We start from the raw sequence: 141,955 nt of genomic DNA, 5'->3' as shown, positions 1-141,955 counted from the left end.
GAAACGTGAGTCCACAATATTTTGTGCTCCTAGAGAATGGCTCGTGCTCCAAGGTCGAATAGACAACCCGAAGCAGCGTTGTACCACTGACGAGTCCTTCCTCTTCGATCTGGTGTCACGATGGCGCGAACCTTCCTCCTCGCACTAAAATCACTCCGTTCCCAATATTGTTATAATTAATCTATTATTAACAAATGTTTACTTGTCAAATGCCCCAAGATATTATTGGGCTAGTGAGATTGAGGAGTGAGATAAGGAAACATTCATTTGTGAATGGAGGAGCATTTTGAGAGGATGCATAATTATTATACAAACAAATTGGATTAATATAGATTTATTTTATCATAATTAATATAGTTTTGTTTGGTTTCCCAGCGCGCGTGCAATAGCTAGTAGTTGTACTCATAATTTGAAGGATGAATTACCCTAACCCCTCAGTCGTTACGATATGTATGAATGATGAATCCCAGTCCCAGCACACACCCACAACATCTTTGATGCCCCACAGCCAGCCAACTGAAGGAGGAGGACGAACACCTCCGCCGCGCCTGATCATCGCACCGGCCACCTGGGAGAAGGAGGTCGGTGACGCTGATCGCCTACGCTTCTCTCCTCCCTCCCTGCGCGGCGCTGTGCGGACGGCGGTGGCGGCGCCGGCCGTGCGGGGGACGCTCCGGCGCAGGTGCGTGCCGCGCCCTACTTCACGGCGGAGGACTTGGCGGCCGTGCACGGCGTCTTCGGCGCCAGCAACGTGTCCAAGATGCTCCCCGATTCAGCGGCGGGTCGCCGAGGAGGGCAGTGCGCGAGCGCGGGACCCCACGCCTTCGGCCGCGTCTCCTACCTCCGCTCTGCATCCTCCAGGAGATGAACGACAAGGCCAGGGAGCAGGTGGACGAGGCGCGGGAGTTCGGCCGGGGCTCTGGCTGGCCCGCGTCCGAGCCGGCCGGCCACCCAGGCGATGACGATGACGATGCGGCTGATGGAGGAGGAGGAAGCCTCCCACCCACGGCGGAGTTTGCCCACGTACGACCCTGCGGCGCCGGCGGTGCACCACGCGCGCGTCGCCGTGGCTCCACCAGCAGATGGCTGAGGGCGCACCAGCCGGCTACCGCGTCCGCGTCGCAGGTCGCGAGCGAGCAGGACATGCTGATGCTGTGTGCTGCTGGTCGCGCGGCGGGCGGCGGATCGGAGCTGGTTTCCGCCGGCCGGCGGCGCTGCGCTCGATCGCCACGGGGCAGGTTGGCAGAGACACTCTGCCAACCTTGTGAGTCTCTCGATCCGCAGAGTGCTGGACATGAACTCGCGGCACGCTGCCTGCCGCGGTGGTGCTCGCCGAGCAGTAGATGATCGATGCAGCTGCGGGCGCGCTCAGAATGGGCTCGACATGCATGGCCCTTGAATTGGGAACGGCCACCCCGACCCAGACGATCCCTGCTGGAGTTGGCCGACGAGCGGGAAATGATCATCAGGAAGCAGTGGGGAGTACGTACGTGATGACGATGACGCATCGATCAGAGCCCGGACACTGCGTGGCTCGACGGCTCACTGGGATGGGATGGGATCCGCCTGCAGGCGCACGAGTTGTCCGCCAACTAAATTTAAAAAATCAACTTATAAAGACATTTTACTGTATCTTAAGTGAAACAGATTTAGTGTCGGAGATGCGCGAGTACAAATTTTTTCCTGCAAACTTTATTAGAATTAGAGGATTTAATTTAAGAAAAATCACATTTCACATTTAAAAAACCAACATGTATAAAATTAGAGAACGGATGTCTCTAAAACAAAAAGAAAAAAAATATATAAGTCAAATGTTTTCCCATCCTACCCCATTTCTAAACCCGAGCTTCAAAACTTTTCACAATGAGCTGCTTGTCATAAAGATTGATCACCTACATGACAAAGGTGTTGTCAAATAAAATGTTTTTGAGAAAAAAAAATTAAAACCTCGGTTGAACATGCAACTCGCATGCATGATTTTATTATTTCCTAAAACGAAAACCTAACTCTCTCTCATCTCCTTCAAAATTATATATGTTTCGTGTCGCAGGTCGTCGGGCTGCTACGGGACCGTCATGTCTAGCGGGCCGTGCTTCTACACGCTTCGTGTCTGACCTTCGATCCAAGGCATGGCCCGTGGGCTGGTTTTCATGCCATGCCAGCCCGTCAAGCACGGCGGTTTCCCTGTGTCGTGCCGGCCCACAGCCCGTCAAGCCGAAAACAACTCGTTTTCATCAATTTTTCACCAAGTGCTGAAACACTTTATAATTTATACCAATTGTTTATTATTTTCACAAGTATAACAATTAATAATATATATACAAGTCACAAACTATACAACTGTCCATTTTCACCGGGTCATGACGCGTGTCTAGGTGGCGCGTGGCGGTCCAGGCACGGCCTGGGCCATCACTAAGCCATGGGCTGGGCCACCAGGCCGCGGCTTGCCGGCCATATATATATATATATATATATAGGACGCGTTTCTTTTACACGCGCGTGTAGTTACTCTCATCTATATATCTCTACATTTAAAGTGTATATGACCGGACGAAATGTATATAGACAAAGTATATGATCATACTAGACCATCTAGGTATATATATGTTAAGTATGCATGCATACATAGAGTATATGGTTATACTTGTTATATATAATATAGTAGTGGCATTTTAGTAATATATGTAATATATATATATTTTTTGAAAATTTTTCGCATGGTAAGATCTAGAGTATCTTAATATGAGTATATAAACATACTCAAACCGATAAACAAGTATGAATACATACACAATGTAGTTTATTGAAGATGAGAGTAACTACACGTACGTGTAAAAAGGAATTTCCATATATATATATATATTCAAAAGTAATTGCCGCATCCATATAGGCCTTGTTTACTAAAATTTTTTAAAATAGAAATAGTAGCACTTTCGTTTGTATTTGATAAATATTGTCTAACCATAGACTAACTAGGATCAAAAGATTCGTCTCGCAAAATTACAGGTAAATTGTGTGATTAGTTATTTTATTTTATTTATATTTAGTGCTCCATACATGTGCCGCAAGATTCGATATAATGAAGAATATAAAAAATTTTGTAAAATATTTTGAGAACTAAACAAGGCCATAGTTTAAGCATTTTTTTTGAGAGGCCATATGGTTTTAGCATGCAGGTGTGATTTGATTCTTCCCTTGCTTGTGGTCAGTCTCTGCCTCTCTGGCCCAGGTTTGCTCCCTTGCTCACCGTCCGTCCCACTTGGAGCCATTCCTCCCGCAAGCCCACAGCACCGTTGGCCCAACCGCAGGCTTCCCATCGCGTCATCACGTACGTGCATGCCCCTGTGCTGTGCGCGGGTCCCACATGCCAGCGGCAGCAAGCGGAGGAAGTCGGTGGGGCTTTTCCGTTGGCGATGACGAGGGCCTGCACACCTGACTGACGCCGTTCGTAGGACCCACGTGCCAGCCTAAGATGCATACATACATAGCAGGAGCCCATCTCTATCCCTCCCGTCCCGTCGTCGCCCACGACTCTGCTTTTCCGTCCTCCGTTTTGGAGCCCGCCATCGATCCCGTTTCCCGTTCACCGGAGTAGAGGACGCCCCCACGCCAGCGGCACTCTCAATGCAAGACTCTATTACAGAGTTCAAGACAATTAATTACATATTATTTATGGTATTTCCCTGATGTGGCAGCATATTTATTGAAGAAAGAGGTAGAAAAAATAAGACTCGAAGTCTATATTGTTCGAGGTAATAAATAACTTTAGACTCTATGATAGAGTCTGCATTGTGAGGGCCCTAAAGCCGCGCCCCAGCCCCGTGTAGCTTAGCTTCCCACCCCGGATACACGCACGCCGCGTGTCCCCGCGGCACAGACGCCGGAGAGATCCGCCTCCGCCCGGCCGTCCCATCGTGGTCGCGCGAGCACCATGGCCCGCGGCCAAGACCGCCACCTCACACCCTGTATGCACGGCGCTAACTCCTTGCCGCAGCCCAGTTGGCTTTGGCCCACTTCGGTCCTCCCTCTCCGTCTTCTCCTTTGGGCTGGTCGGCAGCGCCAAGGCCCAGATCGGTCCTCTGCCGCTGGACCACCACCACCTTCATCGCAAGTGAGCCCAGAGCTGCCCGAGCTCTTTTTTTTTCTTCTCTCTTCCTTTTATCTGTTTTTCACAAATCCTGCTCACCTCCAAAAATTCATAGAAAAATCATCCTAGCTCCAAAATTTATAAAACCAGTTTCGTAATGTTTCTAAAACCTCGCTCTACCTCCCAGTGCAGTTTTTTTGTCTAGTAGAGTTAGATTTTTCTATGGTTTTATTGCTTCTAAAACCCAGAGTTGATGGACCCTGAAGGTGGACGACCTCAACTTCCGGTGACACGTACCACAACTTTTCTCGACATCGCAAGTGTCATGGAAGCATCTTATCTTGGAAAATGTTAGGAAATGCAGGTGGAATTGTTAGCACTTCATATTTATTCCTTTGTTAGTATATGTGTTGCATTCTATTTTCTAAGCCTTGGTTGTCTTCATTGAAACCCTTGGCACCTTGACTACCCAACTTCGTGCTCGCACTTAAAAATTGCCTCCCTACTTACTTGCATTTACTTCCATCAGAGTAGCCATTTTGTAAAAATTTCTCCAACTAAACAGGGCTTTAGTGTCAGAGACATAGTGCAAATTTTATGCAAACTTTATTAGAACGATTTAAGTTCAATTTAATTTTAACTAAGATAAAAACACATCTAACATTTCTAAAAAAAAAGAAAAGGAAAGAATGTATACGAGGGAAAGCAAGAAGAAGAGCACGGCCACGTGCTCGTTCACTGCCTCCAAGTAAAGAAAACCTGGAGGAAAGACAGCAGGCAATTTCCATTTCCACTTTTTATATAGGAGCAAAATATAATTCTCTTTTTCTTTTCCCCCGTCAGTCTCTCTCCTCGGCTCCCCTCGCTGGTGTCGCGTCGCCTGCTTGCTCCCTCCCTCCCACCCGCATCGAGACGCCGCTTCCCGTCCCCTCCTCTCTCTCTCTCTCTCTCTCTCTCTCTCTCTCTCTCCCCTCCCAGCCGCATCCAAACCCTAACCCTAAACCCCTCCCCCACCAACCTCCGCCCAGTCCCTCCACACCCACTGACCTGGCTCCCCACCTCCGACTCGCCACGCTGGCCCGATTCGATCGATGTAGGTGAGCGAGCGAGCTCCCCGACCTCATCATGGCTTTGCCTGCGGGGTGAAGAGAAGAGAAGAGAAGAGAGGCACAGCAAGCGTCGATGGCATTGGGAGATCTCATGGCGTCCAGGCTCGTCCACTCCTCCTCGTCCTCGCCGTCGCCGTCGCCGTTGCGGTCGACGGCGGCGGCCGCGGCCCCGGCCCCGGCGCCGCCGCTGCCCAATCACCACCACCACAACCACAACCAGAACCACAACCATGCCGGGGATGGCCTCCTGGCCGCCAACGGGCCGGAGCCCAGGAACGGGGTGGAAGCAGCGGCCGAGGTGGAGAAGCCGGCGCCCGTGGCATACCTGCCGCAGGTGGTCGTGCTGTGCGAGCAGCGCCACGAGCCCGAGGGGATCGACGAGGCTGCGGCGGCCGCCGCAGCGCCCTCCACCAGCGGCCTCGTCTCCAAGTGGCGCCCCAAGGACCGGGTAATGGGTGTGATGCAGTGTGCTGATGCTGTTCCTTCTGCTTCTGATGATATTATAATACTCCACTATTCGCTGGATTCGGTAACGCCTGGGCTTGGGCGATCCTTAGGATATCAATTAGCTGATTCAGCTTAAAAATGGTAGGTTGGACGCAGCTGCGGCCTGCGGGGCGTGGGAAGTGATTACGGCACCCGCCGACTTAGCAATTTAGCATTTATTTAATCAATTTCCGTTACGGAGTATGAATGGACTGCGGTGCTGTCAGATGTAACTCTAGTGAGACCCTGGAAGTTGCGGAACAAGTAACCGCTAATGCTCACTAGTCACTACTCTTGTGAGCAGGACAATCATGAAACGGTGGAACGAGTTACCGTTTGCCACAACCTAGTGTCTTCCGCTTCTTAAGTGTTCGAAAGGTTGCCGGGGCAGGGCTAAATTATAAACTACTTATTGTATTACTCTTTTACTGTATATGACACTGATCACTTCTTTGTTAATAATAGTTGATACAAAACGAAAATATTGTGACACGGTGTTGCTATGTTGCTATAGCAACACTCATGCAGATTCTTAATTTCATTTACCACCTACTTGTAGCATGGTGATCAGTCTTTCGACCTGTATGTCTCGAATAAAAAATAAACAGTACTATTCTGGGTAACCTAACAGGTCGGATAAATACTGTGATGATCATGGTGTCGTATGCATACCTGCATATAGAACAAAAGTCCAAGCTGTGCAGTCTTTGAAAAGTTTTTTGTATCAAATATGCACTATCACATACCTACATATAATGAATGCTAAGTTGCTAACCCCCACCAAGTTCCAATTGACACTTCCGATCCGTGACTTGTTGGCATCATATCATTGAAGTGAATACTTAGTCTCACTGGGCTGGAGGCTTAAGAGCTTCCACTGTAACAAAGTTGGCATAAAAGTGCATTGTTGTTTCAGGGTCAATGTTGCAATGCTTGAAGCACCAGATGTGAAATAGGGTGTTTCAGTTCATGGCAACAGACATATGTGATTGCTAGATAGGAGGTTTTGACTATAAAGATGAGGTTTATGTACATGGAGTGGAAATCAATTTAACATTATTAGCCTTGAAGTCCTTGGAATAACATTAGAGATTATTGATGCTCTTGGGTAGAGACAATTTCTACACATGTACGAACAGATGTTCCATTTTCCTTATATTCTTTTTGGAATTTTGCAGAACCACTTGGTGCAACTATGTACCATGTAAAATAAGCTGTCCTTTCACCTTTGAGACAAAGTCCCTTAGGTTTGCAGCTTATATTTACTTGTCTAAGGATCATGTTGAAAGTCAACAGCACTGCTGAACTTATTTCTTCTATTTACTATTCTAATTCCATGTATGTTTTTCTTTGTGTATTGGTCTGCCATTACTGATTTAGTCATCATGGATTTGCAACTATTCTATCATTTCTTTTGTCTGGCCATGGGATGGTTTGTTAGTTCTTATAAGTTTTCTGCATCTTTTACATGATCTTTACTAACAATGGATTTTGCAGATGAAGACGGGATGTGTTGCACTTGTATTATGTTTAAACATAAGTGTGGATCCACCTGATGTAATTAAAATTTCCCCTTGTGCAAGAACGGAGTGCTGGATAGGTAAGTTTTTAGTTGATTATATATTTCCAAATTTCAAATTAGTTGAAAAAATTCAGTAAATGAACTGCTTTTCACCATTTGAATGAAATTGTGTCCTTTTTTTTTAACCAATTGCATTTCTAAATGCCAGATGAGAGGATATTGTTAATTATATGTACACAACTAATAACAAAGCCATTTAGCTCCAAGCTTGTTGGGATAGTGTACTGTAGATGAAACCCAACATGAGCACCAACAAGGGGAAACAAAAGGGAAAAATCTTATATAAATATGTACAAAGAATCAACATTATTAATATTATTAAAGGATCTAAAGACTTGTTCATGGTTCAGTCATGTAGATAGCTGATTTCAATGTTCTCCCACCAAAGCACAATCTTTACGTACATTCAATCCTTTCAAATAATTGTTTCTTTCGGTATATTGTTAATTTGAAGTAAATAGCAAGAAGGAAACTATCTGGCACCTACTGTTCCATAGTTTTTAGATGAAAATGATCCCCTTTTAGATTTCAAGCTGACAATTGGAAAGGAATTAATTTTTTCTAGTGTAAGATACTGCATCTATTGGCCATTGTCATGAAGATATATACTTATTTATTAGCCTTTGTAATGACAGTTTTGTCAAGAGTTGTTACCAGATTTTAGACAACAATTGTAACTTACATTTGTTGATAGGTTTGCACTTGATACTGTTATTGCACTTGGTGCAATTTCCTTGAGGTATGTTCATAGATCTTAATTCCTTTCTTTTCAGATCCTTTTTCTATGGCACCTCCTAAAGCCCTTGATACTATTGGAAAAACGTTGCATTCACAGTATGAGCGCTGGCAACCTAAGGTGAGGAGCTTGCTTTCTTGTTTAACTTCAATCTTATTTTGGTGAGGATTATTTGCATCTTCACATCCTATTCCTAACACCACTTGCAGGCTCGATACAAGCTTCAGCTGGACCCAACAGTGGAGGAAGTTAAGAAGCTTTGCAATACTTGCCGCAAATATGCCAGATCAGAGAGAGTTCTTTTCCATTATAATGGCCATGGCGTACCAAAGCCTACATCTAATGGTGAGATTTGGGTGTTTAACAAGGTAATATTATGAAGACACTGTATTACTTGCCGTGCGTGCCTTATAGGTGTCTCTGATAAAATAAAATGGTCGTTTTTGCATTTTGTTGCAGAGTTACACACAGTATATTCCACTTCCAATTACTGATCTTGAGTCATGGCTAAAGACACCTTCCATTTATGTTTTTGATTGCTCAGCAGCTGGAATTATTGTGAAAGCTTTTCTAGAGGTATGCTACATGCTTCTAATTCACATATATCTCTCTGTGCTTGAAGATGAAGGTCATCATGATTTATGGGCTAGTTTTGTTTTTGTTCCGGATTGTCTAATATTCATAGTGACTTTTGTTTACTTCAGCGCCTAGACTGGAGTTCAAGCTCCTCTTCATCTGCACAGAAGGACTGCATTCTTCTTGCTGCCTGTGAGGCACACCAAAGTCTTCCTCAGAGTGAAGAATTTCCTGCTGATGTGTTTACGGCTTGCCTCACAACACCCATCAAAATGGCTTTGCACTGGTTCTCTCTCTCTCTCTCTCTCTCTGTGTGTGTGTGTGTGTGTGTGTGTATTTGCGTGGACAGTTCCTTATTTCTTATTCTCCTTTTCTTAGCATGTTGCTTACATGGGGACATACCTATAAACCTTGCAGGTTTTGTAAACGATCATTACTCCGTGGTTCTCTGGATCTTTCTCTTATTGACCAAATTCCTGGAAGGCAAAATGACCGTAAAACTCTTCTTGGGGAGCTCAATTGGATTTTTACTGCTATAACAGATACAATTGCATGGAATGTTCTTCCTCATGGTATGGTGTGCGCGATATATAATTTTGGGGAACAAGAAAACTAGAGAAGATTATTCAAGTTCAAAATAAATGTCAGCTTATTTTGGATTTATGATACAAGTTTCACTGTGCAGATCTCTTCCAAAGGCTTTTCAGGCAAGATCTTCTTGTTGCTAGTCTCTTTCGTAACTTCTTGCTTGCTGAGAGAATCATGCGATCAGCAAGTTGTTCTCCAGTTTCTTATCCGTTGTTACCCCCAACACATCAACACCATATGTGGTAACTAACCCGTCTCACCCTTCTATTTTTGCATTAACTACCTTTTGTCTGTTTTGTAACATGCTAAATCCCAGGGATGCATGGGACATGGCTGCTGAGATTTGCCTTTCCAAGCTTCCTGAGTTAATTGCTGATCCAAATGTGGAGTTTCAGGTTCTACTCATCATTAGCATTTCAAGAAATATCAGTAGTTTTTGCTGGTATTGTTTTGACATTTGAATACAAGCATTTCAGTATTGCTAATTTCATTCTCTCCTTCAAACCAGCCAAGTCCGTTTTTTACGGAACAACTGACGGCTTTCGAAGTGTGGCTTGATCATGGCTCCGAGGACAAGAAACCTCCTGAACAGTTACCCATAGTTCTTCAGGTAAGACATTTTGGTTTTACACTTATATATAGTTCTTCAGGTAAGACATTTTTGGTTTTACACTTACATTCAAGTCAATTATTTGCAAAACCCAGTTTAACTTTGTAACCTTATTGCCCTTCACTTTTCTGCTATAGTTTTAATTTGGTAAATTTTTTTACATTCATATCTGCTACACCTTCCTATTACAAAAGACTATTGTTTTGGGCTGTGTTCAGCTAACATATTAAAAAAATTTGGATTGTTAATTGCTTACATTGAGATTGGACATTTGAAAATGTTATGGGTAGATTTGTCCCAAAACATATACTCATAATCATATAATTTTCCTATTCTTCTGTACGTACTTTAGTACAACATTACTTGGCAAAGTGATGTTTTCTGGATCATGGCAACACCGAAATGATACTATTTTATGACTGGAGGGATTATATTTCTTTTCTTGTTTTATTTTCCTTCTTACATCTTATCGTTTTGGCAGGTACTGCTTAGTCAATCACACAGATTTAGAGCGCTTGTTCTGCTTGGAAGATTTCTTGACATGGGGCCATGGGCTGTTGATTTGGTTTGTACTGACCTCTTATGCATGTATATTCTTATGAATGCTTGTTGTTTTTTCTCTTTAGTTTTCAACCTCTGGCACTTCATTGTCGTAGGCCCTGTCTGTCGGAATATTTCCTTATGTACTCAAACTGCTTCAAACAAGTGCAATGGAGTTGCGTCAAATTCTTGTGTTTATATGGACCAAAATTCTCTCTCTTGATAAGGTATGCACTCTTCATTGTAATCTTTTGACAGTTCTTTTGTTGTCAGGTGTTTAATATGTAGCTTTTTCCCAAATGACAGTCGTGCCAGGTTGACCTGGTTAAAGATGGAGGACATGCATATTTTGTTAGGTTTCTTGACAGTTTGGATGCTTACCCAGAACAGCGTGCAATGGCTGCTTTTGTTTTAGCAGTCATTGTGGATGGGCATAGGACGGGTCAAGAGGCTTGTATGAATGCAGGCCTTATAGATGTTTGCCTGAGACACCTACAACCTGAGAATCCTCATGATTCACATACAGAACCTTTACTTTTACAGTGGCTTTGCTTATGCCTTGGGAAACTCTGGGAAGATTTCCCTGATGTTCAGCTACTTAGTTTGCAAACAAATACACCAGAAATTGTAATATGTTTATTGTCGGGGCCTCAACCTGAGGTATGATGCCTTCATATCATGTCCACTCTTTCTTTTGCCTACTTGACAAGATACATAATAAACATTTTGGTCTTGCCAGGTCAGAGCTGCTGCTGTTTTTGCACTTGGGACTCTCCTGGATACTACATCAAATGGCGCTGATGATGATTCTGATGATGATGAAAAGGTGAAAGCTGAAATAAATATAGTTCGAAGCCTTCTGCAGATATCTTCAGATGCTAGTCCCCTTGTTCGATCTGAGGTTGCTATAGGTATGTGCATTGGAAAATTATACTGTTTTTCCTGGAGCACTTCTTTTAGTATGTTGAACATCGGGGATTTCTCTTAACCTTATATGGCAGTCAGTTTGAGTTGATCTCTTATTTTTCCAGCGCTTACTCGCTTTGCGTTGGGTCACAACAAACATCTCAAATCTGTTGCGGCTGAGTATTGGAAACCTCAATCCAATTCATTGCTGAAGTCACTACCATCATTGGCAAATATAAGTAATCCAAGCAATGTTTACAGTCCCAACAATATTCTACAAGGCAGCATTGGTCCTGTGCTGAGGGTTGGCAGTGATAGCAGTGCCGCTGGTCGTGATGGAAGAATTTCTACAAGTAGCCCAATTGCAACAAGTAGCATCATGCATGGCTCTCCCCAGTCAGATGATTCTTCCCAACACTCTGATTCTGGTATATTACTGAGAGAGAATGCTAGTAATGGTGGTCTCGGCTACACTAGGTCAAGGCCTGTTGATAATGTCATTTATTCTCAATTTATATCAACTATGTGTTCTTTTGCTAAAGATCCTTACCCAAGAATTGCAACTATTGGTCGGAGAGCACTGTCCCTTATAGGTGTTGAACAAGTAGTCATGAAAAATACTAGATTTAACAGTGGAGGTGCACATCGAGGAGAGACATCTGCTTCAAACTTTGGAATGGCACGCTCTTCGTCCTGGCTTGATATGAATTCTGGTAAGTTATAATCACTTTCCTTACTATGTGCTAGGATGTTGAAACACCTCGAATTCTTGAATTGAGTTTCCTATATTTTGCAGGAAGCAACTTGATAAAATTTAGGACCCCTCCTGTTAGCCCCCCTCAGCATGATTATCTTCCAGGATTACGCCGAGTGTGTTCTATGGAGTTTGGACAACATCCTATAAATTCACCTGATGGCTTAGCTGATCCCCTTTTAAGCTCCGCTGCAGCTCCCAGTAATGCTGAACTAAGTATACTTCCCCAATCAACAATTTACAACTGGAGTTGTGGTCACTTCTCTAGGCCTCTTTTAACTGGCTCTGATGATAATGAAGAAGCAAATGCTAGAAGGGAAGAGAGAGAACGAGTTGCACTAGATTATATTGCTAAGTGCCAGCGCTCCTGTATGTGGACGTACATTAGCCTGCATTACATTCATTCTTCTTGTTGGTTTCCTTGATTATTTATCTGTTTTTTTTTGGTTCTTCACCCTTGGAATATCAGCTTGCAAGATGACAAGCCAAATTGCTAGTTGGGATACGAGATTTGAGTTGGGAACAAAAGCAGCTTTATTGTTGCCATTTTCTCCAATCGTTGTTGCAGCTGACGAAAATGAGCAAATAAGGTGAAGTAATTATTTCAATTAAAAATCCTAGTGCCTGAAATACACTGCCGCAGTTGTGCTGAAGTTCTGTCCCATGCCAGAGTGTGGAACTACGACGATGCGCTGCCAGTGAACTCTTATCAAAACCACAATTTGTCAGACAGAGGGCTATCCAAACTTTTGTTGATCAATGAGCTTGATGAGAGCTTGCTTTTAGCTGCCTCAAGTATGCCTCTCTTCTCTATGTTATTCCTTCTACACTGATCTTCTACCATTGCATTGTCTAATTTTCATGTTGCAGGTGATGGAAATGTACGTGTATGGAAAAATTTTGCTCAAAAGGGAGGACAGAAACTTGTAACGGCTTTCTCATCAGTTCAGGGACATCGAGCTGCTGGTCGCAGTATTGTGATTGATTGGCAGCAGCAATCTGGTTATCTTGTAATGTTCTATACCTCCCCTGTAGTTCTAGTATGTATTTTTTACACATTGCATGTTCTAATTCTTGCTCTCTTTTGTTGTCCAATAGTATGCATCTGGTGACATGTCTTCCATCTTTGTATGGGATCTTGACAAGGAACAACTTCTCAGCACTATTCAGTCATCTGGTGATAGTGCCATTTCTTCACTGGTGAGTTTTTATTGCCATGCGCTCATCAGAGAAACTGGAACATTTGTTCAAGCAACTTATTTGTTATTTGACTAGGCTATATGTTGCACTTTATCACTGAGGAAATAACCAGCTAACCATAGATTTGTTATTCTGAGTTTTGTGTTATGTGGTTCATGCTGTATACTTGATGTTCCGGCCTTATATTAATCAATAGCTTAGAACGTCAATCTGTAACTGTATTTCACTGCTAGTCATTGGTTACCATGGATTCCAGGGGGTTTGTATTTGATAGTCAAATTGTGACAAATAATAATACACATGGTAGAATTAGGTACATCTGCATGCTGAGCTGTTAATAGACGTAAAATGGAGTCACAATATTCCTTCATGAAGATTGATGGTGCACATGCATCCTCCTAGTATTCTAGTAATTGTGTGCACTTCAAAGTTTTTATGAGTGAACGTGGCTTTTGGTGCTGCTTTCTGTAGGAAAAGTTGTGAACTTGTCTCAATTAGGTTGAACAATGTGAGCAAGAATTGAATTTGCCAAGGGATTCACTCTTTTCCAGTGGTGGACCCAGAATTGGGTCACGACTAGGGCCAAATTTTAGGAATGAAAGGGCACATCTACACCATAGTTTATATATGTCATGTAAAATAGCTACTGTGAAGGAAAATTTTCAAATTGAGAAGTTGCTTCAACTTTGAAACTAACATGGAACATACAAAAATAAATACCTAGTGAAAGTTTGGTGCATTGGCATCTTACATGTCCTCATCACTGACCTAAAATTGGACAAGATGTAAGAGTTAATAAGAAAAGGGACAAGCAAAAATGTAACCTTATTGATAATGCATTTGTAACTTGAATGTAACATACCACAAGTACTACTACTAGATAGTTTAGGTAACTTCTTCTACGGGTCTTCAATTCTTGAAATTGATATAAGATGTCATTTTTTAATGGTTGTAAATATAACCCACTCAATATATATACAACATACTGTGCTATGATTCAACCACTCATCCTCATGTTATTCCTAGAATCAATCTTGACAATCTTCATAGCTTAGAAAACCCTTTCTATTGTAGCAGTTGCAACAATTAAAATCAAGGCACATCAATGAGGCGATGAACCAATCTGTATCTAATTTCAGTTTTCACTCCAATTGAATATATACAAAGCAATATATAGTTATATACGAAGACATTTCAACCACTCTGCTTGAGTGCTCTTGGGGGGTCTATGTGGCTGTGCTGCCTGTGCAGGCACCGAGACCCGGGGCCAGGCCGCCAGTGTGACGCTGCCTCCCCTGGAGGCTGTAATCATGCCATGTCACACCGTGCAGTGGTCAGCCAGTCGCCCTGGCTCGCATGCTAGCGCAGCGGCACCTTGATGGTCGCCCAACTCCAGCTGGCCAACCAAGAAATCGATTTGCTAATTTGGCTCACCAGTGCAAGGACTGGTGGAAGGCGAGTGATGGCGTGGTTGTGCGGGGCACTGGCGGGCGATAGTGAAAGCCAGAGGGTCACAAGCCAGAGGAGCGATTGCTGTGCCCTTGTCAGCCTGGGTGGCTGGATGGTGCTGTCTGTTGGGCTGACTTGTGATACTTGGGGTTCCTGGGCCCCGACAAGGGCCATGGCCCTAGGCCCAGGTCCGCCCCTGCTCATGTCATGTCTTAAACTATGTTCTTTTACTAACCAAAAAAATAAATACTATGCTGCAGTAGTCCAATGTGATGGTTTTGTCAGCATATCCTCTTGTTCTCCTTTAATATTTTAAAAGTTAGTTCTCAAGGAAATATTTTTTATCTATAGGTGTGAAATTAGCTGTTTGATTACTTTTATGTATTTGGTTCTTGCTATTGCATAATCTGATTTGCATTTTTTGTTATCAAGTAGCTGAGCATGACCTTGTTTCTTCTTTTTTCAGACTGCATCTCAGGTCTGCTCTGGACATTTTGCTGCTGGTTTTGCTGATGGTTCTGTCAGGATATATGACGTTCGCTCTACTGATAGGTTAGTACAGTAGTATCTACATCCTCTGGCCTGCATTTGATGCATAGGATCCATATGTGCCCTATGAAATGTCCTGCTTTCCTCTTTCTTTTCTGCCACCCTAATTATTTTTACTCTGAATATTCTTTTTTCTATACTGTAGGGTTGTCTATATGGCCAGGCCACATTCACCAAGAACAGAAAAGGTTGTAGGCATAGGGTTTCAACCTGTGTTTGATCCATACAAGGTAAATACTACCACATCTTACATTGCTATGTTTTATCTTTTCATTGTTGAAGCAACTAAGGTATTTTGTAGTTTTCTGGGCTTGATTTTGCTTGAGCTTTACAATTCTCCCTTTTGCACTATTTATTTATGGTATCACAGATTGTAAGTGCATCTCAAGCTGGAGACATTCAGTTTCTCGATGTTAGAAGGGCAGCAGAACCCTACCTGACTATTGAGGCACACAGGGGTTCACTTACGGCATTAGCGGTTCATCGGCATGCCCCAGTTGTTGCTAGTGGCTCAGCCAAGCAGATGATCAAAGTGTTTAGTCTTGAAGGAGAGCAGTTGACAATAATTCGCTACCAGCCATCTTTTATGGGCCAAAGAATAGGCAGTGTAAACTGCCTTTCTTTCCACCCATACAAATCACTCCTAGCTGCTGGTGCTGGTGATAACGCCCTTGTCTCTATCTACGCTGAGGAAAATTACAAGTAAGATGAGGCCTACATCTCATGACAATGCAGCCACAACACAATTGGTAGGCCTTGTGTTTTTGCGAAGTGATGCTCCCCACAGCATGGTCCAGCTAGCTACAAGATCCAGGATGGCCTTGTCACAGAGACGGTGCTGTTTGCATCAAGGCTCTCGGTGCCTATCGCCTGTTGGACGGCGTGTGCAATTTGTAAGATACAGCCAAGATTCGTTAGCCTCCTTGCAGAAGGTTTGTGGAACCCCTACCCTGATCCTGTCATTGAACTCGGAGGCTCCCCCCCCAAATAATTACTCATACCTAGGTTAACCAAAATGTAAATAGACACCGCATTCGGGTTGTCTGTAGCCAGCATTCTTCCTTTTTCAAGTGTAAAAAGGTTTGAAGATGCTTGATATGATAAATCAGGTTTGGTAGGGGCTGCTGCCTGGGCGATTGGGGTTGTGCATATGGGCCCAGGTAGAATGCTTTGCACATGTCTGCTCACAGATGATGTTGAATAGAGATAGATGCATTTGTCCAGCTAATATAGCGCTAGATGGGGTTAGTTATGGTCTGCATGATTGAAGGAATGTTGTGGAGTGACTTGCATTGTAACCATTGGAGTTTGTCCGTTTGTATATATGAATCTTGTCTGTACAGATGTAACCCGTGGAAATGGTGTGTTTTATGTCGGTGCATTTTAATAGAGATGAGCTGAGGTGCTGGAACAGTCGAAGGCTTCAGGTCTTGTGGTCTGTAATTGTAATCCCTGTGATGGTCCCTATGCTGTTGAGCCTGATTGATGGAAGAGGACGCGTGAATCGATTGATTCTCTGCTTCATCGGCATTCTGTATAGCAGATGGCAGCGTCGTTGGATTGATGTGCTCTGGATGGTTGTCATAATAGTGTGTGAGCCGATGTTGTATGGAAGACTCCACTTATAACGTTAAGTGAGCATCAGTTTGCATTTGCAACTATGAAGCAGGGATGTGAGGGAGTAGTGCACTTGAGGCAGCAATGGGATGGGCAGGGCAGGGCAGGGCAGGTAGGTCTTGATACGTTGCTGATGGCCATAATGGAGATTGGAGTAAAAAGATGATTCAGAAGCGCCCTTGGGGATTTCGTTACCAAGCACCTTGAGCTCTGTTGAGTGTTCTGCACTCCTTTGGGACCATATTTTGGCCGCACAGTTCTCCCTGGTGTAGCAAAAGAAAAAACATCTATAACCACCAGAAAAGGAGGCACTGACTATTATGCAGCCTGTTCTGGCCATGGAGATGCACATTTGATATTTGTAGATGTGTTCGTGTTGTAGTCGGGTTAAATGAAGATGAAATGTACCGAGAATCGTGTGTTGTCAAGTGCTACAATTTCCTAACTCGGTTTGGCATGTTGTATTTGGGCCTTGTTTACTTCCGTCTAAAATTTTTCAAGATTCTCCGTCACATTGAATCTTTAGGCGCATGCATAGAGTATTAAATATAAACGAGAATAAAAAATTAATTGTACAGTTTGGTCGAAATTTACAAGACGAATCTTTTGAGCCTAGTTAGGCTATGATTGGACAATAATTACCACAAACAAACGAAAGTACTACAGTGTTACGAAATCTTTTCGTCCACAAACTAGGCCCTGTTTAGTTTGCACCTCAAATTTTTTTCATCCATCCTATCGAATCTTTGGACATATGCATGGAACATTAAATGTACATAAAAAATAAACTAATTACATAGTTTGGTTGAAAATCGCGAGACGAATCTTTTAAGCCTAGTTACTCCATGATTAGCCTTAAGTGCTACAGTAACCCACATGTGCTAATGACAGATTAATTATGTTTAATAGATTTGTCTTGCAGTTTCCTGACGAGCTATGTAATTTGTTTTTTTATTCGTTTCTAAAAACCCCTCCCGACATCCTTCCGACACATCCGATGTGACATCCAAATAATTTTTATCAGCAATCTAAACAGGGCCTAAACACGGCCTCGCTGGTGCTGCTGCTGCTTTGCCTTCACAATATTGGATTGTTTGTGATCTGCCTGTTCCCTGGCTGCAGTGCAAGTGTTTCTGCAACAGCAGCGTCACTGTCACTGAGCACTGAGCATTTTAGCCTTGTCGCAGCGGCGACCGCGCGCCGCGCCACCAACCCCGTGCTGCGACTGCGATGAAGTGCCACGGGCCACCACCACCGCCTGCTTGCGCGCCACGGCCGCTTCGCCGCCGCCGCGACCCTCTTGTGCACCGCCACCGCCCACCGCACGACCGGTGCTCTCAACGCCCTCCTGGTCGCGCTCTACTGTTACTACGCCGGCGTGTGTCCTGTGGTGTCGTCCTCGCCGTGGCGCATAGCCGCATAGGAGAGACCGTCACCGGCGACGGCGAGTGTTTGGTTCCGAGGCAGCTGCCACTGACATGTGGGGCCACCGCTCGATGGGACCAGCTTGCCATTCGGATAAAACGCGAATATTTTTTTTATTCTATATATATATATATGAAAAAAAATGCTACGGACACACGCGAAGAGAAAGAATTCAAGGATTCCCCGAGAAGCACTGCACAGAAACAGAACCCTCTCTCGCACCCTCACGCTCCAAGGCGGCGGCGGCGGCGGCGCGATGGACGGCGGAGGCGCGGCCTCGCCCGATACCGCCATCTGCATCGCCCCTGGCCCTGGGCCCATCGTCGCGGTGCCCCCCGCCGGGATCAGTAAGCTGCCCCCAACCCTTCCTTCCTTCCCTTCCCTTCTCGCCAAGCGCATCTCACTCATGCCGATTCGCGCAGTTTCACCAACATTGCTACGCTGCTACTGTTTCCTTAGCTGCTGCGTGCTTGATTTGGGACAGGGGTGGAGAACTGCTACGTGTTCAAGAGCCGGCTGCAGGAGTACGCGCAGAAGGCTGGCCTTCCGACCCCGGAGTACCACACCCTGAAAGAAGGCCCGTCCCACGAACCTGTCTTCAAGTCCACGGTGTTGGTGAACAACACCACGTACGAGTCCCTGCCTGGGTTCTTCAGCCGGAAGGCTGCGGAGCAGTCGGCCGCGGAAGTCGCGCTCATGGAGATTGCCATGTCTGCTCCGGTCGCCGAGACCAGAAGCATCCCAGCAGTTGTAAGTTACTCTCCTTATTTTTTTTTGGCAGATATATGGTTGCTAAAGATTCTAAGTGTATACAAAACTATCATATTAGCAGAAGAAAAATCTGTTTGTTCTTTGAATTTGAAGGTGTATGTAAATGAGTGATGATCTAGAAAATCAGGGCCTAAAGGGAAAAGCAAACTGCCTCATTCATAGTTATGCGGCCACCTAGTATAGAACATAAACATGCTTCTTCAAAACACTTTGCTCCAATCCTATCTAGTACCTGATGTGCTTGTTTCACTTCTTTTATTTTTACAGATACGGATGTGAGAGTATCTGAAGTCTCCTATATTAACTTGGCATTGCGAACCTTCCATTAAATTTATTACAAGTATGCTAATGGCACCTAAGTTATTTTCAAGTCGAGTGATGTAAATTAGTTTAACTGTGATTGTCTAGTGATATCTGAGTACTGTCACAAAAGTTTGTTTTAGGTTTCATGGCATTTCCCCAACAATATTCTTTGGTCATATTATTTATCTGTAAAATTGTTAACACCAAGGTCCCCTCTAAATACGGGAATTTAGTTATGAAGATGCTTGCAGCCTCATTCTGAGCAGTTTATGAACCATGAACTATGCATAGTTCACAACATGGTGATTAAATTAAGTTGCCATGGGACATGAACCATTCATAGGTCAACTTGTGAATTCGGATGACTAAATTAGCATAGCATTGCAGGATCTCTGATTGATTGACATGTTTCTTTGATACGTCTTACTATGCTTTGCAGCAAGAAACTGGCCTGTGCAAGAATCTTCTTCAAGAGTATGCTCAGAAGATGAATTACGCCATTCCATCTTATATTTGCACTAAGCAAGCGTCAGGTGTAGCTCCTTTCATATGCACTGTTGAGATTGGTGGCATACAATACATTGGTGCTGCGGCTAGAACAAAGAAGGAGGCAGAGATAAAAGCTGCCCGAACTGCTCTTCTTGCAATCCAGGGTAATTTTCTTTGCACTCAATCCAAGGGCATTTGTTGTGCAAATATTATCACTCCTTTCTCGCTCTGGCTTGGGTTTTGGCTCATAAATGGGCAATGTTTGGTGCAGGTCAATCAGAAGGTTGTGCAAATGGTGCTAAAAAGTACATTGTTGTTCCTGGACAAAGGCCGGTTAAGGAGACAGATAAAAAACCAACTGAAACCCCCAAACCACTTAAAGTGAAGAAACGTGGTTCCAAAAGGAAATGGAACAAGAAGAAATTGGTGGGGATGGCTAACCAAATTGTTGATGCTCAAAAGGATGTAGAGGGGCTTGGAATGCTTCTACAGTATGACCATGAGGAAGCTGGAAGAATAGAATATGAGTTATCTAGAGATACTGCAATGGTTCAATTTAACAAGGAAGTTATAGTGATGCAACCTGGTGAGGGAGATAGGATAGTGCAACCGGAGTCACCCAGAGATCCTGCACAGGTCCAACATAACAATGCAGCTAGAAGTGTCGAACAGGACCCACTCAGCAACACTGAAGTGGTGATGCCTAACAATGAAGCTATAACTATAGAGCATGAGCCGCTGAGTGCCTATGTACCGTTGCAATCTAATGGGGATTCTACAGATGTGAAGGAGGCACCAAGTAATACCTCAATGATGCAGGGTGAGGAATCAGAAACCACAAGGCAAGAAGCACCTCACACTGGTGAACTGGTTCAACCTAACTAGGAACCTACTTTTGAAGGAAGCAAATCTTTCTGAACGGGAAAACCAAAATGTAGGAAATGCATGCGTTGCTGTAGGCAAATAAGTCCACTGTTGTGTCTGTGGAGGAATAGAGGAGAGTATGTGAACCGAGATAGCTAGTTTATGTTTGTTATCATTAGCCGGTTGTATTTGGTCAGGTTTTCCCTGTCATATTGGTGACCTTTGCTTACATGTGCAATGAATTTGAGGTAGCCGATCCAAATCTCCACTTGGCCACTGGATGGTTGCTTAAATGATGTTATTCATTATTTTAATTTCTCTTTCTCTTATGTCAAATTATGAACGTAAAAAACAAACAGAGCAGTATCCTTTTCTGCACTAGCAAGGATTGTGCACCAAATGCCCAAACGGCAGTTAACCTATTTTCAGGAGTAATTGTGTGTGGCAGTTTGTTATCAAAATGCCCGGCAAAAAAAAGCATTTCACTATTTACATTCGCTTCAACACAAAGTGCCGTTACTCGGCTACCCCTGAAGTATTTCAACAACCCCTGGTACTCTATTAACAAAACATTTCTGAATGGCTAGATCTCAACACTGCTGTAACCTTGCGCCTTCTGCACTTGATTCTCAGCCATCTTCCGCCTGGTGTCCTCTGCAGACTGCCAATCTCCATCTTCAGCATAGACATGTGACAGCGACACATATGCGCCATCACTGTTTGGTGCCATTCTTAGGATCTGTTCTGCTGCAAGCAGACCAAGTTCTTTGTTCCCATGGATCCGGCAACCGTTCATCAGTGACCTCCATACTGCAGGCCATGGCTGGAACGGCATTGCCTCGATAACGCCTTTTGCTTCTTCAAGGAGCCCTCTTCGCGCCAGCAGGTCAATCAAGCACGCGTAATTGGCCCTTGTCGGATTCATGCCATGCGCAGACAGCATGGAGCTGAACAGAAGCTTCCCCTGCTCGACTAGCCCAAGATGGCTGCAAGCTGAGATGACAGCAACGAACGTAGCTGGTGTTGGAGCCAACTGAAGCTGTGTCATATCTTGGTAGAGGCTGAGGACTTCATGGATCAGACCATGGTTGGCACAAGCTGTCAGCATGGTGTTGTATAGTATGGCGTCCTTGGTTATCGATGAAACTTAATGAAAGCGCTTTTGGCAGCTGTGATATCACCGCATTTTGCATAGGCATCAACCAAAGCACTCGATACACAGAAGTGCTTGCTGTGCCCTGTCCTGACAACGAGCGCATGGATGCACCTGCACTGCCTAATCAATGCAGCGTTTGCACAGGCATTCAGGATGGTACCCAGGATGAACTCATCAGGCTTCTCTGGGCAGTCAACTCTGAACAAGTTGAAGAGAAACAGGGCCTCTTTATCCAAGTCATGCTTCACGAATGCAGAGATGGTGACTCCCCATGATACTAAATCCATCTTGCCAGCTTCCTCGATGATTTTCAGTGGATCTAGAACTGAGCCAAGGGCGACTTTTGCTTTGATAAGTGAGGTCGACACGAACTGGCATGAAGCGAACCCCTGTTTCAGAACACATGCGTGGATTTGCTCATGGTTCCTTGCATCATGATCTTGTTGGAAGGCAGACAGAACAGCTGGATAGGTGAACTCATCTGGTCTTGCCCCGAAGCAAACCAAGCTGCGGAAGAGCCTCATTGCATCTTCAGAACAGCCGTGCAGACCATAGCCTGCAATCATCTCATTCCATGTCACAACGTTTCTGACACTGAGATTACAGAAGAAGCCATAAGCACAGCCGAGCAGCCCACACTGTGAGAGCATGTTGATGACTGCATTTGCTACAAGAACATTGTCAGAGTAGCCATGGCGGTAGGCAAGTCCAAGGATCTGAAGACCGAGGGAGGCACTCTCTTTAGCACCACTCAGCCTCAGCATGACAGAGAACGTTACTTGATTAGGTTTGCAGCCAAACCGTGACATGTCGAAAAAGCAGTCCGCAGCTGCCCTCTCATCCTCATCGTGTGCGAGGCCTGATATCATTGTGTTCCAAGAAACAGTATCCTTCCACTGAATCTTACCAAAGATACCAACGGCAGCTTCCTTCTGTCCTGCTTTGAAATACATATCCATGAGTGTGTTCATCACTGAAGTATTGGACTCAAACTCGCTGTGGATGACGAGGCCATGAACCTGCCGCCCGAAATTCAAGTCGCAGGTGATCGAGGAAGCCTTGACAGCCGAAACGTAGGTGAACATGTCAGCTGCCATTCCAGAACGGTGCAACAGAACCACTGTCCTCATCGCGTCATACCCACGGCCATTGGTGGCATAGCCCTCCAGCATCGCATTCCAGCACGCGACGTCTCTGGAAGCAGGAGCTATGCCTGCAAACACTCGCTCCACAGCAGCAACACGCCCGTGCTTGGCATACACCAGCATCAGCGAGCTCCCAACGTAAGGATTTCCATCCAGGCCAGCTTTGACAGCGAGGCCGTGAAGGGAACAGCCGAGCTTCACGTCAGCCACCACGACGGACTGACAGCAAGCACCGAGCGCGCTGGCGAGAGCGAACTCGTTGGGGCAGAACCCGGTCCTGACCATGGAGGAGAAGAGCGCGAGCCCCAGGTCAGGCGCCCCGCCGCGCGCCGCGGCGGACACCATGGCCGTCCAGGTGACGAGGTTGCGGCGCGGCGTTTCGTCGAACAGGTCCAGCGCGCTGGCGAGGCACCCGCGCTTGGCGTAGTAGATGAGGAGGTGGTTCGCGGTGAAGGTGTCCGCGGACACGCCGAGCTTTACGGCGGACGCGTGGAGCCGCGTGCCAGTGGACGTGGACGGTGGCGCCGCGGCGGAAGTGGAAGCCGAGGCGGCGGCGGCGGAGAGGGCGTTCGCGATGGCGAAAGGGTCCGTGGCGGCGGGAGCGCCGGCCGCAGCAGCGCGGCTGCCGCTGGCGAGTGCGGTGAAAGTGGTGGAGGCAATGGCGGGTTGGGGGAACATCCATGCTGGTGCTCCTGTTCTTGCAGGTGGCATCAAGGAGGAAGCTTTTGCACGGAGCATCATCCCCTTCCACTGGCACTAAACTTTTGCACGCCATTTCTGAAGCCGAAACGATCGGCAATCTCTGAACTGCTGACCACGATGAGCCCATGATGACTATACTGCGGAGTAGTATGTTTTTTGGGAAACTTGTTGCATGCTCTGGCAAATTTAATTTGACATTAGATTCATTTCAATTGTACGTACCATGGAAAACTCTGAATCCACATCAAACAGAATTATGCATCACTCTGTCAGTTGCTTGAACATCAGAAAATGACTGAAGAAAGCACACAGGAATCTCAGGTTAACGATTCTGATTGAACAACTAAAAAGGCACTACACGTGCTAGAATGTCACAGACTCACAGCTATCCTCTTCGTGTATCCCACCCGCTTCTTCATCTTCATTAACCGACGATATCTTGGTCAAGGCAACCATGATTCCAATAGAGGTAAACGGCACCGGCCACATCGATCACGACTGCGACAGCATGCGCAGTAATCACACGTACTTTCACGTTTACGCCGGGTAATTCTCTGATTGCAAAGTACACAACCTTCGACCATGAGATTGTTGCCAGATTTACTATTTTGCACCACTCCACTCTGTGCGCTGGTATGTCGTCTAGGTCGATGAGGAACTTCTGTACGACAGCCATCGCAATAAACACAAGCGATGGAAAAATTAGATTCATCACCCCCCACTTTAACCACTTTCTGGAGTTGCCTTCTTCGTGATGCCCACACGTCTCTTCTCCAAATCCAAATATAAAAGAGAGACCAAGCAGAAAAGCATGGCCAAACAACGATAAACACACCCTATCAAGTACCAAAAACGTTGTCGCTTCCTCTGTTGTCCAGCTCCAGCATCCTGAAGAAAAAGGAATGTGAGGGCCAAAATGTTATAAGGTATTTTGGTTTTTCTAGATACATTATTTTTACTATAAATTAGATATATTATTTTATATCTAAGCGTAAATATCAAAAGCCGAAAGCTAGATATCTAAAGAAGCCAAAACATCTTATAATTTGGTATAGAGAGAATAGGAAGCAAATAGTACAAAATATTTTCTGCCTTGTTTAGTTTACCCCGAAAACCAAAAAATTTTCAAGATTCTCCGTCACATCAAATTTTTAAGCACATGCATAAAACATTAGATATAGACGAAAATAAAAACTAATTACACAGTTTGCCTGTAAATCACAAGATGGATCTTTTGAGCCTAGTTAGTCCATGATTGAATAATATTTGTCAAATAAAAACGAAAATGCTACAATACCGAAATCCGATTTTTTTTTTTGAACTAAACAAGGCCTTACTGTATATAACCCGATTTGATGGTTATAAACCACAAGAGATGTTACCTCTTCTGGTGTCCTTGCTTGTGAGTTTGGTGGTGGTGGCCCCCATTCAAGATCGTCGTCTCCATTGCGATAGTGTGCCCTGTGACTCTGCATCCAATACTACTGAATCAATACTCTTGATCGCGCCAATCTCTGTAGGGTTTTTTCATGTCCCAATAGTCACGTGTCAATAATATTCAGTATTTCGATATTTTGTGATTAGTTCTACTGAGAGAGTTTTTCAATCTCTGGAATGCAATACATGCAGCCCAACTGAACCTGAAGGATAGCCGAGAAGATGAAATAGTTTGTACACTTGAAGGATCAGCAAGTTCGGCCTACGAAATCCAGTTCGCAGGCCAGATGTTAATCTAGGAATTATGGACACCTCCATGATGCAAATTTTTTTTTTCCTATGGCTACTACTACAGAAGATGCTTTGGACAGCGTCCTGTCTTCAGCTGCGAGGTTGGAAAAACAATTATTTCTGTGAAAGGAATCTGGAGACGGTCACACCTTTTCATCGAATGCCTCGTTTCTAAAACGATATGGAGGATTGGTTCTACCAGCTGACCAACCTTGGCACTAAAAGGGTGGGCACATACAGTAGCAAACTAGCAATCCTAACCCTCTGGTGTAGGAGTATTTGGAAGCAAAGGAACCATGTGGTTTTCAGAGACTCAAGAAGAACAGTGCAGGCGATCTTCTCAGAAATCAAAGATACTTGTTCCATTTGGTCTTTGGCTAGATTGGGTGAGATGTTCCCCTTTCTACTACTCAAATATAGCTTAGCTTTTATTTGCTTCGCCCACGCAGCTACACCGCGTTAGGCTGCCCTTCTCGTGCATGTAATCAACATTATCACTGCTTCCTTCCTTACTAAGGGCTGTTTTTTTTTTACTAAACACTTATTTCCAAAACAGCTTCATGGGTGAAGCTTTGCTCTCAACTATACATGAAGTAGTTGGTGAAGCTATTTTACCAAATACTTTTTCCAAAACAGCTCAGCTTCATTTATAAAGTTGTTCATGAAGCTATTTTCTAAAAAAACAGCTTTACTACTGAAGTTGAGCTACGCCAAACAAGCTCTAAATATATTCAAGCCGGGCAACTGTATATTCCAAAAAAAATCTACCTTTGTCTGAAGGGCCATCAGGCCAAATCCTGGCCCCACTAACAACATCAAAGTATATCATATTTCTCATATACTCTCTCTCCGTTCTGAAATAGGGCGCATTATGACTTCTAAAATTTGTATTGAAATACAATGCATTCTACGTAATTACTATGTTTCGATTTGACAAGATTTGTTAAAAAAGAAGTCATGATTTGAAGAGAGACTCTATAATTGGAATAATTTATGAGTACATGTGTTATTTGAGTGTTCTCGTAAGTTGATTTAAAAATTTTAAAACGCACTGTGTTACAGAATTGAGAAAAATTAAGTAACAATCAGAGATATTGGAAATAGCATATTCCCAAATCCCAAACGGCACATAATCACATGTGTAATATATATGGTGGTCAGTCATGGTTGTGTGTGTTACCTCTTCATGTTTTGTAGCTGCTTGATTGTTTGGATGATCATGTTCATCATCAATATTGCCTCCATGACCAGGTTGTGTTAGATTTGATCTCTTCCTGCATGGCCCAACGGCCATGCAGAAGGATCCGTTCCTCCCCTGGATGGCCCAACGGCCAGATCCGCTCCTGATCGGGGAGCCCCACCCGTTCAATGGCTGGTGGGCCCCTGTCACCCTGCGGTATAAAGAGAAGGGAGGGGAGCCGGGGCACGCACCACGATGTTGGCCGCCGCCAACACTCCCTCCCACATCTCTAACCCTAATCTGATCTAGAGGGTCGCAGACAGTGACGGGAAGTTCCACCACCACCGCGCTACGACCCGGCGCCCTCTTCTTCACCTCCGGCAAGGCTACTCCACGCGTCAAGATTCGGGACTAATGGCGGATCCCGGCTCCTCTGCTATCAAAGGCGATGGTCTGTGTTTTACCCTAACCTCCTCTACCTTATGTACACCTAGATCTTGTATTAGGTTCTCGAAATACTCCATGATTTACTTGTATTAGAATCTGCCCGACTAATTCCCTGGTTAGTAGATCCGGTTATGTTTTATTAGTTCTATCAATGGTATCGGCCTAATCTAATCAAGGGTTAGAACTGGGATTAGTCAGTCTCGTTAGAACCCTAGCTATAAGAAATTAGAAGAAGGGGAATAAATTAAACCCTAACCCTAAGCCCCATCACGCGCAAACCGGCCAAAGGGGAGAATCACCTACCTTTGCCGGCCTTCTTAGCCCGCCGCCGGCGGGGGAGCTCACTGGGATTCAGGGCACCTCCCGCACGGGGGGAGCTCACTGCGCGTGGCGGGTTTTAGGGCACCGCCCGCACGGCCGCTCGACGACGGCGTGCTCGGCCGCGGGCGAGCACGCGCGCCGGCGAGGGGTCCCGCGGCGGCGCCGCCATGCCCTTTCCTCCTCCACCAGGTCGCCGTCGGCTGAAGAGAGAGGAGAGAAAGAGAGAAATGAGCTAGGGTTTTCCAAGGGGCGCGGCCTCAGCGGCTTTTGTTCGCCCGACTCGCGCGCGTGGCCGTTCGATCTGAACGGATGGCCGAGATCAGCCGCGGCGCATCTGGGCCACGCCGGCCCAGGCGGGCGCGCCCGCTCGCCCTCGCGGACCGCATCGGCTGGTGGGCCGATTCGTTCGCCCCGGCCCGTTTAGCCATGGAAATTCTTTTCCATTCTCAGAAAACTGAATAAGCAAACAACAAAAAAAAAACTAGCGGGCCGGCCCATCAGAGCTTAGTGCGCAGGCAACACTTCTAGCTGGCCGGGCCGTTGGTTCCTTTAGGGAAATTAGGCCTTGTTCAGTTGAGGGAAATTTTTGGTTTTGGCTACCGTAGCACTTTCGTTTGTTTGTGACAAATATTATCCAATCATGGACTAACTAGACTCAAAAGTTCGGCTCGCGAATTACAGGTAAACTGTGTAATCAGTATTTGTTTTTGTCTATATTTAATACTTCATGCATGTTTCACAAGATTCGATGTGACGGGGAATCTTGAAATTTTTTGGGAACTAAACAAGGCCTTAGTTTTCCTTTTTCCAGAAACAGTTTTAGCATTATTTTTTTTTGATTAATTTCAGTATCAGTTTAAATTTCTATTAAATTTTGATCCAACGTGATAAATTTTTCAGAGAATATTAGATACATTTCTGGAAATTATTATTAGTATATTGTTTATTCACGTTTTCCGCTGCTTAGTAATTTTAGTTGCTCCTAAATTAAATTCAAACCAACGGGCGAGTTTAATTTCGGGCAAAATTAGCACTTAGAAAATTTTATAATATTGTTATTTTCTGACCAACGTTGATGATATCAATACTATAATTGTTTACCTCATTAGCTATACTGCATTATTATTATATTCTGCCCAACGGTGATATAAAATTAATGCAGAAAGGGATTGTATGTATTAATACTGACCAATGTTGTTTTAATACATGCAATTTATATTAAGCTATTTGTTTTTAATTAAGTCACCTCACAAATCTTGTATCTAAATTTCAGGATTCACCAACTGGGTGTCGTTGATTCCAACACTCAACGGGACCAACTACAAGTTGTGGCATCAGCAGTATGAGTTAGCCCTTGTCATGACAGACAATGCCTTAGCCTTCAACGAACCGTGTCCTGTTGAACCAGCAGAACCGGTACGTGAAGAGAATGAGACTGAGGCAGCGTTTGCGACACGCAAGCGTGACCATGCCACAGTGAGAATGAGCTATGACCTTGCAAAGAAGCAATGGGACAATTCAAATAAGAAATGTCTGACACTGGCTAAGGCGACTATTTTAGAGCCTATTAGGGGATCACTTCCTGAGTGTGCCACCATCACTGAGTACTTAGAGAAGGTCAAGAACCAGTTTCATGGGACCACTAAGACCCAAGCAAGCATGCTTATTGAAAGAGCATCTAGGCCCCCAGTGATTTCGGTGATTAATGACATTATTGATTACTATGACTAACGTGTGTTTTGCAGAGGCAAAGTCATAGGTAAGGTCATGGTAAATAGGTACTCGATGGACAGGGACGTACATGCCTACTTAATAGTGGAAATCGTTTCGGTTTTTGAAGGATGGACGGACATCGTCAAGACTAGACTAGGTCTAAGTGCCATATGGTGGAGAAGGGCACTTAGAGTAGTTTAGGACTTTGTTTTCCTTTGACCGTACTATTAAGAGGGGCTTTGATCTAGTAGCTTGACTTAGGCAAGGCTTTAGGTTTAGGTGTGGTGCACACTTGGTAAACCTAGCACTAGGCAGCTCAGAGATAGTCCTTAGATCGAGAGGAACAAACTTCGTTTTGGAGCGATCGCGTTTCGACGAAGTTTGGGTGCCCAAAGGGGCACCGGACGCTGCACCGGACGCTCTGTGAGTGCGTCCGGTGAGGTCCTTAGCCGTTGGAACAGTGTGGTGCTTAGGGTTAGGCACCGGATGCCAGCACCGGACGCACCGGGTAGCGTCCGGTCCCATACCCAAGGAGGTTGCAAGCCTTCCCTGAGCACCGGACGCTAGCACCGGACGCACCGGGTAGCGTCCGGTCCCATGCGCAGGGAGCATGTAAAGTTTTCCCGAGCACCGAACGGTGCACCGGACGCTGGGAGTTAGCGTCCGGTGACCTGTTAGAGAGAAGTACAGGTAGCCGTTATGTAACACCGGACGCTCGGTGCAGTGCGTCCGGTGCAACATAATGTGCTTCCGGTGACCCCGTTTTCAGTGGAAAACGGTTGGCCGACCTTTGGACTTCGTGGATAGTATTTATACTCCTCCACCTTGTCCATGAGAGTTCTCTTGCCCATTTGAACATCAGAGAAACTTGTTGTGGAGCAAGAGAGTTGCAAGAGCCTAGAGAGGATTGAGATTTGAGTGATTTCTTGAGAGAATCCTCTTCTAGTGAGTTCCAAGAGTCAAGTGTGCATCCACCACTCTCTAGAGCCTTGTTTAGGTCAAGTGAGAGTTCGTTGCTTATTACTCTTGGTGATCGCCATCACCTAGACGGTTCGGTGGTGATTGAAGGCACGAAGACCGCCCGGAGTTCTTGTGGGTGGCTCGTGTCAAGCTTGTGAGCGGTTTTGGGCGATTCACCGCGACGGAGTGTCGAAGAATCAGCCCGTAGAGAGCACTTGGTCCTTGTGCGGACCAAGGGGGAGCAAGACCCTTGCGCGGGTGCTCCAACGAGGACTAGTGGAGAGTGGCGACTCTCCGATACCTCGGCAAAACATCGCCGAGCACTTTCTTCCACTACTCCTTTACATTCTAGCATTTACTTTGTGCTTTTACATTCTTAGGATTGCCATGCTAGAATAGGATTGGAACTAGGTTGCAAAACTTTTATCCGGTAGCTCTCTAGGACACTCTAGGCACAAGGGGTTGAATTGGAGCTTATAGGTTGCTTAAATTGTTAGAGAAGCCCAATTCACCCCCCCTCTTGGGCATCTTGATCCTTTCAATTGGTATTGGAGCCTAGTGCTCTTTATTTAGGCTTCACCGCCTAGAGAAAGATGTCTAACGGGGATGGACCGCCACCCATGTTCGATGGGGATGACTTCCCGTATTGGAAAATATGGATGGAGTCATACCTTGAGGCATGCGACACAAAGTGCCTAAAAGCCGCGACCGAAGGGTTTGCCCCTCCGGAAAGAGCCACCGCTCTTACTCCACAAGAGCAAGAAAACGAGAAATGGAATGCGAAGGCCAAAAACCACATCTTTAGAGGCCTTTGCAAAGAGGTGTTCAACCGCATTCGGAGCCACAAAACCGCCAATGAACTTTGGAAGGAACTTTGTGCGCTCCATGAGGGAACAAAGAGTGAACGTGAGGAACGCTATCACTTAGTGATGAACAAGCTTAATACATTTGAAATGCTTCCCAAAGAAAATGCTAATGAAATGTATTCTCGCTTGAATGTCATTGTAGAGGAGCTTAATGGACTTGGGCTCACTCAAATGAGTACGGCGGATGTAGCAAGGAAGATACTATGTGTTCTTCCCATTGAGAAATATGGGCACATAGTGACGGTGCTTCATCAAGGCGATCTTTCCACCGCTACACCAACCGCCATATTGGGAAAGATCAATGCTCATGAGATGTACATGCACATGAACCCCCAAGATGGCTCCTCATCGGCCAAGAAAGAGAAGAAGGACTTGGCTCTCAAAGCTTCTCACAAGGGCAAGGCTAAGAAGATTGAAGTTGAGTCATCAACTTCAAGTGATGATGATGCATCTATTGCCCTCATGGTGAGAAGAACCACAAAGATGTTGAAGAAGCTCAACAAGAATGTAGTCAACTTTGACTCCAAGAAGAAGAAGTTCTTCACAAGTAGCAAGCGGAAGCCCATTTTCGAGATGGATTGCTACAATTGTGGTGAGCTTGGTCATCTTGCTCATCAATGTCCAAAGCCCAAGAAGGACAAGTACAAGAAGAAGAAGAAAGAGCAAGATGACTCAAGTGATGATGAGAAGAATGACAAGAAGCAATACAAGAAGAAAGGTGGCAAGAAGAAGGAGCACTACAAGAAGAAGAATGGCAAGGCTTACATTGTTGGTGATTGGCTCACCGACATTGAGAGCTCTAGTGGTGACTCCTCCGGCAATGAAAGTGATGATGAGAAGGTTGCCGCCATTGCCATCGATGCTCCATCACCATCATCTTCACCGCCATCTACATCCTCTACACACCTATGCCTCATGGCTAAAGGTGACCGGAAGGTACAAAGTGAGGATGAGAGTAGTGAAAGTGATAGTGAATTTGAATCACCTTCTTATGATGAACTTGTAAAATTGCTTAACGAGTACACAAAAGTCATAAGAAAAACTAGAAGTGAAAATGAAAAGCTTGAACTTGAAAATGACACACTTCTAGCAAAGTTTAAGTCTAGTGATGAGCTTAGAGACCAAAATGAGATCATGACCAATAAGCTCAAGGAGCTCAAACTCTCTCTAAAAGAGCTCAAAGAAAAACATGATAAACTTGAGAGTGTTCATGATGAGCTTATCACTAGATATAGAGCAATGAAAGAAGAGCTAACAACTCTAAAAGCAAACTATGACAATCTTGAGATTGCTTATGAACTTGCAATTGAAACACATGTTGCTACTAACAATGTTGCTAAGCTTGATGTAGCCACATCTTGTGATGACTTACTTGTGGAGAGCACAAGCAAATGTGTTGATTGCAAGGGCAAGAAAGTGGTAGTGGCCGAGAGTTATGAGGACACTATCAAGCTCAAGGATGAAATTGTCATGCTCAAGAAAGAGTTGCAAGACCAAGCCAAGCACAAGACCATTGTGATTGAGTCACTTGATCTAGACAAGAAGCTTGCATATGAGAACAAGTTACTCAAAGAAGAAAATCAATATCTCAAGCTTGGTTTGATGTATGACAAGCAAGAAGAAGATGAGACATTCATCTTGGATGAGTTAGCTAGCAACAATGACCCAATCATCAAAAAGCTAACTCAAGAGAACAACAAGCTCAAGAAAGAGAAGGCACATCTAACCATGGGGTTAGCCAAGTTCACCAAAGGGAAAGACCTTCAAAGTGAGCTTTTCATGAACACCGTCATGAAGATGGACAAGAGTGGGATTGGCTACAAGGCTCATCAAACAAAGCTCATCAAGTCTCTAGCCTCTCATGAACAACCAAGTAAGCCAAAGCCAAAGAGATGCTTTGAATGTGGTCAAGAAGGACACTTTGCTCATGAGTGTAAGGCACCACTACCACCACCCTTGCCCAAGCATGCAAGACCATTTGCCTTCAATGCTCACTACATTGTAAGGAAAGACAAGAGTGGCAAGGTCAAGGTTAGCTTCATGGGGCCGCCCAACAAGCAAAGGCCAAAGAAGATTTGGGTGCCAAAGCAACTAGTAGAGAAGGTCAAGGGCCCTAAGCAAATGTGGGTCCCTAAATCTCAAGCTTGATCTCTTGTGTGTAGGTGAACTACAAGACCGGTGGATCACATTGGGTAATTGATAGTGGTTGCACTCAACATATGACCGGAGATCCCCGGATGTTCACCTCTCTTGATGAAGATGTTGACAACCAAGAGAAGATCACATTTGGTGACAATTCAAAAGGCAAGGTCAAGGGATTAGGAAAGGTTGCTATATCAAATGACAACTCCATCACCAATGTGCTTTAGGTGCAATCATTGAGTTTCAACTTGCTCTCAGTTGGATAACTTTGTGATCTTGGATTTGAATGCTTATTCAAGAAGAAGGAAGTGATTGTGACCAAGGAAGATGACAATGAAGTGATATTCAAAGGCTTCCGGCACAACAACTTATATGTAGTTGATTTCTCATCCGATGAAGTTGATGTCAAGACTTGCTTATTCACCAAGACCTCACTTGGGTGGTTGTGGCATAGAAGGTTAGCACATGTTGGAATGGACACACTCAAGAAGTTGATGAAGAAAGAATTGATTAGAGGCTTGAAGGATGTGACATTTGAAAAGGACAAACTTTGTAGTGCATGTCAAGTGGGCAAACAAGTTGCAAACACTCATCCAACCAAAGCCTATCTCTCTACTTCAAGAGTGCTTGAGCTACTACACATGGACTTGTTTGGACCAACCACATATGCTAGTCTTGGAGGCAACAAATATTGCTTGGTCATAGTTGATGATTTCTCCCGGTACACTTGGACATTCTTCTTGCAAGACAAAGCCGAAGTTGCATCAATATTCAAGAAGTTTGCAAAGAATGCCCAAAATCAATTTTATGTGAAGATCAAGAAAATTAGAAGTGAAAATGGCAAAGAGTTTGACAACACCAACATTGAAGAGTACTGTGATGAAGTGGGAATCAAGCATGAGTTCTCCTCAACATACACACCACAACAAAATGGGGTTGTAGAAAGAAAGAACCGGACATTGATTACCTTGGCAAGAACAATGCTATATGAGTATAACACTTCGGAGAAGATGTGGGCCGAGGCAATCAACACGGCATGCTATGCTTCAAACCGGCTCTTTCCTCACAAGTTCCTAGAGAAGACACCATATGAGTTGCTCAATGGGAAGAAGCCCGATGTCTCATTCTTTAGAGTGTTTGGATGCAAATGTTACATCTACAAGAAGCGCCAACACTTGGGAAAGTTCCAAAGAAGATGTGACATCGGTTACTTGGTTGGCTATTCATCAAAGTCCAAGGCATATAGAGTCTTTAACCATGCCACAAACATGGTTGAAGAAACTTTTGATGTTGAATTTGATGAAACTAATGGCTCCCAAGGAGCAAGTGATAATCTTGATGATGTAGGTGGTGAACCATTGAGGGATGCCATGAAGAACATGCCGGTGGGAGACATCAAGCCTAAAGAAGATGATGATGATGTGCAAGTCATTGAGCCACCATCCACCTCACAAGTTTCACAAGATGAAGACAAGGATGTGAGAGATGCTCATGAAGACACTCAAGTCACTCATGAGCAAGCGGTGGCACAAGCACAAGATGTTGATGCTCCCCAACCAACCCCTCAAGTGGCACCAAGAGGAACATCACATCTCCTCCAAGATCACTCTCAAGATCTCATCATCGGGAGTCCATCACGTGGTGTAACTACTCGTTCTAGACATGCTTTATTTATTGAACATCACGCTTTTGTGTCTCTTGAAGATGAACCAAAGACTATAGAGGAAGCTCTTCGTGATGCGGATTGGATCATGGCCATGCAAGAGGAGTTGAACAACTTCTCTCGCAACCAAGTGTGGACACTTGAAGAGCGACCCAAAGATGCAAGAGTGATTGGAACAAAATGGGTCTTCCAGAACAAGAAGGATGATCAAGGCAAAGTGGTGCGCAACAAGGCAAGGCTCGTGGCAAAAGGCTTTTCACAAGTGGAAGGTCTTGACTTCGGTGAAACCTTTGCACCGGTGGCAAGACTTGAAGCAATCCGTATCCTACTTGCATATGCATCTAGTCATGATATCAAGTTATTTCAAATGGATGTGAAAAGTGCCTTTTTAAATGGTTATATTAATGAACTTGTCTATGTTGAGCAACCCCCCGGTTTTGAAGACCCTAGGTACCCCAAGCATGTCTACCAGTTGTCCAAAGCACTCTATGGTCTCAAGCAAGCTCCTAGAGCTTGGTATGAGAGGCTTTGGGACTTCCTCATTGAGAAGGGCTTCAAGATTGGGAAAGTTGACACAACACTCTTCACCAAGAAAATGAATGGGGAAATCTTCATTTGCCAAGTCTATGTTGATGATATTATTTTTGGCTCTACTAATGAAGATTTTTGCAAGGAATTTGGTGATTTGATGTCCAAGGAGTTTGAGATGTCCATGATTGGCGAGCTATCCTTCTTCCTAGGATTTCAAGTCAAGCAAATGAAGGAAGGGGTCTTTATCTCTCAAGAGAAGTACACTCAAGATCTTCTCAAGAGGTTCAAGATGATGGATTGCAAGCCAATCAAGACTCCCATGGCATCAAATGGGCATCTCGACTTGGATGAGGGAGGTAACCCTATTGACAAGACTCTCTATCGCTCCATGATAGGAAGTCTACTCTACCTCACCGCATCTAGGCCCGATATAATGTTTAGTTTGTGTATGTGTGCAAGATATCAAGCAATGCCTATGGAATCTCACTTGATTGCGGTCAAGAGAATTCTTAGGTATCTAAAATACACACCTTGCCTAGGCTTGTGGTATCCCAAAGGTGCAAGATTCCAACTTGTAGGGTATTCCGATTCGGATTATGCCGGGTGCCGGATTGATAGAAAAAGCACATCCGGAGGGTGCCACTTCCTAGGTAGATCACTTGTCTCTTGGATGTCAAAGAAACAAAATAGTGTTGCCTTGTCAACGGCCGAAGCGGAATACATTGCTGCCGGTGCTTGTTGTGCACAAATACTCTACATGAAACAAACTTTGCTAGACTATGAAGTAGTACTAGACAAAGTACCTTTGTTGTGTGACAACGAAAGAGCCGTAAAACTTGCAAACAACCCGGTTCAACACACCCGCACAAAACATATTGACATCCGTCACCACTTCCTTAGGGATCACGTTGCTAAAGGTGACATATCTCTAGAGAATGTGGGAACGTAAAATCAATTAGCGGATATCTTCACAAAACCCCTAGACGAAGCTAGGTTTTGTATGTTGAGAAATGAACTAAATGTGCTTGATCTCTCTAACTTCACTAAAAGATAAAAGTTGTGTTGAAACTTGTAAATAACTTTTGCTTTGCATATCATGCATACTAAATCTAAAATACAACTTGCATGTAGGGCTTGTCTAACATGGTTAAGATAACCCCCTTGTGTGTGTGAAAAAGCTTAACCTTGGATCAAAATTGACAAGCATTAGTTTACTTTCAAGTATTGCATTACAACGCATATCATATGCATGCTTGTTAGTTGACCGTTTCTTTTCGATTTTTTTCGTTGAGCATCCTCTGTGTTCGTCCATAGATAGGGGGAGCATTCAAAGCTCATTGTGATTCTAACCCCTAGCTTTATGGCCATATGATGCTCCTTCGTGATTTCTCGAACTATTTTCATAAAAATTACTAAGCCTATAGCTAAATATTTGTGAAAATTTGAGGTTTTGAGAGAAGTCACTCATACCAGTTCCATTTGGTGTTTAATTGTGTGCTTTTGGAAATGGAACTTGGTTGGGTCAAAGTCGGACGTGGTGCTTAGTTGAAAAAAATGCTCAGAGGAGCACCGGACGATGCACCGGACGCTGCATCTGTGCGTCCGGTGCGGTGAGTGTGCCAGACTGCACTCACCGGACATAGGAACAGTGTCCCTGTAGCGTCCGGTGCGGTGCGTCCGGTGCTCACCTGGCGTGACCTGTAGCACCGGACGCTAAAGCCAGCGTCCGGTGCCCATCGTCCGGTGCAAAGCCGAATTGCAGACCTCTCTGCGCATGAGTCCGGTGGTCACCGGACGCGTCCGGTGCCACATTAAGAGCGTCCGGTGACCCCGCAGCGGGCGCATATAGCCCGCGCCCAGGGGCTCTCCGCGGCAGTTTTCTTTTCTTCCTCCTCCGATCTCTGGCCGCGCCCGTGCCCTAGAGCCGCCGCCGTCGTCCGTGCGTCGTTCCTCGGCGAGTTTGGAGCCTTCCTCCGCGCCAGATCTGCTAAGGGACTTCTTCCCTTCCTTCTCCTCGCACTGGTTTCCCTCCTTGCGAAGTGGTTAGGGTTTGGGGTAAGTCCTTTACTCTGTGCCCCCAAGTTGCTCAAGTCTTTGTATCAATGGAAAAGAAAGGTGTTTTGATCTCGATCTTATACATCTAATCCTTGTAGCACCTTGAGGAGAGGACTCGTGGTCTCCGGTAGTCTTCGATCACAATATCTCCTTGGGAACGCGTCTCGACCTCGGATCATAAGCCTTTCTCGATCGTATCTTTTCTAATTCCTGCGATCTATAGGTTTGTCTCACCTCTAGTCGATTTGATTCCTTATATATACCCTATCCTGTCAATTCTCTGCAGCGCATTGTTCTCCGTTGACAGTCGGTTGTTTGTCGGACGCTTGTTTTGCAATGGCTCGTACCAAGAACGTCAGTGGTCCGGCAGCTGGCTCAGGAGGTTCCCCAGGGGGTGATGGTGGAGGTGATCCTCCCCGTCGCTTGTCAGCAGCAGAGAAAGGAAAGGGAAAGAAGTTGGCTACCAAGAAGCGCAAGGCCACCGACAGAGACGCAGAGGTCGCAGAGGCAGTGGCAGCAGCAGTAGAGGCCGCAGAGAGAGGTGGTCGAGCAGGTGCTTTGAGGATAGGGGATGACCTCACGCCACGGCAGCGGCGTGCAGTTCTTGAGACAGAGGCATTCCATGGATCCCCTCCGGGCACCGTCACGATTGGAGGACAGAGGATTAGGCTTGTGGTTAGGGATCAGGCTCAGGAGGATCTAGACACTGAGACAGAGACCCAGGCAGAGGGTCCAGCACAGGAGCAGGAGCAGGAGCAGCCCCTCCGGAGGTCGACTCGCGCTCGTACCCAGGCCACTCCACGGACTGGTACGCAGGGTCAGTCCACCTCCACTGCTCGTGCTACACCAGCTAGAGGCACTCCAGCTTCTCGACCGAGACCAGTCCGGATCCACAGGGATCTCACTCTCATATCAGCCAGAGAGATCCAGCAGCTGCAGTTCGTTCCGTTTCCTACCTGGTTTCCAGCTGCCAGGGATCCCAGAGCCGGTGCCAGGTTCTACACAGTCGTCCAGGAGGACATCTATGAGGCACTGGTTCGTTCTCAGGCACAGTTCAGGGAGCACAGAGTGATAGACCTAGAGATACTGGGGAACGTGGTTGGAGCAGACATTCGTCAGTATTTCACCTACCTCCACGGACTTCCAGAGTTACTAGCACTCCCCGGCACTTACTGTGAGTAGTGGGTCAGAGAGTTCTATGCGTCAATGTGGGTTTCACCAGATCACAGTTACATCCACTACGCACTGGCAGGCACAGACTACAGAGTGACAGCTCAGATGGCCAGAGAGGTGCTTGGGCTGCGAGCCTCTCCCACCAGGATTCACCGGTTGTGCTACGGGAACGTCGAGCCCCCTCGTCGTCCTCACGGTGGTGAGATACCACCGGTTGACTTCGTGGCTCCCTGTTTCCGTCCGCCTTTTGGTGAGGGCTCCAGCAGGACAGTGGGAGATTTGACACGCCCAGCTAGGATCCTTGACTTTGTGTTGAGGAAGACTCTTCTCCCTAGGACAGGTTACAGAGATGGATTCACTCGCATCCAGCAGTGGTTAGTTGCTCACCTCATCTCCCAGATAGAGTTCGACTTGTGGGATTTGATCGTCTCAGAGATTGAGGACACCATCTCAGAGAGCTTCAGGGGATGGCGTCAGTTGCCGTATGCACATTGGATCACTTTGCTTATTCTTCGTGCTAGGCCACTACCCCTGCCAGCTCACTTGCAGAGGGAGTTGACAGAGTCAGACACCGTCTTCCCCCACTACGACCCCAGGCAGATGTTGAGGGCGCATCACGACCTCAGAGGTGCGCCTCCTCCTCGTGCACCACGTGGACCGGTGCCCCCACCTTCTCCCAGGGGCACCCGTAGTACAGCAGCAGTTCCAGAGACAGAGGAGCAGCAGGATATAACCATTGGGGCTTTCGCAGATGCAGAGGCTGAGGGAGAGTTTGACTTCGCCTCAGACAGTTCGGATGATGACTATCAGCCGCCAGTGACAGATCTCCCTCCCACAGCACACGACCACGAGGCAGGTGGTTCTTCGAGTGCTTCAGACCCCGCCCTGCTTGCTATCTTAGAGGGCATGAGGGCAGATCAGCGCCGTGCAGCTGAGGAGTAGGCGAGGCGAGACAGGGATCAGGCTGCCATCAATGCAGCCATGCAGGCCAGGCAGGATGAGCTCCAGCGTCAGCTTCTCACCTTTCAGGAGCAGCAGCTTGCTTTCCAGGCCTAGCAGACAGCGATGATGGCCGCTCTCATGGCCGCCTCCAGGATTCAGCTACCGCAGATTCAGCTCCTAGGCACGTTGACTGTCAGGCCACCTACTCCAGCTCCTCAGACTCAGAGCCAGTCTCAGCAGCCTCTCCAGCTACCAGCTCAGAGTCAGCAGTTCTTGACGCCACAGCACCAGGTTTCCCAGGGTGCTATCTCTTCAGGCTTTGAGCAGGTACCTTAGTTTACTCCTCTCCGCTCTGGCTTCACTCCTCAGTCAGCGTCAGCGTCACAGCTTGTGTGGGACTCGCAGACAGATCCGCACCTCAGCTTCACGTACAGTGCTCTGACTGGTGACCCTACGCCTCCTCCTCTGCAGGCCCCTGCAGCCTTTACGGCGCCAGTTACCACTACAGAGCTTCTGTCGTCGTCTGTAGCGTCGTCCGAGCAGCTTGCACTGTCTACTACCATACCAGAGACGACAGCTACAGCGACCGAGTCCGTGCCAGCTTCGTCAGCCAGACTCGAGCAGCCAACACAGCCTGTGACAGCTCCAGAGCAGACCCGGACCGCTTCACCAGCTCTTGCAGCTTCAGAGGGTCACTCCACTTCCTCTGCCTCGACGGCCGACAGTTCAGACGATGCAGCTCGCTTCGCAGCCGTGCCGAGGGACTCCACTGTTCCGCCTCCTCCACCGGCTTCTTAGATTTTTGGCGCTTGATGCCAAAGGGGGAGAGAGTGCGTGTATGAGAGTTAGGAGTTAGGGGGAGCTAGAGAGGGTGTTTAGGAGTATTATTCTTTTGAGATACTTTTTATGTGTGCTACTTTTTATCATGCATCACGTTTACTTTCATGCATTGCATTTGTGTGAGATACTATGGTTGATAAGACATGACTTGTGCTTATTGTGATATCTTAATGTCATGTGTTTTAGCTCATATTACCTTTGCTTCCGCGTTTTACTCTGATGTACTTATGAGCCTTGTGTTTATATCCTGTCGTATACCACTCACATATTTGGATGCAGGATGTTGGACTTGGTTGATATAAGCATGTCTAATCCCTTTGCTCTTATTGTATCATGCTTATTGAAACCAAGTCTCCTTAAAAACCTCAACTCTTTTCATACTCGAGGTTGTCATCAATCACCAAAAAGGGGGAGATTGAAAGAGCATCTAGGCCCCCAGTGATTTCGGTGATTAATGACATTATTGATTACTATGACTAACGTGTGTTTTGCAGAGGCAAAGTCATAGGTAAGGTCATGGTAAATAGGTACTCGATGGACAGGGACGTACATGCCTACTTAATAGTGGAAATCGTTTTGGTTTTTGAAGGATGGACGGACATCGTCAAGACTAGACTAGGTCTAAGTGCCATATGGTGGAGAAGGGCACTTAGAGTAGTTTAGGACTTTGTTTTCCTTTGACCGTACTATTAAGAGGGGCTTTGATCTAGTAGCTTGACTTAGGCAAGGCTTTAGGTTTAGGTGTGGTGCACACTTGGTAAACCTAGCACTAGGCAGCTCAGAGATAGTCCTTAGATCGAGAGGAACAAACTTCGTTTTGGAGCGATCGCGTTTCGACGAAGTTTGGGTGCCCAAAGGGACACCGGACGCTGCACCGGACGCTCTGTGAGTGCGTCCGGTGAGGTCCTTAGCCGTTGGAACAGTGTGGTGCTTAGGGTTAGGCACTGGACGCCAGCACCGGACGCACCGGGTAGCGTCCGGTCCCATACCCAGGGAGGTTGCAAGCCTTCCCTGAGCACCGGACGCTAGCACCGGACGCACCGGGTAGCGTCCGGTCCCATGCGCAGGGAGCATGTAAAGTTTTCCCGAGCACCGGACGGTGCACCGGACGCTGGGAGTTAGCGTCCGGTGACCTGTCAGAGAGAAGTACAGGTAGCCATTATGTAACACCGGACGCTCGGTGCAGTGCGTCCAGTGCAACATAATGTGCGTCCGGTGACCCCGTTTTTAGTGGAAAACGGTTGGCCGACCTTTGGACTTCGTGGATAGTATTTATACTCCTCCACCTCGTCCATGAGAGTTCTCTTGCCCATTTGAACATCAGAGAAACTTGTTGTGGAGCAAGAGAGTTGCAAGAGCCTAGAGAGGATTGAGATTTGAGTGATTTCTTGAGAGAATCCTCCTCTAGTGAGTTCCAAGAGTCAAGTGTGCATCCACCACTCTCTAGAGCCTTGTTTAGGTCAAGTGAGAGTTCGTTGCTTGTTACTCTTGGTGATCGCCATCACCTAGACGGTTCGGTGGTGATTGAAGGCACGGAGACCGCCCGGAGTTCTTGTGGGTGGCTCGTGTCAAGCTTGTGAGCGGTTTTGGGCGATTCACCGCGACGGAGTGTCGAAGAATCAGCCCGTAGAGAGCACTTGGTCCTTGCGCGGACCAAGGGGGAGCAAGACCCTTGCGCGGGTGCTCCAACGAGGACTAGTGGAGAGTGGCGACTCTCCGATACCTCGGCAAAACATCGCCGAGCACTTTCTTCCACTACTCCTTTACATTCTAGCATTTACTTTGTGCTTTTACATTCTTAGGATTGCCATGCTAGAATAGGATTGGAACTAGGTTGCAAAACTTTTATCCGGTAGCTCTCTAGGACACTCTAAGCACAAGGGGTTGAATTGGAGCTTATAGGTTGCTTAAATTGTTAGAGAAGCCCAATTCACCCCCCTCTTGGGCATCTTGATCCTTTCACTTATTAGAGAACTCATTACTAAGAAGTACACAGGTGGTGGTGTTAGAGAGCACATACTGAGATTGAACTCCTTAGCATCTAAACTCGCATCGATGAAGATGGAACTTCCAGAACCATTTATCATTCATGTGATTTTTTCCTCTCTGCCTAAGGAGTTTGAGGCTTTTGTTGTGAGCTACAACATGGCACCTGAGGAATGGAACTTAGATAAGCTCATTGGTCAGTGTGTGCAGGAGGAGGAGAGACTTAAGGACTCACGGGGAGACTCTGCTCTCTTTGTGAGAGATAATAAGAAAAAGTTCTACAATAAGAATGCCAAACCACAAGGGAAACCAAATTGGGATGGCAGCTCCTCCTCTAGTGCTCAGGCTAAGGCCCCTCATGGAAAGGCACCTCAGCAACCTCAGCAGGACAACAGGGCCCAGGGTGATAACAAGCCACAATACACCAACAAAAAGAAGCCCTGGCTTGACCCTGATCAGTGCTTGTTCTGTGAGAACAGAGGCCACCAGCAAAAGGATTGCGTTGGTTTCCTAAAATTCCTTAATAGAAAAGGTGAGGACTTAATTACATTTGTAGATGAATCCTTGTATTTAAGTTATGATAAATCTACTTGGTGGATTGACTCAGGTGCAACAATTCATGTTGCTAATTCTTTACAGGGATTCCATACGAGGAGAACCCTGCAAAAAGGAGAAAGAACAATTAAGGTGGCAAATGGAGTACAGGGCCGACGTCGAAGCCATTGGCGACTTGTCTTTAGCATTATTAGATGGTTTTGTACTTAGGCTATCAGATGTACTTTTTGTTCCCTCTTTGCATCGCAACTTAATAAGTGTTTCTAAATTAGATGATGATGGATTGGCATGCCATTTTGGACATGGCAAATGTAAGCTACTATTTCATAATAAGTGTGTTGGTCTTGCCTTCCGACAAGACAAACTTTATTTGTTATCAATTTCTGAGAATGTGAATGCTATATCCACTGTGAATGAGACAAACTCCTCGTCTATGAATGTAAATAGAAAGCGTAAGAATCATCAGCATGACTCTTCGAAATTGTGGCATTGCAGATTAGGCCACATTTCGAGGGGGAGAATAGAAAGATTAGTCAAAACTGATATTCTTCCGCCATTAGAACTCTCAGAATTAGATCAGTGTATTGATTGCATCAAAGGAAAGTATGTTAAGAAAATTAAGAAAAATGCCAAACGAAGTGCAGGAACCTTAGAAATAATCCACACAGATATATGTGGACCTTTTCCTGTTAAAAGTGTGGATGGTTATGATTCATTTATAACATTCACAGATGACTATTCACGTTTTGGCTACATCTATCCAATAAGAGAAAGATCAGAAGCTTTAGAAAAGTTTAAGATATTTAAAGCTGAAGTAGAAAATCAGCATAGTAAGAAAATTAAGATAGTAAGATCAGACCGTGGTGGGGAATATTATGGGCGACATACCCCGTATGGCCAGGTTCTAGGACCTTTTGGAAAGTTCCTACAGGAAAATGGCATAGTTGCTCAGTATTCCATGCCAGGAGAGCCTCAGCAGAATGGAGTAGCTGAAAGAAGAAACCGTACCTTAATGGATATGGTAAGAAGCATGATAAGCTACTCTACCCTACCGATAAGTTTGTGGATGGAGGCGTTAAAAACCGCTATTCACATTCTTAATCGAGTGCCTAGTAAGTCGGTGCCTAAAACACCGTATGAGTTGTGGACAGGCAAAGTGCCCTCACTTAATCATTTAAGGGTGTGGGGTTGTCCTGCTGAGGCAAAAGTTTTCAACCCAAATTTAGGAAAATTAGATCCTAAGACAGTCAGCTGCCATTTAATTGGCTACCCAGAAAGATCAAAAGGCTACCGCTTTTATTGCCCTGACAAGCAAACAAAGTTTGTAGAAACAAGACACGCTGAGTTCTTAGAAGATGGTATGATCAGGGGGAGCCAGGTAGCGCGAGAAATTTGTCTTGAGGAGAAGCAGGTTTATGCCCCTACTCCAATGCTACAAGAATCATACTTCACGCTACCTATTGTTGCTATACCAGCAGTGCTAGACACTGTAGTGCCAGCACCTGTTGTTAGTTCTCCATTGCTGACACTTGATGAGAACCTGGAACCTGTCCCTCAGGATCCGTTAGAACCACCAGTCGTGCAACAGGAAGAACAACAACAGCCCCATATAGCGCCAAACAATGAGAACCTTAGAAGGTCACAAAGAACTAAAAGATCAGCTATATCAGATGATTATGAGGTTTATGAAACCGAAGAATTTCATATGGAAGATGATCCCACTACATATGAACAAGCCATGAGAAGCGAATACGCTGCAAAGTGGTTAGAAGCTATGAGAGATGAGATAAAATCCATGGATTCCAATAAAGTTTGGGAACTAATGGAGATTCCTAAGGGAGCTAAGAAGGTTGGTTGCAAATGGGTTTATAAAACTAAGTATGACTCCCAAGGGAATGTCGAAAGACATAAGGCACGTCTCGTAGCAAAAGGGTTTACCCAAAGAGAAGGAATTGATTACAACGAGACTTTCTCTCCTGTCTCGTGTAAAGATTCTTTTAGAATAATAATGGCGCTATGTCGACGAAAGCTGGTCGGCAGTCTACCTTGGGGTATACCCACGGTAGTAGTTTATCGGTAGACGGTGCGCAAACTACGAACTCGATGGTGACGCAAGACACGGACAAGCTTTTTATCCAGGTTCGGCCGCCGAGTTGGCGTAATACCTACGTCCTGCGTCTGGTTGTATTGATTTGTGTTGAGAGAATATGATGTCCTAGGGGGGTCCCTTGCCTCTCCTTATATAGTCTGAAGGGCAGGGTTACAGATCTGGAAACTAATCCTAGTCGGTTACAATTGTCATAGATAGTTCGATATCAATTCCTATTCTAACCGACTAGAATCCTGCTTGATCTCCACATCTTGCTTCCTTGCGCGAAACTCCAGGCTGTCGGATCAAGCCTTGAACTCGTCTCGTAATGGGCTAAGCCTCCTGGCCCAAGTCTAGCCGTAAGGGTATAGGGGTCTATCCCCCCACAGCTAGTCCCCGAGCACCATGTATTGTGATGTAACACGCCGTCTTGAGCTTCTTCGATCAGTAAGGCTTGACGTCTTCAATAAGCAGGAAAGTCGTCCAAACAGTTGCAACAGTATTTTGACCAACTCAAAAAACAGTTGATTGACATCGAAGAAGCAAGTTGTTTGAAGAATGCATGGTGCTCTAAATTAAAAAAGATTTCTTTCTTGGTGAAGTGTGCCCACTTTACTTTTCTGAAAAGTATAGTCTTTCAAAAAGCAAGCATATTCACCGCAAGGTGAAGTGTGCCCACTTAGTCCCCGAGCCTGGTAGTAGGTGACGTAGACACGTGGTGCCAGGGTCAAAAGAAAAGTTCTTAAAGAAATTCTGAAACTGAGATGCATCGCCAGATGCATCGTACCGATGTAGTCCCCGAGCTTGCTGGAAGGCGAAGTATGAGCCTTGTAGCAAGGTCTAAAAAGTTAAATTTACCAGTCCGTCTGCAATTGAATAGACTAATCGACCAGTCCTCGAGCATATAACGCTCGGTGGTCGGTACAGTCCCCGAATTCTCAAATTGGTGGGCTGGTCGACCAGTCCCCGAGCGTATAGTGCTCGGTGGTCGGTACAGTCCCCGAGCATGGTGTAGGTTCCGTTGGACAAGTCCCCAAGCGCGGTTGGGAGCGTAAATAATAGTATGACGACCAGTACCCAGGCGCCAAGTGCGCTGCTTAGTATTCTGCGTTGCTATACTGTACGACCAGTCCCCGAGCATCGAGTGCTCGGTGGTCAGTGTAGTCTTTGAAGTTCCGAGCTGATGAACTGGGCGACCAGTCCCCGAGCATCAATTGCTCGGTGGTCGGTGCAGTCTTTGAAGTTTCGAGCTGATGAACTGGGCGACCAGTCCCCGAGCATCAATTGCTCGGTGGTCGGTGCAGTCTTTGAAGTTCCGAGCTGATGGACTGGTCGACCAGTCCCCAAGCATCAAGTGCTCGGTGGTCGGTGCAGTCCCCAGATTGTTGACTCTCTGGCATATTTGTCTTCTTTTTATTGAAACGATCTTTTCAGTTAAAGTTGACATGACGAGACCTCCTGATGGGTTGTTAGATGGACACTAGAAAAGTTGCGCCTTGCAACTGTGCAGCCGCCCTTTGCGTGGTTTGAGAAAAAGGAAACCATCAATTGGTACGAAAACTCCGCCGCATTAATTGTCTATAATCATTGTAAACCGAAACGCCGCATCCGCCGCATGGCCCGCCCACTTCCCGAGAATACAGGAAATGGGAGGGGTGGAGTTGCGGGTTATAAGAGCCTGACAGTTCCGCCTGTACTCCTTACCCTGCCATTGCCCTCAAGCCTTCCATTCTCGCCTCTTTCAATCACCTGCATCTTCGTAACACAAATCCACTTCTCACCTCCAATGGCGAAGAGCGACTCCAAGAAGAGGGCCGAACTGATGGCCAAGGAGTGGAAGAAGTCCCGCAGCACCACCAAATCCCTCGGTGACCTCGTCGACATGGGACTCCTGCACAGCTCGGAGCTTGGCGGCTGGAGAGCGCCGGAAGGAGAAAGCTTCCCCGACCCTCGTGCCGGTGAGATCGTCGTGTTCGAAGATTTCGTTAAGAGGGGATTTGGGGTTCCGATTCATCCTTTTCTCTAAGGTCTTCTTTTGTATTATGAGATCGGGATTTGCAATCTTTTCTGCTTGAGGAAGAAGGGAGCAGTTGAAGGCTCCAAGGTTGCAGGTGGAGTATACCTCAACCTTCGTGATGGAATGAAGAATCACTACCTGCACTGTCCATGGAACACTTCCTTGACCGAATGGTATAGGAAGTGGTTCTACGTCAGGGAGGAACCGGGCAGCTCCACGTTCTGCGACGTGGGGTACATTCCCGAGAAGAGGGTGAGCTGGACCGACCGCCCGGAGTTCAACGGTCAAGTGGCGGATCTGATGAAGCTGATCGACTGGTCGCGCCTAGATGGGCTTGGCGTGGTCGGCAACTTTATTTGTCGTCGGGTGATGCCCTGCCAGAAGAGGGTGCACTCGGCGTACGAGTATGCCGGAAGCGTGGACCCGACCAGGATGCGACCGGAGATCTTGGAGAAGGCGGAGGTACAACGGCTGTTGAACGAGCTGTTCAACTTCGCGGACGGAGGCTTCATCCGTGGCAGTGATCGGGTGCAAGCCTTCAAGTTAGGCCGACCAGCACCAAAGGTATGTTGCAGATTATTTTGTTTTAGTATTCGTATATCGTATGTGGCTGGCTCATCTTTGTTGTTTTTTGCAGATCGGCGATGTCGACCGGTGCACAGTGTATGTATCACTGGCACCGGGGATGGAGAATCCTGCGGGGGAAGACCCGCTAGAGGAGGACGCTGCTCGGTGTGCTCATTACACCAGCAGTGAGGAGGAATAAGCCCGCCCCATCCCAACCACCGAGGAAAGGGTGTCGGGGAAAAGGCCAATGCCTGTGGATCCGTCGCCGATGCCGACACTGCCGGCGGAGAGCAGCCGAGCGCCGAAGCGGCGTCGGTACGTCCGGATCGACGACGACGAGGAGGAGGAGGAGGCCGTTCCGTCATCGGTCCGGAGGCCTCCTAGCCGTCCGGACGGCGGGGCGACCACTGCCGACCGTGTGGCCGTCGATCCACCTGCGCCTCGCGCTGGGGAGTCTGGAGCACAGGTGCCGACTGGTCGGACGAGAAGGAGGTTTACCGCGACCCACCGCCGCTCAAACCTGTAAGTGCTCAACTTACGTATTTCACCGATGTTTTTTTTTATTGTAGTTTTGTTCCTTTAGCGCGGTGTCGGATGTCAACCCTGGCCATGCCGCTGGCCAGGGGACGAGTGAGCCGGTTTGCGCTGCTGAAGACGCGGCCCCGCAGGCCGCAGCCTACGGCTGCAGCCGTGCCTGAGAGCGCCGAGGAGTCCCCGGCCGCGGCACCGGCTACGTTGAGCAGCTCGACCAGGGTTGAGGAGGCTACGGGGACGCCTCCCCCAGCCAGCACCACGGAAAGGGAGGGAAGGGCCCCGACCCCTCCTCCCACCGGGGAGGGTGAAGTCTCTACACCGCCCCGAGCAGGGGCCGCGTCGACTGCAGGCTCCCCAGGTCTGGTCCAGGGACCAGTAATGCCTGGGACCGCTACCGGAAGCAACGCAGCGTGGGAGGAGGAAGCTCAGGCGGCCTCCGAGGACGAGGTGGAGGAGATTGAGGGTCGTCCCCGTGATGGCCGCCAACACGTGTATGTGTGGCGCCAACGCGGGGATCACTTTATCGGGCATGAAGAGCTCGCCGAGACCGAGGAGGCCGCCAGGGTGGAGCGCGCAGCCAAGCGCCTCGTCGACGAAGTCAAGGTAAGCGACTTTTTGTACTGCTATACATTCTATGCCTTGTCTTGCATGGTCGTTATATGTTCGCTTTGTAGGGCGCAATGAAAACGGCAAAGTACCGGAAACGGTGCTTTGACCAGATAGAAGGCGTCGTGGCCGAGAACAAGGCCCTGGCCGCGGAGGTAGACCGGCTGCGGTCGGAAGTCGGGGAGAAGGTGGCCGAGATGAGCGCCCAAGAGGAGCGTCGTCTCGACCTCACTCGTCGCTTGGCCGACCAGTACCGGCAGCGAGAAGGTTAGTCGCACGCTCCGAGCAGCTTTGCGTACTTGTGTAGTTTGCTTTACTGACCAGTTTATGATTCACGCAGAATTGGAGGAGGAGGTGGCACGCCTCCGACAAGAGAAGGAGCAGCTCAACCAACAGCTCGCCGGTGCGCTGGAGTTCGGGCGACGAGCAGGGGAGGAATTGGGTCGAAAGGACCGGGAATTATCTGGTAATGGGTGCCGCCTTGTCAGCTGCGGCTTGTCGCCCCTTTGTTTGTTTGGCATGCCGAAAATAACGCTTTGTTTCGTTTGCAGTGCTCAAGGTGAACGCCAAGAAGCACCTGGATGATCTGATCAAGGACCGGGACTCCTGGAAGGTCAACTGTTGCAGGATCTGGAAAGGAGTGTCCCCGGTCCTAGACCTGATCAGTCCCGAGCTCCCGGAGAGCCAGCCCCGCGCGCCACAGTTGACCCCGGTCGAGAAGGCGCAACGGGCATGGGACTGGCTCGAGCAGTTCGTGAAGGACGCCGGGGAGTTTGCCGGCACGCACGTCCTTAGCATGGTGCGCGCCCACTACCCCCTGGTCGACTTGAGCAGGCTGGAGAAGGGGTACCCGAAGGAGGTCGGCCCATAGGAAGCGGACGAGCTTCGGGGTAGTCTGCTGGACTTGTCGTCGACAGTGATCGGCGACATCAATCTGTGCGGAACGGCCACTCCCCCAGACCAGCCGAGTTCAGATAGGTCGGCCAGGGAGTTGTCGGGCGCGTCCGTTGCGGGAGATGGGCGGTCGACACCTGCGGTCTCGACCAGCCAGGCGCCGGTGGCCCCGACCCCTTCGTCCGGGCAGCAGGGCCAGGCGGGTGATCAGCCCGAGCAGCTAGGCCAATAGAGTAGTCTGTAGGAATAGACTAGTGTCTGCCCGTCAGGGTATTTATTGTAAACTTTGTATGTAAAGTTTGTAATAAAGTTTGCTTTTTGTCATGACTGTTGTTTTGAGCGCTGTAAGTTTATCTGAGTGACGTGTCACCGTATTCGTCTTGGTAGTCGTTAAGAGCATCCATTGCAGGAGTTTTGCCGAGTGCTGTGTGCGACAAGGTATAGGCAAAAAATAGAGAATTTGATTATCAATAATTATAAGATACTTACAAAGGAAAGTTATTAAAACTTTATGGATAGAAACGTCGCAGTTTGTCTATGTGCCAAGAGTTAGGCACTCGTGTTCCGTCTGGGTATGCCAATCTGTAGGACGTAGGTCGTGTGACCTCGGTCACCACGAAGGGTCCTTCCCAGGGAGTGGATAGCTTGTGCATTCCCTCCTGGCTTGTTTTCCATCGAAGTACCAGATCGCCGACCACGAAGGAACGGTCCTTGACGTTCCTGTTGTAGTATCGCCTGACTGCCGCGAGATATTTTGCTGTTCGGAGACAAGAATCTAAACGCTTTTCCTCCATGCAATTGATTTCGAGTTCTCTGGCGTTGTCGGGCGGTCGCCTGGTCGAAGTGTTCGATTCTAGGAGATCCGAAGTGTATGTCAGACGGCAGGACCGCCTCTGAACCGTACACCATGAAGTAGGGAGACACCCCTGTGTTTCGACTGGTCTGAGTTCGGAGGCCCCAGACCACTGCCGGCAATTCTTTCATCCATCGACCGGGTGCTCTGTCGTTTTCGGTGTACAATCTTTTCTTTAGGGCGTCAACGATCATTCTGTTAGCACGTTCAACTTGACCGTTGGCACGTGGATGTGCCACTGACACGTATTTTATGACTATGCCTCTGTCATCGTAGAAGTCCCAAAAAGTGGTGCCAGTAAACTGAGTGCCCAGGTCGGTGATTATGCTGTTCGGGATGCCGAATCTGTGTATGATTTGATTGAGGAACTCCACAGCCTTCTCGGAGGTTGCCTTGACCAGAGGCATGTATTCAATCCACTTGGAGAACTTGTCGATTAACACGAAAACAAACTTGAAATTGCCCGGGGCTGGTTTAAATGGCCCGATCATGTCAAGCCCCCAGCAGGCAAAGGGCCAAGACGACGGGATGGTTTGAATTTCGTGGACAGGTACGTGGGTCCTCTTAGCGAAAAACTGACATCCTTCGCAATGTCAAACCAGTTTTTCTGCGTCGCCGACCGCGGTTGGCCAATAAAAACCTGCTCGGAAAGCCTTTCCGACCAGCGTACTGGATGCGGCGTGATTGCCGCAGGATCCAGCATGTATGTCCTCTAAGAGCTTGATACCATCATCTTGGGGTATGCACTTGAGCAGTACTTCGGAGCTTGCGTTTTTCCGCATGAGTTTGCCGTCGACCACGATGTAGTTCTTTGATCGTCGAATGAGGCGCTCGTTCTCTGTTTTGTCCTGAAGGCCTGTCCCGTCCGATATGTATTTGATGAACGGGGTACGCCAGTCACGCCCACCGGTTGTCGGAGTGGCGTCGTCTATGAGCATTGCCTCGGTGGGTTGCTTGTCGACCAGGGAGGAGCCTACGCTCGGCTCGTGGATGTCCTGGACGAAAATACCCCGCGGGATCTGGGCCCGAGATGAGCCTAACTTCGACAACACATCTGCTGCTTGGTTCTTATCCCGGACCACGTGGATGTACTCTATGCCGTAGAAGTTGGTTTCCCATTTGCGAATTTCTTTGCAGTAGAGATCCATCTTCTCGTGGGTTGCGTCCCACTCCTTGTTGAGCTGGTTGATGACCAAAGCGAAGTCGCCATAAACATAGAGGCGCTTGACTCCCAGCTCAACGGCTAGTCTTATGCCATGCAAGCATGCTTCGTATTCGGCGACGTTGTTTGACGCCGGAAAAAGGATCCGAAGGACGTAACGCAGTTTGTCCTTGTTGGGTGATACGAACAGTATCCCAGCGCCGGCACCGTTGATGTTCAAGGACCCGTCAAAGAACATTGACCAGTGGTCTGAGACATCGGGAATGGAAGGCTCGTTGAGATCCGTCCATTCAGCAATGAAATCGACCAGGGCCTGAGACTTGACAGTGGTGCGACTCTGGAACTCCAGGGAAAATGGACATAATTCCATTGCCCATTTCACGATTCTGCCATTGGCGTCTTTATTGCGCAGGATGTCCCCGAGAGGGAAACTGGTTGTCACCAGGACTCGATGGCCGTCGAAGTAGTGCTTCAGCTTTCTTGACGTTATTAGAATGGCGTATATGAGCTTCTGTATTTGTGGATACCTGGCCTTGGACTCGTTTAAGACTTCACTTATGAAGTAAACTGGTCTCTGGACCTTGTAGGCGTGACCTGGTTCACCTCGCTCGACCACTATTGCCGTGGAAACAACCCTGTCGGTTGCAGCAATGTAAAGGAGTAGGTCTTCATTGGGCTGAGGCGCTGTTAGGACGGGTGGTGAAGTGAGGAAGGTCTTAAGCTGGTTGAATGCGGTGTCGGCTTCTTCTGTCCAAGAAAATTTTTCCGACGCTTTTAATAGTTTGAAGAAAGGGAGGCCTTTTTCCCCTAGCCTTGAGATGAAGCGACTGAGGGCGGCCATACATCCGGTTAGCTTTTGGATATCCTTTACGTTCTTCGGTGGTCGCATGTCGAGTACCGCCTTTACTTTTGAAGGGTTTGGTCGTATGCCGTCGCGACTGACAACGTTGCCGAGCAGTAGACCGGAAGGAACGCCGAAAATGCATTTCTTGGGGTTGAGCTTCCACTTGTACCTATTGAGTGCCTTGAAAGTTCGGTCTAAGTTGTCGATTAGGGTGCTCGCGTCCCTTGTTTTTACGACCACGTCGTCCACATAGGCCTCGACGAGGTCATCACGAATCTCGTCGTGGAGGCATTGCTGGATGGCCCTTTGATAAGTGGCTCCGGCGTTTTTGAGTCCAAAAGACATGGTCGTGTAGCAGTATGCGCCGAAAGGTGTGATAAAAGACGTTTGGATCTGATCTTCTTCCTTTAGCGAAATCTGGTGATAACCAGAGTAGCAGTCTAGAAAGGAGAGGAGTTCGCATCCGGCCGTTGAGTCGACCACCTCGTCGATGCGAGGGAGACCAAAAGGATCTTTAGGACAGTGTTTATTGAGATCAGTGTAATCAACGCACATTCTCCATTCATTATTCTTTTTGCGTACAAGAACCGGATTGGCGAGCCAATCGGGGTGATACACTTCTTTTATGAATCCGGCTGCTAGAAGCCGTGTGATTTCTGTCCTAATAGCCTCCTTTTTGTCACGAGCGAACCGTCGCAGCTTTTGCTTGATTGGTCTTGCGGTCTTTGAGACATTTAAGGAGTGCTCGATCAGGTTTCGTGGGACGCCGGGCATGTCTGCGGGTTTCCATGCGAAAACGCTTACGTTGTCCCTTAGAAACCTGACGAGCGCGTCTTCCTATTTTGGATCTAGGTTGGCCCCGATGAGGGCCGTCTTCTCGGGGCTGCCATCGACCAGTCGTACTTCTTTGTGCTCCTTGGATTTTGAGTTCTTTCTGGCCGTCTCCTGCTCAGGTAATCAGAGCTGGTCGGGAAGCAGCTGCGCGGCTTGAGTTGCTGTTTCTGCCATGCGGATTGAGAGGTCGATTGCTTCGGTGACCTTGAAGCTCTCCTCTTCGCAGGTATACGTAGTGTAAACATTGCCTCTGACGGTTAGGACGCCCTTCTCCGTAGGCATCTTAAGGACCAGGTATGAATAGTGCGGGACTGCCATGAACTTTGTCAGCGATGGTCGGCCCAGTATAGCGTGATAGGTCCCGTCGAAATCGGCGACCACGAAGTTGATGAACTCCGTCCGGAAGTGGTCGGGTGTGCCGAATTGGACAGGCAATGTTATCTGTCCGAGAGGCACTGAACTTTGACCCGGCAAAACCCCCCAGAATTGGGCGTCGTAAGGTTTTAGTTGTGCAGGAGATATCTTGAGGGCGGGCAGGCTGTTGCGAAAGAGGATGTCAATGGAGCTTCCCCCGTCCACGAGCACGCGCTCGAATCTGATGCTGTTGATGCAAGGGTCCAGAATCAGGGGGAAACGACCCGGCTCTGGGATAGCGGCCCACTGGTCCTTCCTGCTGAACGAGATCTCCCTGTGGGACCACGGGGGGAATTTTGGGTCTGCGATCAGCCCGTCCGTGCTGTCTATGTTGAGGCAAGCTCTCTTTAACAACTTTCTTTCTCGCTTAGATTCAATGGAGACCTTGCCCCCGAAAATGGAGTGGACCACGTCGGTGGGGCTGACGTACTGGTGTCGGGGGTCCCTATCTTGGTCCTCGTCCTCATCTTCGTGGTCGTGCCCGTCTCGCTTGTTGTTTTTCTTGGCGGAGTCGTCTTGGGCGGCCCGCCGTGTATAGATGCTTTTGAGGACGCGGCACTCTTCCATGGTATGATTAGACTTTGGGTGTAGTTGGCATGGTCCCTTCAACGTTTTGTTGTAGTCTTCTTGGTAGTCCCGTCGTCCGTTGGGACGCTTGACCGTGTTTACTTCGTGGTCGTAGTCGCGAGGGCGCTTTCCTCTGAAATCGTCGCGGTTGTCGCGCCGCCGATCCCAACCCTCTCGGTGATCGTGGTTGTCGGAGCGGCGGTGGTTTCTGCTGTCGTAGCGACCACGACCGTCATCTCGCCGGGGAGGCTGGTCGGGACCTCTCGCGTCGTCTCGGATTAGTTTTTCTGCGTCATCGGCATCGGCGTAATTTTTGGCCGTGGCGAGGAGCTCTGCTACCGTTGTTGGACGTTTACGCAACAGCTTGTTCCTCAGCGCTTCGTGGAAACGCAGGCCCTTGATGAAGGCTGAGATGGCCTCGTCGTGGGAAATCTTCGGGATTTTGAGGCGCATATCCGAGAATCGTCGGATGTAATCGCGCAGAGGTTCGTTCTTCCTGTCCCTTATCCTTTCAAGGTCATACTTGTTTCCAGGCTGCTCGCATGTGGCGATGAAGTTGTCGATGAAAGCCTGGCGTAGCTCTTCCCAAGAGTCGAAGGAGTCCTCGGGCAAGCCGAGAAGCCACTGATGACCAGCCTGGTCGAGGACTACGGGGAAGTAGTTAGCCATGACGTGCTCATCCCCTGCCGCTGATCGGACGGTGATTTCATAGAGGGTGATCCAGTTCTCTGGATTTTCCTTGCCGTCGTATTTTTTAAGTTTTTCGAGCTTGAAATTGCGGGGCCACACGACCTGGCGGAGGTGTGAGGAGAACTGTCTTAGGCCCGGAGGACCGTGCGTTGCATCGTACTCGATGCGGCGCAGGTTTTCGTGGACTGCTCTCTCTGCGGCGCGCCTGTTGATGCGGTCCCGGGCATCTTTGGGAGGGATGTTGTGGCGGAGATCCCTGTGCTGGTTTACTTCTTGGCCGCGTACGCGGTTCTGCTTGCGGCGACCGTCGGCGTCCCGACCACCATCGTCGCGCCGTGAGTCCCCTCGACGGTTGTCGGGGGAGCGGCTGCGGTGACGCCTGCTGGGAGACGGTGAGGCCCGGCTACGATTAGTCTGGTCGGAGGCGGCTTCCGTATAAGAGACGTCCTGGAATCTCTTGAGCAGAGTGGCTGTCTGTCCCATTGCAGCGATCAGGTGTGCTCGGATGCTGGTCCGGACTCCCTGGCACTCGGGGGTATCAGGAAGCCGATCTAGGTTAGCCATGGCGACAGCCACGTTGGCGCTTGGCGTTTTGTAGACTGGTTGGTCCCCGACCATGTCAAAGGCATCGTTGATATTATTTGGTGGCATTTGTTGTTGCTCGTCTGCGCGTCGTCGGGCGCGATCGGCGTTGCGCTGTTCGCGGAGTTGCCTCTGGTCATCTGTTTCTCCATCAACGACCGGTTCGTCGGCGCTGACATTGAACACAATATCCCCTCGCCGGGGGGGAAATATCGGGAATCGGTTGAAACCCGGAGGGTGTGAAGGAAAATCCAGGTCGTAGTCCTCGTCTTCGGTGTTTATAACCTCGGTGGGGACGGAACCGGTGCTTGAGTTGGTGCTGGAAACCTGGTCGTCCCGTAGTTCTCGGATTGTCACCATGTTGACGTAGTGACGATCGTTCCTTGTCGGCGACCAACCCGCCTTGCTGAAAACGGATTGGGTGTGCTGTGAGTAAACAGAGGCCGAGTTGTTCAGGCCGCAAGGATAATCTTCCTTCTTGAGCTCGACGGATCGTCCTGAGGGTGTTGAGGTTATCGTCAGAGACGTTCCCAGCCGTTCGTGTGTGGCGACACGAGTTGGCCGGCGGGATTTGAAAAAATCCGCTGGAGCAGCTTGGTCGGGTCGACGCAGAACTCCGTCTACTAGTTGGGAAACTTCGAGTAGCTTGGAGTCAGCGCGATCAAGCGCTTGGAGAAGGTCCGAGCTGTCGATCTTCTTTCCCTTGTAGAGCGGGAACGGTGGTCGGGCGCTCGGTGCCGCCACGTGTGTGGTCGGAGACGGCGTGATCTCAGATTGGATCTGGGTCTCTTTCGAAACCGTGGTCGTGAGGCCGCCACTGCACGTCGTCCACGTGATCTGGCCAACGGTGAACGTGAGGCCTTCAGGCACGGTCGCGGAAGCTGGGATCGTGACCATCTTGTTCGCCGGAAACGTTGCACGCACACCCCCTACCTGGCGCGCCACTGTCGACGAAAGCTGGTCGGCAGTCTACCTTGGGGTATACCCACGGTAGTAGTTTATCGGTAGACGGTGCGCAAACTACGAACTCGATGGTGACACAAGACACGGACAAGCTTTTTATCCAGGTTCGGCCGCCGAGTTGGCGTAATACCTACGTCCTGCGTCTGGTTGTATTGATTTGTGTTGAGAGAATATGATGTCCTAGGGCGGTCTCTTGCCTCTCCTTATATAGTCTGAAGGGCAGGGTTACAGATCTGGAAACTAATCCTAGTCGGTTACAATTGTCATAGATAGTTCGATATCAATTCCTATTCTAACCGACTAGAATCCTGCTTGATCTCCACATCTTGCTTCCTTGCGCGAAACTCCAGGCTGTCGGATCAAGCCTTGAACTCGTCTCGTAATGGGCCAAGCCTCCTGGCCCAAGTCTAGCCGTAAGGGTATAGGGGTCTATCCCCCCACACGCTAGTAGCACATTTTGACTTAGAATTGCATCAGATGGATGTTAAGACGGCGTTCCTTAATGGGGATCTTGAGGAAGATGTTTACATGGCACAGCCGAAAGGTTTTGTCATGGAAGGTAAAGAAAATATGGGATGCCGACTAAGAAAGCCTATTTATGGGCTAAAACAAGCTTCAAGACAGTGGTATTTGAAGTTTGATAATACAATTAGAAAGTTTGGGTTTAAGGCAAATGTAGAGGACAATTGCGTTTATGCAAAGTTTAAGAATGCTAAGTTCATCTTCTTAGTCCTATATGTGGACGACATTTTGCTGGCAAGCAATGATGTTAGTCTACTATTGGAGACTAAGAAGTTCTTGTCCTCACATTTTTATATGAAGGATCTCGGTGAAGCCTCTTTTGTTCTGGGAATTGAGATTCACCGTGATAGAAATAGAGGGGTTTTAGGGCTGTCACAGAAAGCATACATAGATAAGATTCTTAAGAAATATGGTATGCATAAGTGCAGTCCATCACCTGCACCCATTGTCAAGGGCGATAGATATGGGGAACATCAGTGTCCCAAGAATCAGATAGAGCTCGAGCAAATGAGTTCAGTACCTTATGCTTCAGCTGTCGGAAGCTTACATCGCCCTGACATAGCTTTTGTTACCGGGTTACTTGGCAGATATCAGAAGAATCCAGGTGTAGAACACTGGAAATTAGTTAAGAAAGTCTTGCGTTATTTGCAGGGCACAAAAGGCTTCATGCTAAACTATAGAAAGACAGACTCACTAGAGATAGTGGGTTTCTCAGATTCAGATTATGCAGGGGATGAAAGAAAATCCACGTTAGGCTACATATTCACCCTTTGTAACACCCTAAAAATTAATTTTTGGGAATTAGAGCTAAAATGATTTAATTATGAATTTCTGTGCTCATGAAACATAGGAAAATAATATTTTCATTTAAATAAAATTAATCCTAGGGTTTAGAAACGTTGTTGTGCATTCATGCTGGAGCATATTTTATTTTATGCTGATTGCTTTTGTTCTGAAATTGTTTGCATTCAAAATTTTATTTAGAAAAGGCTTTGGAAAATGAATTAGAAAAGAAAAAGAGAAAAAAAACAAAGAAAGGAGAACTTACCTCAGCTCCATCGGCCTGGTGGCCCAGTAAGCCCGCAGCCATCCTCCCGCCCCGGCCCAAACTGAGGCCCATGCCGAGCCGGCTAGCTGGGCGCGCTTCCTCCCCTCTCTTTCTCTGACGGCCGCGCCCCACCTCTTCTCTCACCGCCAGCCGGACCCCACATGTCAGCGTCTTTCCCCTTCCTTTCCTTCTTCTCCAGCGTGTTCGCCACGGACTCCATACCCGAGCAGGGCTCGAATCCGCTTTCTCCGCGATTTGGTGCAGGGACTCCCAAATCAAGCCCCTATAAAGGTTTGTGGTCTCGCCGCGCACTTCCCTTTCCATCCACAACGTTTGCGAAGCCCTAGCCGCCTTAAACGTCGTGGATTGGATCTTCCCGAGTAGGAGTTCGCCGCCGCCGTGTTTTTTCTTCAATCAAAGCTGCCCAGAGGCGTTTGATCCTTGGCCGAGCTTCGCAACACGTCGACGAAGGTGCTGAGCCCCTCCTCCTACCCTGTACCGCGTTCTTTCGACCTCACGCACTGACCGAACCTCGCAGGAGCGTGACCGGCCGCCATTCTAAGCACCGCGTTGCCCTCGGGTCTTCCTCGTCCTCGTCTTTGTGCTAGGTGAGTCCGCTTGAAGCTCCGCTTCGTCCCCATGCTCTTTATTTGTTAAACGGTGCACCGGAACACTTTCCCAACCAACTCCGGCGAGGAGCAAGGCCCTCCGGCCATGGCGCCACCGCCGGAGGCTCTGTAGCCGGCCAGCATCCCCTCTTCCCTCCTGGGATTGATCCAGAGCCGTTCGATCTAAAACCAACGCGCCAGATTAGAACTTACCCCTTCGGGGTGATTTTATTAAAGAGCCCCTGACGTTTTTATATATGAAACCCGCGGTCCAAAACGTACAGCACCAAATACGCTTTCTGAGTTGGAAGACGTAAAGTCTGCCGGCTTGTTTCCAAAATACGTTTTCAGTATTTACAAGTTTGCCACTGCTTTTATTTAGCTCATAAAATCTTCGTTTTAAGTCCGATTTGACCCATTCAAATTGCGTTGGATTCGTCTTTGAAAGATCTACCTGTTAGTAAAATTGTTTACTCAGTTTGAAACTTTTTAATTTCGTGACTTTAATTAATTAATTTATTTTCTACATAAAATCTTAGAAAATTCATAACTTCACCGTTTTAATTCCGATTTTCGTGATCTTTACGTCTATGAAATCGTAGCGATGCGTAGAATCATTTTATAAACTTTTCATACTGTTTTCATATGATTGGTGTACTGTTCTAATTATAGCCTTGTTTGCTTCGTGCATGTTATTCCCGATTGTTTGTGTGATCGATGATCGAGTTTAGACGGTGAACAATACTTCAGTGATCAAGATCAGAGCCTTGGCAACTAGTAAGACCAGCAGGATCAACAAGAGCATTTGGATTAAGGCAAGTTTAGCATTTGGATTTTATTTCTGTATCCATGATCGTGTGACTAGATTAATGTTAAGTAATAAATGATAAAAATGACTTTTTAGCCACTTGATGATTTATCTGTAAGTGATAACCGGGACAACAGTGCAACCATGAGGGCTATAATGGCTCTGGCTTTAGTTAAGTATGAGTAACTTTTCTAGCTCGTTAGTGGTTACCCGTTGTGGCGCAGTTGGGGAATAGCAGACCGTGGATTCCTGCGGGTGAATCACACGGACTGACTAATGAAACCAAGCGGCCCTAACTTGTTAGACGAACCTTTGAAAGACTTCATAGTGATCCCTGCCGACCTCCCTAGGAAGGGGGTTAAGAGACTAGCTACCTCGGGCGAAAGGGTAAATCATGACTCATGGGTAAAGATGTGCAACCTCTGCAGAGGGTTAAAAACTAGTATACTAGCCGAGCTCACGGTCAGGAGCGGCCTTGGGGATTCTTGCTGCGACGATGATGATTCCTGTGTGTTAAATATGCTCATTGTTTATTGTTTAATGCTTTATATTATTTATGTCACATTGATCATGAGATTGTGGGAGCTATACAATCTAGTTGCTATACTTGTGGAGTTCGACATGGACTCACTCTTGCTATTTCCCCCACACTTCAGGAGATGTGTTAGGCTTGTGATCAACCAGTCAGTTGGATCCTGTAGAGTGAAGTTAATACCCGAAGTTTGGAGTTATCTTCCGTTGTTTGCTCCTTAAGGTTATCTCTTTTATACTAAGTACGTTATATAATTCATGCATTGTCTTTTGATATTACCCCTTATTTGTGGCTATATATGAGAATTGACTTCTAAAACTCATATATAGTGTATATCTGGTTTTGTCCTTAAAATCGGGTATTACAAAGTGGTATCAGAGCAATGCTGACTGTAGGACGCAAGCCTAGTTAGAACTGGACGTTTTGGCATGCTTCTATCTTTGCTTACTTCTTGCTTTTCGCCTTGACCTTGATAGTTGCTAAAAGTTATGCTTACCTCTTGCCTAGTTCTTTTATAAAATCTTGTCTCTATTCTAAATCCTCTCTCTTTGTCTCTTTAGATGGATCATAACGAGGAGACCTTTGACAAGAAGGAACGAAAGCACCCAGATTTTCCAACCGTAAAAGCATTCGACATGGAGAAGCTTCTAGCCATGCAAACACAAGTAGTGGAAGGAATAACTCAGAATAAGAACTCTCAACAACGTATCTCAGGACCCGTGAGGAGACAAGTAGCAGAAGCTTGGAAAAATATGAGAAATCATGGAAGCGTTGGGAGTAATACATCAGGATATCAGGATCAATGCCACTGTTGTGAGCATTATGGTCTTCCTTGTCTTCGGAATATGTCATCTAAGAAGGAAGTTAAGACAAAACCAACCTGTGTGACTAATGAGGATAAGAAGAGGAAGGCAAAAGCACTAGAGCCGAGATTGGGAAGTGATCACCACCCAAATCCCAAGATGTCACATGTAGCTTCAAATTCTCGTCAGGAAAACTCAAACCTTGGAGATGAACAAATTCCCCAAGCTAATCCCACTGCTCATGAGGTATGCATAGATGGGTGGACAATTACTTATAGAGAGTTTCAACCTCGGAGGATCAAGCAATGTAGAAAGAAATCTAACCAGGCAAAAATAAACCATCAGAGTATGCAAGTTGATAACACACCGAACAACACTTCAGTGGAAAATAACATCACAGAGGAACCAGCTAAGAGAAGGTGTTATCACTGCCAACAAGAAGGACATTATATAAGCTCTTGTCCACAAAAGAAGCAACAGATGCATCGTGAAGATAACCACACTAAGTCTAAGATATAGGTGTCCGTGTCCCCTGGTGTAATAAAAACGCTAGTAGCGAAAGTTGAGTTTGTGTGCCTTGTGAACCTTTAATGCTTAATTGCTTGTTATTATGTTTATGTTTGATTTGGATCTTTGTAATGAGTGTAATGATTTTGTGAAGTTCTTCACAATTTCATTTAGTTTATAGAACTAAGGCATACGGAGTAATGACATAAATAGTTGGGTTTGGTTATATCCTGTTTCTGTCTTTTGCTGATTTCTGGAGCAGTCTGCAATAATCATAGTGTATATCAAGATCTGGTCGTGCAAAGTTTACTAAACTTTTCTGGAAACAACTAGACTCCAAGATCTTTCTCTGACCACAAGAATCACCCTCATAGCTGTTATGGTTTGGAAGTTACAAAAATCACAACAGGATACAACTGTGCTGTCAAGAACCTGGACCAGTTTCGGTTGCTTACTCTTTTAGACATATATAACTATAGAATTTGGAAGAATATTCTATAGAAAAGTTGTAGACAATTTTCTATTCTTTCCAACGGTATAAGCTGGAACTTATTTGGATAAGTAGAACCTGAGATATGATATTTACAATTGGATGTTTCTGTTCTGTTTCAAAATCTGGATAGATCTGGCAATTCCTATTCTCAGCCAAGCTTAAAGACAGAATCTGGGGAAAAGTTGTATACGAAAGTTGTAAAGGATTTCATAAGCTTTTCAACAATGTAAGGATCATCTCCATATGAGTTAAGTAGCTCGAGGTATAATTTCTGGAATTTACTGCATCTTTGCTGAGATATTATCAGGAAGGATATTATGTTTGGCTGTTTTACCTGGGCCTAAATACAGAACCTAAGGACGTCTTCTACAGGAAAGTTGTAGAGAATTTCATAAGTTTTCTAACGGTATAAGCTATAACTCGGTTGGATTAACAGAATAAGGGTTATGTCCATTTTTCTATGCTGGTGTTTTTCATATCGCGGAAAAATTTCAGGATACATGTTTGTTCTCTTGCACAGAAGCTCTTTGGGATGTCATAAGTTCTCAATGTTAGTTAACTTGTCTGGAAAACATGCTAGCTACCTTTCTTGTGTCCCCTAGATGACCTTTATTAAGGGGGGTAGCCTGAATAAAGGGGTTACATGGAGAAGAATTGGATAATGTTGGAACAAGAGACTCGGTACCACGAATGTAAAAGACTATGATGTGTGGCGTCCAAAAAGGATAGGAGAACTAGTCCCTAGTGTCCCCAATCAATCTAATTTTAAGGGGGGTAGTACCTTGATATCACGAGTGATGCATTTTAAGACTAGCTTGGAGTGATAATTGTCTTCTAAGATATGCTATGGTTATGATCATCTATCCTTGCCGTGTTATTGACGTTGGTCACTTGATGACAGGGAGTGTAGTGTCCTATGAATCCGGAGCACAATATGACACCTCTCATGGATAGGTGGGAAGAATATGATCATCTTGATTTTGAAGAAAGATGCTATGAGTATGACAAAGCTGAGTGTTATCAAAATAATAATATGGAAGAGCAAGTTGACAACGAATCAAATCAAAATCCACAACGACGGAAGCGTAAAAGGAAAGCTCGTAAGAAGCCCGCTCCTGGAAATAAAGTACAGCGAAATTATATCAATGCAAGACTGAACAATGTGGATAGGCATAACATTCAAGGAGCCACCAAAGTGGTGGGAGGCTATATTCAAGTGGACTCAGTGCTAGTTTTTGCTCTGTTTGACCGAAGTGCTTCGCATTCTTTTATTTCCGCTGACTTGGTAAAGACAATCGAACGGGTGAAGTGTCCGACGAGAAAGCCTTTGTTAGTTCAAACCCCAATGGGAGAAATACAGGCAGATCAGGTTTGCTCAAATATCAATCTTGTCATAAAGAAGGAAAACTTCATTGTAAACCTCATTGTGCTAGAGTCACTCAATATTCCTTTGGTTCTTGGCAATGGATGGTTATGTGCACACAAGGCAGTGATCTATGCTACCCAGTGGAAAATATTCTTAACTGCACCATCAGGGAAAAGAATTGAGTATCAAGGTGGTCCACTCCTACCTGAGGAGGCATATCCATGCCGAGGTATCATGTTTTCGAGTTGTATAAATTGAAAAGTTGGTAGTCAAGATGGACAGTGAGCAATTACAAATAATAGACATCTTATGGAAGTTTTGTTCACAAGTTGTAATCCTGAAACATAAGTGCTTGCATTTGGAATACAGGTTGTCAAGTTGAAATAATGATCAATATCTTGTTCTTGTTTCTCTTTTGGAATCTGTGCCTCTTCCGAATCTCGAGGACGAGATTCATTTTAAGGGGGGTAGATTTGTAACACCCTAAAAATTAATTTTTGGGAATTAGAGCTAAAATGATTTAATTATGAATTTCTGTGCTCATGAAACATAGGAAAATAATATTTTCATTTAAATAAAATTAATCCTAGGGTTTAGAAACGTTGTTGTGCATTCATGCTGGAGCATATTTTATTTTATGCTGATTGCTTTTGTTCTGAAATTGTTTGCATTCAAAATTTTATTTAGAAAAGGCTTTGGAAAATGAATTAGAAAAGAAAAAGAGAAAAAAAACAAAGAAAGGAGAACTTACCTCAGCTCCATCGGCCTGGTGGCCCAGTAAGCCCGCAGCCATCCTCCCGCCCCGGCCCAAACTGAGGCCCATGCCGAGCCGGCTAGCTGGGCGCGCTTCCTCCCCTCTCTTTCTCTGACGGCCGCGCCCCACCTCTTCTCTCACCGCCAGCCGGACCCCACATGTCAGCGTCTTTCCCCTTCCTTTCCTTCTTCTCCAGCGTGTTCGCCACGGACTCCATACCCGAGCAGGGCTCGAATCCGCTTTCTCCGCGATTTGGTGCAGGGACTCCCAAATCAAGCCCCTATAAAGGTTTGTGGTCTCGCCGCGCACTTCCCTTTCCATCCACAACGTTTGCGAAGCCCTAGCCGCCTTAAACGTCGTGGATTGGATCTTCCCGAGTAGGAGTTCGCCGCCGCCGTGTTTTTTCTTCAATCAAAGCTGCCCAGAGGCGTTTGATCCTTGGCCGAGCTTCGCAACACGTCGACGAAGGTGCTGAGCCCCTCCTCCTACCCTGTACCGCGTTCTTTCGACCTCACGCACTGACCGAACCTCGCAGGAGCGTGACCGGCCGCCATTCTAAGCACCGCGTTGCCCTCGGGTCTTCCTCGTCCTCGTCTTTGTGCTAGGTGAGTCCGCTTGAAGCTCCGCTTCGTCCCCATGCTCTTTATTTGTTAAACGGTGCACCGGAACACTTTCCCAACCAACTCCGGCGAGGAGCAAGGCCCTCCGGCCATGGCGCCACCGCCGGAGGCTCTGTAGCCGGCCAGCATCCCCTCTTCCCTCCTGGGATTGATCCAGAGCCGTTCGATCTAAAACCAACGCGCCAGATTAGAACTTACCCCTTCGGGGTGATTTTATTAAAGAGCCCCTGACGTTTTTATATATGAAACCCGCGGTCCAAAACGTACAGCACCAAATACGCTTTCTGAGTTGGAAGACGTAAAGTCTGCCGGCTTGTTTCCAAAATACGTTTTCAGTATTTACAAGTTTGCCACTGCTTTTATTTAGCTCATAAAATCTTCGTTTTAAGTCCGATTTGACCCATTCAAATTGCGTTGGATTCGTCTTTGAAAGATCTACCTGTTAGTAAAATTGTTTACTCAGTTTGAAACTTTTTAATTTCGTGACTTTAATTAATTAATTTATTTTCTACATAAAATCTTAGAAAATTCATAACTTCACCGTTTTAATTCCGATTTTCGTGATCTTTACGTCTATGAAATCGTAGCGATGCGTAGAATCATTTTATAAACTTTTCATACTGTTTTCATATGATTGGTGTACTGTTCTAATTATAGCCTTGTTTGCTTCGTGCATGTTATTCCCGATTGTTTGTGTGATCGATGATCGAGTTTAGACGGTGAACAATACTTCAGTGATCAAGATCAGAGCCTTGGCAACTAGTAAGACCAGCAGGATCAACAAGAGCATTTGGATTAAGGCAAGTTTAGCATTTGGATTTTATTTCTGTATCCATGATCGTGTGACTAGATTAATGTTAAGTAATAAATGATAAAAATGACTTTTTAGCCACTTGATGATTTATCTGTAAGTGATAACCGGGACAACAGTGCAACCATGAGGGCTATAATGGCTCTGGCTTTAGTTAAGTATGAGTAACTTTTCTAGCTCGTTAGTGGTTACCCGTTGTGGCGCAGTTGGGGAATAGCAGACCGTGGATTCCTGCGGGTGAATCACACGGACTGACTAATGAAACCAAGCGGCCCTAACTTGTTAGACGAACCTTTGAAAGACTTCATAGTGATCCCTGCCGACCTCCCTAGGAAGGGGGTTAAGAGACTAGCTACCTCGGGCGAAAGGGTAAATCATGACTCATGGGTAAAGATGTGCAACCTCTGCAGAGGGTTAAAAACTAGTATACTAGCCGAGCTCACGGTCAGGAGCGGCCTTGGGGATTCTTGCTGCGACGATGATGATTCCTGTGTGTTAAATATGCTCATTGTTTATTGTTTAATGCTTTATATTATTTATGTCACATTGATCATGAGATTGTGGGAGCTATACAATCTAGTTGCTATACTTGTGGAGTTCGACATGGACTCACTCTTGCTATTTCCCCCACACTTCAGGAGATGTGTTAGGCTTGTGATCAACCAGTCAGTTGGATCCTGTAGAGTGAAGTTAATACCCGAAGTTTGGAGTTATCTTCCGTTGTTTGCTCCTTAAGGTTATCTCTTTTATACTAAGTACGTTATATAATTCATGCATTGTCTTTTGATATTACCCCTTATTTGTGGCTATATATGAGAATTGACTTCTAAAACTCATATATAGTGTATATCTGGTTTTGTCCTTAAAATCGGGTATTACACCCTTGCAGGTGGGGCTATATCGTGGAAAAGCTCCAAACAACCTATTGTTACATCATCTACGTTGTACGCTGAGTTTGTAGCATGCTATGAGGCCTCGGGGCAGGTAAATTGGCTTAAGAAATTTTTACCCGGATTAAGAGTGGTAGACAGCATTGAGAGACCACTTAAGTTGTACTGCGACAATAATCCCGCAGTTGAATATGCTCACAACAATAGGTCAAGTGGTGCTGCCAAACACATTGACATTAGGTACTATGTTGTGAAAGAAAAAGTTCAGGATCATATTATAAGTCTAGAGCATATTAAGACGGACAATATGTTAGCGGATCCGCTCACAAAACGCTTACCACCCAACGTGTTCAGAAAACACGTAGCCAGTATGGGTTTAAGGGAAAACCTATGATCACTGAACACTTAGGGCCCTTTAGTTAGAACTCTGTTTTCAAATTAGAGAGATATACTGTAGCCGTTAAGTCCAACGGAAGATTTTTTCTATGACGATGAGACGCGCTCTGTGCACTTCTTTATAATGAAACAGAGCTAAGTGATTAGTTTATTAAGTTAATGTTAAGATGAGATTAAGGTAAGTTATAAGAAGAGACAAAGGGGGAGAATGTTAGATTTGATCTCTTCCTGCATGGCCCAACGGCCATGCAGAAGGATCCGTTCCTCCCCTGGATGGCCCAACGGCCAAATCCGCTCCTGATCGGGGAGCCCCAGCCGTTCAATGGCTGGTGGGCCCCTGTCACCCTGCGGTATAAAGAGAAAGGAGGGGAGCCGGGGCACGCATCACGAAGTTAGCCGCCGCCAACACTCCCTCCCACATCTCTAACCCTAATCCGATCTAGAGGGTCGCAGGCAGTGACGGGAAGTTCCACCGCCACCGCGCTACGACCCGGCGCCCTCTTCTTCACCTCCGGCAAGGCTACTCCACGCGTCAAGATTCGGGACTAATGGCGGATCCTGGCTCCTCTGCTATCAAAGGCGATGGTTTGTGTTTTACCCTAACCTCCTCTACCTTATGTACACCTAGATCTTGTATTAGGTTCTCGAAATACTCCATGATTTACTTGTATTAGAATCTGCCCGACTAATTCCCTGGTTAGTAGATCCGGTTATGTTTTATTAGTTCTATCAGGTTGTTCATGCAGGTCCTCTGATTGGGTCCCCACCTCCTACAATGGAAGAGTTTTGAAAACCGCACCGGAGAATTGTAAAAAGTAATATGTTCTATCTAAGTTTCAGTCTTTTTAATGTGAGATAAAACTTCAGCGCATTTCGTGACACTTAATGGAGATTCCTAGAGGTATCTTTTTTTGAGGGAAGATTCTCAGAAGTATCTTGTGTCTGGCTGGTGTTATCTTGTGTCTGCCTGGTGTTGGTGGTGTAGTTTGGTTGTTTTATAATTTTATCCTTTATAAATTTTAAACTTTGAACCGGGTTAGACCCTGTCCTTTTTTAGGAATTAAGAGAAGACTCTGCGTTTTTTAGAAGGCTGCTGGGGGTATTAAGTTTGCACAGCTCTATGGTCACACGCAAGTGCATCATTACCCTCCTCCGGTCATAAGTAAGCACATGCGCAGCACTGCTTTAATTTTAATCAGGATGTGGCATCATCACCAAAGATCTACAATGATTTCTAGTTTTGAACTCAGAATATAAACACTACTGAAGGAAACATGTTTGCAATAGTATTTTTACTATCGACATCCCACAACAGAAGATATTGGGAATAACATATTCCTGAATGGCACATAATAACATACTCCCTCCGTCCCGTAATAGAAGTCATTATAAGATACGTGCAGGTTAAACTTTCTCAATTTTGACTAAATTTATAGAGAATATGTGAATATTTATATCTCCAAATAAGTTTATTTATAAAAGTATATTCAACGATGTATCTAACGATACTAATCATATATTATAAATATTAATAATATAATTGATCGAAGTAAAAAAAAACTAATTTTCCAGGAAGTGAGAACGATTTTTATTTTGGGAGAGAGGGAGTATGTCATAGGGTGGTCACTGGTAAGTGGTTGCGTGTTAAGCACCTTTACTTGTTTTGTAGCGGTTTGGTTGTTTGGATGATCAGCTTCATCATCAACAGTATCAGGTTCTTGGGGCAGCTCCTCTGCTGTCGGTGTTTCAGCTTTTTCATCAGTTGCTCCTGCCGCAGGCCTGCTGGGCACGCCGTCGTCGTCACTGCTTGTACTAATAAAGCTCTCCTCATCACGGGACTCGTCATGTGACAGCAAAGGCTACACATACATATGACAAAATTTGTTTATTACAGTACAAGCTAAGTATATATACATATATATTATAAGTTTTGAACGCCACAGTATGTAGAGAAATGAAATGAATCGGGCCGGGCCTTGCGATAGATTTCCAGTTTCGTTCTCAATCCACCTGATCTGTGTCAGTGATGATCCACTCGAACGGTGGATTATGATTTGCCGATTTCCTCCCACGCCGCTGCCTCATGGATGACCAACTGCTGATGCCTGCGAGATTGGCTGCGAATGATAAGGAGGAGTACAGTGCCTGCGGCCTCTTATCTTCATTCTCATTAATCTCATCTCTCTCACCGACGACCTGCCCCCTGTTCGTCAGCTGTATTGAGGCCTTGTTTTTTTCCATTCACAAACAAAAAAATTTCAAGATTCCTCATCACATCGAATCTTATGACACATGCATAGAGCATTATATATAAAAAGAATAACTAATTAATTACACAGTTTGATTATAATTTATGAGACGAATCTTTTAAGTTCAGTTAATAATTACCAAATGCAAATGAAAAATTTCATCGAGGGAACTAAACAAGGCCTGACTGCATGCATATATGTTTGTAAGTGCGTAGCAAGGAGGACCGTACCAAATGTACGTACAAACCAAATCAATAAAAGAGGCCGGTAACACAAAGTAAACTTCTGAATGCATGATATAAAAGTATGCTATGTCACCAATTAGTGATATTTATGTTAATTATTAGTACCTAGCTTTCCTTCTGTTCCATCAGTGTGGCTGTGTCTGCTCTATATATATGTATAGTGGAAACTTTTTGTAATTTGGAAAGCCCGAAAAAAAATTAACTAATATAAGCATCAACTCAAGCATGCATGAGATAAGAGATTAGCTGTGGCAACGTACCTGTTCGCTGTCGTCGGCCTTCTCCATTTGCGATTTTGGGTTCGAGATCACGTCGTCGTAATTGTCCATGGCCGGTGGAAGCGGACACTGCACGGTACTTAAAATAGGCTCACAGAAACTTACTTTGAAATGAAGTTAATAAGACGTGTTGATCAAAGCAGTGGTGGGACAAATGACGCGCCCAGCAGGCCCAGATATATGCTATATTTATGACCTTATATTACCTTTTGACGAACCAACAACATGCATGTAAAAAGTACTTGCGGACTATATGCGGACGAACCAACACGGTAATCTATATGTGGACGCGTTTGCTATAGCACATACGTTTCCTAGAAGAAGAGGTTTCCATCGTTTTACTGATCATAAAGTGTTCTATAGCACACACGTTTTCTCAATTTTTTTTAAAAAAAACTTTATTATGTATATATGATCAATGATGCAAACATTTTTCAAGTCATAGTAAAGAGTCATTACAAAACGTTCCTGCGTGCTTTATTTATGTTAAAGCACATCATGATAGCCAAATTAATTAAGGAGACCCAAGTCTCTGCCCACTCACCAAAGCATGTACAACTAGAGAAACGGACTTGTTATTTAGTTGTGGACTAAAGAAGGTTCAGATTTCAAAAGAGGCCTCCGTAAGCAGCCTGGAAATTTGTAAATAAGGGGTACGTACGGTGTGGTACGGTCTTGGTGTTGTGGACGGTGACGAATCTAAAAAAAATATTTAGGAGAGGCTTCTGCTACCTTAAGATAATTTCAGCTCCTTCTTAAAGAGTATCAATGATAAAAATTTGTAGGAGGGGCTAAGGGGGACTACGTAGGTTCTACAGCCGTAGGGGGGGCTGGAGCCCCACCAGCCCCACCGTTGGCTCCGTCGCTGGTTGTGGACTTGAGAACTCAAATGAGGCTCTGCTTATGAACAATCTCCATAAATTCTTCAACCATGAAAATCTTTCTTGGGCAAATCTAGTATGGAAACAATTGTCGACTGTCTTTTACAGGAGGGATATATATTCTCAAGTTGCTTAATCAGTTCAACAAATGCCTAGCTTCATGCCTTCACCTATACCAGGGTCGTTCGTTTCTTATTTGGGATCACCTTTGGAATGGCTTGATAAAAATTTTTCGTGCCACACCTTATTTACCCATTTGCTAAGAAAAAGAGTATTGCTGATTACTGATGAAGGCTGCTGCAGCAAGTCTTTTGCATAAGAGGCTTTTACATGAGTGCCATTAAAAAAGATCGCAATTGCACAGAGGCTATTAAAAAATTTGGCTGCTCATAGGTGCCACTGCTCCCGACTTGTTTGCCTAAGATACCATTTCGGTCGTGCGCCATGTGATTTCCGTTGTTTGGGCACTCTTACACGTGTGAATTCCGACGAGTTCAATTAGGAGGACGTGGAGTCAGTCATGGCTTCCCACCCTCGCGGGGTATCACACGCGGGGGGAAGCCGAGGCTTTCCCACAGGTGTAGTGCACAAGCAAGGGTGAAATGAAATGGTATGGCACGTCATTCGAGTGGTCACGAGAGTGAGATATCGAAATCGGATTAAGTGCCCATTAATTTGTCTGAAAAAGAACTCTCTTTGTTACATGGAGCCCCAAAGCATTTATAGGTCACACCCGGTGCCAAGACGAAATTACAATGGTTTGGCGTTAGTCGACTACAGAGGAGGCCGCTTTCAAGGGTACAGTGGTAAACTTTCTTCCCCGCCAACTACTCTCTCTGTTCGAAATTTTTGGTTCACTTTGACTAACTTTATAGTCAAATGTATATAACACCTACAGTGTTAAATTAGTTTCTCTAAATTAACATAGCTAAACCTAGAGTATACTACGTATTTAAATATATTTTCCAATAACTTGGTCAAAAGTTAGATTTACTTAGAATAAAACCAAAATATACCAATACCAGGATTGTGATATATTTTTTTGGCTAGATTCGAAACATAGTTTTCTCTCAGAGAGGGAACTATATCGGGGGTTTGTCCTTTTTGTCAAGGCTAGATTAGGTATAGATGTAGTCTTGCTATTGCCATTTTGATACCCTTTCATTTCAGGGAAGGGTATCAGACTAGAGGCAAATATTGTTTCCTCCCGAGGAGGGAATGAAAAATATCAGAGCCAAGATAGACTTTCTGCTCGAGGAGAGCTATCGGAGTAACGGGGGGCGCCAGGCTCCTCAGGGCAGACCAAAATAATCCCTACATTTAATCTCCTTATTACTTTACTTGATAAATTTCCTATTCCCGAAGGACGGGTTTGGATCCAGAGTTTGAACAATACCTCAAGATTGGGATAAGATTTGATATAAAAACTGCCTCAGGCGTGGGTTATCTGTGCCCTATACCAGGTTTTTAACTGATTTAGATGTAAAGACTATTAGGGGATATTGAAACATGAAATTCAGATTCAGCGCATGCTGTTTTAATAGTAGCACTTTAATGGCCTGATTTTTCCTACGGAGAAATGCCTGTGTGTACACATACACGTGTACTATAATTTGAAATGCAAGAAGTACAATCTACACATGATCTGATTTAATATTGTTAGAACCAATTAACTTTGATTTTTTTTATCACGTACAACCTAGGTATGAAAAAACAAAATAGAATTGAATCACCAGGTGAGAAAACAAACATGAACTATTCCTACTAAACATACATGATAATCCCCTTCCTCACATATTTCAATCACAGTTAAATATTCTAAGTGCTATAAAAGCATGTTGAGGGCACCTAATACAACAAAATATTTTTTAAAAAAACATGAAGATAACACATACTCCCTCTATTCTAATTTATAGGTCGTTTTGGCATTTCTAGATACACAACTTTTATCCTACATTTAGGTGCATAAGAAAGTTTTTCTTTTAAGAATTAGTAGGAGCATTGCTATGTTATATAAGGAGAAGAGCAAGCAAACGTTTTACAAGGTCTAATTACATTAAAAAGCTAGACAACACTAGCACTGAAAACATACATCAAGATAATGGAGATAGTACCATCACGGTCCTCTAGCCTGTGTCATTAGCCCCAACTCTTCCTTTATTAATCCTAGCACCTGAATGGGAGTCCTCTCTACTTCCTGGAAGGTGCGTCAAAACGCCTATAAATTGGCCGATAGAGGGTGGTAGTAAATATGAAGGCAACAATGAGTGGTTCTTCTTTCAATATTGATTTTTCTCATTAGTTTTATTTTGAATGCACCACTCATACTGCTAAGCTATCAGTCAGTCAAGGAAGAATTTTTTTTCTGAGTTGAATGGACTGTTGTCCGACAATGGTTGCACGTACCTACCTTCAATTTTACGCTTTTCGTTTTGCAAAAACATTTTGTGCTTATAATGCTAGCAAGTAGTAGCATGCATGTACTGATGTACGGGATGTTGAGATTCCCTAATAAGAAATTCCAAAGGAGCCCGTGTGGAAAGATGGAAAATAAACGTGCCTGCGCACTTTACTTTACGTGCATGCATGTGGGAGTCTAATTAAGAAGGCAACTTTTAGAAGAGTCAGTCATTAACTATATATTTTCTCATCAAAGCATCCACAACTAGAGAAACAGACTTAACCCCCCCCCCCACCACCCCAACCCCCCCCCCACCCCCACACACACACCTCATCAACTAGTTGGACGCATCATAGGTAGGTTATTTTTGTTGTAAAACATACGGACTTGATCCTAGAAGGAAAGAAGAAGGAGGAATCATAATCCTAGTCCGTTTGTATGTGGGCTCTTACCAAAACTCTTAGGCCTTGGCAGGACTATATATTGGGAGCTCTATGTTGTAATCATCAATATTCAGAGGAATAAAGAATAGTCTCCCTATCTTGTGTCTGTTTGTTCTTCTACTTTCATCTACTATATTGATCATGAGAGACGGAGAGGGAAAGGTCCCAACCGCTGGCAACATGTTTTATAACACGTTATCAGCACGACAAGCTCTACGTCGACATCGCCGTTGAAGCTGCCGCCGATCTTCGACGACGACGCTCATGCCGCCGCCGTCCCGGACATGACTACTTCGACGACAACGTCGACATGCCGACGTTGTTAGCGGAACGGATCTACTACCTCTACCTGCAAGTAAATCTACATTGCATCGACATGTACCGTCGTCATCAAGCAGTTGGATCTACAACAATGTCAAACGCCCTACGCGGTATGTATCTACTAACCACTGCCCTACGCGGCATGTGAGATAGATCAATTGACATCCTCTATCAGTTATGAGAAAGAGCCGCACTGGTAAATTGTTTGTTCATGCTATCGAACTGGGTAATTTTTTCATCATACGCGTAGTATGTAAAATTGATATATACAGTACATATGAGATTTGCATCTAGGATTAAGAATAAAAAAAGACATCTGGTTGTCTAGAATGCGGCAGAACTTGGAGCGCTATGCATGCTCCTGCATGAGCGTGAGAACCGCTTGATGTCGGGGTTATTAATGGTTGAGCCATGTAGGCTGCTACCATCGAAGAATATATTAATTTTCTCGAAGAACAACAATTCCCCTAGGAAGGATGTTCTGAAGACATCGCCGCACATATAGTGGATCGACTTGCCATGTTACTTGTCCTCATCATGGTCGGACTGTATCGTCCAAGCTGCATGTACTGTTTTCGGTTTTCCACTCCAGTATCTCTGCTAAGGCTATCACACGACGAGCATGTCTGTAGCGTGCCGTATGCATAGCAAGAATACCTTTTGGCTGTTTGGTTCCCTTCTCATCCCAACCAGGCCAGCTCTAGGGAGCCAGCTGTCTTTGGCCTGGCCGGATACATGCAGGAAGCCTAGTTTGGTTGTATGCATATGTGGAGCCAGGCTCTGATTAGATGCTGTTTGGTTGCATGTACGAAGGTAAGTTGTATGAGATAAAAATATTATAAGATTATGATTATAATTTTTATTTTTGTACGAATACACTCTTAATCAACTTCAAAGTACACTAATATCACTTAATATTTACTAATCACGCACTAATACACCGTTAGCCACGTAAACGGTTACATCTGCCCAACCTGGCTGGCCAGAAACGGCCGATTCGGACGTTCCTCCTCAGCCTGGCTGAGGCTCCTTTTTGCATGCCCAGAGCCTGGCCCAAAGCTGCATGCTGGCAACCAAACACGGCCACGCTGCATCCAGAGATGCATGTATGGTCTCATACGGGCAACCAAACAGCCCCTTTATGTCTGTAGCGTGCATCTCCCAAATTTTCCATAACTGAAATTACACCCATAATTGCAAATCGCGGCATCGGTCACATACTATCACAAGTCACTCGCTCGAACGCGGATGGCAGTGGCTATGACGGGCTCGCACGCCTTCAACATCCTGACCTATGTGCACGGTTACAAAGCAGACCGACTCAAGTTTACCTAGGCCATGAAGGTTTCTAGGCAAATAAGACCTGATGAACAAGAAAACAGGTCAGAAATTCAAGAAAAGGCATCTTGGAAGTTTGAGTCTATTAAACGGGTTGGCCCACATTGAACGTGGTTTGTAAAATTGAAAAATTATATGCAAACTTAAAAAACAAAAGGCTAGAAGCTTCCTGTTTTGGGATACAATAGAAGTTTGAGATAGAAAATATATTTTTCCAAAGTATAACCTGAAGTTATGATGTCCTTTAGAAATTATAAATATATACACAGGCTTGAATTATATTTGTAATAAGGACCAGATGCATTATGAAAAATGCATCAATAACTGAACATATATGTTTGGGGAGATTTGGAAATTTATATTGACGTGTACATGCCGTGTGTGTGGATTCCTTTTTTCTATCTTGGATGCACTTATTTTGGTACGAATTTTTATACCATGTACCTGCTAACTTGCAAAACAAAAAAAAAATTCTTGAATGATTGCATTAGAAACATGGTATATGGGCTCTCTAAATCATGCAGACCTTAGACTTATCATCTTTAAGAGGCTCATATTTATCTAGCATAATGAATTTTTGGGATGAATAAATGGTTGATATTAATTCTGAAAATTTATATTTATACCATAATCCTGAAAAGTGCTAGGATGCTTCTAAGAGTATTTTGAATAACCATCCACTACCTTTTTGTATCTTGTTACTAGTTTACATGTAGTAAACTTATATGCACATTGTCCAATTTATCTTAGTATATGCATGTCTTGAAAGAAGAAATATCCTGGAATTACTTTGAATAGTAAAAGTTGCTATGGTCATTATTAAATCCATGTAGGATATTTCGCTACCATTGAAGTGTAGTGCATTTAGGATATATATTTCCTGATTACTCTTAAGAATGAGTATATGGCCATAATAAATCTCAAAGGTCATGTGGTACTCAATGCTTGAGAAATTTTAGAAGATGAACCACCCTACGAGATATATATGCTGCTCTACAAACAAATACAATGGCCTGAAGCTTTGTATTAAATGTCATAGAAGACATAATGGTAAATAAAGATTTTGTTGGTGAATATTCTTGAAGCAATTTCTCTTGTATATAGAATATCCAAGAGCAATATTATACATGAAGTATTTTAATTTATCATCAAAATTACTCAAATAGAAGTTGAGTTAGAATTTTTAGACAACTCTATGAACCAGGATATATATGACTTGCATATATTGCACTCCTAGAAGGATCATTATTACATATCACTACTATTATGAAATAAAGCATGCATGAAGCTGCTAAATGTCAAGCATAGAAGCTAAGACATGCAAGAATGGATAATGAATTTTTAAGTTTCTCTAGGAGAAGAACTTAAATTATGTGCCTATATATTTGTTTGTTTTGTCTTTGAAATTACTATCCAGAAGTATTAATGGTGGCAGTGCTTTAAGTTTTAATTTCCGTTGAATTAAGTGGATTATAGAAACTCGTAGAAGAGTTAATGGTTATTTTATTAGCTTGAAGACTAATATCAAGCATTTAATATTCTTAGTTGCAATTCTTACGTGCAGTAATATGTGTCAATCTTACATGGAATGAATTAGAATTATATGTTTCACATATAAACAATTGCTTATTTTGCCTATGTAAATAAGTTTTGCATTATTTTTATCCACAAAGAAGCCTTATTAACCATGAAGGTTATCGTTCTTTGTGCAATACTACCATATAGGAAGAAGAGAGATTGAATTTCCTAGAAGCACATGAATGATTGGACTATACTAGTTATGAACTGATCTCGCAAGGATCAATTTAGCCAAGAAATTGTATAATCCATAAACTAAGTATTCAATACTTCAGCTCAAAAAACTAGAAGTTTATGTCCTACCCCAAATATGTTGCTATATATTGAATAGTACACGCGACATGTGTATTTCATGTCACAACTATTGAATACTAGAAGTATGATTAAATTCTTTGGAACATTTGAAATGATTAATCATAGATGATGCATGAAGCATATTACTACTTGAAGTAATTATGGCATTAAAAGGGGGAGGAATTTCAAGTAAAGGCATAAGAAAATGTGGATAATATATATTTAGTAGGCATAGCCTTCCTAAATCTATCTTTAAGTGCATGTATAAGGACTTGAAGTTCTAGTCGTGACTTTTCCGGCTATGTTAGTTTTCTCTACATTGCACTAATTGCATGTAAGCCTATAGCTTTGCATTTTGTTGTTATCTATTATGTTGGATTGAATACCAACATTCCACGTTACACTTGAATGTGTATTACTATGTTGTGCTCCCGTCGAGCTGCAAGTATCTCCACTCCTATATGGATATTAGCATAGAAGAAGCTAAATTTGTAGCTAGTAGCTACCTTGCACTCTTCCCATAATTAGAATGGCTAGCTAGTACGCTATGTCTATATAGTTGCTTTTCATGTGTTGCATACATAAGCAATATTTTGGTCTATGGCCAAGCAGCTTAAGATCAGGGAGTGAGTTAATCTGAAATTAGCTAAATGGAGAAGTAACCCAATTTGAAGGGATGAATTATTGTGGAATTAAGATGGTGGATAACACGCTTAAATGATTTGGGATTTATTAAGAAAAGGCATTTGTGGATATTGCATTAATGGTGATTAGAAAATTCTTGAAGAAATTCCATGTAAATTCGAATGTTGCGTATTTTATACATTTAAAATGTATGGTCCATTTTTTTATGTATGAGTACTTGGATCAATTTTTTAGGCTAAAGAATAAAGAAGCTAGATAATGAAATAGTTTTATAAACTATGATATGTGCAAATCAGGGGGAGAACATCCTTGATTTCGTAGGAATGCTGAACATTCTTAAGTACACTTTATGAATTCTAGCTCACTGCATATAATATATAATAACACCCATATTTAAATATGTGCGTGAATATTTCATATAAAATTTTATCATAGCATATATGAATGGGCCTCCACTTGTAGTTGAAGATACATGAATTTGAATTATTTTAAGTCCATCATAGGGGATTTCTTTTGAAGTATGCTATTAAAGATCTAATATTGGCATTAGGGGGAGAGAAAGCCTATGTTGAATGCCAAATATTATTTTCATGGAAGGAAAATGATCTTAAGAGAAAATATTCCTTGAAGCTTGAAGCAGGAATAGTATCACGCACAAAATCAAACATATTGACTAATGCTCTTGTGAAGCATGAATTGTAAACAAGTAATTTGAGTTATAAACAAGAAATTGTGTTTACTAGTAGTAAACTAAATTGTATACTATAAAGCTAAAATCTACGGGGACGCCTATGGGTTCTAGTTTAGTGTATACTTGTTAAATGAAATAAGAATAAACCCCTCCATTCTCATGTAGAGAACACCTTATGAAGAAGGTTAGGCACCTCATGAAGAGAATCATCAAGAAGATGAAATCCAACACACTAAGCGCGCGCATCATAGTGTTGGGTATGCAGAACAATAAATTATCTCTTGTTTAGAAAATGACAAAGAGATAGGATAATCTCACATTGTGAGAGTATTAGGAGAAAATAATAGTTGTTGACAACACTACCTCTATAATTGCAAATGTTTCTCTTATGAGAACCTGGATCCGGAAAACAAAGTCCATGGCAAAGTCGCTTGAAGCGATTATATTGGGTCAATCAAGAAAGCAATTGAGGTTGAATCTCCTACTAAGAAGAAATAAATGTTCTGCAATATCTCTGGCAAATAAAATGAATAAATATGAAATATGCAGTTAGTAAGTGGATATGGAAAATCCATATAGTTCCTGAAGAAAAGAAATCGCAACATATAAAATTTAATCTCATACTAAGTATTAAGAAGTCTAAGATAGAATAATATATTCCTGAATGAATATTGAAGTCTCAAGAAGAGCATGTCCTAGAAGGAATAGTCATTGAATGACTTTATAGTGAATAACACTATCTCGCTGTGTATATCACATAATAAACTCTCATGTAGTAGAGAATATTTCTCATAGAAGAGAAATATTATTCAATAAAAATGAGAACATCCTTGAAGGATTTAATCCATGATGGATTTACCAGTCGATTCTTGAAAAACACCATTAATCCCCGAAGTGAATATAGACCAGAAAAGAAATAAGGAATTCGAAATATCATGAAGATATCATACAAACACTCAGAAAGTGTATATTGTAAAGCTAGCAATAAAGTTTTTGAAAGCCCAAGTTTGGTTTTGGTAATTAATGACACCAAGTTGCTAATGCCTTTTTTTTAAGTGACTTGAGTTAGGCATAGCAACACATGTGATGAAGGAGCATGGTGGCATGGAAAGGTGGCCACACGATCACAAAGGGATGAAGCATGAAGTGGAGATCATGGTGATAGACGAGGAGCAAAGTTATCAAGGCAAAGGTATAAACATAGGGTTTTACTTTTGCCGGTCTAAGATGAGTAGAGAAGTGATTGACCCGTTTTTAGGATAGATAGCCGACTATCAAGAGGGGAAATCACGGTTATCTCTCGAATCAAGTGCTACTAGGTCCATATCTTGAGCATATGCATTAGGATCAAGTAAAGTGCTAACTTAACTCCTTTGGTGAAAATGTTTGTGAAAAGCTAACACACTTGCACTTTGGTGGTGGACACTTGTTGGTGTTAGCACATTTACAAAGGAGGTGGAGTTCCTAGGGTTGAGAGGGGTGTGGGTTCCTCTCGGCGCTTTTGAGAAAAATAAGTGTATACTTTCTATTGCGCCGGTGGGAAATTTAGAGAAGTCGCGGGAGTGTTTTCTCACTGAGAAACACTCACCGGACGCTGAGTGCGGAGGCACCGGACGCTGGCCTCAGCGTCCGGTGAGCTTGACCCTGCTAGGGTTAAGCACCGGACGCACTCTGAGAGCGTCCGGTGGTTAGCGTCCGGTGTGAGGGGTTTTTGCAACCCTCTCTGCGCACGAGTCCGGTGAGCACCGGACCGTCCGGTGCCTAGCGTCCGGTGAGGTCGCGAGTTTGACAAACTCTCTGCGCACGAGTCCGGTGAGCACCGGACCGTCCGGTGCCCATCGTCCGGTGTGTTGCAGGTAGCCGTTAGAAACTGACACGCGAAATCAAGGAAGGACACGTGGCCAACTCTAGTGCACCGGACGCAGGGTGTCGAGCGTCCGGTGCTCACTTAGTAGCATCCGGTGCCCCCGTTTACAGCCCAGTGAAAACAGCCAACGGCTAGTTTTCTTGAGGGGCTTATAAATAGTTGGTGGCCGGCTTTGGGAGGTTAACTCTTGCACATTTGATTACTTGAGACATACATTGAGCTAGAGAATACTCCCTCCACTCATCTCCTTGCTAGATTGCTCATCCTAGTGAGATTGAGTGAGATTCAAGTGCATTGCTTTGAGAGTTGCATTTAGTGGCACTTGATTCTTGAGTTTGCTGCGGATTTCTTGTTACTCTTGGGTGTTTCCCGACGCCCTAGACGGCTTGGAGCAGCGGTGGTGTTGAGCTCGTGATTGGAGATTGTTTCGAGCCTCACCAAGTGATTTGTGAGGGGTTCTTGAGCCTTCCCCGCGGGAGATCGCAATTGGCTACTCTAGTGGATTGCTCGTGGCTTGGAGGATCCCCATCTTGTGAGTGGATGTGCGGCACCCGCTGAGGGTTTGGCTTTGGATTGCCAATTAGCTCGTGATCCATCAAGTGGGTGTATCGCCACAACGAGGACTAGCTTGCCGGGAAGCAAGTGAACCTCGGTAAAAAATCTTGTGTCATCTCTTGCCGAGGATTCTCTTATTGTTGTGATTGATTGATTGGCTATATTTCTACTCTACAACGTCGGTATAACAATCACTTACCTCTCCTTTACTTTTGTGCATACCTTGCTAGTTGTGTAGCTTGTTTAGCTTAGTTCTCTTGTTGTTGTGCTTTAGTGTTTAGCCTTGTACTAGTTTGTATAGGTGGCTTGCATAGCTTAGTTGAGCTAGTGCTAGAATTGCTTCGCCATTTGTTTTACTAACTCACTTGCTTAGTAAAGTTTGAAGAAATTTTAAATAGGCTATTCACCCCCCCTCTAGCCATTTGGACCTTTCAGTTTTGATATCCTCTAAATACCATAGAAGGTATATGAATAATGGTGATTTTGGTAATTGAATTATCCCCTAAATACCAAATGCAAGATTGGATTTATTGTTTAGTGGTATAATCAAAATCTCGAAGATTTATAGAATATATAATGTAAAATCCACTAAATAAGAATTATAAGTTTGATGCACTATCTAGAAGATATTAAATATTGTAAGTTATTTACCCCATAATCCTCTGAAAGGATTTATTACCCTGAAGATAATTTTTATTTGTTTTGCACAACTAATAAGTGGTCATTTATACATGAAGCATATTGCTCTTGTTTATACCCATATAATTCATAGAAGAATTATGAGCCAACTTTTGAAAGATATAGTATTGTGGTACTGCATACCATTGATTAAGCACACATTTGTGAACAGTGTGATTTAAACAATAAAGTTCAAAATTTGGCATTATGAGGGGGAGCATATTTTTATTAAATCTACCTTGAAGGTAAACCACTAGAATTACCAAGATCAAGTAGATCATATTTGCTAAAACATTGAAGTTTATGCATAAATCATGAAGATAAATATCTATTCATGAACAATAGAATATCCTGAAGAATACATGACCATGAAGGTTAAATGTTGTACTCTTTTTTCCTATGTGAGTTTTTACTTGAAGGTTTCTCACACAAGGTTTTTAATGAGACAACATGTGCAATACAATTAACGGATGCGATGTACTCTTTTCTCCAAGAACCATTTTTTCCTATTGGGTTTTCGGATGGAGTTTTTAATGAGGCATGTGCATATCGTGGTAATCGCCCAAGGGGGAGTGTTGTAAAACATACGGACTTGATCCTAGAAGGAAAGGAGAAGGAGGAATCCTAATCCTAGTCCGTTTGTATGTGGGCTCTTACCAAAACTCTTAGGCCTTGGCAGGACTATATATTTGTGGGAGCTCTATGTTGTAATCATCAATATTCAGAGAAATAAAGAATAGTCTCCCTATCTTGTGTCTGTTTGTTCTTCTATTTTCATCTACTATATTGATCATGAGAGACGGAGAGGGAAAGGTCCCAACCGCTGGCAACATGTTTTATAACAACTTTAACCGGAAGATAATGGAGATAGTAATGCAGTCAAGACTTCCCCATCATTTCAGACAGGACTTCTATTTCCGTGTGTATATGTATGTGGTAATATCTAAGCCCTAAATCTTCACTATTTAGCCCCCCTTTGTCCCCACCGTGGATCCACCCCTGCACTCATACAACAGTATATCACTCCAACGGACTGAGAGCACATATGTACCCACAAAGCTAGCGCGGTTGTAAGAGTTTTACTACTAGTTTGCAATAAGAATAGGGAGTAAATCATGTTCGTCCTCTAGGTTTCCATAGCTCGATCTGGTATAACACTACTACTGAATTATTAATTAGTTGTCCAAAGTGACTAAGTGAATTTGGGAAACTAACTAGTTCAATTATTTTTGTCTAGACAAGTGATGAGTTTGCTAGAGTCACCAACTTGTTGACAAACACATAGAGACATTTTTAATAGCAAATACACATTTTCGTAATAGGGTTCACATCATATTACTTGTCCAATGTTGATGTTCATACATAACCTAAATTCATGATCACATTATTACATAAAAGTCAATACATTACTCATTTTAATTGTCTTTAGTCAAATTTGCTTATCTTTGAATGATTTTTTTCTCGAATACACAAAATATTTATGTATCGTTGTATTAAAAAGAAGAGTTTGAACATACATGTAGAAATATTATAAACATCTATGATATAATCAATTAAATGTATTATCAAAATATATTTTATGGTAGGGTGTACCTAACGAATCTAGTTTGATGTTGTGGATTTCATGTATTTTTTTTCCATAAACTTGATCAGTGCTAGAAAAGTTTAACTTATGATAAAAAAAGATAAATTATAATTTTAGACAGGGGAAGTAACCAAGAATGACCTACTCTCCATAACGGGTATTACTAATTGTACGACATGATAGATTGATCGGCAACTGGTGGTGTTGTCGGTTGTGTGCTTACTGCTCAGTGCTAGCTGGTAGCAGTACGTACGGGATATTGAGATTGCCTAATAAATAAGAAAGAAAAATAAAAGGGAGCCCCGTGTGAAAAGTTTAACGTGTCTGTGTGCTTTAGGACTTAGGTTACGCGCATGGGAGCCAAACAAAGGCAAAGTCATAAATAGTTTGCCATTAACAATCTCCACTCCTTAAAAAGCATCAACAACTAGAGAAACAGACTATACAATTTAATTTGCTGACCCACCTCTCCCTCTTGAACCAGTTGTATGCAAGGTTGTCCCTGGTCAGGATCCCAATTTATCTTGGAGTCTTGCAATACCATAACTCTACCATGCTGAAGACTTGGAGTCTTATTTTTTCTACCTCTTTCTTCAATAAATATGCTGCCACATCAGCAAAATACCATAAATAATATGTAATTAATTGTCTCGGACTCTGTGATAGAGTCTTGCATTGTGAGTGCCCTCACACCATGAAATGGAATATCTTTGAGCCAAAAACCCTCAAGGATCAATAAAAACCGCCAAGAAAACTAGTTTTGGTGGCCAACACATAATAAAGATGCCCGTCAAGGGTAGAGACCAATAAGGGAATTTAAATTATCTTGAGGGTCAGCCACCACAAATGATCTTTTTCTTCTTCTTCTTGGTTTCCCGCCTAAAGCTAGACGCTTTCTCAAAAGAAAAAAAAAGATTCCAAAATATATAATCTAGATAGAAAACAATGGCGAACCGCATGTATATTATGTCATCTCCGCGTTGGTCCCGTTAACATTTACTATTACTTTTGGTTAATAAATGGGATCACGTTATTAGCTGGGTCACCTACCGGTATGCTGTACTCTGCATAATGCGTTATTAGCACAAGTAGTAGTGTTCCTTGTGTGGTTAGTGCTAGCTAGCTATATACGGGGATATTCAGATTCCTTAAATTAATTAATAGATAAAAATAATCCTGTGTGTGGAAAGTTAGAACGCGTGTGAGTACATAAAAAAGAGCTTATATTGATTGATTATTAGAAACGCTTTCAATTATGGCACACACACGACAGTGCCGCCTCGAGTTGGGCTGATGAAATAATGGGATGGAAAGTGTATATAAGCGACAGCAACAAGTGGCGTACGTAATGGATCGGAGTGCTCTAGTTTGTTGACAAGAACATAGTTTACGCTGCTACAAAAATATATAATCCCTACCCATCCATTATTATCTTACAATTTTATATTCATGCATGTGTATACGAGAACTACTTGCGGCCAGAACAACATAATATAGAATCTAATTCCAAAACCTAATTGTTTCCGTTGTAATAATTAACAAGCACGTTTGCTGGTTAAGAACATTAATGGCCATGTTCTATATATCCATGCACTTGTTTCGTTCCAATTTGTGTGTGTGTAAGTCTATTTTTCTCTTAATGAAAAACATGCCTCGGGTCATTGGTCATGGAAAAAAATATTTGTTCCTTTATTCTTACTAGAAAATATGCCCGTGCATTGCGATGGGAGGAAAACCATGTTCGACTTGTTTGCTTTAGCTTGTTGCATAGCTGCAGTGGCCATGATAGCTTAATTTTAATAGGTGACATGATGTTGTGAATGGTTGCTGCAACAATTACAAATGAATAGGTAGAAACAAAATGCCAATGTTAAATATTTATGTAATATTCTTTTTGTGAAGTTTTAAAGATATACTTTATTGTATGATGATCATTATATCCATATGCCGCCGTCGTGAGTGCCTCCAGGCCGGACCACCGGCACCACCACCCATCATTCCTGCGGGATCTCTCGTCCCCGATCTCCTTGTTGTTTCGCCTCCAAGCCGCACCAATCTCCTTGTTGTTTCGCCCCCAATCTGCCTCGGTGCGGCGCGAGACGTAGGCCTCCACCCCGCTGCTGCTCTCCCTCGATGACCTCTCCCACTAATCCCTCTCCCCACAGCTGGCCACGCTTCTGCAAGCGACTGCGACCCCATTGCCTCAGCCCCCGCATGGCACCAGCCTCTTCTCTTCGCCAATGCGGTCCAACGGCTTGCCGGCCCTCTCGGCATTGTGGAACCCCTCGAGGGAGGAGAAGCCCAGGGATGGCTCACCAATGGATGGCATCGTGTAGCACCAACAACAGTCCTCGACGATGTCATCGGGTCAACAGTCACAACAGCAGAAGGTTGCACTGATCATGCTGTCGCTTCCCAGAGGGAGGTGGCGTAGCCGGAGATGCCGAAGGATTCGGCTCCGGCTGCTGGCTGGGTCGACGAGGAGGAGTGGGTCACCGTTTTCGGGTATGTGACCTGGCCTCCTAGGACCTAGCTAATTCGATGCAATGGTTGCAGTAGGATGTTTGGAGTTTTGTATAATCTATTGCATTGTATTCATACAGTTGTATGTTTTGTTTTGTAAAAAAAAGAACCAGCCCTTGAAAGGAAAAGAAATTGGAACGTACGTAAATAGGCATCCGGAGTGGACTCCGTTACTGTATACATAGATTGATAGGAGAAGGAGATGGAGTTGATGTGGGGATTCATTCATGACTCGGGAGGGAAAAAGAAGATGAACGAACAAAAAAATAGGGGGTGAAAATTTTTGACTTTTTATTATTAGATATAGACTCAACGTAGTCTATTATACTACGGGTACCCGAAATTCACAATTTGGGCCAAGAAACAGTACAAACATGTCCATAGTCAAGGTTGTTGTGGATTTTTAAAAAGAGAATTATTTATGGGTATTATTATTTCGCTGCTGCCACTACTACAGAAAATATTTTTACAGGCGGCGCTAAAGGCATCTTCACAGGCGGCCGAGCACACCGCCTGTACCAGGGATCAGTACAAAATGGACCACAGTACAGACGGTGCTGTGTGAGCCGCCTGTGAAAATATGGTTTTCACAGGCGGCGCACCTAGCCAGCCGCCTGTGTAAATGAACTTTTACACAAGCGGCTGACAATGTGAGCCGCCTGTATAAATGTAATTTACACAGGCGGCTCACTCTACACCGCCTGTGTAAATAATTTTTTATATATATTTCAAATTTTAATTTTTCCCACCAAACACAGTGCTAAACACCATATATATGTATATATATATATACACACACACACTCACACACACATCATACATATACACCACATATATATATTATAGAATTGTAAACATGAAATCAAACATCAACCATAAAATTACATATATACACGTCAATTAATGCATGTTATCCGCACAACCATACAGTGTTTACATGTCATTTCGCTTCAGATTTAGACCTGCTATGTCTGTCAGCACTCTAAATTTATCACTTGCTAAATCGCCCTCATGATCAAAATATGCACCGTCACTTGGAATATTTCTCTCATTATGAAACCACACAAGTCTGCTACTATATCTTCCAGCGTCTTTGGTGTAAAGGGCACGTCCTTTCGTTGCTTTTTTGGCTGCAAACAAAGTTTAAAAGCATGATTGACACATGTTCAATATATAATTTTGCAACTTTAATGAGAAAACTTCATACATATATATTATTTACCATATTTTTGTCCCTGACGTAACGTCCCCGCTGTCTTATAAACTCACAGACATAGTACCCACAATAGACCGATCCAGGTGGTTGCTTGTGGCACTATATAATGAGCAACGGATTATTCTAAATTTGCCATGCTTTATGTATTATTTATATGATGAAATGTGTTTGGACAACTTACCGGATAGTGGTGTTGTATCATCAATGGCACCCTAGGATCTGAGCATGCGGAGTCGACTGGTCCCTTTTGTCTCTTATAAAACCGCCATGCCCTGTAGATATCGATTATAAATCACTAAAGTTATTTTGAAACTCTAATTTATATAAGTACGCATGTGGTTTCATATGTTGGCTCACCTTTCTAATTGAACCAAGAATGGTTGATACTTCTCGGGAGGAACATGTAAAGAATCTAGGACAAGCACCTTCCCTTCGAAGGGATAAATATAAAAAACAATCCAATGGTCACTGCATGAATAAATGAGTGAGCGACACATGTATATTGTTTGCACGATAATTATTTGAAGTACGTATATGAAGTCAAGCTTACCTAAAGTTGTAAGGTGTCAATATAAAATCCCTATACTTATACCTCAGCATTGATCTACCAAGATAGAGGGCATAATTATCCTCGTATTTTCTTTGCAACTCTTTAATAGCTTCTGCAACTTCTTCTGGTGTTTTGTCTTTCTCTATCTTTGCTCTATCGTCCTTTGATAGTACAAATTTGTGCATATTTTCTTGTAACTTGATAGGGCTCAGATAACCGACCATCGATCCGGTAGATAATAATGACCTCTGCTCGTGATCTTGCAAACTACAGACAACATCTACATATTAGAGTTTCACACTATATATTAATAATAATTGTGTGTGCATGAGTGATACTTACAGACACCAGATTGTTATGAGTTGGACGTCAAGCCGCCTATAGTTCAATAACAAGTGCATGTCCTCAAAGGTAACAAATGCCTTGCTTTTTTCGTTACCAGTAGCAAACACGTCTGCTGGTATATCAACTCTGATTGCATGGAGGCCAGCATGCACTGCTCTCATGTACCAGTCATGAAATCTTTTTATCGGCCATTGAATCTTATCAAGCATCGTCCATTGGAGCATAGGCCTTCCAGGCACATAGTCACTGGGGACATTGACATAATCATCAATCGTTGGCTTTCTGATATCCGTTAGGGTCAATGGTTGACTTGATGGCTGTTTGACATGTACATCGCCACTTGGGGCTTCCTTTGATGGGGGCATGGCTTCTATTGACTGGGCGGTGGCTTCCTTTTTCTGTGACGGTTCGAGCTCAATAAGCCGTGCTGTCCGCTGCTTTCCAAGTCCTTTCAGAAAGAGAGCTGTGCCTGCTGCTTTCCCCTTTTTTGGCTCAAAGGGAGAAATCAATTTTGGAATTGGAAATTTCTTCACCTTCTTTGACGCCGGTGCTGCTGGGGGAGTTTGGTCATCTTCCTTCTGCTTTGGAGGTGGTGGGGGAGTTTGCTCATCCTCCTTCTCCTTTGGAGGTGGTGGGGGAGTTTGCTTATTCTCCTTGGATGGCGGAGTCTGCTGCTCAAGCATGTTCTCCTTGGCTGGCACCTCGGGCTCATTCTGCAAGAATGCCATCTCATGTATTGGGGAGGATGGTGGTGGCTCATAAATGTACGGGGATGCTGGAGCATGCATTGGTGATGGTGGTTGTTGATATGTTTCGGCCTCTTGGGATGGTTGAGGCACTATGCTTGGAGAGGGTGGCGCTGGTGGATCAATCAACCTTACGTACCGTCTCGGCCATTGTATGAAGTTATTGATTGCTTGTCCAAGCTTCTCTATACCCTCAGAGGTCGGGATGTCTATGAAGTCGTCTTCATATCCGGCCTCGACCGTCAACACTTCCACCCTACAGTATGCATCTTGCATGTCAACAGTATGGAATGTACGTCCTGGGATAGCATTACCGGTGGCCACTTGCTTAGTATGTTGATTCTTAAGGCCATAGGATATGACCAAGGAGCAAGGCCAAGGTCTATCAATATCATCAACTGGATAATGGTCCTTATTTGTTGTTGACGCTATACTGCTTGGAAAGGGCTTAGATTGTGAGGCCATCTCCTGACGCTCCAAGGGTTGAGCTGGTACAAGCTACATATGCGAAGGAGCTTGTGAGGACATTTGTTGAGCAGACACTGCTCCAGCCAACCGCTTCATCACTTCAGGATCAGGATTTGTAAAGAAGTCTTCCATCATATCCCTAAACTTTTTTGCAGCCTGCTGCTCAAAAAAATCTTTCATTTCCTCCTTATGTCGGTCTCTTTTCTTATACATGCCTTTCCACTCATCACCGAATCCTTCTTTCCAACTAATTCTGGAGGAGAATCCCCGTACACGTCCTGGATGCTCGGGGTTACCTAGAGCATGGGTAAGGATGTTCCTCTCCCTCTGTGACTTGAAGGCACCTTTCTTTTCTAGGTTTGATGCTTCCAAAACCTTGTCGACAACTTCTCTAATCTCATCGGGACATGACATCTCATCGCTCTCAGTGTTTGCCTTCCGAGCACGAAGCCAATTCGCACTCCTTTCAGGCACTATATCGGTCAATGCCAAATGGCCCTCTCTCCTCTTTGCATCGTCTTCTGCCCTCCATTTAGGAATCTTGGTCTTATAACCACCAGTGCCAAGGTGGTGGTGATACTTGTTCCTCTTCGCGAGTTCAGAGGCGGCTTTGCTCTTAGCCTTCGCATCGTCTGATTCTCTCATCAAACGAAAACGTGCCCACTGAGCCTCTGTGATAGGGTACCGCTTCGTCGGGTCCCGTCCCTTCTGCAACCACTTTTTGTTCATATCGTGCCTATAGCCCCGGAATGATATTGCCAACTGCTTCATGACATAACCCTTGGCCAATTCATCTGTACCATCGGGAAAAATAAATCGAGTGCACAAGCGATTCCAGCAAGTGGTCCTTTTCACTTGTGGCACCATACTCCAATCACTCAAACTGATATCAAATTCCTCTTTTACTAAATATCCAATTGCGGCCCTAAATTTGGGTAGCGCCTCTAGAGGTGCTAAGGGCTCTCCGCTCGGACTTAACTCTATAATCTGGTAAACTTCTTCTGGAAATCTATTCCTTCCTCTGTCTCCTCGTGCCCGATCACTCTTTTTTGTTTTACTTCTTGGCTCAGAGGATGTCCCAGTCGTTTGAGGCGCCATGTCCTTCTGAACATCTTGTTCTTCTGCCTCCATTTCGGCAACAACTTGAGATAACACCTCCTGTCCATTCAATTGTTAGGTATATACATATATACACATGTATTCTATTGTATAGACACTACTACAATATATATCTCATCATCATCCGGATCAGCTTGAGGCTCGTATGTCGGGTCATGTTCCAACTCTAGACGAGCCTTCTTAGCTCTGGGGATTCACGTGGTGATACGCTCGGACTCCTATAAGTGTCGGATCCAGAGGTGTTGGATCCCGGTGTTTCTATCTCATTCGATGGAGTAGTCATCTAAGTAAACAAATAATTTATAACCCTAATTAATTAACTAACACTAATTTAATAATCAATAATTACTAACAAATAAATAACCCTAATTAATTAACTAACAAACCCTAATAATTAATTAACAATCAATAATTAACAAATAAATAATTATCTAACAAATCCTAATAATTAATTAACAACCAATAATTAACAAATAAATAATTATCTAACAAACACTAATAATTAATTAACAACCAATAATTAACAAATACATGATTAACTAACAAACCCTAATAATTAATTAACAATCAATAATTAACAAATAAATAATTTACAAAGCAAACCCTAATAATTAATTAACAACCAATAATTAACAATTAAATAATTTACAAAACAAACCCTAATAATTAATTAACAACTAATAATTAACAAATATATAATTAATTAACAAACAAACCCTAATAATTAATTAACAACCAATAATTAACAATTAAATAATTTACAAAGCAAACCCTAATAATTAATTAACAACCAATAATTAACAATTAAATAATTTACAAAGCAAACCCTAATAATTAATTAACAACCAATAATTAACAATTAAATAATTTACAAAACAAACCCTAATAATTAATTAACAACTAAAAATTAACAAATATATAATTAATTAACAAACAAACCCTAATAATTAATAAACAATCAATAATTAACAAATAAATAATTTACAAAAATAAAAAAAAGGCAGCAAGGGCGCCTGCCAGGCCCAGCAGGGCCCAGCAAGCTGCCTCCTGCCGGCGTTGGGAGGTGCGCGCCGCCGCCACACCTCGGCTTACCTCAATGGCGGCGCGGAGGTCGTCGGTGGCGGCGGCAGCCGTGCGCGGAGGTCGTCGGCGGCGCGGAGGTGTGGCGCGTGGCGGCGACGTCAGCGGCGGCGGCGGCACGCGGACGTCCTCGGTGGCGGCGGCGCACGGGCTCTCCTCGGCGGCGCAGTGGCTCGCGGCGGGGGCGCGGAGGCAGGGCAGCAGCGTCGCGGGCGGGCTCCGGCGAGAGATGGCTGGCGCGGCGGTGGATTTCGGCAGCCTAACGGCGTCTTTCGTCAACCTCGCGCCACCGGGAGTTGAAAAATTTCGCGGCCCGCGCTCTGGGTATAAATAGGTTTCGATTTCTACATGCGGACGTCTTTGAGAGCCGCCTGTACTAATAGATTAGTACAGGCGGCTTAATTTGAGAGCCGCCTGTACTAATAGATTAGTACAGGCGGTTTTCATTTATAGCCGCCTGTAAAATATATTTTTTCATTAAAATTAATTAATTTACTTAGTGATTAATTATGTTGTTTCAAAAATTAAATAAACTGTAATAAATTGTGCAAATATTATAAAATACAAAAGGAGTGCTTTGTTAATTAATTTACTTAGTGATTAATGGTTTGTTAATTATGTTGTTTCAAAAATTAAATAAACTGTAATAAATTGTGGAAATATTATAAAATACAAAAGGAGTGCTTTGTTAATTAATTTACTTAGTGATTAATGGTTTGTTAATTATGTTGTTTCAAAAATGAAATAAACTGTAATAAATTGTGCAAATATTATAAAATACAAAAGGAGTGCTTTGTTAATTAATTTACTTAGTGATTAATGGTTTGTTAATTATGTTGTTTCAAAAATTAAATAAACTGTAATAAATTGCGCAAATATTATAAAATACAAAAGGAGTGCTTTGTTATAAAATACAAAAGGAGTGCAAATATTATAAAACAAATGGAAAATGTAAACATGTTGCTTAATAAGAAATAGTAGCATAAGTACAAATGATAAGTGATACATGAGTTACATGAGTAATGATAACTTATAGAATTTAGCGTGCTACAGTCCTTCCTTGTCCATCGTGGCGCACCCATGGCAATGAGGATTGTGGGATACTTTTCTCAACATTTTTTAGGTTTTCTTGAAAGTTTGTAAAAAGAGACATCTCGCTGAATTGGTTAACATCCTCCAAATCCATTACACCATCAACTCCTATAATTTGTTGCTTTCCAGGAATAACTATATGCTTTGGCTTGTGGCTATTTTTCTTTTCATCCTTAGAAAGGATTTGTTCCACATAGAAGACTTGTGCGGCACGGTTAGCAAGGATCCACGGATCATCTTTATAACCTACTTTACTTAGGTCAAGAACTCTCTGGCCATAGTTATCCACAGTGACATGTTTATCTTGAACCCATCGGCATCGGAACACTAGAATCTGCAGGAGTGGACCATATTCTACCTCCCATATGTCATCAATGAACCCAAAGTATGTATTTGTTTCACCAGTTGCATCATCTATAGCCTCGCATCGAACGCCACTATTCTGTCCCATGCTCTTGGTGTCCCTATAGCTGGTGGAAAATGAAAAGCCACTAATGTCATAGCTCTGCCATGATGTGACCTGGCTTGATGGTCCAGATGCTAACATCTTAATGGTTTCTGATTCCTCTGTCATGTCCAAATCCTTTAACCATGCGGTGAACTGACGCTTGTGTTCCTTGTGTACCCAATCATTTGTGCATCCTGGATTCTTCTCACGAAGCTCTTTCGTGTGCTGCTCAATGAATGGGTCCATTATTATGAGTTGTTGTAGTATGCTATAATGTGCCTCTAAGACTATGTTGTAATCTGGTGGGATGAATGATTTTCGTCCCATTCTCCCGCGTCCATCAAGCCTTCCCTCATGTCGCAATGGAGGCAAACCAATTGATACCTGGTCTTTTAGGAGATTATTACATAATGGTCCTCCAGACTCAATGGCCTCTTCTGTAGTGTACGCCTCTATCATGGAACCCTCTGGATGAGCACGATTTGACATATAGCCATTCAATATTGACATGAAACGCTCATACGTCCACATTTCATGGAAAAACATGGGACCTAATGCCTCTATTTGAGGTACCAAATGAACAACAAGGTGTACCATTATATCAAAGAACGATGGGGGAAAGCACATCTCCAACTGGCTCAATGTCTCTGCAGCAAATTTTTGTAGGGACTCTAACTCATCACGGACAATTACCTTCTCAGATATCTTATTAAAGAAGTAGCACAACCGTGTGATTGCCATCTTTAAGAACACTGGATTTATAGCCCTGATGGCGATAGGAAGGAAAGTGGTCAGCATGACATGACAATCATGTGAGTTGTAGTTGGTGAATGTAAGGTCTTTCATTGACACAAGACTTCTTATGTTGGAGCAGAAACCAGATGGAACTTTTAAATTCTTCAACCACACACACATTGCATGTTTCTCCTCTCTGTTCAGGTTGTAGCTTGCTGCCGGTAGGTGGTACTTCCCATTCTCTAGGAGTACAGGGTGAAGTTCTTTTATGATCTTTAAATGTTGCATGTCCAAACGTGAATTGAGACCTTCCTTTGTCTTGCTCTTTATGTCTAACAAGGTTCCAATTACACTTTCAAACACATTCTTCTGAACATGCATACCATCGATCGCATGTCGTACGTCCAAGTCTTTCCAGTACGATAAGTACTTGAAGAAAATGGACTTCTTCTTGAATGTGTCCCCTTCATTTGCCTTGACAACCTTTCTTGGTTTCCCATCTTTGGTCTTCTTTCCAAAAACAAACTTCACATTCTCAACTATCTTGTACACTCTATGCCCTTTACTACAACCTTTGATTCATCAATATTATCGAAGTACTTAATCATCTTTTGTAAGCGGTACTTATGGCCTGCCGGTAGCCATCTTCTGTGCCTCATGTACACTATCTTGTTAGATGCAGGAAGATACACGTGCCATGTTCCATCTATGCACTTTACACAACCAACCTTTCCCTTGAACTGACCTGATAATGAGAAGAGAGCAGGGTAATCATTAATTGTGACAATAATAATTGCTCTCAGTGTGAATGTCTCTTTGCGGAACGCATCGATCATGTCCACACCTACTTCCCATAGTGTTTGCATGTCTTGCATTAAGGGCTCTAGAAATACATCCATATCAACTCCAGGTTGTGTAGGTCTAGAAATAAGAATGGTTAGCAAAAGATATTTTCTCTTTTGACACAACCATGAAGGAAGGTTGTATATTGTCAGGATCACCGGCCATGTGCTGTGCGTGCTGCTCCTTTCGCCAAATGGATTCATTCCATCAGTACTCAGTGCAAACCTTACATTCCGTGGATCGTCAGCAAAGTCTGGATATTTCTTATCGAAATCTTTCAATTGCTTTGCATCGGCTGGATGTCGTAACTTTCCATCATCTTTCCTTTCATCTGAAGCATGCCAGGTCATAAGTTCAGCGTCTTCAGGGTTTGCAAACAAACACCTCAAACGATCAACCACGGGGAGATACCATATCACCAAAGCAGGAATTCTTCTCAATGCATAATAGTCCACTTCTTCATTGCTACTAGGCTTCGAGCGTTTGTCTTGTTGAGTCTTTGTTTGGGTCTTCTTTCGCTTCCTACCTGTAGAAACAGAGGCTAGATTCTCTTCCTCCCGATAATCTTTGTTTGTCTTGTATCTACTGACACCACAGTTTGGACAACTATCTAAGTCTTTAAATTGATCACCCCGATATAGAATACAATGATTTCTACATGCGTGGATCTTCTCAACACCTATCGTAAGTGGACTGACTAGCTTCTTTGCATAGTATGTGTTAGCAGGCACTTTGTTCTCCTTAGGAAGAAGGTCTCCAAGTACACGCAAGAAATCATTGAAGCTAGCATCGGACCAACCATGTCTAGCCTTCATCGTCAAAAACTAAAGAACAGCACGTAATGTCGACCACTCTTTGGTACAACCATTCGACTCGTCGTACAAAGTGTCCTCTGCTGCCTTCTTCAATGCTTCCATTCCCTTCATGAAGAATATTGATGGATCTGCACAACGGTTCATTATTGCCTCTAAGAAATCTGCATCTTCAACAGCATCTGTGTTAGCATGCTGAGTTTCATTGACATTAGACGTATGAGTTTCATTGACACCTGGCATAGCATGAAATTCATTGAGAGGTGGCATTTGATCCTCCACATTGATGTTAGTTGCAGTGTTGTCTGTTGTCCGCATATAAGGTGCAGAACTACCCTCACCATGTTTTGTCCAAATCAAGTAGTCCTCCATAAATCCTCTACAAACCAGATGGGAAGTAATTGCTTCTACATTGTCAAATACCACAATATTTTTGCAGTCTGCGCATGGACAACATATGTGCTTCGCCTTTGTTCTGCGAGCATGTATCTTTGCAACATCAATAAACTTTTGGACCTCCACTACATATGATGGGTCCAATCTTGATAAGTTGTACATCCATAATGACCTCTCCATATTTAGCTGTAATTAGTTAAGAACAATTAATGTAGGTCAATCTAAAAACAAAACTAATATAACTCCCGAAGACAGATTTAACTAAGATACTAACCTCCTTCTACTAAACAGAGATGAAAACCTACCCCTTACAGAGTTTACAATTTATGGAATTTAAATAATTGTTGAAGCCCATTTTCATAAATATAAGAAATAATTGTATAAAATTTAGGAATATTTCAAGGATTTCTATGAAGTATTTATGCACAAAGATTTGAAAAAGTATTTATTTGCCATTTTATGATTTTCAACATTTTAATGTTTGAGTTTATAAAGTCTAATTCATCTGAAAAAAGAAAAGTCAAAACTGAATCAAAATTATAAACTTCAAAATGTCCTCATCATTACTCTATTGTATAGATCTACTCACAAGAATTCTAAAAAGTATTTATTTTCTATTTTTTTAATTTCTACAATTTACTATGAATTTACATAAAAATTTAGCTAAAACTCTCTCTCTTGCCCTATGAACCCTAACCCTAAGCAAGAATGCTTCATGAACTCTAGATCTCGAGCACCTCCAATACAAGAATTGAACCATAGAATCACTAAAAAAATAGCATCAAGGGCTCCAACTAACCTTTTGAAAGTTTCTCACCAAAGAAATGAGGATCAAAACCTCCCCCCTTGGAAACTGGAATCGTCGGGTCCGCCTGGTCCGTGAGCTCACGGGAGTAACTGTTCTTGTCTGGAGGTGGACGAAGGGTATTTATAGCAGACTTAGCACAGGCGGCTCATAAAGAGGGCCGCCTGTGTAAAAACATTAGCACAGGCGGTCCACTATACAAACCGCCTGTGTAAACAGACACATTTACACAGGCGGTTGTCTTAAATCGGCCGCCTGTGTTAATGATATTTACACAGGCGGTTTGTATTGTTAGCCGCCTGTGTAAATGTGAAGTTTACACAGGCGGTGTAGTTAAGAAGACCGTTTACACGGGCGGTTTTCTTGTTGGGGCCTCTGAAATTTTTCTACTAGCGCCATGATATTGTGAACCGCCAGTGAAAAAAAAACAACGTGCCAGCAAAAACCATTTTTGTACTAGTGTGCTGCTGCTGCTGCAATTAATTGATAATTTTTGTGTAAGGAAAATAATATACTTTGTCTCCCTCAACTATAGCAAGCGGTAGGGAAGGAGCTGCGCACCGGGGTCGTCTCCCCCCTTTACAACAGCATACGCCCGTTGTCTCTGCATGCAAGTTAATGTCGTCACTGCCCGGCTTATTGTCCAAACTTAAGCCTTTTTTAGTTTTAAAAAAAAAATAAAAAAAATTTAGATTTCTCGTCACATTGAATCTTGCGGCGGATGTATAGAGCATTAAATATAGATAAAAATAATAACTAATTATACAGTTTGTCTATAATTTGCGAGACGAATCTATGATTGGACAATATTTGTCAAATACAAACAAAAATACTACAGTGTTCATTTTGTAAAACTTTCTGAAACTAAACAAGGATTTAGCTACCTAACAGTATTGACAACATAATAATTTACTGGTGATCATTAATTGTAGCTAATGGTGTTGTGTATTGACTATTCAAGTATAAACACGGGATTGTGTATGGACTCGACTCGACCAATGAGCACGCGTCGCTGTCGTTGTGCTCTCATGGGCTGGCCTATTTAAGCACAGGTTATGCGATTCCTGCCTAGCTGCCAACCCACCACGAACCACCAGCAAGAGAGCATCAAGGAATATTGATGGCGAACAATCCCAACGACCTGCCGTGGTTTGATCGGCGGACGGTCCTCGACGAGGTCCAGCTGCTCGCCGTGGAGGACAACAACAACGCCGAACATGGGTGGACCAAGGCACAGATCAAGGATTCCTTGATTGCCAGACATCACGACCAGCAGCAGCAGCTGCCACCGGGCTTCGACGCCGAGTTTGGGAGGGTGCTCTCTGACCTCCTCCGTGGAGACCACCTTGTCACGGGAGACAACCCGCAGTGCTACAAGCTGCACACCGTCGTCCCGCATCATCTCCCGCCGTGGTTTGGTAAGGATGCTGTCCTGCAGGAGGTCGAGAAGCTCGACAACCAAAACAACAACAATGATGGGTCGACCTGGGCACCGATCAGGAATTCCTTGTTGGAAACATACCACCACCACCAGCAGCAGCAGCAGCAGCTGCCGCCAGGCTTCGACAGGTTGGTGCGCAAGATGCTATCCGTGCTCCGAAACAGAGGCCACCTCACTAGGGGAGCCAATGGCCCGCAGCACTACACACGGCGGCAGGCTCCGGCACTCACCGACCCTAATCCTATTCCCATGGAAGAATTCCAGTTGGGCTTCTATCTCGGCTACACCATGGGGGCCATGGACGGCTTCCGCAACGGCAAGTTCGAGGGCATGATGGAGGGCATGGAATTTTGACGGCAATGAGGATGAGGCGGCATAGCTAGCTATGCTTCTTGCTTCATCAAGCATGGCTAATTGGCTACAATCTTATGTGTAACTTTGCTGTTTTTCTTTGTTTCCTTCTTTCTTGAACCTTGTTGCACCAAACTTTTCCTATTTTAATAAAAGCACAGTACGGGGTGCACCCCCTCTGGCCTGTTTCCCTAAAACAATTGGCTATTGCAAGAAGCCCACCGCATACAACTCTTGCTGAAGGATCGCCTCAATTAGTACCAAAAAAAAAAAAATCTGCTCAGACAACTCCTATGTCCTTCTCTCAACTGATTGAGTAAACTTTGAAACATTTTGTTTCTGTTTTTTTAGGACTTACAACTCTTCAAGGGTCAGTTATACAGGCCCCCTTTTTTTTCCAAAGAGATCATTATTGTACTATCATTTCGACAGTAGTGGTGATGGTCTATATAGAGTGCTTCAGCAGCGGTCATGTACGTTGGCTTGTCGAGGCTACCGTGAGGGGATGTGAGCAGCAGTGAGAGGGGAACAGAGGAATCTGAGTTAAAAACATATGGTTCATACAATAAGATCTAGAATATGGGAGAGGAAGCACAGCAAGGGGATCGAATCAGAGAGAGGAAGACTTGAGGGAGAAGAAGCACAATAGCTAGGAGAGAGATGCTTGTTCATTTAGCTGATAAGCCATGTCAGAAAGTATTGTTGACCGATTTATTATGAGAAAAAAACACTAATCTTCCATGGTCCACATGGCAGCCGGTCGGAGCACTGTCCTATGGTCGGCCAAATGAGTAGCCCACATGGTACTATTTGTTACTATATTCTAGTCGTGTCAGGCTGCCGTGCCATGCCAATAGGCACAACGCCCTAACAGGCCTGTGTTATCCTGGCTTGCACCATAGCCACAATCTCGCATTGTTGAGCCGTAGCCATGTCCTTCGGTTGTCTATCGATGATCTCGCGCAATCATGTCCTTGGCCATGCGCCTGCACCGCCATCATCATGTGCCCTTGTCTCCGGCATGGCACCTTCACATAAGGACTCACATCCACGTCGCCCCCTCGGTTCACGAGGTGCGGTGGGAAGAAGAGGAGAGAAAGCACAGAGTTAGGCTTGGGGTGGGGAGATGCTTATAAATTTTAGAGGAAAATACATGGTTAGTTCTTCGATCAACTTAGCAAGCGGTGTCATTTAGGTCCCTCTACTTTCATAATGTAATTTTTGGGTCCATGAACATGGCTTCAGGTGTCATCTAGGTCCAAATGGTTCACCACTCTAGATGCTGACATGGCACTCCATGCTAAAGGTACACTAGCGTGGCTCCTACATATGGGGCCCACATGTCAGTTGCCTATATTTTTATTTTTTTGCATAGAATAAAAAACAAAAATGTAAAATCCTATCTAATCGTTGGGTGGACCCGGTCCATACACCAGGTGACACTGCCACACGAGGCCAGCCCAGTCAATGGGCCTACCCATCATACACACAAAGCAGAGGGGTTGGTTTCATCGGCTCTAGTTTGGCGGCGGTGAGGTCTCCAGCAGCGAGGAGAGGTATCGGCGTTCTCACTATTCCACCTTGCGTCGATCTAGGGGGTTCGTGGGTCTGAGGAAAGCTCCTAGATAGGACGGTGATGGGCACGGCGGTGCGGAGAGCGCCAGATCTACGACAACAACACCAGATTCACTGTCTCTGGCGGTGCAACTAGGTTGGAGAGGGCAAGGGTGCGCATGGTGGAGCCTTGTGCACGGGAAGCCATGGTGGAGGATTTTCGTCAGTGAGAGAGGTCAAGGCGACGGCTCCACTTCAATAGATAGGGATGGGGAGGTAGCGAGCTAGTAGAAGGGAGTGGGAGGGAGCAGTGAGGATGGCATCTGCTTCGGCTCCACAATGTGTCGGAGCTTGTGGCCAGGCCCGGCAGGCATGGCCCTCATCAATGAGGGCATGATCGTGGCGGCAAAGGGTGTCATTTAGGTCCTTCTACTTTCAAAATGTAATTTCTAGGTCCATAAACTTGACTTTAGGTGTCATCTAGGTCCAAACATGTCCAAGCCCGCTTTGGATGCTGACATGGCACTCCACGCTGAAGGTACACGCTACTAGCATGGCTCCTACATGTGGGGCCCACATGTCAGTTGGTTATATTTTTATTTTTTGCACATAATAAAAAAACAAAAAGTGTAAAACCCTATCTAATCGTTGGGTGCACCCGGTCCATACACCTGGAACTTGGTTGTACACTCTTTCCAAATCGCCCCATAGCAACTCTATAGCATGCTGGTTTGCCCGACATGCCTTTGAGTGCTTGACTCTATAACCATTGAACCCCAAATATGTTCTCGATAGTGCTAGAAACATATGTGTGGCTATCGGCCCCAACCATGCCAACAAGACAACAACCAAGGTAACGAGCTCTGTTTTGGGCATGCACACCCTTAAGATCGACGAGTGTGAAGTTGCCTCACAATGTGAACCTTCCACTTTTCATTTCTCTACCTCCGAGCCCACAAATGACAAATCCCATTGACATCCATTCTTGTAAAGCACCATGTACCTCTTCTTGTTAGAGTGGGTAACATAATACGGCCTCTGAAACCTAACATCATAATCCAACAAGAAATACTTGAGATGCTCCAACGCATCAAATATCATTCCCTTCTTAATCTCCACCTCCTCACTATCTCTGCTGCCGCCTCGGCCAACAACATCGAACCGTTGCCTGGTCAACCATACTAATGTCCATGATATTTGGTACCAAGAAGGGTACGTCGACATGGACAGCCTTCAGTTGCCTTAGTTCAGCGTCATTGTACCCGAGGAATTGAAGTCAACATCCCATAGACAAAGTCATCAACTTTTTGCAACGTGTTATTAGAAAACTAACGAATATTAGCTGCATCACCAAGTCCTGAATGGCAGGCGCTTCTTCAACCTGGAGAATAGTACTACTAGTAGAACCCAAGATTGACCATTGAGAGGTCAGGGCTGCTGGCACGAACTCACCGTCCCCTCTCATTCTCATCAGAGCACAGAGCCAGGCTCTCAACAAATTAAAATGCCAAGAAAAATATGCCACTGTGTCGTGCCAGCCCACGTTCTTGTTCTGGTGCGTACGTACCAGTAACACGTACGTCCGTCGTCGCGCCATGGCTGTGCCCGGAAGCGACGACGATGCTCCAGCTCCAACCACCGGAGACCACCATGGCGCCACCGTGCGCCTCCTCAGCTACTAAATACGGACTCCCCACGGCCACAACTCACCGAGCACCTCCTCGACGACGACAAGCCGCAGCAGACCGCGCACTGCCTCGGAGAAGGAGAGCTCCCCTCCTGCTGGCGCCGCCAGAAGCCCAGGGAGGCAGCGACGACGGCGACACACCAGAAGTTTGTTTTAGGTTTCATGGCATTTCCCCAACAATATTTTTATGACCATGAGGAAGCTGGAAGAATAGAATATGAGTTATCTAGAGATACTGCAATGGTTCAATTTAACAAGGAAGTTATAGTGATAGATGCAACCTAGTGAGGGAGATAGGATAGTGCAACCGGAGTCACCCAGAGATCCTGCACAGGTCCAACATAACAATGCAGCTAGAAGTGTCGCTGAGTGCCTATGTAGCATTGCAATCTAATGGGGATTCTACAGATGTGAAGGAGGCACCAAGTAATACCTCAATGATGCAGGGTGAGGAATCGGAAACCACAAGGCAAGAAGCAGCTCACACTGGTGAATTTGAGGTAGCCGATCCAAACCTCGACTTGGCCACTGGATGGTTGCTTAAATGATGTTATTCATTATTTTAAATTTTCTTTCTCTTATGTCAAATTATGAACGGAAAAAACAATCAGAGCAGTATCCTTTTCTGCACTAGCAAGGATTGTGCACCAAATGTCCAAACGGCAGTTAACCAATTTTCAGGAGTAATTGTGTGTGGCAGTTTTGTTATCAAAATGCCCGGGAGAAAACATTTCTCTGTTTACATTCACTACAACTAAAGTATTTCAACTACCCCCCCCTGCGGTACACTATTAATTAACAAAAAAATTCTGAATGGCTAGATCTCGACACTGCTGTAACCTTGCGGCTTCTGCGCTTGATTCTCAGCCATCTTCCGCCTGGTGTCCTCTGCAGACTGCCAATCTCCATCTTCAGCATAGACATGTGACAGCGACACATATGCGCCATCACTGTTTGGTGCCATTGTTAGGATCTGTTCTGCTGCAAGCAGACCGAGTTCTTTGTTCCCATGGATCCGGCAACCGTTCATTAGTGACCTCCATACTGCAGGCCATGGCTGGAACGGCATTGCCTCGATAACGCCTTTTGCTTCTTCAAGGAGCCCTCTTCGCGCCAGGAGGTCAATTAGGCACGTGTAATTGGCCCTTGTCGGATTCATGCCGTGCGCAGACAGCATGGAGCTGAACAGAAGCTTTCCCTGCTCAACTAGCCCAAGGTGACTGCAAGCTGAGATGACAGCAATGAACGTAGCTGGTGTTGGAGCCAACTGAAGCTGTGTCATATCTTGGTAGAGGCTGAGGACTTCATGGATCAGACCATGGTTGGCATAAGCTGTCAGCATGGTGTTGTACAGTATGGCGTCATCGGTCACAGATGAAACTTCAGCAAATGTGCTTTTGGCAGCAGTAATATCACCGCATTTTGCATAGGCATCAACCAAAGCACTCGATACACAGAAGTGCTTGCTGTGCCCTGTCCTGACAACGAGCGCATGGATGCACCTGCACTGCCTAATCAATGCAGCGTTTGCACAGGCATTCAGGATGGTACCCAGGATGAACTCATCAGGCTTCTCTGGGCAGTCAACTCTGAACAAGTTGAAGAGAAACAGGGCCTCTTTATCCAAGTCATGCTTCACGAATGCAGAGATGGTGACTCCCCATGATACTAAATCCATCTTGCCAGCTTCCTCGATGATTTTCAGTGGATCTAGAACTGAGCCAAGGGCGACTTTTGCTTTGATAAGTGAGGTCGACACGAACTGGCATGAAGCGAACCCCTGTTTCAGAACACATGCGTGGATTTGCTCATGGTTCCTTGCATCATGATCTTGTTGGAAGGCAGACAGAACAGCTGGATAGGTGAACTCATCTGGTCTTGCCCCGAAGCAAACCAAGCTGCGGAAGAGCCTCATTGCATCTTCAGAACAGCCGTGCAGACCATAGCCTGCAATCATCTCATTCCATGTCACAACGTTTCTGACACTGAGATTACAGAAGAAGCCATAAGCACAGCCGAGCAGCCCACACTGTGAGAGCATGTTGATGACTGCATTTGCTACAAGAACATTGTCAGAGTAGCCATGGCGGTAGGCAAGTCCAAGGATCTGAAGACCGAGGGAGGCACTCTCTTTAGCACCACTCAGCCTCAGCATGACAGAGAACGTTACTTGATTAGGTTTGCAGCCATATCGTGACATGTCGAAAAAGCAGTCCGCAGCTGCCCTCTCATCCTCATCGTGTGCGAGGCCTGATATCATTGTGTTCCAAGAAACAGTATCCTTCCACTGAATCTTACCAAAGATAACAACGGCAGCTTCCTTCTGTCCTGCTTTGAAATACATATCCATGAGTGTGTTCATCACTGAAGTATTGGACTCAAACTCGCTGTGGATGACGAGGCCATGAACCTGCCGTCCGAAATTCAAATCGCAGGTGATCGAGGAAGCCTTCACAGCCGAAATGTAGGTGAACAAGTCAGCTGCTATTCCAGAATGATGCATCAGAACCACTGTCCTCATCACATCATACCCACGGCCAGTGGCGACGTAGCCCTCCAGCATTGTGTTCCAGCACGCCACGTCTCTAGAACTTGAAGATATGCCTGCAAACACTCGCTCCACAGCAGCAACACGCCCGTGCTTGGCATATAGCAGCATCAGCGAGCTCCCCACGTAAGGATTGCCATCCAGGCCGCCAGCTTTGACGGCGAGGCCATGAAGGGAGAGGCCGAGCTTCACATCCGCTGCCGCCGCGGACTGGCAGCAAGCGCCGAGTGCGCTAGCCAGCGCAAACTCGTTGGGGCAGAACCCGCTCCTGACCATGGAGGATAAGAGCGCGAGCCCCAGGTCAGGCGCGCCGCCCCGCACAGCGGCGGACACCATGGCCGTCCAGGTGACGAGGTTACGGCGCGGCGTTTCGTCGAACACGTCCAGCGCGCTGCCGAGGTGCCCGCGTTTGGCGTAGTAGATGAGGAGGTGGTTCGCGGTGAAGGTGTCGGCTGACACGCCGAGCTTTATGGTGGACGCGTGGAGGCTCAACCCCGCGGACATGGACGACGACGCCGACGCGGCGGCGGCGGAGAGGGCGTTCGCGATGGCGAAGGGGTCCGCGGCGAGAGTGGTGGCGGCAGCGGCGGTGCTGCAGTTGGCGAGTGCGGAGAACACGGAGGGTGCTCTCGCGGCGGTGGAGGCATTGCCGAGGCGGAGGCGGAGGCGGAGCAATGTCCATGCTCCTGCTGCGGGTTTCATGGAGGCAGGTTCTTGCACGGAGCATCGTCCCGGAATGAATTAGGGGGGCTTAATGCAAATAGCCACATCAGTCAGCTTTGTTACCGGTTGAGGCTAGATGTGTATAAATTAGTTAGACATGGCTAACAAGTAGATTTGTAACTAATAAAAAAAATTAGCCCTTAACACTATGTTTGAATGGGTTAAAAATTAGTTAGCTAACAATTAATCCTTATTTATCCAACCATATCCTAATAAACAACATGTGTGCTAATGAGGTTGTTTTCTCAAAAACAAAATTAAAAAGCCCCAACTGAAGATGGAGCCCACCATATATTTTACCTTATTTTAAAATTTTAAAATGAAAAACAGACTCTCACGGAAAATTGAGGAACTTGAAATAAACTTCTTCCTCTTCCTTCCTTCTCGGTTTTGGGCCCCCGCTCCAGTTTGTTTCCCAGCCCGGCGCCACCCCATTCTCCTTGTTTATCTGTCGCTCGGGCCCACGGGCCTGCGTCTGTTCTTCGTTTCAGCTGACAGTGACAGTGACAGTAACAGTGTCAGACCATTTGTAAAAGCATTTTTCTTCATCTCAGAAATAAAAACAGATTAATTAAAGAAAAAAAATAAAACCGAGGAAGTCAACATCCCATAAACAAAGTCAACGACTTTTTTGCAACGTGTTATATTATTATAAAAAACTAACGAAGCTGCATCACCAAGTCCTGAATGGCAGGCGCTTCTTCAACCTGGCGAATAGTAGTAGTGGTAGTAGTAGAGCTAGTAGAACCCAAGATTGACCATGCAGAGGTCAGGGTCAGGGCTACCTGGTCGTCCAAGACCCCATGAACTCACCGTCCCCTCTCAACAAAAGGCCAAGAAAAAATATGCCACTATACCGTGCCAGCCCACGTTCTTGGTGCGTACGTACCACCTCCGTCGTCGCGCCATGGCTGTGGCCGGCAACAACGACGACGCTCCAGCTCCAACCACCAGCGCCACGCCACAACTCACCGAGCACCTCCTCGCCGACGACAAGCCGCAGCAGGGCACGCACTGCCTCGGAGAAGGAGAGCTCCCCTACTTCTGGCGCCGGCAGAAGCCCAGCGACGACGGCGACGACACGCCGTCCGGCGGCGGCGGCGGCGGCCGCGGGCGCGTCGACTGGGCCTCGGTCCGCGGGACGTGCAAGGAGTGGATCACGAACCCGTTGAACATCGCGCTAGTCCTATGGCTGCTCTGCGTCGGCGTCTCCGGCGGCATGTTCGTGCTGCTCCTCCTGGGCCTCCTCGACGGCGCGTTCCCGGCGGCGGCGGACAGGAACCGGTGGATCGAGATCAACAACCAGGTCCTCAACGCGCTCTTCACGCTCATGAGCCTGTACCAGCACCCGGCGCTCTGCCACCACCTCTTCCTGCTCTGCCGATGGCGCCCCGCCGACGCCGCCGAGCTCCGCGCCGACTACTGCAAGGACGGAGCCGCCGCTGCGCCACGCCCTGGTGACCGCGCTCACATGGCTGTCGTCGTCGTGTTGCTGCATGCCACCGTGGTCTCCCAGTACGTGCTCTGCGGCCTCTACTGGGGTTACACCAGGACCACGCGCCCGGAGCTCGCCGAGGACAGCTTCTTCGTGGTCGGCATCGTCGCGCCCGTCGCCGCCGCCGTGTACACCGTGTGCAGCCCGTTGGGCAAAGGCGACCGGTGCAACGAGCTCTCGGAAACAACAGCGGCGGCGGCAAAGTCGACGCAGCTCACCACCACGACGCCCATCGGGCACGTCGTGATCGAGCCGGAGTGGGCCGGCGGCATGTTCGACTGCAGCAACGGCGGCGAGGCGGCGGCGGCGACAGGGTGCCTCTCGCTGTCGTGCACGTTCTGCGTGTTCGGGTGGAACATGGAGAGGCTGGGGTTGGGGAACGCGTGCGTGCACGCCGTCACGTTCGCGCTGCTCTGCTTCGCGCCGATCTGGGTGTTGGGCGTCTCGGCGCTGCACATCCACAACCTCGTCATCGGCGACGCCGTGGGCGTCGCCGGCGTGCTGCTCTGCGCCTGCGGCCTGCTCTACGGCGGGTACTGGAGGATCCAGATGCGGACACGGTTCGGGCTCCCGGGCAGCACCGCCTGCTGCGGATCCATGTCGCTGACGGACTACGCCCGGTGGCTGTTCTGCTGGCCCTGCGCGCTCGCGCAGGAGGTCCGCACGGCGAGCATGTACCACGTCGACGGCGAGGTCTTCTACTCCAAGGTCGTTGTTGACGACGATGATCATCACGCCGACAGCGGGCAGTCGTTGCTCGCGGTGTCCATGCGTCGTGACGTTTTCAGTGCAACGGACATGGTTGCAGTGTCATCAGCAAGTGATCATCTGGTTGTTGTTCATGACGAGACGACAATGGCGCCACCAGTTCAGGTCGTTGTTGTGCAGGTGGAAGACGAGGGCAGTGTTGTTCGTCATGGGGAGACGAGCGGTTCTTCTGTTTCGTCGGCGGCGGCGAGCGACGAAGATGATGGATCGTTATTGGAGGCGAAGTCCTACCGAGAAATGTTGGAAGATGCTGATCGGAGTATGTCGTCTGATGAGAGTTGGAGAGGGGAGAAGGTGAAGAGACTGATCAATATGGTCACCGTGGTGTCTCTGCTAATTTTTTTGTACACAAGGGGATTTCTTCTGTAGAGAAGCTGTGGAAATTGGGGATTTGTGATGTGCTGTGGATGCTTCTTTCTTCTCCACTTTTCTTGGTGAAAATAGCATTACAGGAAGTTGATTCTTTATGGAGTTCAATGGTGTGTGTATATGTAGCTTCAAAAAAATGGTGTGTATATACAGAAGTGAACAAGATTTAGATGGAACTGTAGTTTTCGTAATAGTCATTTTGTACAGCTTCTTTTGTCAGTTCCTGTTTAGTCTGTATTTATGTCACCGTGTTAAAAAAAAAAAAAATTTGCGACAGCGCAATCGTCGGCAAGGATATGAACTGTATTTCTGAAAACAGATGAAATTCAACTAGACATATGTGACTTTATCCGGACGTTTTGCAACAGCATGAAATGGCAAGGAGTACAAGAGACGAAAAAAATGATCAGGCCTGGGCACATGATGAGCCTGAATTTTTCTTCTGCACCAATTCATAATTCTATAAAGAGCAAAGTAGAACAAAACAGAGCTGGTTGTGTCTATGAATTTATCAGACACTGGTTTGGCACCAATTTTTCTGAACTTATGAAATCTGATTATCACTTTACATGTTCCTTTTTGTGTCTAAATCTGAAGGCCTTCAGAGTAAATAGTAGCGTACTGAACTCTGCAAGTCTCAGATGGTGTGCTGAAAGCGCCTGTTATATGTTTCCTCTTTTTTGTTGGATGTCCTAATACATGTTGTCAAACTTTTAAATTTTTGGTGTACCAAGCCGATCAAGATAGCATCCACACTAATCATGTATTTGGAACAATGGTCTTTCTCGGTTTCTCCCACATGTTTGGACGTAGCTTTGCTTTGTCCAGTCTGAACGGCCGTCCTGTGCAGCCTCCAACTGAACTTTGACAGCATGCCAAAGTTGATTCACTGATGGTATGAATATTCTGCATCATCCGGTATCATCCTGGAAGTCTGTTATGACCTCAGTAATGCAAGAGCTGCATATCTATGAACCTGAATGTATACACGTGCACTCGAGACTGATTTGATTTGGTCCATTCACTGTGCCTGGCCGTCTTGACTTCCCAGTGCTATTCCCTGCTGAAATCTTCTGACTGTTTCAAGCTCCAGTAACAAGACCAGGTTGAAGTTTCAGCAGCAAAACCTGCCAATTTTGACAGGAAGTCAATTCTTCACTCTTCTCCCAGAAAGAATGCATACCAAGCTAGCAATCCCTTTCGTTACAGTTAATCTCCCTCTTAGTAAGTCTTAACCAAATCACATCACGCAGCAACGTGTTTAGTATATATGTCGAACACCTGCAACTAACTAACTAGCTTAGCACAGCTAGTAGCTTCAGATCATGGGAGCTGCACGTATCACCCTCGCAGCTCTGATTGACAAGGAGAAGCTTGCAGCCATGGAGTCAAACGAGACATCAGACAAGCAAGTCGAACGCCATGGCAAGGCGAAGAAGGAGAGGTTCCTGGACTTCCTCCGGGCGGCGCCTTCCAAGGACCTATGGCTGCACCGCTTCGGCGTCACTGCTCCGCACGCCTTCCTCCGCCGCGTCGCCACCGTCCGCGCGCGCACTGCCGCCTACGCACCGGCAGCCTACGCCCGCCTCTTATCCCTCCGCGCGCCGGCGTTCGTGCGCACCGTGGACTGGCGCGCGCTGGGCGCCCGGTGCAAGGCCTGGGCGCGGCGGCCGACGAACGCGGCGCTGCTGGTGTGGCTCGCCTTCGTCGCCGTGGGCGTCGCGTTCGTGTTCCTGCTCATGACGGGCGCGCTCAACTCCGCCGTGCCCGACGCGTCCCGCCGGCGGCGGTGGACGGAGGTGGGCAACCAGGTGCTGAACGCGCTCTTCACCGTCATGTGCGTGTACCAGCACCCGCGGCTGTTCCACCACCTCGCGCTCCTGCTCCGGTGGCGCGACGCCGACGCCGTCGCCGAGCTCCGCGGCGTCTACTGCAAGAACGCCGACGCCGGGCCGAGACGGGAGCGTCTCCACGTCGCGTTCGTGCTCCTCCTCCTCCACGCCACCTGCTTCGCGCAGTACGCCTACTGCGCGCTCTTCTGGGCGTTCAGCAGCGACACGCGCCCCGACTGGGCCGTCAACTTCTGCATGGGGTTCGGGATCGCCGCCCCCGTCGCCGCCGCGCTCTACATGGTGTACGGCCCGCTCGGCAGAAGGATCGTGCAGCTGCCGGAGGTGTCCACCGACAACGACGACGATGCCGTCGCGGTGATGGCCGGCGACGGCGAGACACAGAATAACAGTGGCAGAGTGGCGGTCGACAGGCCGGAGTGGGCCGGCGGGCTGTTCGACCTCGCCGACGACCCGACGGTGGCGGCGCTGTCCCTGACGTGCGCGTTCTGCGTGTTCGGATGGAACATGGAGCGCATGGGCATGGGCAACATGTACGTGCACGTCTTCACGTTCGCGCTGCTCTGCGCCGCGCCGGTGCTGGTGTTCGCCGTCGCCGCGCTCAACATCTACGACCCCACGCTGGGGTACCTCGTCGGCGCCACGGGCGCGCTGCTCTCCGTGCTCGGCCTCACGTACGGGGGCTTCTGGCGCGCGCAGATGCGGAGACGATTTGGGTTGCCGGCGGACCGGTCCATGTGCGGCGGCCGGCCGGCCGTGGCGGACTATGTCAAATGGCTCTTCTGTGCGCCGTGCGCGCTGGCGCAGGAGGTCAGGACGGGCAACCTGTACGACGTCGAGGGTGGCAGCTTGTACCACGTGAGGGGCAGCGACGAGGACGCGGCGGCGGCGGAGAAGCCAGCAATGGCGCCTCTGGAGAGGGAGGGCTGCGTCGCGCCATTGACGACTAACAAGGCGCGCGATGGTGTTGAGTGTGTAGTTGCCGTTGAACCGCCGGCGCCGGTGAGGATTTAATAGGAAGGGGGTTTGGTTGGTGCCGTTAAAGTTTAACAGGTAGTATAACTCTTTTGTTTTATTTGGTAACTAGTGTTATAGGATCAATTAGACTCAAAAGATTCGTTTCGCAGATTAGTCTGGCTATATTTTTAATTTCGTAAGTAATCTATATTTAATACTCTGAAAGTTAAAGTTTAACGATGTAAATGAAACACGGCCTGAGTGAACGTGCACGAATGACGAATGTAGAAAAGGTGATGTAATGTGCTTTGGCTTGTACATGGATTTCTTTAGGAAATTTTTTAATTTAACCAATCAATATAGATTGATAGATTCCTACTGTACTTCCTCTACTCAAATTACAATACATTCTCATTTTACCTTAAATAAATGAAACTTCTCCGTCTATGATATTTATATTTTCCACTTTTCCTAAAAAGCAGGAGTCTGAAATCTGTCTTTGGTTCAGGCGATAATGTGATCCTTGATCTTGCTTCAAGATTCGGACATCTAATCTAGATCTTCATCTCATGGCTAATAGACGTTGCCTCAACAAATGCTATTTTTCAGGCACCTAAAAAATAACAAAACCCTATCGGTAGGCTTTCGTACACCTTACACTACGCTGAAAATTTATATTGGACCAGAATTATTTGACCGATAGTTTTATCTCGAGCCTCACCGAATTGGACAAAATTTGGTGAGATTTGGGCCATTCCGGTGCTTCAGGACCTATTGGTTGTCTTGTTGTCACTTCTTTGTGTGGATATATCAGATTTTCCATTTTTTAGATTTGTACATTGTTTTTCCTGTTGATTTATATATCCAACATGCTCTTATTGTTGGCTTTTAAAAAAAATTTAAACAAGTGAAAAAAAATATATTTCGTGGAGAATTTGATTACAAAAATGTTAAGAGTCCATTTGGATCCTTCGAACTAAATTTATTCTAACAATTATCATTTGAACATAGATTAATTAAGCTAATAAAGTTATATATGGAATATATTTGTATATTTATTGTTATGCATACAAAGGACATACTTATATATTATATTTTTATTGTAGAGAAGTGAGTTGAAGAATGTGCTGTAAGTTGGAGAATAAAATTTTAACATATTGATTTATAGAATCTATTTCTATCTCTCATTCTATGAATTTGAAATAGACTTAATTATGAACTGAAAAATTTATAGAATGTCCAATTTCAAATCAAATACCTTAATTTATTGTGTAGGAGTAGATTTTTTTTTAAAAAAAAGCTATTTGATTTTAATTTCAAATCATATGGCTTTTTTTTATAGACAATTTTGCCTCCCCGCCGCAAGCCGTCTCGGCCCGCCTAGGCGGCTCTGTCTCCCTCCCCTCTCCGCTCTCGACCGCCGGAAGCCGCGTTGCCCACTCGGCGGCCCTCCCGCTCCGGCGCTCCGGCGCGAGGTCCGAGGCCTCCCTCGCGAGATCCACCGTCATCCTTTTCCACGCCCCGATCCCCACTACCCTCGAGGCGAACGAGGAAGAGCGCCAGCGGGCCTCGACCGCCTCCTGGACGGCCGCAACGGCAACAGCCACGGCTGGCCGGCGGCAGCTGGAAATGCTCTAACGAAAAAATCATTTCGCTTGGGGCTTCTATGTCGGCCACCGCCGCCGACGAGGCCATCCGCCGTGTCCTCCTCACAGGCGTCAGCCCCAGCAGTCACCTCCCACCGCTCACCGTCAAGCTCATCCACGGCCGCCTGCTCCGCCTGGACCTCCTCCTCACCGACCTATCGCAGCTCCTTCTCCGCGCCGTTTCTTCCTGCGGCCTGCACCTCCACGCCCTCCGCCTCCACTCCCTCCTTCCCGACCCCTCCCACCTCACCTTCCCCTTCGCGATCAAGGCCGCCTCCCGGCTCCCCAACCCGCTCACTGCCGGCGTGCAACTCCATGCGCGCTCCCTCAAGCTCCCCTCCCACTCCAACGCTCACGTCCTCACCTCCCTCCTCAACCTCTACGCTAAATGCGGCCGTTTGCTCGACGCCCAGAAGGCGTTCGACGAAATGCTCCACCCCGGTACCGTCTCCTGGACCGCGCTCATCACCGCGTACATGGACGCGGGGCGCGCTCAGGAAGCCGTCGGAGTTGCGAGGAGGGCGTTCGCGAGTGGCATGCGCCCTGACAGCGTCACGGCTGTGCGGGTCCTCACTGCGTGCGCTCGAGTCGCTGATTTGGTGAATGGGGAGGCAGTGTGGAAGGTGGCAGAGCAGGAGGGGATCGCTGGGAACATGTTTGTGGCAACTGCGGCGTTGGACTTGTATGTCAAGTGCGGGGAAATGGACAAGGCTAGGGAAGTGTTTGACAAGATGAAGAACAAGGATGTGGTGACTTGGGCCGCAATGGTTGGGGGATACGCCTCTAACGGGCATCCACAGGAGGCTCTGGAACTGTTCTTCGCAATGCAGGTGGAGGGAATGAGACCAGATTGTTATACAGTGTCTGGGGCGCTCTCAGCATGCACAAGGTTAGGTGCATTGGATTTGGGACGGAGAGTAGTTGGGATGCTGCACTGGGATGAGGTTCTTGACAACCCAGTCCTGGGTACTGCACTGATTGATACGTATGCCAAGTGTGGGAGCACAGGTGAGGCGTGGATGGTGTTCCAGCAGATGAGGAAGAGAGATATCATTGTTTGGAATGCAATGGTCTTGGGGCTTGGCATGACTGGTCACGAGAAGATTGCCTTTGCGCTTGTTGGCCAGATGAATAAGTTAGGCATGACACTGAATGATAATACCTTCATCGGATTGCTCTGCAGCTGTACACATACTGGCCTTGTAAAAGATGGGCAGCGGTATTTTCATAACATGACTCAGTTGTACGGCATAAGCCCTAGGATTGAGCATTATGGTTGTATGGTTGACCTGCTCAGTCGTGCGGGGTTGCTTGAGGAGGCTCATCAGTTAATAGAAGACATGCCAATGCAGGCAAATGCTGTTGTGTGGGGAGCAGTCCTTGGTGGTTGCAAGATCCACCGGAACGCTGACCTTGCTGAACTTGCATTGAAGCAGCTCATCCAATTGGAACCATGGAATTCTGGAAATTATGTCATGCTTTCTAACATATACTCTAACAGTGGAAGATGGGAAGATGCTGCAAAGCTCAGGTTGGAAATGAAGGCAAAGGGGGTTGAGAAGGTCCCTGCATCTAGCTGGGTTGAACTTGATGGAAAGGTCTACGAGTTCCATGTTGGAGACAAATCACATCCCCTCTCAGATCAAATCTATGCAAAGCTCGATCAATTAGGCATGGAAATGAAGGCCATGGGTTATAAACCAACTACTGAGGTGGTGATGTTTGACATTGAAAATGAGGAGAAGGAACACACGCTTGTGCATCACAGTGAGAAAATTGCCATTGCATTCAGCCTCCTTACTACTGAACCAGGAGAGACCATCAGGGTCACCAAAAACCTCCGAGTTTGCAGTGACTGCCACACCGCCATCAAGCTCATATCGAGGATTACCTGTCGCGAAATTATTGTCCGAGATAACAATCGATTTCATTGCTTTAGAGATGGCTATTGCTCTTGCAATGACTATTGGTAGTATACAGATGTTTTCTTTTTTGCAATATTGGACAGTATCTAGAGTTGGAGCATCTGCATTTTCATCTTATGTAAAACTGTAGTCAGCTAGAGCTGGTACTGGAGCATAGTTACTAGCACAATGCATGGCAGATTGGTATGTAGTTCCCTTTCCATTCATTTCAATGAAAGGAGTTGATAGTTTTCTGATTTCTGCTCTTGTATTTTATTTGTAATCTACTTCAGAAATTAAAATGGCCAAAATACTGCTTAAGTTTATGCTTTGCCCTCTCTGTTTGTGTCCGATTGTGAATAAAGGCTTAGGCGTTGTAAATGGTTTTATATTAAATACATTTCATTTCTCAAGGGTGTTGTCACCCATTGAACTGTGCTTTAAAAAAAACATATTGCTTTTTTTTATATTCTTTTACCCCAAAAAGCTGATGCCATTTCACATGCCAAGTTTCTTTTAATGTGTGTTGCTTTCGGATGCTGGTATAGGTTGGTTGTAATGACATGAATTAGTTCATCATTCTTGTTACAAATTCACCACTTGGTTTTTGCGGACTACAGGTCATCTGTACATTATCACTGCAGAAGAGAGAACCTCCAATAAGGTGTTTTCCCTTTCTACAAACATCAACTGTACATTTTGTCTTTTGGTTACTGATACACATAACACATTCATTTGCAGCAAGCTACTTAAGAACCTCAGTACCAAACTACGTGGCTGTCAGATCCCTGAGAGCTAGCTCGAAAGCTCCATCAGTAAACCGGAATGGCACTGTGTCTTGCATGTCGTTTGTTTCTTCTCCAATCCCATGGCTTCTGAGGGGGCTTCTTTGATGCCCAGAGTCCTAGGCCTGTAGATTTTGCCTCTTTCTGCCACTGCAAAGTAAAAAATTCAAAATGTAAGTGAAAAACTTCTAGCGGCGAAACCATATGTCCTGTAAGCCATCATATCTAGATATAATAGTTCTCAGTTTGGATGATCATGCATGATATCGTATAGCCCTTGTTTAAAGTTGTGCTGCAAAACTGCAGAGCTATTGTTTGACACATGCTCCCAGAACATTTGATAAGCATGGTTTAGGATGTTCAGATAGAAAAGAATACTCCAGGTTCCTTAGAGTGCTTTTAAACCCACAAATGCATTTAGGTATGGAGAAATTTCTTACGTTTTCAAACTCTGGGCGTTTGTCGTACTTCTTGAAATGATGAACATGACCACACTTCAGCATTTGCTCCTACATGACTCAGAGACACACAATAATACTAATTAAGAACCAAAGAAGTAAAATCAGAAGGCATAAGCTACTAAGAAGTTTCTGTTTTACCTGGATAAACATGTTATCACAATAGATGTCACCCACATAGCGTCCAAATTGGTCTTGCTCATACACATAAATTGTGACACTTTTCCCACCAATGAGCTTTATTAATTCTTTCTTTGCCTCCATTCCATACGGCATCTTAAGCTCCGGTGCATCAATGCCCCTATAACTCATCATGGATATGAACTCAGAATAGTTGTTCCAGTTATTATTAGATGTAGGCACAATTTTTAGAGCAACATATACCTCATTCGGATTCTATATTTCCTTGCAAGGATCTCTTCGCCTAAAATGTCTATTACCCTGCTCAGTAAAAATGTTGTAAGTCATGCTTCCAGTGATTTCAAGTAAACCATGTATATGAGTAGGATCACAATGATATGTAACTGTGGCCAGCATTTTCATCATATTGTAGCTCTTCTTCTTTCTTTTTTCTTTTTGGTTTGCAACACTTCATTTGCGTAAACTGCATAGTGCATGATTCCAATCATTTTTTTTAGATATGCTATTATCGTAATTTTTTTGAATTAAGCTCCATCAGTAAACCTGAATGGTACTGTGTCTTGCATTTAATTCTGTAGTTTTTACGAGCTTATGATCTATAAAAAATTCGAAAGTAATCTACAATAGCAGTTCTAGTAGTATTTTATCCAACTTCTACTCAAATTTGAAACAAAATAAGTACTGTGCTAAATAAATTTATGATATATAGGGATTATCAAGCTCAGTTAGAGTACTTATATCCAGCTTTGTCAAGGCTTCTTTGAAGAGCATTAGCTGTCTGATAATCCCTATCAGTGCGTGCTTGAGTTATTGCAATCACCATCTCATGCACTTCCCGTGGCACATCTGCGGACTCCGTTGGGTCTGCTGTGTCAACATAAGCGGTAAAGCCATCACCATCTCCAATGCACTTGTTATGGACCTGACAATAGTTGCAAGAGATGAGGCAAAATTATTAGCAAATGTTGATTCAAGGCATTGTTTAGAAACTTGGTGTTGCCAGCAAGCCTTTCTTTGCAGTGGTTAAACATATGTATATAAATCTGACCGGCAAAGTATTCAGCACAAACTGCACATCCTCTGGTGGCGGTGTCCGGTGATGGTTTGAGTCTGGTAGAGGGAGTGATGCGGTCGGCAGATTGTGAAATGAAAATATATCCTGAGAAAACAGCATTACAGTAAAAATGAGTCAAACATCTATAGCCATTGGTGAGAACAATAACTTTTGCGCTTTGAGGTGTCGGGAAAGAATTGCTTCTCAATGGAATGAGTCAAACATATAATTTGATAAAATGCTAAAAAAGCAAGTGCTGGTAAGGTTCCTGCCACGACCAGTTTTCAGTGGTCTAATCTAGTCATACAGATAGATATACCTCAGTGGTCTAATCTTAGTCATACAGATAGATATACCTCCAAATCTGCTCTCTGGATCCTGGTAAGGGCAGTTTCAGCTTGTGTTTTTTGTGGGGTTTTCATATCCTTGTATGCCTCTGCCATGTCCTTGTACCTGTTTTTTTTGGGTGCAAATAGAGAGATATAATGCAATCAATTATTTTAGTTTTTCAATTTGAAATACAAGTTGTATTGATTCTGCTTGTCTCAGAAACCATCTTATACATTAGAAAGGAAAGATGTTAATTATATGCTACACACACGCTTTCTTATTACTTGACATCTAGTATGCGTGTTGTTAACCTTTTTTAGGTTGTCACCACAGAAGCAACAAATATTTGGATTGGATACGTCGCTTGAAAAGGGAAAACTATACCAGTTAGATTTCTTATCAAGTTTACTATGGTATATTATATTTTCAAATAAGTTTGCTAGCATATAACTAGAAAAATCAATGTTCAAATACGTTATTAGAAACCTTGTTGATGTCCGACACCACACGTAAAACTGAATCAAGGTAGTGCGCAGCTCAAATAAAACTAGTGCACATTTCAAAGAAGTTAATGTCTTAGCAAAGCTGATGTATATTTGGACTGAAAGTATTTTCTTCCGCCCATTGTTTGTTGGTACCTTTCTGTTAGAATTAAGCAAGCAAAAGCTTTGCCCATCTGTGTTATATTTGATAAGTTTGGAGGTCCTTGTGTCATAAAAAATACCAAAGTTAAAGCATTTGAGTGATTCCTTGAAAACGACTCCCAACTTATAAAATCCAACTCCGTACTGGAACTCTTTTTTTTGGGTGCTCTGGTAAAGATTAACTGAATCGAATAATTATGAGGGGGGAATGGAAGCATATTTCCTATCAGTACGTACACAGAATCAATGTGAAATATTAGAAAAACGATCAGCTGCATATATAAGCTTTTCAAAAGTTTGCTCCCTACCAATTAGTTTGTGCTTTTTTGGATGATGTGACATGCCGTTTGAACCCTTCAGGAATCTGAAAAGATGACAGAGACAAAACAAAATTCCCTTTGTTATGTTAGTCTTTCCCTTTGTTATGCAAATCTCATTACAGGAAAAGCAGGGGGGAAATTGGGGGTAAAGGAAATTATTCTAATTTCATGACATGCTATCAAAATCTAAAGATTTGCAACTGTTTCCATACAGTAATATTCTAGCAGTCACAATATCCCTAGTGCTGCAGCATATTAGATATTATTGATTCATTGGCTGCCATATCCATCAGCACGTCAACGAAAATAGAGATCAGAAATATGAAACTTGGCCTAAAAAGATGTGAAAGCAAATTAAGATCCAATGTTTGATTTACAACGTCTGCTCTGCAGAACTTACTCAGTGGATAAAATGTAGCATGAAAAGTGCTCATCTTAGCAACTTGAGATTTGCAGCTGATGTACATCATGTGTAAAACAAAACAATTAAACTGTGTCAAGGCAAAGTTTAGAGTGTAGAGTATTATGTATTTATGTTCATCACTTTATTCTGAAGAAGAAGAGTAGAAAAGGCAAATGTTCACAGAAGTTGCAAGAGCGAGGTAAACTAGTCATGTTTGCATAAAAAAAAATAACACAAGCGGACATCACGCAGGAAACTAACCTTCTTCTTCTAGTTGTTAAAAAAAACTTCTCCTCCTAGCTAGCAGACCAAAATAACCCTAGATTAGAAAACACAATTTTGCATAGGTTGGCTCTCTCTCTCTCTCTCTCTCTCTCTCTCTCTCTTTTGAGAATTACACAGTGCATACGGTGCATGTTTGCAAGTTGACATCCATTTCATTCATAATATCACATGGAAAATTCACTAGTAATATAATGTACTGAAAGCAAGTATACAGGCGTGGTGGGTTGCATGTTTACCATGGACGTGGATTCCATGTTGAGCTGCAGGTCCTGGGCCAGGGAGGCGGCGGTGGCCGCCGGCGTGACGCTGACGCCTCCATGGATGGGACCTAGAGACTGCTGGCGAGGCCAAAAGGCTGCTGCAGGTTCATCGTCGTCCTCCCACCCGCCGGCCTGCAGCTCGTAGCGGGGCCTCGAGGCTGTGCTCGCTGCACGGTAGTAGGGGTAGTAATCATCATCATCACCATGGCCATGGTCTCTTCCCGTGAGGCACCTGATGATGTTTCCCATGGAGACGATGGATCCCTTCCCTTCGATCGTTCCCCTGCCTTCCTTCTTCGATTCGAGCTCTCTCTCTCTCTCTCTCCTGTGGGGACTTGTCACTCTCTGCGAAGCACCTGCTTCCTCCACTTCACTTCTAAAAGCTGCCAGAGGTGAAGAGATGCTGCTGGTTGGACCGTCCTTGGTTGTTCTCTAGGCCTTGTTTAGTTCCCGAAAAATTTTGCAAAATTTTTCAGATTTCCTGTCACATCGAATCTTTAGATGTATGCATGGAGTATTAAATATAGATGAAAATAAAAACTAATTGCACAGTTTGGTCGGAATTGACGAGACGAATCTTTTGAGCCTAGTAAGTCCATAATTGGACAATATTTGTCAAATACAAACGAAAGTGCTACTATTCCTATTTTGCAAAAAATTTTGGAAGTAAACAAGGCCCAGTCTAGTCTCAATATAATTTTATCAGAGTTTCATAGATATTAAATATGCTGATATGACATCATATTAATGAAGTGAGAGACAATAAGAGTTTTATAGAAACAAAGAGTGTTTTATGGGAATGAGACTCTTATACACTGTTTTTCAAAATAAGATATGTTCAAAACTGGGACATAAAACTCTCGTGTGTGGGCTGCAACGCTTCCCTTCCTGAGCCACAAATACAAGGAGCAGCTCAGCCCAACTCATCTTCAGCTCAGCCCAAAAGGCAAAAGCCTCATCAATGTATCCGCACCTTCTGATAAAATTATTTATGTGGTATCTAAACAAGAGATTCATCTTAACAAAAGGCAATCTAGCTAGAGGAATTGGCAAGGTAGGAAAACTTGTGAATTTTGCTTTGAGTTGGAATCTATTCGTCATTTGTTCTTTCAATGTTATTATGCTAAATTTCTTTAGCGTGGCACTTTTATAGTTTTGGGTATTCGACCACCGGCTAATTTTGAAGACTTATTCAATAATTGGTCAAAACTCAAAACAAGGTGGTCTAAAACAAAACTCACCATTACTAATAATTGGTCAATATGGCTCACTAGGAATTATTAACACTAAAGATGGAGATGACCCTCCAAATGGATACCCGTGGTTCTTCTCTAGTATAATTTAATTAACTAAATAGACAATTTTTCTCTCAATTTTTTCATTTAGTTAATTTAGTTACACTAGAGAAGAACCGCGGGTACCCGTTTGGAGCACCGTCCCCATCCTTAATTAACACCAAAATCATTTGTGTGCGTCTTATTTAAGGCAACATATTGACTTCGGTTTTGGGCTCGGTTGCAGCATATTGAGGACCAAACGGGGGCTATGATGCAGGCAGGTCGTCTACTAGAGTGGAGGGCACTACACTTCTTCAACTCACATGAATGGCCTTTTATTTTTTAGATTCTTAAACTTGGAACTTCTGGGTATGTACATCATTTTTTATTTATAATAAGTGTGAACTGATGCCTCTTTTTTTTGAAGAGGGCTGAAGCCGGAACCTTAGAGCAACTCCAGCCCAAGTCCCTAAATTAAGACTTTAAATTTTTATTTACAGGCTATAATAAAAAAAATAAGGACTCAAATTAAGACCCAACTCCAATGGAAAAAAAAGACCAAGTCCTCTTATCTCACATGGGCTGTCATTGACAAATCCTACATTAACTCCACCATTTGTAATTCTTGTCTTGATTTATGGGTGGGGAGAGGAAGGTGGGTGGGACCCACTGGATAGGGGTTCTTGATGTGAGGGGCTGAAACTATAATTTGGGAGGGCATGAAAAATAGGAGCCTAAGTAGAAGGTGGGTTGGAGTTGATTTTTTTGGATCATCCCTAGATTTAGAATAGGGACTTGTGTAGGATGTGGGCTGGAGTTGCTCTTAATTCTATTATTAAAAAAATGAGCGGTAAGTGATGGACAAGAAAGTGAAACAAGAGTAGGAGGCCTTAAGACCATTGTTCAGTGCGGGTGGCTACTGACTTGATGGCCATTATTTCTTGAGTCGTCTTGTGTTCTTTAGAGACACAAGGAAATCAGCGACGGAAGGGAGATGATAACAGTGCATATGTTACCATGGATGTGGATTCGAAGTTGAGCAGGTCCTGAACCAGGGAGGCGATGCCGCCATGGCGACCTAGCTGGTGATGGTCAGGCTGGAAACGAGGCGGAGAGCCCGAGTCGGCCGCCTGTAGCCCGATGCTGGGCTCGGAGGTTGGATGATAGTGAGGATAGTGATCGTCACCATGGTTGTTGCCCCCCTGTGAAGCACCTGAGGATGTTTCCCATGGATCCCTGCCTTCTTCAACCTCTCTCCGATCCTCTTATTCGTGGTCACTTTCTGCAAAGCTGCTGCTTCATCCACTTCATTTCTAAAGTTAAAGCTGGCTGAAGCGAGGGAAGGTGAAGAGGAAGTTGGTGGTGGCCGGTGGGACCGGCATAGTACAAGTGGACAAGAAAAGGAAGCAAGACTAGGCCGTAGACCATCATCTAGGAGAATGGTCGGATTGACTTGAGACGACCATTCAGTCCTGTGTGCTTTTTTTCAGGAAATATTGTCATTACGTTGTATATATACTTGTATCTACGTGATGACAAGATACTAGATTCAAAGGCGTCACAAAATTTTGCTTCAACAGTAATAGATGCTACAAAATCACTAATAATTTCTCACTACAATAATTCTCTCTTATGTGCCTTCAGAAGAATAGATAGATAGTGTTTGCATTATCAAACACACCATTTCTTAAACATCAAAAAACAATTTGGAAAGCCCAAAATAAGCAAAAATGCGATATGTGGTATATGCAACTGCAATAGTCACCACCAGGTGGGCCCATGACGATGTTGTTCATCTTCCTCGTGTTTGATTGTAGGATTTAGAAATAGGTTAGGAATGACAGTGGTAGGCAATAGTGAGACATCTGGTTGCGCCAACACCAAGTTGGCAGAGGCCGACTTGGGTCGGTGGCGCTGCCAGGATGGATACAATAGAGACTTAGAGCAACTACAATAAGGCCTCAAATAGGTTTCTAAAACCAAAATTTAAGAGTTCATATAAAAGCACAGCTTCAAAATGATTCCTACAGTGTGCACATGCAAGGAATCGTGTCCTGCTTCTCCGCACCCAACTCGTGCTGCGTCCCCAGCATGGCTCCCTTCCCTAGTGACCTCCCTCTCCCCCTCCTCGTGGCGACCTGTGATGTGGCGACCTAACAAGGCTGCTCGACTTGGTAGTGGCTCCTATCTCTCCGACCCATCTTCTCCCGATGAACCCGTCCTCCCTAGCAAGGCCCTCCTCTCCCTGGCGAACCCTTTCACCATGAGACCCGCCACACACTAGTGCAACTCCCCTCCCTATCCTTTGTTGGAAGAGAATGACGAACGGGTTCCATGTGTTAGTGTCTATTTGAGAGCTGCTATGCTGGAGTAGATGAAAAATAATTAGACCCTTAAAAATAGGAGTCCTCAAATAAAAAATAGAGGCCATGATTTGAGCATTCTTGCGAGTTACTCTTAATTAATATAGATAGTGCTCCATTGACATTATATTCCATAGCCTTGATAAGAAACGTTATACGATAAACCAAAGAGCACAAATTTGTGTTTTTGAATCTTTGTATAAAAAATCAAGTATTGATGATTAAAGGTAAACAAGGAACTGATCATAGGTATCATAAATGAATTTATACTTGCAATCACATAATAGAAGTTCAAATTAGTAACACTCTACACTTTTGTATGCAGTCGTCTAAAACATGTTTCCTAGTCCAAAAGCCCTTACCAGATACAGTTTGAGGGCTCCTATAGCAAGCTAAAGCTAATGCCAATTTGGAGAGCAAGAGCGGAACCAAAATGCTGTTTCTTTGCATGGACGTTTTTACACAAGAAGATCCTGATGGCTGATAATCTGACAAAGGGCAATTGGTCCAATGACCCAATTTGCAAACTATGTGGTATTGACCCAGAAACTCTAACCCATTTGTGTAAAGACTATCCATTCACCCAACAAGTTTGGTCCAACCTCAAACAGTGGCTGCATCTTCGGTGCTAGATTCGGTTGACACGACAGGGTCAATCCACAGATATTGGCATAAATGCCGAACTAAATTCGATAAGTTATAAAAGAGGAGGATAGACGGTATCATGATCTTTTTTTGGTGGAACATTTGGAAGGAATGAAATAGAAGAACGTTCCAACAAACATCCCTACAAGCAAGTTAAGTAGCGCTTCTTTGCAAAGATGACATTATACAGTACCAACATGCAATAGATCTGACATGACATGAAGAGTAGTTTCTTCTTTGGTGTAGCGTCTCTGACTTTGAGACCTTCTTTTGTTAATTTTAGTTTGCTTTCCCTTGCGTTGGGGTGGACACGGCGGCCCACGTGCCGTAGTAGTTTTAGTTGCGGTATGAGGCTTTAATGCTTTCCTGACTAGTGCTGTAGGACAACTATGAGATCCATACACTCCACTATGGATCTCCCGCGCGGTAGATAAATACCTTATTGATGAGCGATGCATTTGAGGAGTGGTGTGCAGACCGCTCGTAAGGTCTTTGCCAACGAATCATATACCATCTAACTCTCTATTAGATATGCTTTGTTTGTGTAAATGATTAAAAGAGACTGGCATTTTCCTAAGATTTGCCTAGCCATTTAGAGGTTGCTCCCAAAAATGCATGCCTCTATTAATTAGGGGACATGTCTCCTAAAATTCTTTCTGTAGTAATGTTCATAACAGGGATAAGAACGCAAGAGCTCCAATATTGAACGTATGATACTAATTCACAATACTTTATCTTCCACATACATGTACAATATAATACACTGCCTTTGGTTTTTGATACGAATTCATGTGTAGCGATTGTACAAAGTTGTAAACTCATGGTTCAGTTCCATCAGTAGACTGGAATGTTCGCATTGCGTTGGTGTCTTCTCCAGTCCCATGGCTTCTCAGGGTTCTCTGATGCAAAAAGTCCTCGACGTGCAGCTCTTGCCTCTCTCTCCCACTGCAAAATATCATAGTGCTAGTGAAAAACTTCTAGGAGCACATATTTGGATGGTTTAATGCAACCATAACTCGAATTTTTGTTCAGATCAACAAATGTGCCCTTAAAATTAAATGACAAATGACATAGCTCAAGGATGTTCACGTCTAAAAGAATACGTTCTCAGGCTTTCTCATAGTACAATTTGGGATGTTTCATAAATGCATTTTAGGTACAATGGAATATCTTACCTGTGCAAACTCTGGGCGTTTATCATAATTCTTGAAATGCCATACATGACCACTCTTTAGCATTTGCTCCTGAAAGACTCGAGAGTCCAGACACACATTGATCATGTCATAATTGAAGCCGTAAAACCATAGTTTGTGTGAACATAGTTTATTTTTTTCACCTGGATGAACACATTATCACAATATATATCACCACATAACGCCCAACTGGTCCTGTCCATACACATAAATTGTGACCCTTTTCCCTCCAATTAGCTTCACCAATGCATTCCTCGATTCCTTTCCACTAGCCATTTTAAGCTCTGGTGCATCAACGCCCCTTCAAGTCATGAAATAAAAGAACATGCACTTGAGAACAATATTCCTAGTTATTATTGAAATCACAAGTTCAATTTGGAGAAACACTCACCTCATTCTGATTCTGTATTTGTTTGCAAGTATCTCTTCTCCTAAAATGGTTATTATCCTACTCATCAAAATTCTTAGTAAGTTTTGCTTTAAGCGATTCCATAAAAAGCAATTATATCAAAATTTGTTTTCCCATGAGATATGTTAATGATATTTTCCCGATTACTTAATAAACTTCTGCATTGCTAAAACATCACAACATTAACTAATGAGATCTAGTTTATTATCCAAGGAACTGAGTATATCTAAACTTTAAATCATAAATATATTTCAAATAATTTATGCATTTATGACATGTAAAGGATTGTGAAGGTTCAGTTTGAGTACTTATATCCTGCTTCGTTGAGGCTCCTAAGAAGAGCATCGGCCATCTGGTAATCCCTATCAATGCGTGCTTGAGTCCTTTCAATCACCATCTCATGGACTTCTAGTGGCACATTCGCAGACTCCCTCGGGTCTGCCGTGTCAACATAGGCAGTAAAGCCATCGCCATCTCCAATGGACTTGTTGTGAACCTAATAATAGTTGAGGTAACACATTGTTCAAAATATGACATCGTTGGTTAAGGGTTTTGTTTGCAATGGTTTATCATATCTGACCGGCAAAGTGTTCAGCACAAACTGTATGCCCTCTGGTAGTGAGGATGGTTGGTGGTCCGAGGATGTTGATGCTGAAGAGAATGATGGGATTGGGAGGTTGTAAAATGCAAGAATACCCTGAGAGAAGAAAACATTGTTTTTGGATAGGATGAGCTGAACATAACCATTAGTAATACTAATAGTGTAATGCAAATTGTAGTAAAACTTGTGGGTTTCTAATCTTTGTCCAATGTTACTCCATTCTTTTATAAGGTATAGTTTCACAAAGCAAAATCAATCTTTGGCTGTAATTTTCTTGTCATATTTTATTAGTAGTTATAAATAATCATCATCAAGTGCTTGGAAATATGAATCCAATGGTACCGATTTTATGGTATATACCTCATATACCACTGGACTAATTATTGGTCAAAGGTTAACTTGAACAGTTAAACTGCGCCTTGTACGAATGAACAGAGGACTACTATGTAGGGATGCAAGCGGGTTTGGATGTACTCTAGTTTATAAAAATAGGTTTGTTAGTTTACATGTACAAGCATTTTAAATATATATCATTGCTAATCAATGCATTCGTCTTGTATGGTCCCTACAATTATTTAAGTAAAAGGGCAGGAAAAGTAAGGTTACCTCCAAATCAGCTCTCTGAATCCTGCTTAAAGCTGCTGCAACTAGTCAGGCGGCCTCTGCTGGTGTTTTCGGTGGGGGACTGGAGTTCTTATATGCCTCCAAAATATTCCGGTACCTACCAGCATTGTGTAAATTTGAAGATCAAATTAGTCATAAGTTTTGTTTGTCTTAAAGACATTCAAGTTCTTCAATGAGTTTGTTGTGCTTATTTTACTTCTCCATGTCCGAGCATGGCTTTGTTCTATGTTTGGATAAGTATGGACAAACAACATTTCATTGAGGGTCCTTTTTACCTTTCCACACTACTACAGTCCTACTGTCATGCCTTTAGTCCTTGACTCTACTGAACTAGGGGAGGAATTAAAGCAACATTGACATCATTAATTAGGTACACCAAATGTACTGATTATTAAAAACAAATCATCAAGTGTATGAGCTTTTTTGAAAGTGCTCCCTACCATTTAACCTGGGCTTTCTTGGATGATGTAACATTATTTCTGAGCGCTTCAGGTACCTGAAAGTGTAACAAATAAAATTTATTTATTGTATCTCATCACTTGAAAACATGTCGCGGAATTTTGGGAAAAGAAGGCTGTGAAATTGAGAATAAATCATCACAATCTAATTAAATTCTGCAAGTGTTTAAATAAAATATGCTAGTAGTTGCAATGTCGCTTTACTGCTGCAGTTCAGCATTGCTAATGTACATGTCCATCCAACTATCCAATTGCTCAAAGAATCATAAATCAAATGGGTCAAGTTAAAACAAAATTGGAGGTATGTTGATTAGCAATTAATTTGTTCCTTCCCCCCAAAAAAAACTCGCATCATGCTATGAAGCTGAATACAGAGATCATGCAAGTGAAAATAAATCCTGAACTAGTGAACTCTTGATCAGGAGAGGCTTTATAGAGCACAAGCAAATTTGATCAAGGCATGATTATTTAATTGCTTACAGTACAGAGCTCTCCATATATTCCATTATTTGTCAAAATATATAACACATGCTCAACTTGTCAGAAGATGACCATGCTGTGCATGCGGGTAGACATTGCATTGCTATATACTTACTCTCACGGATATGACTAGTTAATTAACCTCGGATCTTCAAACTGAACTTTTAATGAATATATATGTGAATTTTTCTTTTGCAATTATATATGTTTATCAGGGACTTTCTACCCAAAAAAAAGTACTGTCTTGGACTTACAGTAACTGAATAAATGGCAAAATGAAGATAAACAAGCAGACACAAGGGAATCAGTGACGGAAGGGAGAGGATAACAGTGCATATGTTACCATGGATGTGGATTCGAAGTTGAGCAGGTCCGGAGGCGACGCCGCCATGGCGACCTAGCTGGTGATGGTCAGGCTGCACACGAGGCGGAGAGCCCCAGTCGGCCGCCTGTAGCCCGATGCTGGGCTTGGAGGTTGGATGATAGTGGGGATAGTAATCGTCACCATGGTTGTTGCCCCCCGTGAAGCACCTGAGGATGTTTTCCATGGATCCCTGCCTTCTTCAACCTTTCTCTCTGATCCTCTTCTTCGCGGTCACTCTCTGCAAAGGTGCTGCTGCTGCTTCATCCACTTCATTTCTAAAGTTAAAGCTGGCTGAAGCGAGGGAAGGTGAAGAGGAAGTTGGTGGTGGCTGGTGGGACCGGCTTAGTACAAGTGGACAAGAAAAAGAAGCAAGAGTGCAAGACTAGGCCGTAGACCTTCATCTAGGAGAATGATCGGATTGACTTGAGACGACCATTCAGTCTCGTGTGTTTTTTTTCAGGAAATACTGTCATTACGTTGTATATAGGCCTTGTTTAGTTCCGAAAAGATTTCAGATTTTAATAATGTAGCATTTTCGTTTGTTTGTGGCAAATATTGTCCAATCATAAACTAACTAAGCTTAAAAGATTCATCTTGTAAATTACAGACAAACTGTGCAATTAGTTTTTGTTTTCTTTTATATTTAATGCTTCATGCATATGCCACAAGATTTGATGTGACGAGGAATCTTGAAAAATTTTTGAATTTCGGGGTGAACTAAACAATGTTTAGTTCCTTTCCAAAATTTTTTCGCGACACTGTACCACTTTCGTTTGTTTTTGGTAATTATTGTCCAATCATACACTAACTAGGCTTAAAAGATTCGTCTCGTAAATTTCAACCAAACTGTGCAATTAGTTTTTATTTTCATTTATATTTAATACTCCATACATGCGTCTAAAGATTCGATGTGACGGAGAATCTTGAAAAGTTTTTGTATTTTGGATGGAAGTAAACAAGGCCTTAGTATCTACGTGATGACGAGATACTAGATTCAAAGGCGCCAAAATTTTGCTTCAACAGTAATAGATGCATGCTACAAATTCACTAAGGATTTCTCACTAAAATAACTCTCTCTCTCTCTCTCATGTGCCTTCAAAAGAATAGATAGGTAGTGTTTACGTTATCAAACACCATTTCTTAAAGCTCAAAAAACAATTTGGAATGCCCAAAATAAGCAAAAATGCTATATGTGCAATAGTCACCACAAGGTGGGCCCATGACGCTGCTGTTCATCTTCCTCGTGTTTGATTGTAGGATTTAGACGGGTCAGGAATGTGCCAACACCGAATTGGCGGAGGCCGACTTGGGTCGGCGGCGCTTGCAAGATGGATACAAGAGACATAGAGCAACTACAACAGGGCCTCAAACAAGTTCCTAAAACCAAAATTTGAGAGTTCATATAAAACCATAACTTCAAAATGACTCCAACAATATGCACGCGCGAGGAATCGCGTTCCACGTCTCCACACCCAACCCGTGTTGCCTCCTCTGAAGTCCCCAACATGGCTCCCTTCCCTAGCAACCTCCCTCTCTACCTCCTCGTGGCAACCTCTGACGTGGCTCCCTAACAAGGCTGCTCGACTGGGCAGTGGCTCCTCTCTCTTCGACCCATCTTCTCCCGACGAACCCATCCTCCCTGGTGAGGCGCTCTTCTCCTTGGCGAAATCCTTCACCATGAGACCCGCCACACCAGTGCGGCTCCCCTTCCTATTCCTTCTCCAATGACCGGCCATAGCTCACATGATTGGGCGACTGTGAATATGGGTTGTTGGAAGAGAATGATGAGTGGGTTCCATGTGTCAGTGTCTATTTGAGGGTTGCTATGCTAGAGTAGATGAAAAATAATTAGACCCTAAAAATAGGAGTCCTCAAATAAAAAATAGAGGCCATGATTTGAGCATTCTTGCGAGTTACTCTTAATTAATATAGATAGCGCTCCATTGACATGATATTCCATAACCTTGATAAGAAACATTATACGATAAATCTAAGATCACAAATTTGTGTTTTTGAATCTTTGTATTAAGTATGGATGATTAAAGGTAAACAAGGAACTGATCAGAGGTATCATAAATGAATTTATACTTGTAATCACATAATATATCGATGTTCAAATTAGTAGCACTCTACACTTTTGTATGCAGTCGTCTAAAACATGTTTCCTAGTCCTAGCAGATGAACTGATGATCACAAATACAAGCGAAAAGGTTCGCAAAATTTCAGCAGCGAAAGCAGAGGAAATAAAAAAAAAACGACGATCGATGGAGATCCTTGTAATTAAGCTAATCATTGACGTTGCTTGCGGCGGCGACGGTTTTCTTGGGCGGCTGCTGCTGGATGACGAGGATGGAGACCTTGGACGCGAACTCCGCGGAGGCGAGCATGTCCCCCATCACCCCCAGCTCCGGGAACTCGCTCCACTCCGACAGCCCGCTGGTGAGCGCCGTGGACCCTTCCGGGTCGCTTTCGGCCTCCCCGCCACGCCGCCCCACGATGAGCAGGTCGAACTTCTCGCTCATGGCGCGCACCACCGACGCGGTGCCCTCCGCGTCCTCCACCGTCTTCTCCACGTACACCACCCGCTCGTTGTCCCTGTGCCTGGCCCAGAACTCCTGCAGCAGCTCCTCGTCCCGCGCCTCGTCTTGCCCGCCCATCCCGACCCAGTTCCGGAGCTTGAACCGCACCACCGTCAGCGACATGGTCCCGGCCTCCGGCATCCGCGCCGCGTACGCCAGCGCCTCGCGGTCGTCGGCGCCGCCCAGGAAGTAGAGCGCGGCGCGCTGGAGCAGGCTGTTGGCGGCGGTGGCGCACGCCGACCCGGACGCGAGGCCGTGGTCCACGAGGATGGCGACGGAGCAGGGCGCGTACTGCAGCACGCTCCGGTTGATGGACCGGATGGCGTTGTTCGCCGTGCTCCGCGCGCCGTCGGAGGACTTGTGGAACGGCAGCAGGATGAGGTTGGCCTTCCGGCTGTGCGCCAGCGAGCACACGTCGTGGTGCATCGAGCTGAAGGGCGCCTGCGCCACGTACGGGCTCACCGTCACCGCCCCCGGCGCCGCCTGCTGCTCGAAGTAACGGAACGCGTTCACGATCCGGTCCGACGGCGTCGGGTTGCCGCTGTTGGACGACCTCGTGCTCTTCCGGTGGGGCTTCAGCACCGACGCGGCGCGCCCGACGAGCTCCGTCAGGTGGAGCACGATGAGCGACATGGGCGAGTCGCGGGACGAACCCGTCGCCTCCAGCAGGTCGATCAGCGGCGCCGCGTGGTCCTCGCTGTAGAGGCAGGTGAGCACGCGGAGGTCGGCGCTCAGCCGCGCGTGCTCCAGCGACCGCCGCTTCGCCCTCGCGAACTGCCCCGACGGGTCGTACAGCAGCTTGATCAGCGGCGTGGACACGGCGGTGATGAGCACCATGGACATGGTGAGCGTCGAGTAGTGCTCCGCCGTCGCCTTCATGGTGTCGCCCCAGTTGTTGATGGCCGCCACCTCCACGATGCCACGGATGTTGAGCATGAGCGCCAGCACGACGGCGTCGCGGAACGGCATGGTGAAGAAGAGCCCCGCGGCGACGCAGCCGACGAGCTTGCCCGACACGCAGAGCGCCACGAACAGCTCCAGCGCGCACCACTTCTCCGACGCCTCCGCCTTGGTGACCTCGGCGAGGTCGGTGCGGTAGCCGGACAGCGCCATGTAGACGGGGAGGAAGAGCGCGATGAAGAAGGAGTCGAGGCGCTCCGTCATGGTGGCGCCGATGGGCATGCCGCCGGGGAGCGCCAGCCCCAGCATCATGGGCCCGATCATGTACTTGAACCCGATGGCGTCCGTCACCAGCGCCGACAGCAGCGCCGCGATGACCACCACCACGAAGGAGCCCTCGGAGAGGAGCGCCCCCGTCGGGGTGCGCTTGTACGCGATGTACCGGCCGACGGGGCGCGCGACGAAGCCGACGAAGAGCACGAACGCGACGAAGGAAGCGAGGATCTTGGCGGTGAAGGCCGGCGACCTTGCATCGCCGATGAGGATGACCGCGGCGGTGCAGGCGCGGATGAACCAGGAGGTGACGTCGGTGATGAGCGACGCCGTGAGCGCGATGCGGCCGAGGTCGGTGTTGAGGAGGTCGAGGTCGGAGAGCGCGTCGGCGATGACGGGGAAGGAGGAGAGGGAGAGGCGGACGGCGAGCTCGGTGATGAGCGAAGAGCCCCGCAGGTCCTCGGGAAGCGTGGGCTGGAGCGCGTGGAAGACGGGCAGGGTGACGGCGAGCGGGACGACGGCGCCCATGATGCCGACAGCGACGGCGCGGCCGCTGGGGCGGCGGAGGAGGCTGAGGTCGGTCTTGACGCCCATGGAGAAGAGGAAGAGGATGAGCGCCACCAGGGACACGCTCTCGAGGATGTAGGTACCGCGCTCGGAGAAGAGGACGTCGCGGAAGGACGCGCTCCGGCCCAGCACGGTGGGGCCTAACAAGATGCCGACGAGCATGTGGGTGATGAAGCGCGACTGGCCGAGCCGGCGGAGCACGAGGTTGGCGACCGCGGAGAGGACGAGGATGACGGAGACCTGCACGAGGAGGAGCGGCAGGGAGAAGCGCAGCGGCTGGTCGCCCAGGAACATGCCCTGCGAGTTCACCAGGTTGTTGTCGTAGCACGCCGCCGCCACCGGCTTCACCGTCGACTCCAGCGCCCCCGACGACAGGTTCGCCACCGCCGTCATCTCGCTCTCTGCTAGAATTGGACGCTTGGCTAAGTGATGATCTGTCGGCTACCTAACCTAGGTTGCGCCATTGCTGCATTGCATTGCATTGGTTGCTGCTGTTTGCAATGGAATTGGATCGATCGATTGTGATCTTGTGTGTTCTGGGGAATGGTTGCTCTGCATGGGGAGGGGCATCAATTCTTCAGTGTGGCTGTGAGACAGTGAAGGGCAATGCTTCACGCATGGCAGAGGAGGAGGAGGAGGAGCGTTTGATTTTGGCTATTTTTAGCTGTGGATGAGAGGGACAATAGACGGAGCAAAATATTGGTCCATAAATAGAAAATAAGGAAGACTGTAATAATATTTGAAAGAAGAATTACATGCAGGGGCGTCGCAGTTGAAGGCAAACATTGGATTGGACTGAATATTTTTTAGATGTGTAAATTTTAAGCCTATGTATGGGATGATGCAGCTTGATGTTGGGTACATTAGTCAGTCTCAAATTTATACTGTTTCTGCTGAAATCAACCTGTGCAGATCGCCGGCAACGGCAAGGGCTGAAATCAACCTGTGCAGATCGGAGATGGACACGCCGGCCGGAGGCGGCAGAGGAGGAGGACTACGGCAAGGGCTCATCGCGCTCGCGCAGACGGGCCAGAAAAGAGCACGACAGCCTCCAGGCCTCGTGGGCCAAAAGTTTTCAGATGGGCCTCTGTAAAAAAACATCTGGCTCATGTAGTTGGGCCCTATTTATTTTTCTTTAACTTAATTAGGGCAAGTATACTTGAGATTTGACATGGGAACAATCTATTATATTATGGCCCTGTTTAGTTTTCACCTAAAAAATTTTCATCCCATCATATAGATAATTAAACACATGAATAGAGCATTAAATATAGATTAAAAAATAATTAATTGCACAGTTTGTATGTATTTTACGAGACGAATCTTTTAAGCGTAATTAGTCCATAATTAGACACTAATTGCTATAGTTACAAATGTGCTACAATACATAAAAACTTTTGTTTTCGCGAACTAAGGCCTTGTTTAGTTCACCCCGAAATCCAAAAAGTTTTCAAGATTCCCCGTCACATCGAATTTTGCGGCACATGCATGAAGCATTAAATATAGACGAAAACAAAAACTAATTGCAAGTTTGTTTGTAAATCGCGAGACGCATCTTTTGATCCTAGTTAGTTCATGATTGGACAATATTTGTCAAATAAAAACGAAAGTGCTACAGTAGCGAAATCCGAAATTTTTTCGGAACTAAACAAGGCCTAAACAAGGCCTATATCTCCAAGAACTGTCGTTGTAATCTGATTCTCCTCTTTAAACTCTTGAAACCGCTCACACTACCTCCAACCAAGTCCTCATTTGGAGTGGTTTTGTCCTTTTATACTAATAAAGTTAAAAAACTGATAAATACTTAATAATGTTTCTAAACCATAGAAAATGTCTCTATGCTTTTGAAAATCTCAAAAAAAAAACAATACTAGAGACAGATTAGGATACGCCAAATTTAAATAAAAAATTTAGGGCTCATAAAAATATCTCTTGATGCTTCAAAAAAATAAATTTAACTCAAGGAAAATGGAAAAAAATCTAGAAAAATTACAAAAATCTCAAATCAATCTAATCGATATATAAATGTGTTTTAAAATTCCGCATGGCAAAACTATAAAATGCGACTAGCATAAATACAACATACATTAATGTTGAATGCATTCATGTTATGCATTTTTGTTGGTTGTATATTATGTTTTTTATTGTAATTAGTTTTTAAAACACGCTTATATATTGTTTAGAACGATTTGGGAATTTTCTAGTTTTTTCCGTTCTCTAAACTTAAATTCAATTTTTTGAAGCATTTAGATATATTTTCACAAGATCTAAATATTTTAATTTGTTTTGGTGTATTATAATCTATATTTAGCTTTTTAGGAGGGATTTTTAAAAGTTTGGAGATATTTTTTGTGATTAAAAGCTTTTTTCAATGTGTTTAGCGAATTTTTAAAAGTAAATAAAGATAAAACCATCTTCAAAACCACTCCAAACCAAGACAAGAAGGTAATTTAAATGATTTTTTTCAAACTCAGGAAGTAAAATATCTAATTTTGAAGTTTGAGGGAGAAAATTAGACTACGATGAGCGAACGCCTATCCATCTTTGGACCCTAGACCAGCGTATAAGACACAGTCCCAAAAAAAAAAAGCCAAACCACGACATCAACCATCAGTGTTGTTACTTGCTCATCTAATGTCACGAGCAGTAATTGTGCTTCTTTGTTATCAAAATACCAAGGTTAAAATGTATGCATCCATTTCATGTTCCATCATTTTTTAGAATGTGTATAACATCCCTTTCCTACCATCACGCAATGAATTGAGGCTCCAAATTAGTAAATTTTATGCAGAATAGCCGTTTTGGTTCATGAACTATTACTTAAGCCTCAATTTTAAGAATGATGAGAAACCACTCCAAAGTCCAAAGATCGATCATGCTTGTTCATATGGTGTCAGAAACTAATATCACCAACAAATTACAGTTACAGCAAACGCAAACGTAAGTATGAACAACCATTCAGAGGCTACTCTTGTCCATATCACCTCATCCATTTCAACAACAACCTGATTGCGACAGGGCCATTACGCCAATCAAATCCTAGAATTCTTTTTCAATTTGGCTGCTTCGCGTCCATCGGTCCATGACCATGCACGGATGAATTTACGTGTACCGCCCATGAAAACGATGGCCTCCCTTCAATTTGGCCAGGGATTGGTGATGATGATCACTCCCGCTCCTCGCCGTCGTCTTCGTCCAGCGAACTCGACCGCCTCCGCCAGCTCAGCACGCGCCCCAGCCGCGGCAGCCTGATCACCGAGTTGGCCCGCGCCACCCCCTCCAGCGCTCTCCACACCGTCGCCCCCTCCTCCGACGACGCCTCGCCGCCGCCGCTACTTAGAGCCCTGCGGAAGCTGCTGCCCGTGAACGGCACAGCCGGCGGCTTCACGTCCTCTCCTATGCCTGGGACTCTGAGGCTCTCGTCAGAACCAGGAGAGGCTCGCCGGTTCAGGTAGAGGCACACGACGGCGCAGTCGTCCACCATGGACGTCGGGTACTTGCGCCGCCACGCTCGGACGGCCCGGTCGATCAGCTGCCTCGCCGCCTTGGATGGGTCGGTCGACGATGACACCAGCTTCACCACCTCCTTATTCGACAGCACGTCCCAAATCTGCAACAGGTTTCGGCAGGGCAGAAAACGAAATTCAGACTTCTCTCATGCTACCGTAAAACCATTATCATCTGAGAGTTTTGTCTATTTTGATTTGAAAAAACAAATCATTATCAGCTAAAACTATGTATCATGGCAATAATAAATAGACGACAGTGATGTGCATGTATGGTTTTGGTTAACAGTTTCTTTTGTGGGTCTTATCTGAAAGGGATTTATGCTATATTCTGTACCCAGATCATTCTGCAAGCCTTTCTGATTAAAGAAACCTGGACTGAAAGTGACAGGAATCTGAAACTGCCAATCAAATAAATTAATTTTCATTTTTTTTTAAAAAAAAAGAAAAATTACCCCGTCAGTAGCAAGCACCAAGAACTCATCTTTCTCAGACAGTTTCCTGCAGTAGACTTCAGGTGTGCAGATAAGGCCATGGTTCTTCAGGCAGAAGTCCCCGAATGCCCTCGCCATGGCGAGGCCCGGCGCATCCTGATCCGGCAGCCACATCCTAGGCACGTCTGGTTCGTCATCCATGGCGAACACTCTTCCCTTGCAGCTCAGAATCCTTGCGAGCTCGCCTGTTGCAAGTACACAGTAATGCAAAATTCAGTCAATATGTATTCATGTGCATGCACCGATTACCATGAAATGAGAAGTTTGGATACTCACTTGGAAGATCGGGCTTCAAGTCAGTGGTGAGCTGGACGGGGATCAGTCGGTCCTTGCTGTCCCGGGTGCAAAGAACAGCGCGTGAATCTCCCAAATTGGCAACGATCAAGTGGTCACCCTGTATATGCATATGAAGGCCAATTGGGCAACAGAATAAGTGATTTGTAAGGTTTACATATGTTGGATTAACCTTTAAGGTGTAGTTTTCAGTATTTGTATCTACAACTTAAACATGATTTCCAATGCAGCTAGTAGTTACAGTACAAGTAAAACACTGGGCCACTATCTGACTTGCCAAGGAATCCAAATCACTGAAACAAGGATTTCCAGCTCAGCTAGTAGTTACAGTTCAGAATTAGTACCTGTCTAACAGCAGCAACTGCAGTTGTGCCGCTACAAATGCAGTCAATTCCTGAATGTTGCCTCAGCTCCTCGTCCACCTGCTCAAATGCCTTCACAAATATGTTCTTCCAAGTGGACAACAGCTGGCTCTCATCACTTGTATCATCACTGGACGAGCTGCTATCTGACTTGTCAAAGGAATCCAAATCCGTGTTGCTTGAGGGATCTTCTTCAGTTCTGAGCTTCGAACCATTGCTTGAGTGATCTTCTTCAGTTCTGAGCTTCAAACTATTGCTTGAATCATCTTCTTCTGGTTTGAGCTTCAAATTATTGCTTGAGTCAGCTTCTCCAGGTTTGAGCTTCAAATTGTTGCTTGAGTCATCTTCTTCAGGTTTATGCTTCAAAGAATCGCTTGCGGAATCTTCATCCCCAGTTTTCGGTTTCAAAACCGAGGCTAGTTTCACTGGAAGGGTGTCGCGGACATGGCGAGCGACTTCCCGGCCATGAGGGCCATGGCCATCAAACACTCCGCAGAAGATATGGCCTTTGCGGCCAGCAAAGTCCTAAGCATCTTGATATAATTGCGACACATCAAGATCAAGCAAGAATCACGCGTGTAAAAGAGAAAACTCAATGTACTTGCATTGGAGATGCTAATAATAATAATAATAAGGTACAAAGATATGGATGTGCCAACATAGTTTTAAATGTTCGGGCCCAGCACAGGCAGGTTCATGTACAATGCAAGCTCTCAGGACACTGGTGGTGTGGGCAATAAAGATGGTGAAGTACATAATTTCAGGTTGCTAAAAAGAACGGTTTTTTTTCCTTCTACTAATATCTCAGGCTGTAAGATTTCAATTCTCAGCAGCCATAGCCATAGATAGATGGATTCGGCGCACTTTGCACAAACTGTGTTGTAAATACAACTCGCGTTGCAAGTTGCAACAACACCGTGAACAGCTTGCATATTGGCAGAACACAAACACACAATATCCCAGATATTTCAGTTTTGTTAGTTGCTATCATTCTTCCTGGTTGGACAAAATCAATGGTGCAAGACTGCAGAGGCAGGGAGCTATCAAATGCGACGAACTAACTAGTAGGCAGAGGCTCTGCAACCAACCAATCCAATCCAAGGTGCAGGTGCAGGCAGAGAAGGGAGAGAAGGAGGGTGAGATGATGCATATGCACCTGGGAGACGGTCATGGCGTCCTGGTTGGCGCCCTTCCATCCCTGCTTGGTGTGCACGGAGACGCCGGCGCTGGCCCAGAGGTGGGTGTGGAACAGGTCGTCGTGCATCCATGGGAAGCCCAAGCCCTGCTGGTCGTCGTCCAGCTCCCGGCCTGCTGCCGCCTTGCTGCAGCAGATCCCCATTGCTTGCACCGCTCCGTCCTCTCCGATCTCCCCTCGACCTCGACCTCGACTCGACCCAAGCAAGAAGAGAGCAGCAGCAGGAGGAGGAGGAACAGGAGCGGTGGGTTAAATTTATGCTTAAGGTTTTGGTTCATTGGTTGGTTCGTAGGTGTGGTGGGGAGGGGAGCATTAATGACAGCACCGCTAGGGTAGGGCAGCGTATCACGACGGACCATTCTATGGCCTTGTTTACTTCGCAAAATTTTTTAAAATTTTTCGTGACATCGAATCTTTGGTCGCATACATGGAGCTTTAAATATAGACGAAAATAAAAACTAATTACACAGTTTACCTGTAATTTGTGAGATAAATCTTTTGAGCCTAGTTACTCTATGATTGGACAATGTTTGTCAAATAAAAACGAAAGACAATGTTTGTCAAATAAAAACGAAAGTGCTACAGTAGCCAAAAACCCAAATTTTTGCCAACTAAACAAGGCCTTAATACAGGCATCCGCCACCTATGTAATGAATGAAGCATTTCAAGCTTCCTCTTCTTCTACTTGTGTAGGACGGACGGATGACAAGGGCTGGCTGGGAGACTGGAGGCTGGAGCAATGCAGCAGGTGGCAGCAGCAGCGCTCTGCCCTGGGCGAAACGGCTAGCCATGGCGGAGGGGCGACGCAACCCGGCAACAGCAGATGGAGATGGAGATGCTATGCATTTACTCATCAAGGGGATCACGGACGGGAGCATCGGCCGGTGGTTGCCAACGGCAATGGCAACTGCCTGTCCTGCGCCGCGCCGCCGCCCATGTCGCCTCGCTCTCGCTCTTCTTCAATGCTAGTACTATTCTAGTAGCTGCTCATGGCCATGGCTGCCTGCCTCTTTACCTCTTCAAGCCGCCATTCCTGTCTCACCCTGTGCTCTGAGTTCCATGGTCCCGTTCGCCCAGCACTGACTCACATCGGACTTGACCAAACTCAAGCACCCACAAACTTGAAGGGTCTGAATGCCTCTCCGTCTACTATGCTCTCCTTGAGAGGATACGATGCACCAGATCCTGTATGGCATATGCAACTGGCAAGCCAATTCATTCAAGCACTATGAACAGGCATGTGAACATCCCAAACAGGACACTGATGCAATGCCATGCAAGCCTCCACTTAAATCCAGCTAATCACAAACATAAATGCGACCAGCCAACAAACACAGGCCATATCTATGGCATGAAATTCCGAAACCATTTTATTATATCAACCAAAACCATCTCTTTCATGTCAATAACTTTCCTTCATCTTACATGATAATGTTGTATACAACAACTTCCTGATTGTGCTCCACAGAAATGTAATCTACACCCCAGGCATCTTCACCTCACCAAACAAAAGTGGGATTGGGGGTTCGGGACTGGATCTACTCATCTAGTATACAACATAAAGATATACACCTCTGTGGTACAAAATTGTAAGCTCGTTCTTCAGACATCACTTCTGGATGCATGCCCTGCCTTCCACGGTAGCTACATTTGAGGTCTTCTCATCGTACAAGAACATCTTGGGACTGTTGCTTCCATACATCACAAGGTTCCACCTCAACCTACACAAGGCCACACCTGTTATTAGACACTATTGACTTTTGCAGGCTTGTAATTTTAGTAAGAACAAATCCACTCAACAGTCAACAGATATAAGACAACTGTCTATGCACTTAGGCATTTTTTTTTAACACCATCCATATGCAAATCATGAGTTGTGTGTTTTGAAGCATAGACAAAATCTTAAAAGTGAAAAACAACAATTGCATATTTGCATTTAGATCTGACAGCACAAACATAGCTTAATAGAACCACAACTTTTCTGAAGCAAATAGTATGTAGTGTTTTCGAGTAGCAAATCAAGCAAGACACCTAAACGAGTTGGTGAACTCAAGGGTTTAACACTGTGTAAAGCAAGCAACCAGAGGAACAGTATAATACCTTGAATGGTTTATCGATCCACTGGAAAACACACCCGCGCGCCTGTACATTTTTTATCATATGAGGAGGCACCATGGATTTGAATGCTTCATGAAGCTTCACTTTCGTCAAACCACCACAAACCATAAGAGTAGCCATCAAGCCATTAGGCGTCATACCCGCTAAATGGACGATGGTCATGTTCTGCAAGCCGGATATGCCAGAAAGGGAAAGAAGCCCAATATCGGTGACTGAACAGTATGACAAGTTTATCTGTGACAAGATGTAAATCGTATTAGCACAATTGCAGAACATACATGGTACCATCATATTCCAATTACAGTTATAGGAGAAAAGGATAATACCTGACGGAGGCTATGAGAGAACTGGGAAAGGTAAAGCATTCCCGCATCATTAATCTCAAAGCATTTCTTAATATCAAGCTTGGAAAGCAGCCTGCACCCCATTGCTATTTCTGAGAGCCCAGTGGATGTAATCATGGGGCAGCCACGAATCTCCAGAGTATTCAGCTTTGTGCATTTTGAAAGTGAAATCAGTGAACGGTCTGTTATTTCTGTACAGTAGGATAGATTCATAGACTCTAGCTTGGGACAACCCTGTGCAATTTGAATAATTCCATCATCACTAAGGCCTCCACACCTGAAACAGAAAATATAAGTTAGCTTACCGACAAAGAACCAAACAAAGAAAACAACCACACGGCATGTCAAATAATGACCTGTACAAATCAATCTCGCGGAGTTTTGGGCAGGACCTTCCAATGTGGGTAAGACCTTCATCACTTATCTTCAAGCAAATGCCAACTTTTAGACTTGAAAGTTTGCTGCATCTGGAAAGAGCTTTCAATCCTGCGCCAAAAAAAAAAAAGAGTCAACTCTATGTCCATTTGGCAAAAAAGAATAATTCAGTTCAGTATTAAGTACCTTCGTCATCCAAATCACTGTCAGTAAGGTCCAACTCTTCCAAGTGAGAACAGTGCTTCCCGATCAGTTGGAGTGCTCCACTGGACACATGGCTACAAGACTCCATCTTCAGAGAGATGAGGGAACTGCATGAACTAGTTATGGCCGCTAGTGAAACATCAGTGATATTGCGACAGCAAGTAATGTCCAGCTTCAGCAGGTTCTTTAGTCTTGACACGGCAAAAGAGAGTTCTGTATCCGTCACTCCAGAGCACTTGCTCAAGCTTAACTCCCTTAAAGAAACACAAGAGGTTCCAATGGCTTTTAGTGCATAAGCCATGAATTTGCAGCCTTCCAGCTTCAGGGTCTGCAGTTTAGGAATCTTCTGGAAGCTTCTCACCATACAAGGAGTAACCTGATACATGAAGGATGTAAGTTGAGCTGCAAGGGCTCGTGTTATGCCCAGGTGATACAATAATACAACTAGATGACTAGCTACTTACAGGACAGCAGTATGAAAGATCCAGTTCCAATAAATTGGGTACCGACTTCAGTATGGATGAAACTCCCACATCAGTGATATTCTGACACTGAGACAGATCAAGCACCTGCAACCGTGCAAGCATGCAAGTTCAGTAATAAGAAGAGCTTTGCACTACTATGAAACACTTTTGTGTGTGAATTATCAAAAATACATATTTTAGTACAAGTGACTAGTTCAGACAAGGAGTTCAGGACCTAACGGTGTAAGACCAAGCAGAAAATACTACCACAGTGTTTTGAGATGAAGGTGATGTGTGATTACCAGTAACAAGCAAATCAATAAAAATGGCAAATTACCATGAGCACCTCACCTGTAGTGATTTACTGCATTCTTCCCCAAGACTACCAAAGGCATCATCATCAATTCCAATACACCCCACCAGTGTCAACTCTTGAAGATTGGGTAGCTTCATGATAGGAGGAAAGCTATCCTTTGTGATCTGCAACACAAGATACGTTTCCATTTTATTATTACTCTAGCACGATAAGATAAAATGGTCGGTAGGCACAAAGCAGCAAGAGAAACTAGAGTTGGCTACTAGTACTGCTCTGCTGATCCATTGCTGCAAAGATGTTTTGCCATGTTTATAGATAAGAACGTCTGCAGATCAAGAATACACTGAAGTGGTCCAATGCCCTAAGCACTAACTGAATAAATTAGATTGAGCAATTGATGTACTACTTGTAACTGATGAAAGGTAGTAGATTTAGCAAAGGGAGCCCATTTTGCTCTGGTGAATCAGAGGGGAACCTGATGCCTAGAAATCAAATCAAGAAACGTAAAAAGACAGAATCATCCAAGAAACGAACAGAGAGGGCAAAGAAACCCGCACAACGCTCACCATGGTGTAGGAGAGATCCAGGCTGGTGAGCTTCCTGCACTTGAGGGCGAGGAGCTGGATGCCCAGATCCGACAACCCAAGGCACCACTTGAGCGAGAGCTCCCTGAGCTCCGTACACCCAACGGCGACGCAGCCGAGCCCCATATCGGTGAGCGGCTTCCACCTTGCCAGCGAGAGCCTCCGTAAGCCCCTCGCCCGCGCCACCTCGGCGGCCGCGGCGTCCCCGAGGTGGACCCCATTGGAGAGGTCGAGGTCGGCGAGGCCCCGGCACGACGCGGCGAGCGCGGCGACGCCCGCGGCGCCGAACCCGCGGGAGCGGGAGAGGTCGACGGCGCGGAGCGCTGAGGAAGAGGACCCGGAGACGGCGGAGGCGAGGGCGGCGTCGGGGACGCGCGCGCAGAGGGAGAGGTCGAGGCGGGTGGCGGACGGGTACCGCGCCAGCGCGGCGGGGAGGAGGTCCGCGCGGAGCGGGCGGAGCGTCCGGCGGTGCCGGGACTCGGCGGCGTGGCAGGCGCGGGAGGCCAAAGCGAAGGACTTGAGCGCCCGCGGGTCGGCCTGCGCCACGCGGTCCAGCACCAGGAAGAGAAGCTCGTCGGCCAGCGAGTCGAGCGGCGGCACGGCGGCGGCAGGGGTGGGGGTGGGGGAGGGGGAGAGCGCGAGGCGGCGGCGCTTGGGGTGCCTGTGCTGCTGCTGCTGCTGGTGGTGGTGGGATGCCGCGGCGGCCATGGGGAGGGACGAGGGAGGGAGCAGGGAGGGGTGGGATAAAGTCTTGGTGGCTTCTTGACACGGCGGACGGGCGCACGGCGGTGGTCTCGGTGGCTTCTTGATCCGGCGGTGGGTTGCGGGGGGAGGAAAAGGGACAAGCGGGCCGGCGATGGATGTGGGCAACAAGATGTGTACTAGGAGACAAATGACGAGGCTACCCCTGGAGCGTGTCGTACTGGGGAGTACGCGGGGCTGTGCCTGTGTTGTCCGTAATTGCCCCTGCGTCCCTGGTGGTCAGTAGGGATGAAAACGGTACGGATATTTTCCGACCGTATTCGAGACCGAATTCGTTTAGAGGGGTTTAGATCTGTCCGTATTCGAGTCTGAATATTCAACATCCGATACCGTATCCGTATCCGAATACTGAAATCGTATATTTGTGATGTCGACATCCAATTATATCTTATCCGACATGGTTGATATTATCCGTATTCGAATCCGAATCCGACCAAAAATATGAAAACAAATATGATATCAGTGCTTTCATCACCACCCGTGG

General features: G+C 45.2%; 11 protein-coding genes and 2 pseudogenes across 12 annotated transcripts; 6 read left to right on the top strand and 7 right to left on the bottom strand.

Moving 5' to 3' along the window:
- LOC8070335 (regulatory-associated protein of TOR 2) lies at positions 5,017-16,563 on the top strand. Its single transcript, XM_002442621.2, has 23 exons — positions 5,017-5,644; positions 7,180-7,282; positions 8,038-8,120; positions 8,210-8,368; positions 8,460-8,576; positions 8,705-8,862; positions 8,994-9,148; positions 9,262-9,406; positions 9,481-9,559; positions 9,673-9,774; positions 10,256-10,339; positions 10,431-10,541; positions 10,621-10,974; positions 11,054-11,225; positions 11,346-11,933; positions 12,017-12,343; positions 12,444-12,564; positions 12,645-12,769; positions 12,845-12,984; positions 13,073-13,174; positions 15,090-15,175; positions 15,318-15,402; positions 15,543-16,563. The coding sequence occupies exons 1-23, from the start codon at positions 5,270-5,272 to the stop codon at positions 15,876-15,878; spliced, it is 4,107 nt and encodes a 1,368-aa protein (XP_002442666.1). The 5' UTR covers positions 5,017-5,269; the 3' UTR covers positions 15,879-16,563.
- On the top strand, positions 18,369-20,955 carry LOC8055517 (double-stranded RNA-binding protein 8). The gene is made up of 4 exons (XM_002442620.2): positions 18,369-18,561; positions 18,699-18,964; positions 19,728-19,941; positions 20,049-20,955. Exons 1-4 carry the CDS (start codon positions 18,471-18,473, stop codon positions 20,660-20,662), a joined length of 1,185 nt encoding a protein of 394 aa, XP_002442665.1. The 5' UTR covers positions 18,369-18,470; the 3' UTR covers positions 20,663-20,955.
- LOC8055516 (pentatricopeptide repeat-containing protein At3g20730) lies at positions 20,812-27,540 on the bottom strand. Its single transcript, XM_021446285.1, is given in 4 exon segments — positions 20,812-21,791; positions 21,794-24,532; positions 25,027-25,113; positions 27,303-27,540. Coding segments are annotated over 2 exon segments (2,457 nt in total). The 5' UTR covers positions 23,684-24,532; positions 25,027-25,113; positions 27,303-27,540; the 3' UTR covers positions 20,812-21,224.
- Positions 69,342-85,102, top strand: LOC110429731 (annotated as a pseudogene).
- On the top strand, positions 100,689-106,956 carry LOC110429617 (annotated as a pseudogene).
- On the bottom strand, positions 101,455-104,091 carry LOC8070334 (pentatricopeptide repeat-containing protein At3g20730). Its single transcript, XM_002441651.2, has one exon. It carries the CDS (start codon positions 104,028-104,030, stop codon positions 101,598-101,600), a length of 2,433 nt encoding a protein of 810 aa, XP_002441696.1. The 5' UTR covers positions 104,031-104,091; the 3' UTR covers positions 101,455-101,597.
- Positions 107,999-109,862, top strand: LOC8055514. The gene has a single exon (XM_021446550.1). It carries the CDS (start codon positions 108,009-108,011, stop codon positions 109,545-109,547), a length of 1,539 nt encoding a protein of 512 aa, XP_021302225.1. The 5' UTR covers positions 107,999-108,008; the 3' UTR covers positions 109,548-109,862.
- LOC110429608 (putative pentatricopeptide repeat-containing protein At3g08820) lies at positions 110,835-113,371 on the top strand. Its single transcript, XM_021445793.1, has one exon. The coding sequence runs from the start codon at positions 111,157-111,159 to the stop codon at positions 113,107-113,109; it is 1,953 nt and encodes a 650-aa protein (XP_021301468.1). The 5' UTR covers positions 110,835-111,156; the 3' UTR covers positions 113,110-113,371.
- Positions 113,590-118,105, bottom strand: LOC8055513 (probable staphylococcal-like nuclease CAN2). Of its 2 annotated transcripts, XM_021445697.1 has the most exons (10): positions 117,697-118,105; positions 116,761-116,816; positions 115,874-115,931; positions 115,835-115,843; positions 115,473-115,583; positions 115,159-115,346; positions 114,668-114,724; positions 114,425-114,584; positions 114,266-114,334; positions 113,590-113,975 (listed from the first exon to the last, which is right to left on the bottom strand). In XM_021445697.1, exons 1-10 carry the CDS (start codon positions 117,967-117,969, stop codon positions 113,853-113,855), a joined length of 1,104 nt encoding a protein of 367 aa, XP_021301372.1. In that variant the 5' UTR covers positions 117,970-118,105; the 3' UTR covers positions 113,590-113,852. The 2 variants fall into 2 exon arrangements, with proteins under 2 accessions (XP_021301372.1, XP_002441695.1); XM_002441650.2 differs by having other exon boundaries at positions 115,835-115,931; positions 117,697-118,104.
- On the bottom strand, positions 122,703-126,397 carry LOC8055511 (probable staphylococcal-like nuclease CAN2). Its single transcript, XM_021445698.1, is given in 11 exon segments — positions 122,703-122,950; positions 123,181-123,249; positions 123,342-123,384; positions 123,386-123,499; positions 123,590-123,646; positions 123,916-124,103; positions 124,188-124,304; positions 124,815-124,929; positions 125,273-125,328; positions 126,114-126,144; positions 126,146-126,397. Coding segments are annotated over 11 exon segments (1,074 nt in total). The 5' UTR covers positions 126,319-126,397; the 3' UTR covers positions 122,703-122,839.
- LOC8055510 (cation/H(+) antiporter 15) lies at positions 128,179-131,660 on the bottom strand. The gene has a single exon (XM_002441647.2). The coding sequence runs from the start codon at positions 130,844-130,846 to the stop codon at positions 128,420-128,422; it is 2,427 nt and encodes an 808-aa protein (XP_002441692.1). The 5' UTR covers positions 130,847-131,660; the 3' UTR covers positions 128,179-128,419.
- Positions 133,312-136,592, bottom strand: LOC8055509 (probable protein phosphatase 2C 73). The gene is made up of 5 exons (XM_021445792.1): positions 136,266-136,592; positions 135,092-135,634; positions 134,730-134,847; positions 134,415-134,638; positions 133,312-134,063 (listed from the first exon to the last, which is right to left on the bottom strand). The coding sequence occupies exons 1-5, from the start codon at positions 136,446-136,448 to the stop codon at positions 133,620-133,622; spliced, it is 1,512 nt and encodes a 503-aa protein (XP_021301467.1). The 5' UTR covers positions 136,449-136,592; the 3' UTR covers positions 133,312-133,619.
- LOC8055508 (F-box/LRR-repeat protein 3) lies at positions 137,650-141,550 on the bottom strand. The gene is made up of 8 exons (XM_021466255.1): positions 140,692-141,550; positions 140,161-140,289; positions 139,810-139,914; positions 139,328-139,721; positions 139,123-139,252; positions 138,749-139,043; positions 138,405-138,656; positions 137,650-138,025 (listed from the first exon to the last, which is right to left on the bottom strand). Exons 1-8 carry the CDS (start codon positions 141,415-141,417, stop codon positions 137,966-137,968), a joined length of 2,091 nt encoding a protein of 696 aa, XP_021321930.1. The 5' UTR covers positions 141,418-141,550; the 3' UTR covers positions 137,650-137,965.

Source organism: Sorghum bicolor, chromosome 8 (genome assembly GCF_000003195.3).
Source record: "Sorghum bicolor cultivar BTx623 chromosome 8, Sorghum_bicolor_NCBIv3, whole genome shotgun sequence".
Lineage (NCBI taxonomy): Eukaryota > Viridiplantae > Streptophyta > Magnoliopsida > Poales > Poaceae > Sorghum > Sorghum bicolor.
The sequence above is the reverse complement of the archived record's forward strand: the minus strand, read 5'-3'. Positions and strand labels throughout refer to the sequence as shown.

Excerpts from the sequence above, each read along its gene's own strand:
- LOC8055508 (XM_021466255.1), bottom strand. The coding sequence starts at position 141,417 with ATGGCCGCCGCGGCATCCCACCACCACCAGCAGCAGCAGCAGCACAGG. Across the intron at positions 138,657-138,748 it reads TCTCTCATAGCCTCCGTCAG|ATAAACTTGTCATACTGTTC; the intron begins GTATTATCCTTT and ends ATCTTGTCACAG. Across the intron at positions 138,026-138,404 it reads GGATCGATAAACCATTCAAG|GTTGAGGTGGAACCTTGTGA; the intron begins GTATTATACTGT and ends GGCCTTGTGTAG.
- LOC8070334 (XM_002441651.2), bottom strand. The coding sequence starts at position 104,030 with ATGAAACCCGCAGCAGGAGCATGGACATTGCTCCGCCTCCGCCTCCGC.
- LOC8055514 (XM_021446550.1), top strand. The coding sequence starts at position 108,009 with ATGGGAGCTGCACGTATCACCCTCGCAGCTCTGATTGACAAGGAGAAG.
- LOC110429608 (XM_021445793.1), top strand. The coding sequence starts at position 111,157 with ATGTCGGCCACCGCCGCCGACGAGGCCATCCGCCGTGTCCTCCTCACA.
- LOC8055509 (XM_021445792.1), bottom strand. The coding sequence starts at position 136,448 with ATGGGGATCTGCTGCAGCAAGGCGGCAGCAGGCCGGGAGCTGGACGAC. Across the intron at positions 135,635-136,265 it reads ACGCCATGACCGTCTCCCAG|GACTTTGCTGGCCGCAAAGG; the intron begins GTGCATATGCAT and ends CAAGATGCTTAG. Across the intron at positions 134,639-134,729 it reads CTTGAAGCCCGATCTTCCAA|GCGAGCTCGCAAGGATTCTG; the intron begins GTGAGTATCCAA and ends TACTTGCAACAG.
- LOC8055510 (XM_002441647.2), bottom strand. The coding sequence starts at position 130,846 with ATGACGGCGGTGGCGAACCTGTCGTCGGGGGCGCTGGAGTCGACGGTG.
- LOC8055513 (XM_002441650.2), bottom strand. The coding sequence starts at position 117,969 with ATGGGAAACATCATCAGGTGCCTCACGGGAAGAGACCATGGCCATGGT. Across the intron at positions 114,335-114,424 it reads GTGATAACATGTTTATCCAG|GAGCAAATGCTGAAGTGTGG; the intron begins GTAAAACAGAAA and ends TGAGTCATGTAG. Across the intron at positions 113,976-114,265 it reads AACGCCCAGAGTTTGAAAAC|TGGCAGAAAGAGGCAAAATC; the intron begins GTAAGAAATTTC and ends TTTACTTTGCAG.
- LOC8070335 (XM_002442621.2), top strand. The coding sequence starts at position 5,270 with ATGGCATTGGGAGATCTCATGGCGTCCAGGCTCGTCCACTCCTCCTCG. Across the intron at positions 9,149-9,261 it reads ATGGAATGTTCTTCCTCATG|ATCTCTTCCAAAGGCTTTTC; the intron begins GTATGGTGTGCG and ends TTCACTGTGCAG. Across the intron at positions 12,344-12,443 it reads TGCTAAGTGCCAGCGCTCCT|CTTGCAAGATGACAAGCCAA; the intron begins GTATGTGGACGT and ends TTGGAATATCAG.
- LOC8055517 (XM_002442620.2), top strand. The coding sequence starts at position 18,471 with ATGGACGGCGGAGGCGCGGCCTCGCCCGATACCGCCATCTGCATCGCC. Across the intron at positions 18,965-19,727 it reads CCAGAAGCATCCCAGCAGTT|CAAGAAACTGGCCTGTGCAA; the intron begins GTAAGTTACTCT and ends TATGCTTTGCAG. Across the intron at positions 19,942-20,048 it reads TGCTCTTCTTGCAATCCAGG|GTCAATCAGAAGGTTGTGCA; the intron begins GTAATTTTCTTT and ends TGTTTGGTGCAG.